The sequence below is a fragment of the Harpia harpyja genome, chromosome Z, assembly GCF_026419915.1.
Source record: "Harpia harpyja isolate bHarHar1 chromosome Z, bHarHar1 primary haplotype, whole genome shotgun sequence".
NCBI lineage: Eukaryota > Metazoa > Chordata > Aves > Accipitriformes > Accipitridae > Harpia > Harpia harpyja.
This window is the reverse complement of record NC_068969.1, coordinates 70,019,217-70,163,395: the sequence shown is the minus strand read 5'-3', so window position 1 is coordinate 70,163,395 and position 144,179 is coordinate 70,019,217. Positions and strand designations below refer to the sequence as shown.

At 39.1% G+C, this 144,179-nt stretch overlaps 2 protein-coding genes across 2 annotated transcripts; one reads left to right on the top strand and one right to left on the bottom strand.

The window, feature by feature from the left end:
• Positions 1-1,489: 1,489 nt before the first annotated feature.
• LOC128137382 (cryptic protein-like) lies at positions 1,490-6,187 on the bottom strand. Its single transcript, XM_052778265.1, is given in 7 exon segments — positions 1,490-1,888; positions 3,863-3,969; positions 4,074-4,188; positions 5,076-5,249; positions 5,361-5,410; positions 5,914-6,002; positions 6,004-6,187. Coding segments are annotated over 7 exon segments (684 nt in total). The 5' UTR covers positions 6,028-6,187; the 3' UTR covers positions 1,490-1,763.
• Positions 6,188-63,957: 57,770 nt separating this feature from the next.
• On the top strand, positions 63,958-139,231 carry LRRC2 (leucine rich repeat containing 2). The gene is made up of 9 exons (XM_052778368.1): positions 63,958-64,144; positions 75,315-75,460; positions 92,281-92,491; positions 100,167-100,323; positions 111,818-111,954; positions 131,719-131,864; positions 134,047-134,202; positions 136,012-136,148; positions 137,582-139,231. The coding sequence occupies exons 2-9, from the start codon at positions 75,336-75,338 to the stop codon at positions 137,629-137,631; spliced, it is 1,119 nt and encodes a 372-aa protein (XP_052634328.1). The 5' UTR covers positions 63,958-64,144; positions 75,315-75,335; the 3' UTR covers positions 137,632-139,231.
• The last annotated feature ends 4,948 nt before the right edge of the window (positions 139,232-144,179 follow it).

Here is a 144,179-nt window from a genome sequence, read left to right as displayed (position 1 = left end):
CTGTGGATGTTATTGCAATAGAAATAGCTCTTCTGTTGTAAAACCTGTATTAGACCACTCTTTCCTTTTGTTAATTACAATCTTTTATGGCTCTGTATGTTTTCTGTAGGGATAAAAAATAAGTATTACTTCAGATATATTTTTACTGTACTATGTACTTTCAACATATCTTGCTGCTTTCCTTCAAAAAGTAAGGCCTATTTGAAGTACATTACAATCTGTATTGCCTACAGACTTCTCAGGTATGCTTTATGGCAAACCAACATGTTTTCACAATGGCATTCCTGCAATTTCAACATCTGATAAATAAAGGCATGACTATTTTCCTCCAGCTGTTCTCTTTGATATTTAATTGTCCTAAGCTGGTACCTCCTTTTCAAAGTCTGTGGAAACACAGGCGTATGGGTACGGATGAGTTTGTGGGAAATAAAGAGAAAAGGACTGTTTCTGGTCTAGTGCATCTAATGTAAAGAGTGAGAAACCTTACTTCTTCCACTCAACTCTAGTGTGTGGGAAGGTGCAGTCTGAATCCTTTGCAGTATTTAATATGAATATATTTTTACACAATAACTCCCTATAAAAGTCTGAATCTATGACTATTCAGTAACAAAGGCAGCCACAATATTATGTCATTTGTTGGTGATGCATCCTTCTCTGCTTAATAACTAAATTATTGTTTTGGTTTGTGGCACCAAAGAAATTAATAAAGACATTTTAAGAATTAAATTTATTGAACTTTTTAAAGTCATTAAGGATTTTATACATCAATAATGTCTTTTAAACCAACAAAATTATAAATCTGGTTGTTTCTATGTGGTAGCTTCACATGCAAAGAATGAAGGTACATTTTACACTTCCCTTTGCAATTTTTATTATATTTTTTTAACAAACTTGTTTCTTATGTTTGATAAACTTGCATTACAATTGCAGTTACACGTTCCAAACATTTTTTATTTTACAGCCTAGAAATACTCATATTTAAATGGTATATAAATCAAGACAGTTTTCCTATAGAAAAAGTTTAAAGAGGTTGCTCTTTGCTGTCCTTTTAAAAAGAAAAGAGGAGCTCATATTCCTGGGATGTGAAATAAAATAAACCCCTAAAAGACAAATAATTATCAGCTATGTGTTCTTAAGAAACATATGCTTCCCACCTAAGATTATGCATATGTACAACTTAGCTGTAATAAATAATAATAAAAATGGAACAACTATATAACTTTTAGAGTTCTTCTGTATATTAGGGTTTGAAATACACCTTCCTTATCTCTTCAAATTTCAGATTGTTCTTTCTACCCTGCCCTTTTCTTACTGTTTTGTTACAGGATATAATACAATGACAAATAGTAGATAAGGATTTTCAAGTTTAAATAAAGCCAAACATAAAAGCTCTTCAGAAATGAGATCAGCTTTATTTGTTAAAATAGTTGTACTATGTACAAAGGAAATAACTATAATTTACAATACTTAAGGCATAGTACATTGGGGGGTTTTTGCTTCCACTGGAAGAGCAGTATTTTAGAACTAAAGAATCATTAGAATCAGATATTAATAGTAGTAATAAAATAATAATATAATAATAAATACTTCACATTCATATAATCTGAATTTATAATAATCCAAGTATTTCAGCATTAACTAATACATCTTAATCTGCCTCCAACATGTAGGTAGAACTGTCTTCTGCAGCTCACAGAAGAAAAAAGTTGTATGAGTCAAGGCGAGGGTTACATCAGCCCTAAAATATTTCCCTTTGTCCGGTTTCAGAACTGCCAGCAGCAGAATGCCAGGAGAATGGTGATCAGGCAAGCAAGTGCAAACACTGTTTGCTGTAATCTTAGCCCATTAGAATATAGTCTAGTAATTTCCTCCTTTTCTGATTTCAGTTCTAAAAAGAAAAAAAGAATCAAGAAAATAAAATGGTTAATGAGTATAATATGTAAATTTTAAAACATAAGGATTTTCAACATACTTTGAAACTCCTCTGACATCTCACAGGTACTTAAGCTAAAGGTATCAGCTGTTAAAGCCAATCAAAGAGGCTATTCTCAGGGGAGATGTGAATAGATGTCCCATCAATGATCGTTTGAGGAGCAACTGATAGCACTTATCAGCTCTTGCAGGCATTAATCTCAGAATAATCAAAAGTAAATACCAAGCAAAAGCAAGAGCAAGATCTTCACAAGAGGTATGCACTCAAGTCTGCATGTAGCCTTTTAACCCTTCCTTTAATAAGAAGGGGCTTCGTTTATTAGCACAAGCGGAAAGCCATACCCTCATGCATGTGAAAGCTACTGAGTCCATGATCAGTGGATGAGCAGACGATTCTCCACTGCCACCTTTATTGCCTTTGTTAAGCTGAGCTCAAGAGTAGTAAGCAGTATACTGCTTTTACCGAGCATGGGAGGCCTGTTAGGTCTTTTGCTCCTGTAATGAGAAACAATAGGGCCGATTCAAAGGTGAACACCCAAGGGAACTTGGCATTTAACTCTTCTGAAGAGTTTAAGGAGCAAGTTGGGTGCTACAAATAATTAGTCAATACAGAAGACTTCAAGGCAAAAGTGGTTTTGGTGGTGGGTTTTTGGTTTTGGTGTTGTGGTGTTTTTTTTTTTTCCTGTTTGTTTGTTTTTTTCCTCCCCTTGTGGTTGCAAAGATAGGAATGTCACCTTTGTTTTGCATTTCAGTTCTTTGGACTTGTGGGCTTATCACACTTTAGGGCATATCCTGGGACCTAAGAGGCTCAAGTTTTGAAATTTGTATTTATTTCTGTGTTGGTGGTTTAACTCCAGAGACACAGCTTCAATGCACTGCTACTTACATAGGAATGTGGTCAGGAAAGAAGAGGCTGGTAGTTCCTTAGGGTGCAAATGAACCTTGAAGCTATTTAGGTCTGTTGTTTTCTTACACTGCTAACTAGTGATGTTGGCACAGCTGAAGTATATATCACAGCACAGGGTGGGATTGAGACATCATACATGGAAAAGGGCAAGAATATTCTGCACTAACTTTGCCACTGGAGAGAAAATATTAAATTCTTAATAGTCATCTCAGAATATTGAAAATAGTTTGGATCTCAGTAGCCAGTTCTCCATGGAAAATAAGTACCTGTAAAGCAATCCTTCAAGTAAGTTTTTATTCTAGCTGATACACTGTTTTCAAAAATACTCAGATCTTTATACAGGGATTTTCAGACTGGTGTATAAAGACTTGACTTAAAGTAATTTAGTCCTTTTGAGGAGATGGGTGCTACTACTTTACACTGACCAGGATTATGGCTACACATTTTTTTGTGGATTGTGCTCAATCTTAGAACTCTGTACAAGAATATTTTGAAGATTAAGATACAGATCTTAAAAGAAGGTTCAAGCTAGTTTTCTGCCATTTCTGTGTTAAGTAGCTTACGCAAGAACATGCAAGTTTTCAGTACTTGTTTCTGTAGTGTAGTACTGGTTTCTACTTCTACCACACCAGCTTATGCTGCTGTTTTTTCTTTCCTCATCTAAGAAAGATTTTTGTACGCTTGGATGTAGTTTATTTGTACAAATTGTCCAGCTTAAGTGGGAAGTCAGACACGTGCAGGTTTTGTAAAACAGAGAAATATCTAATCCTGTAATTTTAAATTAAAATGGGGGAGAGTTTCCTACTGCATGGGATTATAAAGGTCTCAAAGTATTTTATGTGATGGACCATGCAGGCAAAAGCAGTATTATTTACTGTCTCACTAATGCATTCTCTAAAACAAAGCAGGCCACTGCAGAAGTCTAAATAGAGAACATACAGCATCCTCCAAGTACCCCACCTTTGCAGAAGGCAATTCTGTTACCCAAAAGATAAAAATGGTTGATTTAACGCCATTCCTTACCACAGTTGTGCATTATTTCTGAGAGGCAGTTCAGAGTACCATAGCCACACCGACACAGCCAACAGCCCTTCAGCACCCAGGCGCCGTGGGCAATGCTGCCGCAGTTGCTGTCAAGGACAAGGGAGACTTTTGGTACGTCCCTGATCCCACCACAGAAAATAACCATCCAGAGCAGCTTGCTCACTTTCTCTGGTTTTGGTCTGTTTTTTACCTTTGCCGCTCATCATGTTCACAGTATCTGCCAGTGAAATGCTTTAGGCAGGCACAGAAAGCCCCTAGGATACAGGTCCCTCCGTTTTGGCAGCAGTGTCTGTTCAGTTTTTTACCTGCAAGGCAGAATTACAGAGGTTACCAAGCATCCCGGGGGCTCCGAACCTCCCCTTTTCCTCACTTGTTCTCTCAGGCCTCTCCAGTTGCCAAAGCGTCTTAAGGATATCTAGTTTTATTGTCTCTAAAGACAATAAAATTATCCGCCCGTTAGGAGTGTTTGTTCAGTTAAGCCCAGTTTGTTTAGTTAAGGATTAGAAGCAAACTACTAGGGATTACAGCACGGTCAAGAAGCAAGGCTAGCAAGTCCCGTAGCAGCATATATTCAAGTGAAATATTTCACTTTGACAGAGGCAGGTTTCAGTCACACTAAGAAACAGGGCATTGTTACCGGGAAGTGATACTTGTTTTTGAAGAAAGGAGGCTTTGTAACTGGGAAGAGTTGCTTAGTTTTGGGAGAGGAGGGGAACACTACCTCAAGACTTTTTCAGACTCCTGGGACTGAGTACCAATCTAAAACTTTATAGATGTGTGAGGAAACATAAGTCCTTCCTTGTTTTCTTTTTCTGTTAGTACTGTTGCTTTCAGACAGCTCAAACTTTTTTTTTTTAATGAAATAATATTTGGTCGTGAAATATGGTGAATTTTAAAAAATGAACAGAACTTTACAAAATTTTAAAACACTTCTGCAAATCCAAGGACCAACCCCTTCTTAATTTTTAGTATCCTTCCCTGTTTTCCGTTACCACTGTTTGCAGGTAAGCGATCCCCGGTTCTACCTTAAATTTTTATTACCATTTCCTAGGTGGCCACGGCAATAATTTAAATGAGTGGCCACAGAACCCAACCAGCTGGAATCTTTCAGGACAACAGTCAAAACATTACTGTGATATAATATTTTAAAAAGCAATTTTATGGCATTTTTTAAATAAATAATGTTACCTACTCTCTGTAATCCCAGTGAAAGGTACCAATGCCCTGGAATTCTGTTGCTTTCTGCTTTCGTAACTCTGATTCATGTCACTGACAGCATTTATAATACTTCCTTCGATCTTGGGCTGCTGCTTTTGTGCTGTGGCATTGAGACTTTTCACATCTTCTTCACGTTCTTTTTCACGGCCTTGACGAGTGGAAATATGGAAGAGAAGGGTAGCTTGTAATGAAACAATGCGCACTGCAAATGTACGAGAGAAACACGGGGCTGCGGGGGGAAACACGAAATTTTCCTTACCTTCTCCTAAATGAACAGCCTGCCACACCAGAGTCACAGTGAAAAGAATTCTACAAACACCAAAAAAGCTGCAATGAATTTGTGCTGATGAGACACAAACACCAAAACGAAGATTGGGGGGGGGGGGGGGGGGGGGAGGAAGGGGAAGCTTTTTCAAAGCTTTATAAAAATTGATAATATAAACTATAAATACTTTATGCCAGCAGTAATTCGAATTAACACATCAAAAATCTCAAATTGGGAGGGTGGGGCGGGCGGAGAACTGGGACACACGGGTTAGGCTTGCTTCCAGAAAGCTATGGATTCCATACATTTGCTGGTCGACAACCACTCAAAAAAGTCTCTTTCTGTACCTTTCTTTACCACAACTAGGTTGCTGCCAGCAGCTGCAAAAGCAAAGGCAAGAGGAAAACATTAGCCTTCACTTCACCCGTAGTTTCAGGTACATTTGTTCCTTTCAGCTTCCTGGGCTGATTATTAGCTGAAAAAAAGCACTGTTAAAAGGAAAAGCATCCTTGGCTAGAGAAGATCCCTGGCAGCCAGACAGCCTTACCTAACGTGATTTCCACAGTACATTTTCCTGCAGCCCGAAATACCCGTAAGATCCTCCAGGAAAGCTTGAGCCGAAGGAAGAGGTCCAAAGTCCCCTCACTGAAGGCTGTTGCATGCAGCAGTCCTCACACCATAGAGGGCAACAAGAGAAGGAGAAAGGAGGATGGACGAAACCCTTCTCTTTTTGTCTAGTTTATAACAACGTTGAAAAGACATAGTTCCCAGTTGTACCGCTTGCTGAGCCCTCAGTGAAGTCCTGGCAGGCAGGCACCATCTCTCCCAGCTGGGTCTCCTTGGCCTGCCCCCGATTTACATGTACTGCTGAAGGGTGGAGCAAAGTAGGGGCACCTACTGCTGCGGGTAGATTTAAGGGTCCATGACCACAAAAACGCCCGAGCCAGGACAATCTCAGCTGCAGTTTATTTCTTAACATAAAAAGCCTTGTATCACCACATGCAGCATGGGGAAGAAAAAACAATTCTGCAGAACTACAACAGGTATATAATGAAGGTTAAAAAGCCTCAAATCTACCTACATGCCTTGTCTCTACTAGGGTTTTCCACAGGGGGCTCTACTTTATGAAGTTGTACCACTTTGCAGCACAGTTAATCCTTAGAGCCTGTATTAGAGATTTCTACCAAAAGTACTACAGAAACCTGTATAAGGTTCTTGACAGAGGTTTGTTGTCTCACAAAAGCTGTTAACAGACTCTTGAAATACCTTTTGAAACTTTTTAAACATTAGTAAAGTTAGATCCGTTACTGAGTATTCCTAGTCTAAGTCCATGCAATACCAGCAGATACCTAGATTTAACTTACCATTTGCACTGAAATGGGCTAAGACTGTTCACACAACTTTACTATGGCTCAGCAGCATCAGCAAAAAGACCTGCAGCTGGGCAATGGTAAAAAAGCAGCTCTGGACAGTTTGTCCTCAAATGGGTCTACCTGTACCCCAGAGTGCACATGGCCTTTACCTAAGTTGTAACAGGAAACTGCAGCAATACAGCTTTCTTTTGTTTTGGAGGGCATGTGGAAAAGGGCTGCTTTCACTATGCCAGTGCAAATCAAGCCAGTACAAATTGCACCCTGGCTAGATAAGTGGTCACATCAGACATATGGGTCAGACCTTCACTGAAGAAATGGCTGTACTGCCTAAAGATGTTGTCAACTCTTGTTGTTTGTAACTCCCTGTAGCTGACACTTGTCAGCTTCACCCCATCTAAACTAATGGTTTGGAAGCTGTGAACACCACTCATCCAATTTGGTACAAAGGTTGGTTTAATTTACAAAGAAAGCTGTCTGAATCAAGTCAACCTGCTTGGCACTGAAATAGATGGAGAGTGTTCTGAGGACGTGCTCTTTTGTGTCTCCTGTGGGGACAATGATCTCCAGCAGGAGAATAGAAGTGCATGGCTGGAGATGGGAATGTTTGTAGGGAGTGCTCTGCTGGGCTACATCAATCTTAGTGGATAAGGCATTCCCAGTGCTGGTACAACTGTTGGCTCCAATTGATCTAAGCTCAACTGTTTTCTTATAGACATAGGCTAACTGCTTTAGCTTCATGGTAACTTGTTTCATGGTGTGTTTTATGTTTGTTACTAATTTAAACAGATTTAGATGAAGCTATTCTTATTCCAGACTTGAAGTACGATGTCTTTTAGAATTGAGAGTCTGTGATGTACATTTGTGTGTAATTCAGCTAAATCAGTGCTAGAAGAACTTATATGCTAACACTTATAGGTAAGATATTTAGTAGAAAGAATGTTATGGTAAAAATCACAACATGTTAATTCAGGAAGGGATTTTGGTTTTGCTATCTTAAATAGCAATAATTTTGAAGAGATAAGTTACTCTCACCATTATGCTGTCTGCCTCTACCTGCTGTGATTCACAAGAACTTCTAAACTAAACATGTGTTAAGGTTTATGTACTTGCTTAAAACCTATCACATGTGTGCAAGTACTGTTCTGACAACAGATGCTATTCTGAATTAGGACTGTAAGATGTTTCACACAAAATGAAAGAGATGTCATTTTTGCATGTATTCACAAAACATGTATGTTTGTTTTATCAACATTTGAAAATGTTTACCTGTGGAAAATATTTACACTCCAAATGGGGTAAGTATTTTGAGTTTAAAAAGAGCAGCTGTAGTTACATTTGTTCACTGTTTTTTGTTACTATATTAGGAACAAAATATTCATTTTCAATTTGGTCTAATTGGTAGTATCACTTTAAGTTACAACTTTCAGATGCTGAAACGCTGTCATTTAGTATCTACTTTGTTGGTTTTCCCCTTCCCATAGATCCAAGGCAGAAAAAATAAACAGAGATAAGTAAACACAGGAACATCACACTTACTGGTTTTTTTTACTAAATGCAGTGTCAATATATTTCTCCTGGAGAGCTTTTCTGGGTATCAGATTCCCAGCCCTATACTGGAGGTAACTTTCAAAATAGGGATGCTGGTAAAGAAATATTGATCAATTTTCACACCCTGTGCCATTTGTTTAAGATCAGAAGTCATCCCTGTAACTGCAAGGGCTAACAACCTGGGGAACTGTAAAGCAGTTGGTAAACATTTCTCACTGTGATACCTTGTTTCTTCCTTCCTTCTCCCTATAGCCTCACCAGCAAGGCACACATACGAATGGTGACAACGTAAATTACTCAGATGCTGCTGTTGCCTGACTGCCCTATAGAGGTGAGATTGGTTTGACACTGTGGAGAAGCGCTGCTGTTTGTCGTTGACAGAATGTGCCAGAAAGTGATTGCTTCTGCCCAGGGATTTGTGTGGAGCTGCAGTAGGGGTAGACGCACCCCCTTTATCAGCTTCAAGTAAGATAAGAATGGAGCCAACCAAAGAGCTGGTCCTGAGCATTTCAGTCAAGCCCTGTGTACACAGGAGATGGTTAACCATTAGTTAGGAGCCTTCAGTGCTGTTAGTTCCAACAGCAGGTCAAGTAGCCTATATGGATAAGGGTGGTAGGAAAACATGGTGTTTATTAATCCACATAACCCCTCTTGTGCTTATCCAGGGAACTGTAGGTCTGTAGCCTACATCTTCCATCACTGTTTCCCAACATGCTAGTGGACCGCTACACTGAAAGATGAAGCGTGGATAATACATGCTGGTTTTTGGTATATTAATGCTTCATACCAATTGCATTCCTCTGTAGATACTCAGTATTTCTGAGAGCTTCAGGATCAATAGATGCCTAAGGACTGGAGGTAGCAATGGAAAAAAACAGAAACAAGGACGACGAAAATGTGGGTGTCCCTGGCTTCCTGGGAGCTCTGCTGAAAATTCTGCTCAGGGATATGCAAAGTTCAACGATGGCCAGTGCAGCCAAAGTGTCTGCTGATTAAAAGGTTTAGGTTCCCAAATGCCAGTTTAGGGCTAGGACCAGATCCCTAACCAGATTCAGCAATGTTAAATCAGTTATGCAGAATGTTATGGAAAGCAATGGAAAGCAATTATCCCTCCTGGACATTTATTGAAGTCTTGGGAATAGAGACTTCCATGAAGCAAAGCTGTCAGCCTGGGTGACGTACAGTTCTCTGAGGAAAGGGCAGACCCCAGGCAGTCTAGGCTGGGAGCTCTCAGAGTGTGCTTAACTCATTAAATGGTAAGGATCCTGGTTGGAAAGATGTAATATTAGCCAGCCTGAGATTTTTATTTTTATTTGTTTATTTTTTGTTTGCTACAGCTGCTACTAGGACTTCTGACAGTTACCCAGGTGTCTTGCTTTCTAAAGGCTGTGTACAACTTAAACACAGTCGGACTGAATGATTTTATGGTGGCACCGAACTTTCTTGACAGGGGCTGGTCAGACTAGCTCTTATTACTGTCAGGAATTTCCTGTAGGATTGTGTAGGGATTGCTGCTGTTGCCTTTTCATCTCTGTGTATGTATGAAGTGGAGATTATATACAGGCAGAAGAGCTTGCACTCATTCAAATGAGCAGTACAAATGCCCCAAGCAGCTTTTTTCACTCCAAGTTAAGAATGATTTACATTGGTTTAGTTGGAATCTACCACTAATTGACTCGAGGAAGTAAGAAGCAGGAAAATAAGATAATCCACACAGTGACTGGCATCAGTTTAAGTAATGCCACAGGTCCATGATCAACTTAAGCTGGATAAATGGCTGCTGCTAAAAGGATGAGTACCCCTCTGTCTTTCACCATGGGCTATTTGTTTGTATTGCCTCCCTCACACTGCCATTACTGTTTATGCAGCCATGAGTGAGCTGGAGCAGGGAATTTATCTGAATGAAAACTCAGCTGGCAAAAAAAAGAGGTTAGTTTTCAGCTGGATCAGCTCGCTGATGTGGTTTGCCACATGAGCACTAGTGCTGGCAGAAGCAGGAGGCAGTGATAAGCAGCCATGGCCATGTGACATGCTGCCCCTTTCTGTAGCAGACCTGATTTATACCAGATTAAATTGACTGTGGAATTTGTAAATAGATTTCAGTTCATAAATTTAGGCTGGTGTTGCCCTCCCTAGGAAATAAACCACAGGCAATATATCCACATGATAATGATACCACCTTCTATGCTCACATCCTATTAGCACTGACTAATACAGAGGAGTAAAGCAGTCATCCCGTATCTCTCTGACAGCATATGGATGAAGGTTAGTACAAACAAGATGGGAGTGATATTACCAAATGAAAGGAAACAGCTACAGCAGTCCCTTGGAGAGGGAACCTTATGCAGATGTTGTACAAAGATGTAATACTCTGTCACAGACTGACATAAATTTATGGAATAAAACCAGACTCATAACAGAGCATCCTGTAGGTTTTTCTTCTATGGAGCCTAACGGTTAGTCATTAAACATGATGAAAAAAATCCATATGATAATGAAAGGGTTTTGTAATGAAAATGAATGTAGTTTATGTCTTTTGTGTACAGAAAAAAAAAAAAAATTCTGCCAGTATACAGGGGAAGGGATAAGAAGAACCCAGTTATCTTCCTCTGAGGTAAAGGTTCTTTGGCAAATGAATCAACACAAACAAGAGACTGCAAGACTGAGACTTCTTTTCTTCTTCAAATAAAAGAAGTTTTAGTATTTTATTGAAGTAAAAGGAAGTACTGAGGAAAAGGAAGTTTTGCACAATTAGTTATTTTGAAGTTTGAAAAGATGGTGCTTTTAACCACCCCAGGTTCTGCAGAGAGCCAGAAAGTATTTCTATAGAGTTGTAGTGCTGAGCTCTACCACATTTTTGGCTGAACGCACTTCTCTTCCACATGCTATCAGGTGTGTATCACTGACTTGCCCACCATTCAGGAAGCTATATCAACATTTCAGGTTTAAGAATGGGCTCTTTTTGGCTGCACAAAGCTTACCAAGTCTTGTGCAGTCTTACTAAGGGGCCGTTTGGGGACATTGTATTAGTGCAGTTATGCATTCAAGCTATATCTCTCCTGCAAAATTACCTTAGGCATCTATCTGAAAATCTATCTTTTGCATATATACAATGCGGTTGCTTAAGTTTAATGGTAGATTTTGACCTGTCTCAGCAGACTTGTTTGGTGCTCTCAGCTGAAACCAGAGTGAAATTTTCACTCAGGTGAGCCACCCTAGCAATAAGGACAGAAGAAATTCCAAGGTTGACTATCTGTCAGGTGTTTCCCCTGCTGTTTTCATTCAGAAGTATTGCAGGGTGGTTTAGCCTGTTGTTTACAGTGCTGCAGTACAATATGACCCCGGAAAGCCTTCTGGGTTTACGTGGCATGATACAAATCAGGAATTTCATAGCAGCCTTGAAGGAGTCCCAGATGAAGTAGTGATCCCACAGCCTAATTCAGGGATGAGGATGTATATCCCAGTTGGCTGTGGATGAAAACCCCTGCATAGATCTTCCCTTTGACCTTCCAGATAGCTGGCATTCCTTTAAAATGAAGCTACATGTTAAAGCTGAGCAAATGTTAAAAGGCTAATTCCCAAGTCAAGCATATGCTGAGATTTGCACTGGTTTTAGTGGCTTTGGACCTTTTATGGAGCTGAATCCATTTGTTAACCTGGAATAAACCTATCTACTTTTTTTTCTGGGCTAGTTTTCTGGCTTATGAATTGAAGCATCTCAGCAAGAGGTCCAGTGAGCACTGGAGCTGATGTGTGGGGGGTGAGGGAATGTGTGGCTGGGAGCCAGGCATTGAAGGAAGGAGGTGGGCAAGACATCTTTTCAGGTGTTATGAGCTATTAGATCATTCTAAACTATAGCACATTGCTTCATCCTTCTTTTTTCCCCCTCCTTGAATTCACTGTTTCAAATACAAAGTGTAAAGCAGCTTGTATATATATATATATATATGTATGTATGTAAAAATTCACTTTGCAATACTGGGTATTTGTGATGATATATGTATAAGGAACAGGTCTGACGCTTCTTGGAGAGTTATGCTTGTAGGCACCAGGGATGGCAGGCAAAAATGAGAGATCCAGTGGTTATTTTAATCTATGATAATAGCAGTTAAATGTCAGTATCAATTAAAATAGAAACAAAATGTTATATCATAATTTATACTGCTGTCAGCAGTCCAGGCCTTCCTTTTGTCTCCAGTCTATTGCTTCACTTGAAGGCTCCTGTCCCCTGTGCCAACCCTCGGTTCTAGCTCAGCCCTGGCCCAACAATTCAAAATGTGCTGCATGTGCCACTGTTTGCAGATGGCTTGTGCTCCAGGTTGCTTTTCTGTGAGGAGTGGGTTGAAGTTGAACTTCTGCCATTACAATGGCTTCATTTCTCCTCCATACAAGCTGGGGAACTGTGTGAATTGGAACTGGAGCTGCATAGGTTGGCATCTCTAAAACACATCTGTATGCCAGAGCTGGCACATAGGTAATGATGCTTGGGGAAAGCTGCATTTGTCAACTGAGGCCAAATTTTAATATCTTCATCCAGGCACTCAGAATGGATTGCCACATCAAAAGGCAGTTTTGAAAGTTTCTAAGTTTTCTGTAGGTGTTAGGGACAGTCTGTGAACTGGTTCTGAGAATACAAAAATCCCATGATAAAGAACAAACTAGAAACCCCATGAGTGAAGTCTGGTATACAAGGGTTATTTTAAGCAGTTAGGTCACACATGGGGCTACAGAAGGAAAGGACCCATGTCCCTTTCAGCAATAGTTGACTCCAGCGTGCTGGAGGGCTCTGAGCTTACAGTGGGATTAATGTGGGGCAAAGCAAAAGCAACAGTGGGATCTGTACAGTTAGAGTCATGCTTTTGGGGACAGAGTGCATCTCAACATATGCTTGACTTGGGGATTAGCCTTCTGACACCACTTTTCCCTTTTGGTTTGGGAAAAGTGGTTACAGATTTAGGGAAAAGTGACTGGTGTAGTTCCATAGTCTGTTACTTAGTGTCTGCAAATAGTAAAACTTTCTCTTTTTTTAAGCATGGCTATACAGCGAGAAGAAACAGTTATGAGTGACATAACAAATTATGGCAAACTGTGCTTCATGGCATTTGTTTATTGAGACTGGAGAGATGCATTGTGAAAACCCAATTTTCTGGTTACTCTGCAGGTTAGGAACAATGTAACACTGGCATGGTAGGATAGTCACTCTGCCACAGAAGCTAGTGGTTCTGGCATGAATGTTGTTAGTATAATTCCCTGAAGACAAGAGGGTAGAAACAGTCTGAGTCTCCTAACATGTTGTGAGGAGATATTGTGAACAGTTATATTAATGGTGTGACTGCTTTAACATCAAATGTTCTGAGAAGGAATTTCTGGAAGCCAGGAATGGTAAATTGATAGAAGATTTTTCTGGAACACAAAATTTTACTTGATAATAAGGACTATGAAGGGCACAAGACAGGATGCCAGCTGCAGTTTCACACTGCGATATACATATATATATTTGTGCAAATGTTACTTTTTTTTTTGGTAGAAAAGCTGATTTTTATGAGCTTCCTGCCTTGCTTCTCCTCCCACAGACTTCTGTCTCCCTCATTTGTGCTTCCCAAATCATTCAGATCATCATTCCCAGCAGAGAAAAGATTCAAGTTTCCAATTATTTCATTTAAATTTGGGCCTTTTACAGACCAAACATAGAGGGCAGCTTCACAAAAAAGTTGAATTGATTTAACTGTATTTAAATGAAACCTTCGCCCGCGTGCTCAGCTCCTCTGAATATGGCACGCCTGCATGACTGAAGAAGAAATTTAATCTTCTCTAAATATGGTGATTTTTCAGCAGTGTTTGCTTGTAGCCACCTTTAGGGGTAAAAAAAGATTGAACCAGTTTAATAGATTACCACTACATCCTGAGTCTCCAAGGGACATAGAAGCCTGAAATGACAACACAGTGTGTGCACATTGTGTTAACACAGTTTTGTTTAGCTAAAGATGAAAAAGAAATAGTTGGGGAATTCTAGTGAGCGGTAAACTTCATCCCAGGCAATGACAGCAGAGAAAATATCTGCAAATTTGGGATGACTTTACAGCTTGAGATGAGTATGTGTTTAACATTTATCGTGAAACTTAGCCTAGCTTAATTCATTTCAATTGGTGCTTAATGGATGCTCTGGGAACACTTATAAACTTCCTCTTTAAGAGAATATCTACCATTTTCTTTGCTAAATCTTCCTGTTCTTACAGGGGCACAGATTTCCAGGAGCGTATGACAGTTTATCATTTGGAAAGCTGCCCTTCATTTCCACACATAAAAGTTGACAAGAAAAAAATGTTTTATTCTTTTAGTAAATTGTGTTGATGTTTCTCTAGTGGTATAAAATTTCTTCCACTGTCCTTTCCCTGCCTATGTGTGTATTTGTAATAGGTTAAATCTATTGAACAGAACAGATTCTGTTCACAAGAATAAAACCAGAAATGTTTGTGGGAGAGGAACACAATCCCTGGTCTAGGTGAAGGAACCATGTAATCATGATACACCCTCTGATGTATGGAAGTGTTGTGTTAGCTGGGAATAGTGCTTGTGCAGCTGGGGTTAATGTCAGTGAAGCACTTGTGCCCACCAATCCCACAGTGATAAACCTGTACTTGCATGCACATGTCTTACATGCTCTTACCGAAATTATGGCTTCCATCTATAAAATAATGCAAAACATCTGGCAAGTTAATTTGCAAATTAGATGCAGAGCTACATTAACTAATATTTAGTCTAATGCTGCTTTCTGGGACATATTTTAACACCCAGATGGCGATTTGATGCAATGACCATCTATGCGTGCCTGACTTTGAATGACTGCATTGTGATAATTTTTATGTGTCTTGTCTTCACTGTGATTTTACTCTGAGAGAACTGTCTCCCGTTACCTTGTGTTTCCCTAAAAATACCACAAGCAAGTACGTAGATACCTGTTGAGGTGAAGCCACACTGCTATGTTAACTCTGCAGGCTCTGGCTGGAGTTCTGCAGAGCTGCATTCATCCCATGAGGATAAGCCATACCACTCCTTTAGCCCTGCGCAGGGATCGGAGGCTAGCCTTTGTCCTCCTGCACATGCTAGGTATCAAAGTGAGTTTGCTTTCCTCCACTTGTGCAAAGGAAGAAAAGAACTATGTTGGGGATCATTTTGCTTTTTCACCCCTTCCTGCACTGAATGAGTTGGCAGATTGGCAGGAATTTATTGCAGTGGCTGAAGGTTCATCATGATGTCCCAAGGCTGACTTCTCACTAATCAATACGGTTTGCATTTTAAGTTTCTGCTGGGCATTACCACTGCTCAATTTGGCAGCTGTCAGCCAGGGCCTTGTCGTTATCCAGGACTCTATTGGGGTAGGTGCAACCAAATATTGACAAGTAAGAAAGTCTCTGGTCCATAGAGCTTATAGATCACTAGGTACTTAGAGTAACTCCTAGCTTCACAGTTTTAAGTTAATGAAGGAGAAAAGGGGAAATGAATAGCTATTTTTCAAAACACTGATCTACTGACCTCTTCTACTACTTGATAAGCCTGATCTTCAGTCTGGTTGTTTTTCTTTCTCTAGCATTGAATCTCTCTATTCCCCCTCTCTCAAACTTGCCCCAGTGCTAACACTTTCATGTAGTGGTGTGTATCCCTCACCCTGGTTAACATCTCCTGGATGTTCCCTGTTTCTGCCTTTCACAGACTCGTGCGTGGGAAGGCAGATGTTGGCGCATGCCTGTGTTTGCTGTCCTGTGGGCTGTGCAGAGGAGCACGGCTGAGTAGGGACAAGTGGCAGTTCTCAGTGTACAGAGTTACTCTGTGATGTGACAGTCTAACTCTTCATTAGTAGCTGACAGTTTTGCAGCATTAGGAGCTTCATGGAAGCATCTACAACCCTCTGCAGATAAAAGGGCCAGAACAGTATGTCATTTTATATGAAACAGCCCTTTCAATGAGCCATGCTACATCTGTTCCCTTACCTCCACTCTGTCACTTTCCTGCTAACAGGAGAATTTTATATATATTTAAATTAATAAGACAGAATACCAAGCATACTTTAAAAGTATTTTGGGGGATTTGGTATCAGAGGGTTCTCCTGAAGGGCTTTTCGGCTGTTCTGCAGACTTTGCATACCTCCCTTCTCCTCCAACTGTGGAAAGGCACCTTGTGCATAGACTGCCATCTCAGAAAGACTCTGTCTAGAAACTTTTAGCAGTGGGTTGCAATATTAGACAATAAGAGTTGTCTGATGAAGAAATTACACTTAAAAAAAAATCAAATCACAGGGACCACTTTAGTGATGCATAGAAAGAAAACAGAAAATAATGTATACCCCACAAAGGGGGCCTTGAGAAACCAAGGTGACAAAACGTGTAGGCTGTATACAGTACTGTTACATACACTAGATATAGTTCATTTGTCTGTTTTAGGTGAGTGGTGCTCAGACCACACAAGACAATGCTAACAAGGGTGGTATTAATGCTGCAGGCTTGTATTTACCAGAGGATTCAACTGCACTTCCCTGCAGTTCTGAGAAGCCACATTTACTGGTGTGACGCTACTGTGGGACAAAGGGGATTGAATGTGAGCTTTACATTGCCTGTAAGGGAATGGTTAACCTGAGCATGAAACAACTCAATCCTAGAGATCAGTGAAACTGTGAGCTACAACCTCCTGACTTCTACTCCAGCTTAACCTTCTGTCTTGTAGAGACCTGTCTGTGAATTTTTACCAAAAAAAGGGAGGTAGATGTGTAAAAGGTTTTGCAGCAGGACTTATTTTTCAGTCTGACCACTTCCTCCCATCTAGTTTACAGCATAGCCTCCCAAACACTTGAGTAGCATGTCTGAGAGGAAGGTGTATCCTGCTGTGGAGACTGGAGGAAGAAGAGGAAATGGGAATATTGTAAGTTGTTATTGCTCTTGAAAGGGGAATTTATCCTCTAGTAGGGAGTAAAGGACAGAAAAATCACAACCACATTGAAAAAATGATCTGTTGTCAAAAATTTAAATAAAGGGTTGGTTATATTGTTTTAAAAGCAGAGTCCTACTGTCTGTATAGCTTATTCTGTGTTAAGGTTTTACTCTGTCAGAAACTATGCCCATTCCCAAGTGTCCATTTAGCAAAAAGAAGACTCATCTTTGGACGCAAAGAAAAAAAATTTAAAATGCTCTGTCTTTATGCCAAGTTGAATTTCTGGGCTTGCATAGAGGTAGCCTCAGGCAACCATTCTGCGAGTCTGACAATGAGGATGCAGTCCTGTAACCATCACTGGTTGGAAATGTTGACAAATTGGAAGAGGCCTGATGTCGAAATGAGATGCTGTGGAAACGTATTGTTTTGACAAATATGTTCAGGAACTGGGACTCACCTTCAAAAAAGGGAAATAACTTGACAGTTGTAGCTCTCAGCTGGGATTTGTGAGACCTAGGTTGAAATGCCTACTTTTTCTGATTTATCCTAAGGAAAAGACTCGGATTTTTGCAACAATCTAATTTTAGTGTCCTAGCCAAAAGTCTATTAGCTGTTTTGAAGCCCATCTCTGTTCATCTGTTTCTACCTTCCTCTGTCTTTTTTGTCTTTTAGATTTTCTTTCTGTTTAAAAAAAAAGAAAAGAAAGAAAAGCTTTGGCTTTCTCCTGATGTAAAGCAGGAATATGTTTAACATCTCAACATTTGCAGGACAGGGAATCAATTTCCTGCCCAGCTCTGTCTGGAATGTAATTATGGCAATTTTAATATCCTTAGCTTTAATTCTTATTATTGATCTTTTTATTGACCCACGTCTGCTTGTTATTGTGTAAATGCTGGCAAAAAACCTCATAGAAAATAACAGTTATCAGGTGGCATCAATTAATTTTTTTTCTTTTCCAAATGGCAAAGGAAAGAAGGTTCTCAATGTTTCTGCAGCAAAAATCCAAACCTCTCCTGTTCTCTTCACAGTCCCCAGTGCAATCTTTGCCTTTCATTTCGTTGTAAGCATTTTCTAACTCTCTACTCTCGCATTCACACTGTGTGGCTAAAAAATCTGCCATAGCCTAAAAAGTTAGAACTGGGGGCAGCATAAAGCCAAAGATAAGTTCTGTGCCCATTTTGGAATCAGAATGTAGGAAAAAAGCCAGCAAAGGACACGGCACTGACTGCAATTATTTCCATAATGAGTTTGGTTTTGTTTTTCAAGTATTACATTCGATTTAACTGCTTTGCTGAATGACTGCAGAAGTCAGGGGTAGAAAGGAGGTAGGATACAGTTGCTCAGATTGTGGGCTTAACATCTGATGTGAGTCCTTGGCTGCATCTAGGCCATTTCTGAGCTTCTTCATTTCTGATGTCAGAGCATGTCTGGCATCCAGGGCGTACATAACACTGTACTTGGATTCAGTCTGCTTTAGTATGCTTTGTGCATAATTAAATGGGTTATGTGTAGATTGTCTTTCTCAAACACCTTGGCAGACTGTTTCTCCTGCATGGTCAATGTTAGGAAAAATGATCACTTAGCTCTATTTTTATCTACTTACTTTATCTTTGTAAAAAAGGTAGTGATCATGATTTTGCTGTGCCCATGTATGCAGTCATGGCAGACATTTGTTTGACAGAAGTGCAGACCTCTTTTGCTGGGTTAGTCAAAGCCAGTTCTTCCCACAGAAGCTAACTTCAACTAAACTGATGCTATTTGAGCATATTTTATTTTTTTCCTCCCATTTTATTCTGATAGAACTACCTAATGCAGACAAAAGTTATTATCTCATTAATAGCTAGCAATATAATGTCAGCCTGTTCATATTCATGGTGGAAGTGAAGGGCTTTGACGCAAGCAGTGTGTTGTAATCACAATGAACCGAACAGAAGTAGGCCAGGTCACATCCAGGGGCAGATTTCCAGGAAGGGTCTTTTTTGGTGCTATTAGTTGGCATTGCTGCCAGTTCTTTCTTCTGAGTCCCATGTGCAGATATGGGGAGATGGAAGGAGGCAAACTGTAGTGCAACACAGCAGTTAAAGAACATGCAGTTCTGTCATGTAATTGCTGTGCATGAAGAAGATGGCCAAGGTTGTGCCCTCTTTGTGGTGGGGCTGCATCTGGCCCTGGAGTTGTATTAGGCAGGGTTTTTGGGCAAGGCCAAGAATGAAGCCTCAGCTGTGAGTACTGGGGCAGTTACAGGCCACAGCTCCAATGTGTGGCTGGAGTCAGCACAGCTCATGTTTTTACTCACTGTACCAGGACACGACAAATTGTGAAAACAAAAAAGGCTCTGAACTTTATTCTGAAACCACATGATAAAATATAGGATGAAATAATAATGAAAAACAACAGAAGCTGTCAGTGGAAACAAGGGATGATGTGTGGTTGGAAGTTTAGAAAAAAGGCTTAAAGAAAAGCCTACAGGTGATGAAATAAAATCTAATCTGTTTCCCTCTCTGCAGGACCTCTGGACTGAAGTGTAATCTCTGTTACTGTCATATTGCTTTCCAAGGATGGATTTTTAAAACTAACTCTTGTTAACTAGTTTGTTTATTTTGCAACCACCAAGCTTCCTCACTCCCATCATGAAAGATCTGTCAGTTATGCTGTTTGGTGAGTGTGCATGCACATATGCTCACTGAGCTTTACCGTTACTGACAGTAAAACTTCTAAAATTTTGAAATCCAGGTTCAGCTCATATTTGCATTTGAATATTTGGAAAAGAGTGAGGGAGAAAAAGCTTTCTTGAAGTCAGCACGTTTCATTTCATGTTTTTTTCCTTCTGAAAGTGTTGTTTGGACAAAACAAGACATGACAAATACCCTGAGGACAGGAGGAAAAAGGAATTTAAATATCTTGTTAGAAATTTGAAAAGCTTATCTTCGGGTCCCGTCATGCAACTTTACTTCCACAGTCTATAGATTACTTGGAGGTGCCCAGGGATTTTTTTTTTCCCCCACCAAGGAAATAAAGAAGTGCAATAGAAACAAACTGCAAACCCTTGGGACTTCTTTGAAACCAGCCTGTTGTTTTCTAGGCAACTGTGTTTGGGACAAATGAACGCAGGCTCCAGGACAAAGAGGGGTGTAGTTTGTAGCGGGCTTTTCTCCTTGCCCATTCAGCTCTGAGACTACTCATAAGTGGCAGTCTGAGTTGAGAGGGATCCCAGCATGAACACAAATAGAGGAGGAAAGCAGGAAAGATGCTGCCCCTTGCACATCTTTAAATGCCTTTCTTAGCCCTTGAGCCTGGTCTGTTCTGCGAAATCTTATCTGTAGAACTTGTCTTTTATTGCAATAATCTTCATGCTATACTTGGGCTCTCAGTTTAAAAACCTGAATTCACCAAGCTGTCAGCTTCCCCACCCATGCAGCTCTATACAGGCAATGCCTTGTAAAACATTTTAGCCTAAGCCATGGTTTCCCTGAAAGTGGGGACACCAAAAACTTCAGGGTTGTTTAATAATATCTTATTTTCCTAAATGAGTTCAAATTAAACAGATACAAAATGCACATTGCCTTGGATAACCTAGTATTTACTGTGAGGTACAGACACTCTCATATATAAATTTATGGAATTGAAAATTGCTCTTTTTTCACCAGAGGGCAGTGAACTTCATATTTACTGCATAATCAGAACAAGTATCTGTGCAATTACTGTGAAACAGCTACCACGTGATTACTTGTTACACGGCTTTTAGAGCTCCTACATCTTGGTGTGGGACATTACTGCCCAAGTACAAGCACAGCAAGTGTAAAATGCCTGGGACACTGTTGTGATTTAATCCCAGTCAGCAACTAAGCACCACACAGCCGCTCACTCACTTCCCCTACCACCCAGTGGGATGGGGGACAGAATCGGAAAACAAAATAGAACTCGTGGGTTGAGATAAGAACAGTTTAATAGAACAGAAAATAAGAAACTAATAATGATAGTGATAACAATAATAAAGTGACAATAATAAGAAGAAAAGGATTGGAACATACAAGTGATGCACAATGCAATTGCTCACCACCTGCCGACCAACGCCCAGTTAGTTCCCAAGCGGTGATCCCTCTCAGCCCCACTCCCCCCAGTTCCTATACTAGACCTGACGTCACATGGTATGGAATACCCCGTTGGCCACTTTGGGTCAGCTGCCCTGGCTGTGTCCCCTCCCAAATTCTTGTGCCCCTCCAGCCTTCTTGCTGGCTGGGCATCAGAAGCTGAAAAATCCTTGACTTTAGACTAAACATTACCTAGCAACAACTGAAAACACCAGTGTGTTATCAACATTCTTCTCATACTGAACTCAAAACCATAGCACTATACCAGCTACTAGGAAGACAATTATCTCTATCCTGGCCGAAACCAGGACAGACACACTGACCAGTCTCTGTGGTGGGTGGAAGTTATATAGAATAAAAGCTCCCTATATCACATACAGGTGATATGAGAATGGATTTGAGTGTGTGCATATCAAGGATTTCCATACCTCATGGAATCCTGTCAATGCTACTGCTCCAGCTCGGGTAGTTGTGAAGTATTCAACAAAATGCCCAAAGCCTGTGACACCAGTTTGTCCCTTCACAGGAAAAAATTCTGCTTGAATGTCTCTTCTGACTGAATGTCTGCTCAGTAGCTCATACACTGGGGCTACCAAGGTAGCTCCTGCTAGAGCCTGAAGTGCTGTATTGCCTAGTGAAAGGTTTAAGATTTCCTTGATGTACTAAAAGAATACCTTTCTGTTAAATGCCCACAGAAATAACAAAACCTGTGCTAATAATGCAAAAAGATCACTGGATCTGTGATATGCCAGGGCTACATCAATGAGAAGAAGCTGTAGCAAGGTTATTAAAAGCCACAGAAAAGCAAAATGTCTGTTTTTGGCTTTTCTTTCTTGCCAGTCTTAAGGCAATGATTGGAGCCTTTTTGTGTCTATAGGAATAGGATGAGACACTATACAACTATGAGGCTAAAGGACAAATAACTTGCTCTTTTAAATACCAGAGGGTACTGAGGGACTTCTAAAACTCTTCTGCTTAATTTGCTCCTGTAAGTGACACGTACAGCTTGGGTGTTTGGAGTACTTTCCTAGCTTAGCTCTGTTTGTGTCTCACAAACTGTCAGATTCAACACACTTGATCTGTAGGACTTTTGTGCACCTCTTTTCTGAATGTTTTATTGGTGAGAGTTATTATACCAGAGTTTTAGACAGTAGGTGGCAGGAGACATGTATTCTCGCCCAAGGCAATTTAAACTCGTGTCTCCTAGATCTGGTGAGAATGACCTTACCACCTAACTATAGGCTAAATTCACAGCAGAAGGTGGGTCTAAGCTTGTAAACTGCTCTTTTGAAGCTATGTTCCTACGTAACAGAAAGCCCCATGGGCTATAGAGAACAGGAGGCATAAATCTGTACTTCTTGTGCAGTGACAAATCTATGCATTATTATCTGAACTGTCTCTATGTAAATGAGAAAGAAATCTGTAAATGGACACTGGCAGCCCAGATCTCTGCTTTGAAAATGAATGCACTTAACACCAGCATAAATCAAAAATAACTCTCCAGTTTGTCTCTACTCCGGTGTGCTTGTGTGCTGGCACAGCTTCAGTAACAGCAGTAAAGGATGCCCTTACTGATACCTAAGCTTTAACATGGTGCTTACAGCATTCAGCTTGGGAGTGAGAGATGAATGGGAGTTGCTCATACTGAAAAACAGATTTTCCACTTCTAGATGAGCAGCTGTTTGTATAAAGATGGGTATCAGCTCAGAATCAGAAAATTATTTTAATTCAGTCAGCTAAAGAGGTAGTATGGCTTGATACCTTAAAGACTGTTGTGCACTTGTGTTAGCTACACACACAGGTCTGCTAGACAGAGACTAAGAACACAATTTTGACATTGATCTAGGTAGTGCTTGCCTATGAATAATGACAAGGAAGTCAACAGCAGATAACCTACACTATGGATTATAGCTCTTCTTTACATCTCTGTAATTTTTCACATTCACTATTTAATGGCCAGCATGGATTTATCCATAATTTCAATGTAGATTAATCTTCCTAGAGAGGAGCCTGTGTTCAACTAGAGAGACTAGCACCTCTTAACTAACATCTCCCATGGTTTCAGCTCCCTTGGTTGAAGTTCTGCAGAAGTTATTTGGTTTCAAGTAGTTGGAAAGGTGTGGCATGACTGTTCTTTTACCCAAGCACCTGCTGAAATATAGCTGAATGCAGCTGAAGACATGAGCTGCAACAGCTGTTCTGCTCTTTGGTGCAAAAAATCAGCAAAGAGCCTTTGCAGAGATCTTTCTCCTCTTTGCTTTAGGTCAAAACCAATTGTTTCATTTAAAAAAAAAAAGTTTTATTAGTAAATATACTATAGAAATGTTCCACTAGCAGCAGGAAAATTTTACTTTCTGTATTGTTTTACAAATGTATACTTAGGTAGTCAATATCTTCTTGTAGCCAGATTACATTATTCTTATCCTGTCTTAGAAAACTGAAATTCTGAATTTCTCATTTTTTTCATTTTGGTGGACTTAAGCTTTTTGAGGATCTTGCTTAGTACTTGCTTTTTAAAGATAAGTATAAACCTTTTTATGGAAGTAAACCCTTGGACTGTTCATGAAATATGAAAAAATACCATGAAAGAACTAGAAATTTATGAAACACTTGTTAATTATGTGAGTGTAAGAGTTCAATGTTCCAAAAGGTCAAAGACTTAAGACTATAATCACTGTAGATGTTGGATCTTTAAAGACACAAATTCTGCTTCCTTTTTCTTGATGTCTAGCCTGAGTGCTGAAAATAATGGCATGTCTGGATTTATTATGCTAGTGTAATAGGTCAGATCTCTTAAAAAGTAATTGGAAGGATGAACAAGAAAACCAGTTTATTATCTATAACTAGCTTATATTTATAGGTGCTATAGGAAAGGTTGTTAGTTGGAGCAGAATTCAGCATTTGAGTCTGAGAAGATATGTGTGATAGTCGCAAAATTCAGGAGACACAAAGGAAGAAAAGACAGTTTAAGCTGAAAAATGTTAGTCTTTAACTACCAATTATTTTAAAATGTTAAGATATGGCACTCTGCACCTGCTAGAGTCCTTGAAAGGCATTTCAAGGACAATGCAATCATCATGCACAGTCAACATGGGTTCACAAAGGGAAAGTCCTGTTTAACTAATTTGATATCCTTCCATGATAAGGTCATTCACCTAGTGGATGAAGGGTAGGCTGTGGATGTAGTTTTTCTTGATTTTAGTAAGGCTTTTGATATTGTCCCTCACAGCATCCTTCTGGACATATTGTCCAACTGTGAGATGAGCAGGTACATGGTGTGTTGGGTGAAGAACTGGCTGAAGGGCAGAGCTCAAAGGGTTGTCATGAATGGGGCTGGTGACCGGTCACCAGTGGTGTTCCTCAAGGGTCAATTCTTGGGCCAGTTCTGTTCAACATGTATATCAATGACCTGGATGCAGGAGTTGAATGCACCATTAGCAAGCTTGCTGACGACACCAAACTGGGAGGTGCTATTGACTCTCGAGGGACAAGAAGCCTTGCAGAGGGATCTAGATAGATTGGAGCATTTGGCAATCATCAATGACATGAAATTTAACAAGTCCAAATGCCACATTCTGCACATGGGATTCAGTAATACCAGACACAAATATAAACTGGGAGAGGAATGGCTGCAGAGCAGCCCTGCAGAAAGGGATCTGGGGCTGCTGGTGGACAGCAGGCTCGATGTGAGTCAGCAGCGTGCCCTGGCAGCCAAGAGGGCAAACCGCATCCTGGGGTACATCAGACACAGCATGACCAGCCGGTCAAAAGAGGTGATTATCCTGCTGTATTTAGCGATGGTGTGGCCTCACCTGGAGTACTGTGCGCAGTTCTGGGTCCCACAGTTTAAGAAGGATGTTAAGGTACTTGAACGTGTCCAGACGAGGGCAACAAAGCTGGTGAAAGGGCTGAAAGGCATGTTCTGTGAGGGGTGACTGAGGACTCTGGGTATGTCTAGTTTGGAGAGAAGGCAGCTGAGGGGTGACCTCATTGCTCTCTGCAGCTTCCTGAGGAGGGGAAGTTGAGAGGGAGCTGCTGAGCTCTTTTCCCTGGGATCCAATGACAGGACGTGTGGGAATGGCTCAAAGCTGCACCAAGGGAGGTTCAGACTTGACAAACTGTCCTGGTTTCGGCCAGGATAGAGGTAATTGTCTTCCTAGTAGCTGGTATAGTGCTATGGTTTTGAGTTCAGTATGAGAAGAATGTTGATAACACACTGGTGTTTTCAGTTGTTGCTAGGTAATGTTTAGTCTAAAGTCAAGGATTTTTCAGCTTCTGATGCCCAGCCAGCAAGAAGGCTGGAGGGGCACAAGAATTTGGGAGGGGACACAGCCAGGGCAGCTGACCCAAAGTGGCCAACGGGGTATTCCATACCATGTGACGTCAGGTCTAGTATAGGAACTGGGGGGAGTGGGGCTGAGAGGGATCACCGCTTGGGAACTAACTGGGCGTTGGTCGGCAGGTGGTGAGCAATTGCATTGTGCATCACTTGTATGTTCCAATCCTTTTCTTCTTATTATTGTCACTTTATTATTGTTATCACTATCATTATTAGTTTCTTATTTTCTGTTCTATTAAACTTTTCTTATCTCAACCCACGAGTTCTATTTTGTTTTCCGATTCTGTCCCCCATCCCACTGGGTGGTAGGGGAAGTGAGTGAACAGCTGCATGGTGCTCTAGTTGCTGGCTGGGGTTAAACCATGACACAAGCATTCTTCATCCATCCTGACATTCCATGGGATGGATGAAGAGCTGCAGGTCCAGATGCTGGGGATCTCCCTCCAAAACCGCACAGTGACATTTGTGCAACAGCTAATCTGTGTTGCTGTACAACAGTTCAACAGGACTGCATCTCTGCAGCTGCTCCCGGGGCAGATGTTTCCAGCCGGGAGCTCTCCAGGAGCAGCCCGTACCCCACCGCTTGTTACCCCAGGCTCGTCCTCCTCCTCACTGCACCCTCTGCCCCCACATCCCAGGGCTCTGCTCTCCTACCAGCCTGCACTGCCAGGTGCAGCCTCGCTACAGCGGCACCCAAATCCCCCCTCCTGCGCAGACTCATGACTTGGTGCTGCTGTCTGCATCAGCCTAGGGTCGTACCCTGCCAAGGCAGGAGGCCCAAGAATTTCAAGGGGAAGGGCAAAGTCCTGCACCTGAGGAAGGACAACGCAAGGCAGCGGCACATGTGGTGGGCTGCCTGGCTGGCAGCCATGCTGCTGCCCTGGAGCACAGGCTTTCTTCCTGCTCTTCCAGATCTAGACTTGGCACTGGCATTTAGAATCATAGAGTCATAGAATCATAGAATCATAGAATCATCTTGGTTGGAAAAGACCTTCAAGGTCATTGAGTCCAACCATTAACCATGCCCCCTAAACCATGTTCTGAAGTACCCTGTCCACTCGCTTTTTGAATACCTCCAGGGATGGTGACTCAACCACTTCCCTGGGCAGCCCATTCCAATGTTTGACAACCCTCTCAATAAAAAAAATTTTCCTAATGTCTAACCTAAATCTCCCTTGCCTCAACTTGAGGCCATTTCCTCTTGTCCTACCTCCAGCCACCTGACAGAAGACACCAGCACCCACCTCACTACAACCCCCTTTCAGGTAGTTGTAGAGAGCGATAAGGTCTCCCCTCAGCATCCTCTCCTCTAGACTAAACAGCCCCAGTTCCCTCAGCCGCTCCTCATAAGACTTGTGCTCAAGGCCCCTCACCAGCTTGGTTGCTCTCCTCTGGACACGCTTGAGCAGCTCAATGTCTTTCCTGTAGTGAGGGGCCCAAAACTGAACACAGTACTCGAGGTGTGGCGTCACCAGTGCCGAGTACAGGGGAACAACCACCTCCCTGCTCCTGCTGGCCACACTATTTCTGATACAGGCTAGGATGCCGTTGGCCTTCTTGGCCACCTGGGCACACTGCTGGCTCATATTCAGCCAGCTGTCAACCAGCACGCCCAGGTCTTTCTCTGCTGGGCAGCTTTCCAGCCACTCTTCCCCAAGCCTGTAGCGCTGCATGGGGTTGTTGTGACCGAAGTGCAGGACCCGGCACTTGGCCTAGTTTCTTGTCCTCCGCTTGGAAAGGACCCCTCTTCAGCAGATGGGTGCCATCAGTTCCCAGCATCCCTCTGTTGCAAATATTCTGGTAAAGACATAAAAATTTAATCACATAAAAGAGTTCGGTTTGATTAAGAAGTAGAAAATTGTGAAGCATAGGTATGGGAGTTTTTAAGTTTGAAATGCAGTCATAAGAACTTAGGAACTTTAGAAAATGTACTATGTGTTGAGGAGATTGAAACAGACGGATGTCTGTAAAGTTGAAAGCAGACGACAGATGACCCTTTATTGCTAAAACACACACATACTTATAGTCACATATTCTGCAAAGTCACTGTACACATGCACAAGCATAAAATATGATTGGTTATATCAACACTGTACACGTGCATAAACATAGGACATAATTGGTTATACCAACTAAAACATGTGAAACTTGTCTCAGTCTAATTGGTCAAGATAAACTGCCGAATTGAGGTTCTTTGTGCCAGGTTCCCTTTATCGTGGAATGCGGACCTGTGTTCTTCTAATTGGCATCTTTCTTTTTTTGTCTTCTTGTTTCTTCTGTTCAAGGTCTTCTAAAGGCAACTGGAATGCTCTTGCGACCGTTAGCTAAATATGTGTCTACAATTCCCCCTTTTTTGTTTTTCGACAATTAACACCATGCTGTATTGCCCTTTGCAAAAACCTATGAACACAGTTAATTAAACACGGCAAAAGCAACATTATACCTAATAAAATACATAAGAATAAAAGACTGTTCAGGTAATGTCAATGACTCACAAAAAGAGGTTTGATTAATAGCTTTAGCCAGTGTCACCCAAACATTCTTACTGTCCCACGGCGTTAAATGATGTGGATCAATCACCGGTGTCACTGTCATGCTGCTTACTACAGTCAGTGTGTTCCATATCAATCTCAGCATAAGGTTTCGTCCATTTAGCTAGAATCCACTTCGGCCCATTTTCTGTAATGACACAAACATAACCTCGGCCCCACGTTATTATCAATGCTTCTTTGGCATCAGCATTATCTATTTGCTTTTCAATAGCATCTTGCAGACAATCAATAAAGGACATATAAGGTTCCATATTACCCTGCCTTATACTTGTAAATGATTGTGCTGGCTTTCCAGCTTCAGGCAAGGTTACCATTGCCTTCAGAGCTAAGGAAGCTGATTCTTGTAATGCTTCCACCAGTAGCCTTGCTTGCCTATTAACATCTGCAAAGTCACCAGTCCCCGTCATTTGTGCCGCAGTGATCATATACTGCGGATCTCCTTCTGGGCGGTCCAAATTTCTTAGTGCTGCTAAATCACATAATTCTGCCCATTTCACCTTCCATAATAGACGCTGAGTTGGGGTTAAAATCATTGTAGCCAATTGTGTACAGCCAAAGCCTGTTAAAAGTTGACCAGAAAATATATTCTTCAATAACACCTGACTAAACGGAGCAGACAGTCCATTAGCCGTTACTGTTTTCTGTACTTCTTTTATTAAATCCCAGTTGAAAGGTTGCCACACGTTTGGGGCATTCTGCCTGACTGTAACTGGAAAAGCCACAGGATTTAGACCTTCGGTTAACATTTTATCATTTATGTCCTTCCATTGCTTTTTTGTAGCTTCTCCTGGGGATGTATCTGCCTCATAGGGAGGTGCAGAGAGGATAGGTCCCTGCTTGAGAGGAGGGTTACTTAAAGGTTGATCATTGCCTCCATTAGTGACATCTCCCTTGGTGTTTAATTCCTCATCACTGTCCGAATTATTTACCACCTCGCCACACACACTTTTCTTCTTTTCCAGGGCTTCTTCAATTGAAATTTTTACAGCGGCAGCCACCTCCTTTTCTGCCTTAAGGGCTTTCAACGTTTCCAGCACCAATCTCCACGTAGCGGAGATTTTCTGAGCCTTCACGTCCCCACGCGATACAAAGTCCCAAATTACTTTTCCCATTTCTTCCCAATTTTTAACTTCAAAGACTTCTACATTCAAAGTGGGGGCACCATGGTCCTTAAGCCACTTCAGCATCATATGTAAAGTATTGGAATCATACTTAATCCCTTTCACGGAGAGGATATGCGAAAGCATTCGTACAATTGCCCCTTCTTCCACAGACATCTGGGCACCCATTTTAAGCCTTCTAGCCGCTCACCTTACTTCCAAACGAGCAGGGTGATTGATCTCCCGGGAGAAGGTTGTCTGCTCAGTCCAGCTGGCTAGACGATCGTTCGGCTAGAGTCTCTTCCAGACGCACTTCCAGCAATTCCAGCATTTTCTTGGCCCGCAATCACGTCGGGGTCATCATTTAAGGAGATTGAAATAGACCGATGCCTGTAAAGTTGAAAGCAGATGACAGATGACCCTTTATTGCTAAAACACACACATACTTATAGTCACATATTCTGCAAAGTCACTGTACACATGCACAAGCATAAAATATGATTGGCTATATCAACACTGTACACGTGCATAAACATAGGACATAATTGGTTATACCAACTAAAACATGTGAAACTTGTCTCAGTCTAATTGGTCAAGATAAACTGCCGAATTGAGGTTCTTTGTGCCAGGTTCCCTTTATCGTGGAATGCGGACCTGTGTTCTTCTAATTGGCATCTTTCTTTTTTTGTCTTCTTGTTTCTTCTGTTCAAGGTCTTCTAAAGGCAACTGGAATGCTCTTGCGACCGTTAGCTAAATATGTGTCTACAATGTGTAACCATAACAATTCAAGTATTGTCTAAAATCAGTTAGCCACAGAAACTTTGACAAAGATTTGTTGATTTGCAGTGTTTTGTTTTAGGAAACTAAGGAAACCATTATGGACACCAGTTTGCTGCTTGGAAACCCCTTACTGTTCCCACCTCCATCTAATTATCAGGGATCCTAATCAGTAGAGTTAAGTTAAACACACAACAGGTGTGTATTTAACCTGCACAGTTAGACTAGACAGGTGCACACGATAGGTGGAGCGATCCCCCGTGTGCCCAGCACTGCAATAAAGGAGTGCCTGCTTCTTAACTTCTCATTGTTGTTAAGGAGTTTTATTCTGGATTCCGGCAACAGTTGTGGTGACACAGATGGGACCTTGCGAGTGAGACTGGACGAGATTGAGTGTTGATCGAACTCCGGCCGGCACCGAGGTATTCTCGGGGAGAACCATCACTCTTGAATCACAAAGCTCCTCGCAACGTTCCCTGGAAAAAAGTAAGGCGCTTCTTCTTTGGAATTTGTTTGGATAGCCTGCCCGTAAGGCGCGGCAAAAGCTTCGCAGGGTTGGGGCTCAGAAGGTACCCGTTTGCATTGGAAGCCTAGGCATCTTGCCCGTAAGTCATAAGTGAAAGCTATTGCTGGGTTGGACATTTGTGTATTTGGGACAATTGTCATTTGCATTTGTTTGGTATTTGGTATTTGATATTTGGTATTTGATATTTAAATGTATATAAGTATAATGGCATTGCAAAATTGTTTAAGAATAAGAGTGTAGGAAATATAACTGCTCATGAAAAGATACCAAAACCATCACCGTTGGGATGTTTATTGGCACATTGGGGTGAATTGCAGGAAAAATGGTAAACAAACAGAACTTTGAGTCATAATACTATATTGCAATTAATGTTGTTTTGTAGGAGAGAGAGTAAATGGAATAAAGTGCCATGTGTAGATTTGTTTCTTTTAAGTGAAAGTATCTGACGAGGACCAGAGTGGAGTCTCCCAGTAGAACCTCTGGTTACAGCTAAACTGGGAGAACAGAAAATTGAATTTGAATTGACACTAGAGTCACCTTTTCAGTTTTAAATACCTTAGAGGGAGAGTTAAGTTTTGAAGAAATTGGTGGTGTTGGTGCAACAAGTGAATGAGAAACTAGACCCTTTTTTTAAATTTTTAACAATGAAATTAGGAAAGCAATGGGTCACTCAGCAGTTTTTGTACGTGCCAAATTTTCTTAAACTCCTGTTAAGGTGAGATTTATTTGAGAACTTAGAGGCAGAAATTAAATATAAAAATGGAGAGATTAAAATTTTAATTCCAGAAACTAAACATATCGAAGCAGTGGCTTTGTTGTTAGAGGATGGTTACCAAAAGCAGAAGATTATACCAGTCAAAGTAAATGATGCTGTAATTCCAATCGTCTGGACTGGGAAGTTCCCGATAAATCCAAAAAGCAGAACCTGTGAGAATTGATTAAAAGCCAGGATCGAATCTGGTAAGAATTAAACAATACCCCCTAAAACTGGAAAGTCAGAAAGGGTTAGTATCGATAATATAAAAATTTCTAAGATATAAATTGTTGATAGAATGTGAATCCAAATATAGCACCCCAATCTTGTTTGTTAAAAGGCTAATGAAAAAGATTACAGGTTAGTTTAAGACCTCAGAGCAATAAATCAAATAGTACAAGATATTAATCCGGTAATAACAAATCTTTATACTTTGTTAACAACCCTAACAGAGAAACAAGAATGGTTCACAGTGTTAAACTTAAAAGATGCCTTTTTCTGTATTCCCTTGGATCCCAATAGTCAAGAGCTTTTTGCTTTTGAATGGGAAAATCCTGAGACTGGGAGAAAAACACAATATACATAGACAGTCTTGCCTCAAGACTTTAAGAATAGTCTTACCATTTTTGGAAATCAATTAGCATGAGAATTAGAGATTTGGAAGAAAGAAAATAATCAAGAAATTTTGTTGAAATATATGGATGATCTGTTAATTGCAGCTGAGATGGAAGAACAATGCACAAAGAAGTTAACTATTAACTTTTTGAACTTTTGGGGAATCAGTGGATATGGAGTGTCAAAAGAGAAAACCCAAATAACCCAGAAAGAAGAAACTTATTTGAGTTTTGAAATCCTAAAAGGACAGAGACAATTAGGAACTGAGAGAAGAGACAATTTGTTGTCTCCCCGAACCTAAGACTCAAAAAATTAATTATGAGCATTTCTGGGAATGCTTGAGTGGTGTCACCTGTAAATAATAAATTGTAGCTTGCAGGTGTGACTTTATACGAGCAGCTCAAAACCTCAAACAATGGATAGGACTGATGCTGAGAAAGCTACTTTCAAAGCATTGAAACAAGCTGTAATAGGTGCACCAGCCCTAGGCCTGCCAGATCTCACAAAGGTATTTGAACCTTTTACTCATGAAAGAAGAGGTATAGCTCTGGGTGTCCTGGCCCAATATTTAGGGCCAAGTTGGTGAGCTGTAGCCTACTTCTCAAAGCAATTAGATAATGTGAGTCTGGGATGGCCTGGTTGTCTGAGACCCATCGCTGCAACTGTGCTACTGATCCAGGAAGCTCGTAAGTTCACCTGAGGGCAAAGGATTACTGTGTATGTTCCCGATATGATAACTATTGTGTTAAAACAGAAAGGGGGCATTGGTTATCCCCTAGTAGAATGCTGAAATACCAAGTGGTGTTGCTGGAACAAGATGATGTTTACTTAAAAACTACTACCATCGTTAACCCTGCTGTGTTTTCAACAACTGATCAAGTTAAAGGAGAACTAGAACACGACTGCTTGCAGGCAATCGAAGGAGTTTACTCCAGCCAACCGGATCTCTGAGATGCACCACTGAAAGAAACAGATTGGGAACTATATACAAATGGAAGCAGTTTCATCCATGAAGGAAAGCGTTTATCAAGATATGCAATAACTACTACTGAGGAGGTAATTGAATCACGAACTTTGCCTTCGAATATATCTGCCCAAAAGACTGAATTGATAGCTCTTGCTCGAGCACTGGAACTAAGTCAAGAAAAACAAGTCAACAGACTCGAAGTGCTTTTGGAGTAATACATACACATGGAGCAATATGGAGAGGAAGAGGACTGTTATCTGCACAAGGAACCACCACTCAGCATGCAGAACAAATATTTAAATTGTTAGAAGCCATCCAAAAATCAATAACAGTCACGATAATGTACTGTAAAACACATCAGTTAAGTAAGACTGTTCCTGAAAGAGGTAACCGATTGGCTGATAAAGCTGCTAAAGAGGCTGCAGAAAAAGGCATCCTAACACTAGTTTCAGAGAAAAGTGTAAAATTGTCTAAAGAAACTCTAAATTATAATGAAAAAGATGAAGAATTAATTATTAAATTGCAGGCTAACAAAATGAAACAGGATAGACTGTAACACTGATAGGTCAAATAATAGTCCCACCCGCAATAATGAGAGAAATTGCGCGAGCTGAACATAACAAAGTATATTGGGGAACAGAAAGTAAAATATGACAAAGATTGTTTAAATAATTATAAATGGATGTGAAATTTATATATATAAAATTATCCCCAAATCAGTAATAAGATTATCTTTGGAATTATTAAATATGGAAATTTTTTAGGAGAATATTGGCAAATTGATTTTATAGAATTACCTTGAAAAGAAGGATATATCCTAGTTTTAGTTGATATTTTTATTGGGTGGCCTGAGGCTTTCCCTTGTCGCACCAACAAAGCAAAAGAAGTAGTTAAAGTCTTGCTCAAAGAGATAATACCATAATTTGGGGTGCCTGTAAGAATGTCATCTGACAATGGCCCTCATTTTATAGCAAAGATTATGAGACAAGTTGAGCAAAGTATTACCTATAGATTGAGACTATCACACCCCATATAGACCACAAGCAAGTGAAAAAAAAAAAAAAAAAAAAAAGAAAGAATGAACTATACCCTTAAGCAACAGTTGAGCAAAATTTGTCAGGAAACCTCACTCACATGGGTTAAAGCATTACCCATGGCTCTATTAAGAATCAGACTACAGACAGAAGAGAAAGAAAATTTAAGTCATTATGAAATGTTATATGAAAGACCATATCAAGAGTCTTATGTTTTGAGTATTTTGAGTGCCTTTGGAGATATGTTTTTAAAAGGTGTTATGATTTTTTTAAGAAATTCTTTTCAAGAACTTTGTCAGTATGTCTCCACAGCTAGGCCCTTAGAATTGGACATAGCAGTGCATCCCTTCTGACCAGGAGATTGAATATATATAAAATCACTGAGAAGTGGAAAAGACCGAATCGAGTCATTTTAACAACACTTACAGCAGTAAAGGTCTGGGAAAAGAACCTTGGCTTCATTATTCAAGAATAAAGAAAGTACCAACAGGAAATTGGAAGTCTAAAGAAACTGGCCCTTTGAAACTGAAAATCTGTAAATAAGTTTCATGTTATCTATTTGGGAAAACAATTGTGTAAAGTTTATAATATTGGGGTTGCTATTGGGAATATTGTTAAAGGCAGTGATCTTTTTGTATGTTATAGGGTTTAAGTATTTTTTTGAGGGGTTCTAAACATAAAATAAACAAAATGAAACAATTATTGTTAGAGCTATTAATTTTGATATTAACTGTTTTTGTAATTTTGATTTAAAAAAAAAATCTAGTTTTGTAATTGATTTAAAGTTTTGTAAAGATACAAAATTTAACCTCAATAACAGCCTGTCTTCCGATTCCAAAGTCAGATGAAAATCTAGTTCCATGGAGAATATTGACATTGAATTTAACCAAAACTTGAGAAAAGATGTAGAACAATGAGAATCATTTTAGCAAATTAAATTGAATGGATTTAAAAGGCAATTATTTTTTTTTAAATTTGAAAGAAGGAATTATAGCATTTTTAATTATAACATTACCAAACCATCCACCTCATGGACAAAAGAATTAATTTATTGCCCTTTGGGAGAAACCTGGGCACCCCTTGGGGCTGCCAATTGCCAAAACCATAGAGACAAGTGCAAAAAGGAACTTGGGATCATATTTAAAATATAAAATGATGTTTAGAATTTACTGGAGTTCCAGGATCCTTGTTAGATCCACCCAGAGTCAGGACCATCTATGGAAATTTAGATTGGTTTAAACAAACAGAAAAAAAAATCATACATCCTAAATAAAACTGTATGAAAGTTTATAGTTGTAGCTCCTCTGTAACCCCAAAATCCAAAGACTTTATCTAGTAGCTAAAGCTCTAAGGTGGGGATGTATTTGTAGAAATTATAATAATACTTTAAATGATATTTGTCCCCCTTTTAATAATGGAAAAAAAGTAGCTTGGAATTGACTGTATTGAGGGACAGGTGAAAAGTTTAAGGTTAATTGTTTGGGTGAATAGTCATGATATATGATCCACCCACCTTTTTATGAAAGACAAAAACAAATAATGGACTTTAGACTTAATAACTCTGTCCTCTCTCTGGAAGAAATCTCCCTTGTGGTGTACGATGGTGGAATTGGGTAAATCAAAAAGATGATACCTGGCAATTGCCAAGTATTAGAACTAAAATAAGATGGGTATTAAAATCTGTATTTTTACCACAGTTAACAATTCAAAATAAGATGACTCTTCACAATCTTTCATTCCAAGTAGAAACATTAGCTAATGTTATTTAAAGTGGGTTAAATAAACTCAATGTATAAATACAAGCTATTAGTAAAATGACATTGCAAAATTGATTAACTTTAGAATTATTATTATTAAAAAACATGGACTATGTAGATACATTGGACTTTTAAATTAGTCATGTTATATCTACATACCAAATGTGACAGATGATCTAAATCATCAGATAGACAGAATAAAACATGTAGCTCAAAACAGTAGAAAATTAAGATCAAACATAGAAAGTTTTTAACTAAACAAAATATTTTAAAACTTTAGATTTTCTCTGACTGGATGGTTGACTGAGCTTTTATAAAATATAATTTTGATAGTTATTATCATTGTTATAATCTGTGTCACTTTTAGCTGTTTTAAATGAACTGTGACATAATCCCTGTTCAAGTGAGACTACCAAAAATCAGTAGCCTCAAACAGAAAAGATGAAAATATTGAAGTGATTTTCAAAACTTTCAAAGGGGTGAAATGTTGAAAATATTCTGGTAAAGAAATCAAAATTTAATCACATAAAAGAGTTTGGTTTGATTAAGAAGTAGAAAATTGTGAAGCATAGGTATGGGAGTGTTAAGTTTGAAATGCAGTCATAGGAACTTAGGAACTTTAGAAAATGTACGATGTGTAACCATAAGAATTCAAGTATTGTCTAAAATCAGTTAACCACAGAAACTTTGACAAAGATTTGTTGATTTGCAGTGTTTTGCTTTAGGAAACTAAAGAAACCATTATGGAGAACAGTTTGCTGCTTGGAAACCCCTTACCCTTCCCACCTCAATCTAATTATCAAGGATTCCAATCAGTAGAGTTAAGTGAGATTAACCAATGATTGTTTTAATATAAGAATATTAATAAGATGGTGTGACTGAAGGACCAATTATTAGAAAGGTTAAATTTAAGAATAGACATAGTATGCATTTTTATGTAAACTAATATAGATGATGGTGAAAATCGTACTGCGCAGAATCACCTAAGAGAGGTCAAGAAGCGGACAAGGGAGGAAGACTATGGAAGACCACCAGAGGGCTTCTGAAGACCACCAGAGACCTTCAATGCGCCTGCGTAAAGGACATTTACATATGTTAATAGTTTCCCGGAAAACTAATGATTATGTATAACATTTTTCGGAAACCTAGTGAATATGTATAACAGATGTGCATTTAACCTGCATAGTTAAACCAGACAGGTGCACACGATAGGTGGAGCGATCCCCCGTGCGCCCAGCGCTATAATAAAGGAGTGCCTGCTTCTTAACTTCTCATTGCTGTTAAGGAGTTTTATTCCGGATTTCGGCAACACCTCCTGACCACCCCCACCACCCCTCCCCATCACATGCTCTCTGCAGGACTTCCCACAGCACAGCTCCTCTCTGCTGTGCATCAACCCCACAGAAAAGGCAGTGCATCTTTTTTGTGTTCCCCAGGGCCCCTTGCCCTCCTCTTATGCAGGACTCCTGCAGCCAAGCCGGCCATGCAAGATGAGGGAACAGAAGGTGGCCTCTGGGTTTGGCATGAAGAACTGCTGCTGGACTCCAAAGAAAGACCCGGGTCCCGCCGCCAGGGCCACAGGTAATCCTGCATGCCTCAGGCACGCAGCAGGAACCTGGGGAGAAGCGGAGTGGGGTGAGGGTCTGCGGGTGGGCGGGAAGAAAGCAGTGAGAGCAGGCCAGGGCCCACCGTGCTGGGGCTGCACGGAGAGCCGGAGGTCTGCCCTGGGAGGAGAACCCAGCTGCAAGACAGGGGCTCTCTCTGGAGACTGCACGATGCGGGAAGTTCAGGCCTGATATTAGGAAACATTTCTTTACTGAGAGGGTGGTCAAACACTGGAACAGGCTTCCTAGAGAAGTGGTTGACACCCCATGCTTGTCAATGCCGTAAAAAGAGGCATTTGGATAATGTTCTTAATAACTTTTGGCCAGCCCTGAAGTGGCCAGGCAGTTCATAGAATCATAGAATCATTTAGGTTGGAAAAGACCTTCAAGGTCATCGAGTCCAACCATCATCCATGCACACTAAACCATGTTCTGAAGTACCCTGTCCACTCGCTTTTTGAATACCTCCAGGGATGGTGACTCAACCACTTCCCTGGGCAGCCCATTCCAATGTTTGACAACCCTCTCAATAAAAAAAATTTTCCTAATGTCTAACCTAAATCTCCCTTGCCTCAACTTGAGGCCATTTCCTCTTGTCCTATCTCCAGCCACCTGACAGAAGACACCAGCACCCACCTCACTACAACCCCCTTTCAGGTAGTTGTAGAGAGCGATAAGGTCTCCCCTCAGCATCCTCTCCTCTAGACTAAACAGCCCCAGTTCCCTCAGCCGCTCCTCATAAGACTTGTGCTCAAGGCCCCTCACCAGCTTGGTTGCTCTCCTCTGGACACGCTTGAGCAGCTCAATGTCTTTCCTGTAGTGAGGGGCCCAAAACTGAACACAGTACTCGAGGTGTGGCGTCACCAGTGCCGAGTACAGGGGAACAACCACCTCCCTGCTCCTGCTGGCCACACTATTTCTGATACAGGCTAGGATGCCGTTGGCCTTCTTGGCCACCTGGGCACACTGCTGGCTCATATTCAGCCAGCTGTCAACCAGCACGCCCAGGTCTTTCTCTGCTGGGCAGCTTTCCAGCCACTCTTCCCCAAGCCTGTAGCGCTGCATGGGGTTGTTGTGACCGAAGTGCAGGACCCAGCACTTGGCCTTGTTGAACTTCATACAATTGGCCTCAGCCCATTGATCCAGCCTGTCCAGATTTCTCTGTAAAGCCTCCCTACCCTCAAGCAGATCAACCCTGCCTCCCAACTTGGTGTCGTCTGCAAACTTGCTGAGGGTGCACTCAATCCCCTCATCCAAATCGTTGATAAAGATATTAAACAGAGCAGGGCCCAACACCGAGCCCTGGGGAACACCACTTGTGACCCACCGCCAACTGGATTTCACCCCATTCACCACTTCCCTCTGGGCTCGGCCATCCAGCCAGTTTTTCACCCAGTGAATAGTGTACTTATCCAAGCCATGAGATGCCAGTTTCTCAAGGAGTATGCCATGAGAGACAGTGTCAAAGGCCTTGCTGAATTCTAGGAAAATAACAACAGCCTTTCCCTCATCCACTAGGCGGGTCACCTGGTCATAGAAGGAGATCAGGTTGGTCAAGCAGGACCTGCCTTTCGTAAACCCATGCTGACTGGGCCTGATCCCCTTCTTATCCTGGACTTGCCATGTGAGTGCTTTCAAAACAAACCATTCCATAATCTTCCCCGGTACCGAGGTCAGGCTGACAGGCCTGTAGTTCCCCGGATCCTCCCTCTGACCCTTCTTATAAATGGGAGTCACATTGGCAACCCTCCAGTCCTCTGGGACCTCCCCTGTTGACCAGGAACACTGATAGATGATAGACAGTGGCTTGGCAAGGACCTCTGCCAGTTCCCTCAGTACTCTTGGATGGATCCCAGTAGGTCCCATAGATTTGTGAGTGTCCAGATGGTGTAGCAGGTCCCTAACTAATTCCTCCTGGATTAAGGCGGGTATGTTCTGCTCTTCATCCTTGCCTTCCAGCTCAAGGGGTGGAGTACCCTGAGGATGACTGGACTCACTATTAAAGACTGAGGCAAAGAAGGCATTAAGTACCTCAGCCTTTTCCTCATCACTGGTTGCTACGCTCCCTTCTGCATCCATTAAAGGATAGATATTCTCCTTGGGATTCTTTTTACTGTTAACATATTTGTAAAAACTTTTTTGTTGTCCCTTAAGATAGTGGCCAGATTTAGTTCTAGCTGAGCTTTTGCCTTTCTAATTTTCTCTCTGTATGATCTAACAAGATCCCTGTACTCCTCCCAAGTTGCCCACCCTTTCCTCCAGAGATGATAAACTCTCCTTTTTTTCTTGAGTCCTAGCAAAAGCTCCCCATTCAGCCAGGCCGGTCGTTTTCCTCAGCGGTTCGACTTGCAGCACATGGGAATAGCCTGGTCCTGAGCCATTAAGATTTCCTTTTTAAAGACTGTCCATCCCTCCTGGACCCCTTTGCCCTTCAGGACCTTCTCCCAAGGGACTCTCTCAACCAGTGCCTTGAAGAGGCCAAAGTGAGCCCTCTGGAAGTCCGTAGTGGTGGTTTTGCTGCCCACCTTCTTTGCCTCACCAAGAACTGAAAATTCTATCATTTCATGGTCACTAAGCCCAAGACGGCCTCCGACCATCACATCTCCCACCAATCCTTCCCTGTTCATAAACAAAAGATCTAGCAAGGCTCCTCCCCTGGTTGGCTCACCCACCAGCTGTGTCAGGAAGTTATCTTCCACACACTCCAGGAACCTCCTAGATTGTTTACTCACTGCTGTGCTGTATTTCCAGCAGATGTCTGGAAAGTTGAAGTCTCCCACAAGGACAAGGGCACACGATTCTGAGACTACTGCCAGCCGCTTGTAGAACGATTCATCTGTCTCTTCAGCCTGGTTGGGCGGTCTATAACAGACTCCCAGCACAATATCTGTCTTATTGGCTTTCCCTCTCATCCTCACCCATAAGCACTCCACCTTGTCATCAGAATCGTGTAGCTCTGTACAGTCAAAACATTCCCTAACATAGAGAGCCACCCCACCACCTCTTCTACCTTGCCTATCCCTTCTGAAGAGCTTGTAGCCATCCATTGCAGCACTCCAGTCATGGGAGTCATCCCACCATGTTTCCGTGATGGCAACTAAGTCATATCTATCCTGCTGCACAATGGCTTCCAGCTCCTGCTGTTTATTGCCCATGCTGCGTGCGTTGGCATAGATGCATTTGAGCTGGGTCATCGAATCCACCCCTAACATTGGCACGCTGCCCCCAGGCTCATCTCTGGTGCACCTAGTTTTATCTCTTACCCCCTTCAAACCTAGTTTAAAGCCCTTTCTATGAGCCCTGCCATCTCATAAGCAAGGATTCTCTTACCCCTTTGAGATAGCTGGACACCATCTGTCGCTAGCAAGCCCGGTGCTGTGTAAGCCTCCCCATGATCAAAAACCCCAAAATTCCACCTATGGCACCAGCCTCTGAGACACGTATTAACCAAGTGTGTTTTCCTGTTCCTTTCAGTGTATTTCCCTGCCACAGAAGGGATTGAGGAAAACACTACCTGTGCTCCCAATCTTTCTACTAATCGTCCCAGTGCCCTGAAATCCCTTTTGATTGCCTTTGGATTCCTCTCTGCAATCTCATCACTGCCAACCTGCACAACCAGCAATGGGTAATAATCAGAGGTCCGAACCAGACCAGGGAGTTTCCTGGTTATGTCTTTTACCCGGGCCCCAGGGAGGCAGCAGACTTCCCTGTGGGATGGGTCAGGTCTGCATATTGGGCCCTCTGTCCCCCTCAGAAGGGAGTTGCCTACAACAATTACCCTCCTTTTTCTTTTTTTCAGAGGATGTGAGAATGTGTGGGGCTGCCCGACTGGGCCTAGGCACCTCCCTAGATAGGACTTCATCTACACCCTGATCTTCATTGACCTGGTCCTCAAGTTCCAGAGCCCCATACCTGTTGCGCAGGGGCAACTGGGAAGGTGAGAGAGACCGGGAGCGGATTTGCCTGCCTCCCCGAGCAGGGACCTGTATGCATTCCCCTCCATCTCTTAGGTCCCCTCCTGCCTGGTGGCAGGAGGGCAGGGGAACCTCCGCTTCTTGCGGAGCCTCCATCTGCTGCCCCTGCCTCAGGGATGGTAGGGTGTGGTGTGTGGGTGTGGTGCGTAGGGTGTGGGCCCACCAATCTATCTCCCTCTCACACTCCCTGATACTCCTCAACCTTTCCACTTCCTCCTTCAGCTCTACCACCAGGCTGAGCAGATCATCCACCTGGTCACACCTCACACAAGAGGTGTCCCTGCTGCCCTCCATCATTAGTGACAGACTCAGGCACTCCCTGTTGGACTAGGTGATCATTCTATGTTCCTTGTAACTGGAACTATTCTATTCTATTCTATTCTACACATGTCCCTCTGAGAAATAGGTTCTGCTCAGATGTCATGTCTCATTCATTGAAAAACTAATACTCCCACAGATCTATTATCAAGCCTTGATACATAAATGGTTTAATTCTGATGATCAAAACTGATGGAAATAAAGAATGAACAATTTTTGCAGTCCCTGGAGATACTGGCTGGGACATACTGACATAAAAGTACCAGTACAAGTACTGGTTAATCTCTCATTTTTTGGAGTGGGGACTTTGGCCCTCAACCTCTCCCCATTCAAACTTTTTAACTTTGTTATGACCAGAACAAAATAAAATGTGGATGAACAATAAGATTACTAATATGGTTTCACATAACATTTTGCCCAGTCTAAGAGCAGCTGAGGTACTCCGGGCAAGTTGAAGAGTTCTTTCTGTATTGAAACCTGGCACCCAGTCTGGGGCTAGTAAAGTAGCATAGGATATGTCAGTTTGACCTGTTCTTTAATTCTTTGTAAGTTTTGCAGTTAAAGCACAGAATAGGTACATCTACCTTGCCCTTCCCCTGAAATCTAAGGTGTGTGAAAGATCTCAGGCAAAAGAGCAATGCACCTTACATGAGCCTCAGTGAGAGGAGTTTCACATCTCCACACTTAGGATGCTACTGCATGGCAATGCTACATGCCTGGTGAATTCTAATTCCATTACACATAACTTCCCAAGAGAAGCCTGCAGTCCTCAAGGAAACCTTCCTATTGAGAAGAAATACATGAGATATCTCAGCAAGGGAATTTTAACTGGCTTAAACTTTTAAGTGTTTTCTTGTTACAATCACTTTGGTGAGGGGTGTGATTTCCTGATATAAATCCTTATGTGAATGTGCACTTATACTGCAGTAAAGATACTTCATACTACACAATTGCTCAGAAATAATTATAAACCTTTTTTTACTGCTGTAATTTGATCTACTTTAAGTCATTGGTACTGCTTTAGCATACCGACTAGGTAACACATAAATATTAGCTATGTAGTTAATATGGCACCTCTTTCAAACCGGGAGGATAAATGATAATGAATCTTACGAGAAGGATTGCTTCTTTGGAAAGCTTGAACCAATTCATAATGAAGTATTTAGAGTGATATAACTTACAAAACTTCAGCATATATCCCTTTTTTCTCATTCTGGAGCAAAGGGTGAATGGGAGGGGAAGCCTTCTCCCTACTTACAAAATAAATATATTGCTATGATCTTAAAAAAAATAAGACTTTCAGTCTTAAAAAGGTCAAGCAAACAATTTATGTTAAGTCTTTACACCAGCATCAGCAGTTCAAGATGATCACTCAGTCTTTTCAAAGAGGCAATCAACTCATAAGGTGGATGATATTGTCTGCAGGGTGATTTTGGAAAAAGGTGCCACTCATTAACAAAAAAAATTGTAACTGCCCATTAGAAAGAAGGAAAAATAACCCACCTCAGACCACAAATTATTACACCAGCATGTCATTCAGTTACAATGAAAAATTGAAAATGATGAAGCCAGTTGCCAAGGTTTTGCAGGGAGGGGGTTAAGTTTAAACATATGGGAAAAAAGACCTTGTCACAAACTATCCTGTGAGCTTGCAGCCTGGCACCAGCTCCTGCTGTGCACAGCAGGCATTTCACCTCCAAACTAGAGCATATACTCACAAGACACTAAAGAGGATCAGAATTTCTCCTGATCCCTCCTTGAGGAACACATATTACTTCGGGCTTTGTCTAGAGGATATAGATCCATCCTGAAATGGGACTGAAAAAAGCGAACAAAAACAACAAAAAGGCAGGCATAGACTCAGTATTAAAGATGCTGTTCCTGACTTTTGCTAGCAAAAAACCTCATCCCCCAAACCCAAGTGAGCACACCAAAACCAGTAAAATCACTGTACAGTTGTTTTCCTCTCTTTCTTTCTTTCTCTCTTTCTCTCTGTGTAAAAGTTCTGCTGGTACAGAGACTTTTCTTAGAAATGTGAAAAAGAGAAAAATCTACTGGAGGTATAATCACACCAGCAAAATACTCCCCTTTTTTCCCTTGAGGGTCAGCAAAATACATACTTGTATTTTCACCTACCTCAGTAGAGAGATAAACCAATACAGAATCGATGGTGTGGTCAGCGTTACAGTGGAAATGTTGATAGATACTGCTGAAGGTAATTTTGTACAGGGAGCAAAACACATAGGTCAGAATGAGAAGTGTCTGATCTTCTTCCCCTGGACCTGTACTACCAAAGTCCCTTTAAGGTCAGCATTGTGCTACTGTTGGATGTCCTTGCAGTCACTTATTCATGCTTATAGTGGTGATGGTGGTGTTTTATTCTTGCTGCTTCTAGGTGTTTGGTGGTATTATGTGTCTCTGTGATACTTTTTGGAGAAGCACAAAGAGAAGAGGTAGGCTTTGGCCCAGATTTGGCTTTAAGCCATTTTTGTCCTGTTCAGGTTTGGGACTCACAAGGGTTAGATTTGGTGTGAGGTATTATTTGGGATTCCTCCAAAGTTTCTTCTAGTTTATCACAACCTAATGAAGACTTTTATGAGGTGTATCATACTCAGAACCTCCTGCTGCAGCTATGTATCCTGGAAGGAATTACTGAAAGGAAGACTTACCAACATCCTGTCCCTGGAAACTGCTTTGTTTCAGTTTAAATTAGGGATACTGTTAATAAGTGGGTCATTTCAGACAAAGCTCTCACATCCCTAAGTATTCCATGCAAGGCTGCCTGGGTAATAGTGCTGCTGGTTTCCTCTTCCACCTGCTACCATTCAACATCTGGAAGGTGAGTCTGAACCTACACTGGTATTTGAGTGCCTTTGTGTCAGTGTGTCTGCTCCTTTTTCAGGGGTGTCCACTGCACAAAAGGTTTATCTACTAACCAGAGGGGATGCAAAGCACCTTTTTATTTCATGGTTTTTTGTCCTACTGTAATCTTTGACATAATTTGTTGGGTCACCCAAAGACATTCACATGTCTTGCTTTTCCTACTGAACTGAAAGGGGACCAATGCCTAATCACCAGAGAGAATCTGGACCTAGCTATTCATGTGATGCATAGACAGGTTGTTGAACTTTTCAGTTCACCTGCTGAAAAGATTAGGTCTGACATTAATTAATTAGTGGCGGTCATTTCTGTTTAATATACCTCTGCTTGAATACTTTTTTTCTCTTAGAAACACTTGAACAGCAAGTGACAAACACCCACTGTTGAGTTTGTGCAGGGTGAGATAACTGAACAGCTTGGAAAAGGGCCACAAAGCATGACCCTGTACCCAGTCTGTCCCATGGGATTAAGGTGCTTTAACCTAACATTTTGATTCAGACCCCATATTTAATTTAAAGCTTCACTTGACTGCTTTAAACAGAAGACTGATTGCCTAGACAGATTTTCACTGCTCCACAGCAGCAGTCTATTAACCTATTTAGATGGTATCTACAGCAGTAATGAGATTAGAAACTAGAAAGGAAACTTGGAGAGAGAGAGAAGTCAAGAAACTCAAAAGCAGGTTAAAATTTTGGTACTTTTTTTGATGAAAGCACCAGAAATAAGGGTCATATTGTCCCACAAGTGAGTCTGGCCAGCTGATACGAGGTAATCCTGTAAAGACAGTAATGTACTAGCTAGATTCTGAATGAGGCTAATGCCTAGATAATACAAAATGATTAGAAGATGTCATGCATTTCTCCCCAGTGACACCTCCTCAAAGACTAACTGTAGCTCTTGGGATCATTGTGTTTGCAATAAAACTAGTTTTTCTGGATTACAAAGACCTGAAACCTGTACTTTCTAAACTTTCACTGATGGCATTAACTGTAAGCCACTGCTTCAGCAATTAAATTTCCATCAGGCTCCTAATTTGGCAGCCACTGCTCTAGGGCAGAGGCACTGTTCTGGGCCTCAGAAAATCTAGTGCGGCTTTCTCCAAAAGTCCCTTTTGTTCCACAGCTACTGTCTCTGGATCTCAGTTTTACAGCTTTAAAACAATGACGAATTTTAATTTGTGCCTAATTTGCCTGTTTTGCCTGATATAAGTTGTGATCTTCCCAATGATATGATCTGTTTCTCCCTCTCTTTATACTGGACCTATCTTCGTGAGATCTTCATGTTGCTTGTAGGCCAGGGAGATGTTATTGTAAAACATATATGTGAAATCTGTAGTTGCTAGTTTGCAGGCAATCCCTTCAAACAGCAGTTTAGGACCTTACTGGAAGCTGGGGATCAGACAACTTCCACAATAGGTCTTTGTAGCTATATTTTGCTATTGCTTTGATTGAAACAAAGACTGGCCATCCCACAGGCCTACAGCAGGAGGGAATTTGTTTTTCATGGAAAATCACAGGCTGTTAGCAGTTGTGAACACAAGCTATTGCCCATTACAGCCGTTCTTAGAAGAGACTGCCTGTGTACACAAATGGAAAAGTCTGATTCACTGGACTATGCAAATCAGAAAATGGCCACACTGAGATCAAAATCAATCACGTTTAAAAGTCCGCAGCTCAGCAAAAACTCCAGCAAGTGTTATGCTGTAAAAATGCTTTTATAGAGAAGATATTCTTCAAGCACAAAGTAGGTATCAACTGTAAACAAATATGAAGTTTGTAAACTGTAAACCATTCAAGGAGTAAGAGGGGAAACATAAGACTCTAAGGATGCTAACCTTTTTTTTAATTGAAAGTGTAAGTTTCTGGCAAGAGGTAAACTATTTAAGGGAGGTGCTGGGAAACTACTATGGGCTTTGCTTGTTTTGCCATGATTTAAGTACAGAAATGGAGGTGGCTAAAATAGCAGGTTATAACACAATTAGATTTGTAATTCTTCCATTGCATTGGCACATGCATGGCAGGAATGCTTCTGACCATGGGAGACATGTATACACAGAAAAGCCTAAGGTAAGGCTAAGTGTTATTCAAATTAACCTTCTTGACGAGATAGAGAAAGAAAAACTTCCAAGGTGTGAGAAATAGTAACCTCAGTTATCTGAAGAACAGTCATAAGAAAAGTTACCTAGTTGCCTAGGAAAAAAGGTTTAATAAGTAGTTTGAACTATTTAAGTGGGTACTGTGTTATTTAATTCGCCATTTTAACTTTCATATCAGTCACTGAAACTAATATATTATATCCCTAGAGTATTTCCTAAAGAAAATATGTTCTCTTTTACTTTGCAGTACTTGGGAGAAAAAAACACTAGTTAAAAAATTCCATTCCTTTCAAGGAAGATAATTTGCAGAATTAGAGACAACTAATAGACTTGTCTAGATGTCCATGAAACACCTACAGATTTTAAGGGAAAAATATCTTCTTTATACATTTGTGGAAAATGACATCCTGTATCAAAATCTCTATTTGTAAATCGTGGCCCGCCCCCCCCCCCCCCCCCCCCCCCGGCCTTTTTTTCCCCGTAGAACAAGAGTGTGAAGATCCTTGGATAGTAACTTGAGGTCTACTGACAGTTGGCTTGATTTCTCTGTTACATCTTCCACAGTGGTAGAAGCAGATCCCTGCAGGTACAGAAGGCCACAACTTTAGAGGAAATATCTCTTTCCATTTCCCAGGACTGGTAAAACAGCTGGGAGAAGCTGATAATGCTTGTTAGGGTCTACAAAACGTTTCTGTTTGTTAGAACAAAACCCAACTCTGAAATCTCACTTCTAAGCCCAAAGACAAGTGGAAATGTTCTAGTCTGCTTCCATACTGTAAGGCAGAGTACAAGCAGTGTGAAAAAACACAGATGTTTTCTGCCGGTAACACTCTGGGAAAGTATTGTGAGAATCTCCTCTTCATCCTTACTTTCCTCTGCAAGTGTAAATCAAAAGAAGGAATTTTTTCAGCAGTGAACATGCACATTTTCTCCTTCTATTCAAAAAACCTTTTTGAGCCATTGGAATGCTTTTCTGGCGGGCACTCAGGAGCACAGGAAATTTGAAAGGAGCTGTGAATAGCTGCTAACAGTTGCATTCAGAAGAGAGAAGATAGTGGAAGCTAGAAACGCTAGAGCAGTAGTTTGTTCTTTACCTAGTAGTCAAAAGTCATATTCTTGGACTTCTAAGTAGCTTACTAAAACCATCTTTTTATAAACCTTGATTTTCCCTTTTTCATTGGTTTATTAACACAGACCTTTGATTTAGCATTTTTTCTGTCACCTAACTAGAGAGTTTTCTTGTGGTATCAGGTTTCTCTGAGATGCTTTTTGACGTGTTTGATGTCCTAGTTGTAATGTTGATGTCAACTGCCTTCTGCAACCTAACAGTTTAGAATCCTGCTTAGTGAGAAAATGCATACTATATATCTGCTGTCTCAGCCTCTGAAGCTAATTTACTTACCACAGTCATCTTGAACTATGTGCTGTGCTATGCAGAGTCCTGCAAACACACTTGTGTGGAGCAGAGTTCTTTTTTACCCTGGATAACAGCGTCACAGTCTCTGTTAAGCACAGAAAAATACAATGCTTTTAAAATGAGCTTATTGGTAAACCAGTAAAATATAGACTGCTTTTAAAAATTTCCTTTATATTTTTTGTTCATCAGTCATGGTATCAGCCACAGAAGTGTTTGGGACATTCAGAAAAAATGGCCAAAGATACAAGTTCTTCATTTTTGCAGCAAAGTTTTACAAATTTAACAATTTGCCTGTGAAATTTTGTTAAAAGCAGTATTACACTCCTAAATCCTACCTTCACATATGCATGTGTTTTTACTTCTGCCATCATCTGAGAGTTATAAATAATGACGTTCCTTCAACTGTATTGAAATACAATGAACTAGAGAAAAAAAAAGGTATTTTAAAACAAAGAAATATTGGAAAAGTCTGTTGTACAAGGACTATATTGCTTTGGGGTATTCTTCATCCTGTCCTGGACTACAGGGCAAGTTGATAAGATGACCTCTTGATGTCTTGCCTCCCCTGTTTTTCATGGCTCTGTAATTGCTTGATATTCTTTCAGCAGAAGCTGAGAAACAGGATTGTCCTTCAGTACTATATTTTCCTTATGTTATTGCCTAACACAGATTGAAGTCAGGGTGAAAGGAGGAAATGGCTCTGTGAAACCATTTTTAGTAAAAAATCATCCCAGTCTGCAGTGGTTGGGGAGCTGTGTTAATTTATTGCCAGCATCACTTTGGCAAGGATACAGAGAAAACTTGTGAGTCTTTTCTCAAGTAAGACTGCACCTAAAAAAAATGATTTTGAGAGAATAAATTTGGGATATTGCCAAAGTTTTAAAATATGATAATGAAAAGGCTAAGTTGGTTCCCTCTCCCATTACTGGCCTTTACCTATCAAGGCCAAGTCTCTTCTAATACAGAAAAGGTTATTTTCAAAGCACAGCATGTATAGTTCATTTCCCACATGACTTCTTTTTAAAAATATTTGCTTCAAGTGATCGGAAAATAGGTTCTTTGAAACAGCAAGCTCTTCCTGGCTTCCAGTGTGAAAGACTTTTAACACCTTCTGGTAGAGGTTGGTGAACACATAACAAAGTTACACATTTGAATTGTCATAACTGGTGGTCCTCCTTTATTATAAGCTTTCTAAAGTGAGAAAACTTACTACCAGCAGAAATACTTTCCTACAAGAATGATCCCAGAAATCCTGAGCATTTATGTTACAATGATTTTAAATAAGAGCAGCTCATCTAAATTTAGGACTAGAAACATGCAAAGCAAGAATGGTGGTTAAATGAAAGTGTAGAAATTAAATACAGATGGAGAGCTTGTTCAATAACTAGTTGAAGAGGAATGAAATCTGCGCACAGACAATTAGGAAAAGAAGAGGGAGAGGCAAAAGTCACTAAGGTAGTTAGTATGAATTATTCAGCCATGTTGCCACAATTCCTATGGCAGAAAGATTGTTCCAGTGCATATTTCTTAATTATAGCACAGCACAGAAACTTACTATCTGTGAGGCCAAGGACAGATAGCTGAGTATATACCTTTGAAAATATATTTGTTCTGTTAATTGACTCTAGGGGAATGCAAAATATCTCAGGTGTGGTTGTGTCCTAAAGCAACTGTCTCTGTCCAGTTCTGTGGATGTCTTCTGTTGTGCTCTTAATTTTAAGAAGTGAAAACATACTACAAGAAAAAAAAGGGAAAATTTTTTAATCTTCCCTAGCATACTGAGAGTGAAAAGGCTCTTACCAGTTACCAGTCCCAGCTTCACTGTCAGAAAACAGAAGCAGAACCCAGATGAATCTAAGATACAAAAGGGGGCTCAGCAGAGGCATGAAGGACAAATCAAAGTTGCAGCATAGGTGGGAAAGGTGGAGGAATCCCTCAAAGCAGGTATATAGATGATTAAAAAAAAAAATTAGCAAAAGTTCATGTTAACTAAATTCAACCCACTGGAAAAACAGAGAAATCTTTTCCCTTTAGTTAGTAAAAAAATCAGTCAAGGACACTGACAGACCTGTAAAGAGGATCTTGACCTTTCTAGCCTAGTAGGGAGGCTCTTATTCATTATCCTGCTGTAGCTTTTCAAAACCAAGGAAGAAATAACAACGCATTCTGTCGTCAAGTCTCTCTAGCCATTGTTTACCATCATCTGTTTCAAGAACAAATCACTGTGAGAACTTGAAGTGGCTTTCCAAGTTGTGTCCTGTAAGACTTAAAAACTGCTACTTCTGCTTTCCTGCCTAGCAAGTCAGTCAATAAGCAATTGAAAGGCAATTATCACCTGTCTACCCCTCACTCCCAGTATGGATATCTCCACTACGGCTTACCTGAGTGAACATATGTCACAGCAGATATAGGCTGCCTATGCCTCTTTCTGGGACATACTGCCCCAGTACTGCAGACGTTGTGCAGCAGGTGTCAGAGGCGGATGTGATTTCATTGATATACGTGGAATAGATATTTATTTATACCCATGCAGGCATAATTGCCCCAGAAACATTTTGGAAAGCCAGCAGGGAGTGCAGAAAGCTTTTTGTGAATGAAAAAACCCCATCTCTAACACATTCAAGGAAATATCTAATTAAAAACTGAAACACTGCAACGAGTTGAATGACTTCTCATCTTTAAAAAAAATCCTAATTACATTAAGTCTAGGATGTCTAAACAGAATTGAGTTATGCAGTAGCAGACAATTTTGAAAGTTGATCCAATCCCTTCCTTTCCAAACAGGGGCTCTGGCCATTACTTGGGCATGGAACTGAAAGCTACTGCAAACAGGCAAGTCTTTAGTCCTGTCAAAGCCTCATAAAATCACAGTATCTCTAGGTAGGCTTAAGAATCTGCCAAGCCAATACAGAACAGAAAGCCTTGTATGGGAACCTTGCCTTGTATGCAGATGTGTGCGTGCCTCAAGGAAATTTGCACCTGTAAAATTTAAATTTGAACAAATCATCAGGTGAATGTCAGGCAGGTGGCCAAGGCTCTTTAAGTCTAACACAAGTCATAGAAGCTTTGTGGGCACTGTAAATTATACACAAATTGCCATGTCAAAGGGCCCAGCCCTTTGGGAGAAATGGTATGACAATATGGATTTATGCACTCATTTTGCAACACAAGGGCATAACACAAGGTCAAGGCAATAGAGAATAAAGGGCTAGAAGCCATACCTCCATTAAGGAAATATTAATGTCATTTCATATGGGGGCTAATAATCAGCCAGTTCCACTACTGTTGAAATTAGTGGTAGCCCCTTGGGTAACCACTGTTGGTGTTTTGTGTACGCTGTCATCTGCAGCTATTTGGGATGGATCTCACAGAATTCATGCAGTTTCCTGAGCACACAACAGAATGACTGTACCACAGTCTTTGGAAAAACAAGCATCTCTTTTTTTTCATGTGCGAAGCTACGTGAGCAAAATGCAAAATGACTTGCTAGGTAACTTGGGGAAATGGAACTTTAAAGGCCAAATATAAATAGGTGATTACTAAAATGTTACACTGGGATGCCAACATTCCTGGGATGCTTATGTATTTCCTTGGTTTTCGTATAAAACAAAAAGAGAAATCTACAGGAAGGGAGCAGCAATGTCTCTTCCAGGATGTACTGAGAAATATCTTCAAGACATAGACTCCCTTGTAGCACTTGCATAGTTTTTTGCTTACCTTCTTTTACTAGCTTCAGCTTCTTGGTGTTAAATTGAGCTGGCAGTGTTACAGGCCATTTTAAATTGGTGCTTGCAGAACTGCAAGAAGTGTGAAGCTGCCAATGAAGAGTCAATGAGGAGGCAGTGATAGCAGTTATCAGCTCCTCCACACAAATGTCCTGAGTTTTCCAGCTGTGTGAACCTTTCCAAGTTTGATTAAAAAGGGATTAATGTTCTTTTCTTTTTATATGGATATGTATATACATAAGAACCAGTTTGTGTGGGCTTGCAGGTTATAACCCTTCAGACGGGTTTACACGTGAATGCTCCCAATTTTCCCGTGGTGAACGATGATTTCAAACAGCTAAGTCAGTTTTGGACTGGGCATATTCATACTATCTTGCATGTAGTTCGCACCATTTTACTGTTGTTCCAGAACTGGAAGAGGCTGTGCTTCAACAGTGAAGCCAACATGTTGGTTATGACATTGTTCATATTGCAGTGAAAATACAGAAGGTCCCTGGTGTGTGAGTGAAGGCAGAGATTTTTTTCTTCCTTTTGTATTCCTTGCTATTGATGTGATGCAGTTCTTTCTGGATTAGGCAGGGCAGGTCATGGTGTTTAATAGGGAATATATAAGCTGGTCCTGTCTAGTGAAGTGCTTCTAGTCACTGGCTGATCACTGCCTCCCATCCTTCAGACAGAAAACACATTCAACAACAAGAAAAAGTATTTTTTTCTTTCTTTGGCCTGTGACTTGAATTGGCTCAACTGATATCAGATTGGGTGTTTCTTGGTCAAAAGCAGGGGAGGTAGGAAGGGTATTTGGAAAAGGAAAGAGTGGGAAGCATGGCTTCTGTTGCTGTCAGCAAGCTCTGTCAGCTCACCACCAGCTCAGCGAACCCACTGAAATTCACCCTGGGGACAGAGTTGGCTAAATATGTAAATACAAAATGTTGGATCCTAAAAAATGGGTCAGAAACACCACAGGCTTTCTCATCTGCAATATGATGATAATCCACAATTTACTAAGACCTCCCAGTGAGTACACTGGGACAAGGACTGGCCAGCAGGCCAACAGCATTTTTTTATATGGTTATAGTACCATTTTACATTATCCTGATAGATATTAAAAAATGGGTACGTGCTGCATTCAATGGAACTACATAAATTAAACTCCCTCCTATGTAAACTGGAATGTAATAAGCTATGTTTTTCTCTACATTTTCAGTATTCTTCAGGGAACTGTTTAGACAGGGTGCCATGAATGTATCAAACGTAGTAACTTAGAGATCCTGCAAATCTGTGTCTTCTCTTAGCCACAGTTGTATTTGCAATTGCCAGGATATAAATCCAGGCAAAATAACCTGTGTCAGTAAACATATTGTGAGTTTTCCCCTTGTGTAACTGTAAATACATTTAAATCCTAGGGGATTATTTGGACATGGAGTGTTAAATGATGCCGAGTTAGATGATGAAGTAACATGATTCCACAGGAGAAAGTGAATGCCACCTCTTCCAAGAATGTACCAAGCATTTGCAACTTAAGACAAAACTAAGAGTGCTACAACATTCTTTTTCACCTCCTACCCCTGCCCCCTTTTTATTTAAAACTAGTTTCACATCCTGCTGAACTAAATATAAAAACTTGCTGCCACTGATGGGGGAAATCTTTCTCTGCCTCTGTATTTTTTTTCTGCCCACTCCCAGATGAGCAGCCCAGTTGAGCTGGTACATGTTAGATCCAGAAACCCTTTCCTAAACTCCTTTGTCTCTCAGAAAGCTACCAATATATTTTGCTGGAACAGTTTTCTTCTGAGTTAATAAGAAGCTCACAGAGAGGAACTGATGATTACCAGAGCTGGCACAAGGTAAATGGTGGGAGTATGCAGCTGGGAGAATGGAAGGAATTAGAACTTAAAGAGGAACATCAAGACCTCTCCCTTTTAATGAAATTGAGCTTCAGGTCAGTTCACTCCATCTTATGAAATCATGCCTTAAACCCTACATTCAGACTTGGACTACGTGCCATTATACAGAAATGAGGCCTGCAGACACCTGTATATGCTGCTCAGACCTCAGGTCTGCATGCAGAAACTGCTATGCCATACATTGTTCTCTTCCAGAACAGATCACTGAAGACATAGGGAAACCTCTGAATTTGGCTCCCAAAATCTTATACCAGCAAATTACTGTCCATATGGACCAGGCACAATCAGGGAAATAGTGGTTCCTAAGAGATGATATGGGTACATTGGTCAGAAATCACTTAGAGCAAAGCAAAGTTTTATGATTTCATTGCCTGGCGTTTAGCTCATGATCATTGCAGAGGATAAGCACAGCACAGCAGGTTGTTCTTACTGGTCTTTACTGGAACTTCTTCATGATACCATTGTCCACACTTGAGCCAAACATCAATATGTATAGTTAACAGTCAATATTAAAAATATAAAATTTCAAATACCTATACACAATCTCTTGACAGAGGCCAGAAAGGTCTTTGAGGTCCCTGGGGCTTTTCTGAAGATCCTTAAGTCTCTTCTAAAATCTGGTCAGTAGCAGTAAGGTCATTAGCTCTCTTGTCAGCAGCCCAAACGAGTTGCGGTTGTTTGTCCTAGACTGTGCTGAGACTTTAGTTCCCCAAGAGTTGAGCTAAGTTGGCTTTGCCATGGTCCTGCTTACCTGGAACTGTGCTTGTGTGGGACATCTCCCTTTTGCTGCTGCTGATGCTCACCTGAGACTGAGGTTTGCCAGGTGGGGAGTTAACCAGACAGAAACTAACACTGCAGAAAGAGATGGATTTTTCCCCCACATGCTTTAGCTTCCCAAACTTGCTGTCTCTAGAACAATGCAAGTACCAGTGCTAGCAGAAGAGAAGGGCCGAGGTACATGTCCAAGGCAGAGAAAAAAGGTATGATGACTGAAGTGGGTCTGGTAGGTTTTCTTCGTCTTCTGACAGGTTTTATCCCAGCTTCTTCTTCTTCTGCCTCCTATAAGGGGACTCATGTAGCCCTCCACTAGTGAAAAAACAGGCTCTCCAAACTTAAATCAGTCATGAAGTGTCTTTTCACTTTTTAAAAAACCATTTATTTTCCGTGCTCCTTCATTACTTTCTTGTAATGCAGATCTCAAACCTCTGAAATACAGTCTTCCAGTTAGACTTATCAGAGCTAATGAAAAACTATTTAAAACACAAACTACCTGAGAATCAATGATGATCAGAAAACAACCTATTGTCTCCCTTTCTTTTTGGCACCCACTGCTTGTGGATACAGAGTAAAGTGCTGCTTAGATCCTTTTTTCCTCTCATGTACAGAAAACATAGATTTTAATTGCTCTGTTTTCCACACAGTATGTATTTTTCCTAGTTCTTTTAGTACTGGCATCCTCTGTTGTTTGGTAATTATTGCAGAGTCAAGGAATCTGACAGAGGTATCCTTTATTAAGCTCCTGTGCTGTTGTAGGTCAGTGCAGTGCAAGCCTCTGCACAACCCAGCAATCTGTCCCAGCACAAACTCGCTTTGAGTAATTATGGGTAGGACACAAGAAGAGGGCTCCTCACCTCCAGACAAATGAGGTGCAAGAGTTTCTTTTTCAATAGCATTGGTGGAGTTTGATCAGCTGGTGAACAACACTGACTGGTGCCTGCAGTAGTAGGGGACCAAATTCAAAAGACCCTCGAGTTGAAAGGACCTTTTTGAAAGATGTTTTCAGCACAGTGACTATCTATACAATGCTACTTTAATAATGCCTCTTTTTTTTGGTGTATATTGTTATTTCCATTGTAGTACCTAAGAACTTTATATGCTTTTTTGAATATCCATCTTAGAAGCCTGTAATGTTTTTGCTACAGATCTTAATGTCTTACAGTTCTAGTATAAATGTACATTTGTATGTTGTTGGAAATAGTAAAAAACATATCAGAATATTTCCGTTAAAATTATTACCAATCTATTTGATTTTAAACTTTCTGAGAAATTATTACCAGCTCTGCTTATGAGTTCATTGTATTAGGTTCTTTTCCACCTCAGACATTCATCTATAAATCTGTAATACAGTTATTAAAGCTGTGCTAAAGGTTGGGCTTATTAAAACTTCCTTTCCAAATCAAAATGATGAATTTGGGTCTTAATGGGATAGTTCATTTAAGCAAATTAAACACCATTTAAACTGTTTTTAAAAATCATTACATTCTACTAGGTTAATTATTTTAAAGTTATTGTTTAATCTGTATGAATTGCCCAGACAGAACAAGGGTCCTTCATCCTTTCTTGCAATTCATCATCTGTTGTGATAAACTGCTTTGTCTCCACCTGTAATTACCTTCTGTAATTGCCACTGCCCCCTCTTGTAATGTTTGCTTGACAGACTGAAAGGTAATATATATTTAATGGTGGTAGCACCTTTAATATTTGCTGTTGTCGACAATACAAAGCTCAACTGCTTGAAGCTGTACTCGTAATAGTGCTGTTGTTAATGAGCTGCTAGTACAGAATTGGCTGGTGTGGAGCTTTTCATCTGCATGGCTAGCAAGATCTTCAAGTGTGCCTTCCATCTGGAGACTATGGCACACAACTGGTGGTGGGGCTGTGTGGGCACAGAGATAATTAATGTGTCTGACTGGACAGGGGGACCCAGAAAGGGCTGCTAGGATCAGTGTCAGTAGTCATTCTCAAACCAAAGCACCTGCAAAACCCAGTCCTGGCTCTTCTACAGCTGAGTGGTGGGAATCCTGAAACTGGGTGTCACCTCCACCCCGGGTACTATTCCCAGAGCTCCCCAGGCCCTCAGCTCTCCATGGCATGGGTATATATATCTTCTGGCTTTTGGCCATGTGAAGATTTATATAGGCTGCAGGGTCAGCAAAGTTGGCCACTCTGTCCTTGCAGAATAGAGTCTCTTTTGCCAGAGACTGTACTCCATTCCTGCTAAATATTTGATTCAGTGGCATCCACCTTCTGTTAACTAGCCCCATGAGTCATCTGCCGAGGAGATGCCTGACTGTTTCTGGGTGAATTAGCTTATCAATATTAATGTGTGCCAAGAATGTTCATAAAATTAAAACTCCTCCTTATCCACATTCAAGACCCCATTCTTATTCTTGGTCTTCGTATTTCCCTCCTTTTGAGTTAAAACCCAGTGCTCTATATGAATGAAAACCATTAACAACCCATCAGACTGGCACAATTAAGTTATTTCTCTTCTCTTCAGGGCTCTTCTTGAAGTCTTTACAACTGCAGTGTTAAAATGGCATCTTTTGAGGCTGAACTTTCATTCAGTGTAATTTCTTTCAGCTTTGTCTGCAGTATAGAGCACAAAATAAAGCAAGGAGAGAAGCACTACAAAATTAGCTTAACTCTGATGGCACAAGAGCTACAGTGACCACACACTTTTCATTACTACCCTAGTTTGAGCTTTATTGCCCTAGTTTGAGTTAGCTTCTTATGTGTCACTTTGAAACTAGAAATTATCCTTGTCTGCTGGCCCTCTCATCTGGGCTGCAAGCACAGGAAGTTCACCTGAACTGTTGTTGTCATATTTATTAGGTCATGCCAGTGTGATCTAAATTTAATCCATAACCGGTAGCATGACACTGAGTTGAGAAGTCTCTCAGCAATTTTTTTGCTGTGCTTATCTGAAAGTTGCTTCTGTTGGAGAAGATCTTGTCCAGATTCCCACTTCTTCTGCTCACAGTTTGTAGGTATGGATTAAAACTCCTTTTCCCTATGGCTCTATCTTACCTTATAAAGTTATGATAAGAATTCAGCAAAAGCTCAAAAATATTGTACAGGTAGGGGCAGAAGAGGTGGTTGACTGCACATGAGCAAGAAACAAGTTTTAGAAACTGTCAAGGCAAATTTTCTATTTAAGCCACCTGGGTTACACCTTTATTGTAATTAACTCTTTCTTCTGGCTCATGTGTAGTCCAAGAGGTAGCTCCTGAGTCAGCAAAATATTAAAACTACCTGGTGTTTTTAGGTAAATTGAAACTGGTGCCAGCCAACCTCAAAATGTTGTCTGCAGACATGCTTCAGAGCACCTTCATGGTCTGCTCTTGCATCAGCACAGTTGGTGGGAAGCAGGCAATGGGCAGTGTAAGGGTGTTTGCTATCCTGGTGGGCAATCCTTGGTTATAAGTCAGTCAGAATCCCAAAGTTCACTGTTAACCTTCAGTTCAGCTTCCTTTGATTAACCATGGGTCGGAATGGCAGTATGAAGTGAGATTACACCTTTTCCCCTCTAAAGACAGGAGTGGGCACTTGGCACTCTGGGGCAAATTTGTTTTCTGATGTCACAATTTTTCCTCACTTGATGACCTGACCCATGTGACAGCCTCATGAGTTCTCATGAAGAAGCTACAATGATCTTTTGTCTGTTTTTTTTTTTAAATCTTTAGTGTCTCTGTTCCTTTATTTAATCAAGTTCACGTTCATTGCCCTTGGATTCAGGGCTCTGCAAAGGCCAGTTCTATTTTCTTATTTGCCTTTGTGACAATTAATTCCAAGGATGAGGTATGTAAGGAATGCTTACAAGGCATGTTGGCTACAAAAAAAGGTTAAATATCAAAGGTTGCTTATTGAAGAACTTTTTAGCTTACTAGCAGCAGGTCAGGAATTAAAAATAAAAACACGTTTCCGGGTTAGAAGACAGAGACAGGTTCTCTCTCTCACTTTTCTATCTGTAACTGGTACTCATACATGCTGTTCCTCCAGGAAAATTGCTGCCTGTAGGCTAGTAATAGAGACATAGACCCCTGTGTACTGCATATTGTATATGGGACTACAGTGGGACTATTGAGACAAAGCAGTCACACCAGAGCATTACATGTTCTAGTAACACATTCTTGTAGGTATTTTGCAAAATAGCCTGCCAAAGCAGATTTATCTCTGAGGCTCCATGTGATACACAGAAATAAAGGAAAAAGCAGATATTTGTATTCATCTCTCTGTAGCAGTATTGTTGAAGACAGAAAAACCTTGGGGTTCAATGCTGTAGATGCGACGAGCCAGGTGTCCCTGTCATTTGGGCAGTAGGTGGCACCATTTGTTTCATTCTTAAAAACATCCTCTTCTGCTGTGGTTTTGTGCAGCAGCAGGTCTGCAGGAGGCAGGTGACAACAGTGTGTGTGCTGCTTCATAGCTAGGTTAGAGTAGGAATATCCCATTGATTTTCTTTAGTGTACCACAGCAGAGTGCAACGGGGCATGAGCCATAAATCTGTGGGGATCTATGATGTGATGTGGTTTTCACAGGGCCAGCAAGTCACCTTGTCCTCTCAGACATACTACCTGAATAGGCTGCCACTGCAGGGTGTTGCATTTGATAACCCAGTGGTCTGTTTGCTCCTGTGCTCTGGGGTGGACAAAGGTGACTGACCATAAAGGGAAATGAGTTTTCCTGTGTTTCCCCTTCTCCTTCCAGGTTTAACTGCCCTTGGGAAACAATGAGTTTGTATCCCTTGATAGTGCCCTATTACACCTTGATGAAGATATGCACCCCTGGATAAAGCTTGTGCTGCTTCACTGACTTGGTCAGAGTGGACAGATAGCTATGGCCCTCTCCCTTCAATGACACATCTAATAAGGCTGTCTACTGAGCCTGGCTCCTACAAAAAAGCCTCCTGTTCTCAGCAATTGCTGGTCAATCAAATGTAACGTACATCTTATTTCTGTTCATTCACACCAGTGGGCTACTGTGCCTTTAATTTGTTGCACAATTAAATGTAATAAGAGAGAAATCAATAGATAACATGCCCATTATTTTGCTCAGAAACTGCTTCTTAAATAAGGTGATTCAGTTCAAATCAGGTACAAGTGTAAGTAGCTCTAAAAGGAGCCTGAGGTTGAGTAAAGCTGTGCTTCCACTTACTGCTTTGTGCATCTCTCACATGGAGGGCTGATCATCAAATGCTAATGCTAATATTAGTACTGACATAGTTTCATCTTGGGATCCCTTATAACCTTGTTAACAACCTCCTGGAAAGAACTCAACCAGTCACAACCTTGTTGTCTACACAAAGAGACTGGCAAAATCTGTGGTGTCTTGCACAGCTCTTGATTTTAAGTGTTATATTTCTTCCTCACATTGCCTGAAAAATACTTTAGGAATACTTAGACATTCTTTCTGTCATGATTTTAAGGTCTTTTCACATTTGCTGGAGAGCGATTTACGTCTGGACAAACAGCTTCAATGAGCTGAAATTATTTTTTTAAGATATTTTTGAAATACTAGGGACAAGTCTATGGGTATCCTGTGGTTCTTTGAGAGATGCTTGTTCCCAGATCACCTGGGAGCTGTGACTCTTGAGGACTTACCTACTATGTCAACAGGGTCCCTAATGAAGTCCCTAAACAGCAGCAGAGGATGGGTTTGTTTTCAGCAGAGCTATGCAACCTCACCAAAACCTGTAAGTTGAGCTATAAGCCAAGCCTGCTGAAGCACTTGTGTGATAGCAGAGGTAAGTTGGCACAAAAGGCTGCATAGCACAGGTAGGACAGCAAGATAATGTGACTCACAGCCCAGAATTGAGAACATAGCCTGAGACTTTGCCCATCATACTAATGCTCCAGGCACATTTCAGAACAGCCATCTCTGGGCTGTAGCTCTGTCAAGAGTTATGAATTGGATCTTTCCCTTGGTGCATACTGAGATTGTATCAGAAAGGGCTGACCCCTCAAGGCTGAAAGGTCACAGATATAAGAATCTGCTCTGTTGAAGTGATTTGTAATGTGACTTATGGATTCTGCAGTATTATTACAGTTATTCTGCAGCTCTGACAGGTCTAGACTGAAGGCCACATGGATAGTGTGAAAACAAAGCAAAAAGCAAAAATACATTGTTTTGCTGAACAGTTCTGTTCAGCACATGATAAATTAGTATAGCTCTTAATTGTCATGTGTTTTCTTCTAGTAGGTGTTTTGATGACAGCTGTGCTAGAAGCACTTCTGTTGTCCGTCTTTTTTGTCTGAAGTGTTAGCGTGAAGGTGCCTTGTCTACACTAAATGCTCTTCCCAGTTCTACCCATGCTAGGTCTTGGCGTGAACCTGTGCTACCCAGACACTCACCTGAATGTCCAAAGTCTTCTACTGACCTTAATTGAATCACATATTATTATCCACAGTAGAATGAACAAGTAAGAGAGACCAGAAAAATAAGCATATTGATTGCAATTGATTATTTATAACAATCATTTATACAGTAGATTGTGTTGTTAGTATCTTTGTTGCCTTTACTTTGTGAGTTTTCTATAAAGTGGCACACCAGAAGAGATTGTTCAAGTAGAGGAACTGTGCTCCAGCTAGAGCAGAAGTGAAAAAAAGAAATATCCCTTGGTTGGTTTGTTAATAGTCAACTCTCGGTTACCCCAGCTGGATTATCTGAGTTGTGGATTTATCAGTGTCATGGGTAGAGGATCTGCTGTCTTAGGGTAGTAGCAGCATTAGATGAGCACAGCGATTCATGACCAAGGCTGTATTGCTTTCAGGGTGAGCTCATCACTGGAAGCAATACAGCTGCTGTCTCATGGAGCAGCTGGCTTCACAGTGCAACAGCTTGGGCATTTTTGCATGTTGTTCCCAAGGCTGGGATACCAGGGATTTCAGTGCAGGCTCCATCTCCATTTAGTGATAGCTCCAGTTTGGTGCGGCTGATGAGCTCCAGCAGCCAAAATGGACCTGTGTGTTGAAATGAAAATGAAATGACTGCTTCAGTACCGCTTCCCAGGCAGTGCTACTCATCCAGGAAGATGATTCAGTAGACTGCAGTGTTGCATGAGTACATGGACCCTGGTCAGTCTACTGGATCAGCTGGATGAGGAGCACTTCCCAGGGGAGCATTGCTGCAGGCTTGTAGTGCTGTGTTTGATGCCGCTGCTGCACTGGGATGCAGTGTGCAGGGAATACCATTGAGGGAACTAGCCTTTGTGAACCAAGCATGCCTTAAATTGGTTCAGGCCTGCCAATAGGTTTGGCTGGATGCAAACAAGCCTTCTGTCTGTTCACTGTCTACTACTCCCCTGTTTGTGGTGTTATCCATACTATCCAAGCTTTTCTGCTATTTGCTGGTATAGCAGCTTCCATGTTAGCTCCAAGAATGGACTATACTTTGACTGGATTTGTGCAACCTTAGATGCAAGTTACTGTTTGAATGAAGCTGTTTTGGAGACTCATTTAGGTATTGAATTAACTTACAATTTTCCTTTTCCTTAATTGTTTTTTGTAAAGTACACTGAGATCCACCACTAAACAATATTACATGTTCAGTCTCTCTCTCTCTCCCCCCTGCCATCTCTTCAGTTGCTTTTTATACCTCCTCTAAATCTCTCATGCCCTTTCTTAGTTGTTCTTCCATCATTAGTGTCTTCTCCTTCATAGGACAGCCTTTTGTTTTTTTAATTAGGCCATGTCTATTTCACCAGCTGATCTTTCTTTCTCATTCCCTTCCCAGCACACGTCCCAGCTCTTTCCTTCTCATGGATAGGCTATGACTGTAATTTGGAGAATGGTTAATTTATGACCCCCCCTTGGCTAGGGCCAGGGAAGTAACTGCAAAGTCAGCTGTCTGTTGCTGAGACACATCTCAGTATTTCAACATTTAAAGAGCACAAGACCTCTTACCTTCCTTAGCCAAAATCAACACCTGTACAGCAACTGGTGGATGCTGAAAAAGTGAGAAGGAGATCACATGTTTCTTAATATAATTGCTAATTAAGAATTATTTTATGTTATTGTGTCCTGAACAAAGATATAGGAACATGTTTTCCCAGGCAGTATACAAGAAAGCAGAAATATGGAGCATGCTTTTGATCACACAAGGGATGCACTTTCTCTGCTCCAAAGTATTGTCTCCCTCCCTCATTGCTTCATCAGCTCTTGCAGCTGAAGTCTGATATGCATCACTGCTACAGGAAACCCAGATAGCTATTTGGCAAAAATGTGCATGTTGGTGGGCAGATGCATCAGAACACAAAAATATCTTGGGCAACTCAGACGTTGTAGCGGTGGTCAATACAGTTTTTATCACTGATGTTTGTGAAGAATAAGATGACTGAACAGTAAGGACTTGTGATGCAGATCCTTCTGGCATGTCACCATACCTCGAAACTTGTTGCATTGAAAGAGATAAAAGTGAATACTGATATTATCTCCTTCAGGCTTGAAGACAAAATTGAATGTTTAAATCTGCAGTTCATGGTTTTCCCTGATTTTTCCCTTCCATTGGTACCAATGTGATGTGATTTCAGCAAGGGCATTGAAAACATAGCAGTGTAAAACTAGTATCTGAAGTTTCAGCCAAGCCCAGCTGCTGTAATTAATGCTTATTATTACTGACAGTGATGAATAATAAACAGAGATGGTTGAAAAATGCCAGTTCTTTTTTTATCAGAAAATTAAATAATATTTTAACTGAAAAGCTGAATTTAAAAGGAAATTAAATAAAAAACAGCTTTTGGAAATGTTTCTGATGAAAAACTTTATTTTTTGAAAACATCAGACCCAAACCCTTGCGCTAAAACTGCTTTCTTTCTTTCTCTGGTTAGTTGTAAATCAGTTATTTTTTGACTAAGAAAGATTTTCTGATTAGGAATGAGTGGGCTTATTTCATCAAAGGAACAATCAGAAAATTTCAGCCATTCATGCTGGATCATCAGGGCCCTCAGGGCCTCCCTGTCATGCTTGCATCTTCCTCCATCTTCCACCCCAACCTTGAACCTGCTTCCCAACCTTCCCCAGCTGTCCATGGCCCATGACCCCACGTCAGCCCCCTGGGGCCATCAGCTCCTGCCCCAGTGTTGCCAATGCAGCAGCAGGGATGGTCTCCAGCTCCTCACAGCCCTGCCCTGCTGGACCATGGGGCAACACTAACAGTAAGCAGGAATACTGACGTAAATAACAAGCAGTGGGCATAAAAAAAGTGAGCTATCATCAGCAAGTAAAAGCTGAATTTGGTGTAAATCAATCACTCATGGCAACTGCACAGTGAGTGTCTGTGCATATGTGTCTATTTATCTCTCACACTTGCATGGACATGGGGAGGAAGAGATAGTCCATACCAGAGGAATACAGACTATGTTTATTTTTTTTGGTTCTCCTTGCTCTTTTCCAAGGAAAATACATAAGCATGAGTAACATTAGCTCTGTCACACTTTCCTTGGTGTAAATGAGATGCTGCCCTAGCACTGTTGTTTCTCGTCCTATGTTGAGTCACGCAGTGTAGACACTTTATCCTGCCTGTGTGTCTGCTGTAAGACCACAGATCGTGTTATCACTTTATAAATATAGCATATTAGTACATCTGGAAGGCTAGTCACGCTGTGAGGTTCAAACAGGTCTGGCTGGCTATGAGCTGTGCTGCTGCTATAAACAACCCCAGTGTCCCAAATTGAATAACTGCAGAGCGTACTGGGGAGCTCTGGACACTCGTGTTCTTTAGTAGTTGGTAAGTGACAGTTTTGCTGACTATTGTGTTTCTTCAGGTGTGTGGGGTCAAGGTGGGAAGTGGCAGGGAAAGTGGGAAGTCATTATCAGGTCTTTTGTTGCTGCTACTGTGCTGTGGATTTTTAAGTGCTAACGTATATGGGAAAAACAGCTGAAACGTGGAATGTTAGTCCAAAGTGGTGTGTTTGCTGGATACCCTTAAAGATAGTAAGATTCTCCCTGTATGTAGTTTCTCTAAGTAGATTTACACCTGTGACAAACCCAAACTTTATAATTTAGGAAAGCTTTCAAGGCTCACTCTGTGACTCAGTTGTAATAGACCCATGCTATTACAACTCAAGGACATATGCTGGTGTGAGAATGATTTTCAATAAAAAAGTGGCTGGAGAGGTTGGTCATTTATCTTTGTTGTCTGTCAAAATTTAGACTGGAATTTAAAAAGAGTTATAGAACTTCAGTTTCTGAAGTCCACTTACAGCTAATCTAACTGGTATAGGAAATCTAGCTTGCTAAATCTTTGGTGAACAAAGCCTATCATTTAAAGTCAAATATTGTCATTATTGTTGTTGTTATTGCTACCATAAGTATTTATGTGCTCTCTCTGACATGTTACTTTCTGTAGGCTAAAAGGTGCTGACCAGTTCTCCTCCTCTCAATAGTAGTTAACTGAGCACCATTCAAGCATCAGTGATGGATGATAATGCTCATTAGCCAAAGAGGTAGAACCTACCAGAGTTTCATCCACTTTGCTCTTCTCAGAAAGAAGGTGAAGGTGAAGAATTATTCCAATGAGGATGTCCACCTCTCCATGCCACCTGTGTCTCCTATCCACAGGCATGGAAAGGTTTTTTGGGAAAGACTAAGACACAGCTGTGGTGAGGGAAGAGAGCTGATAAAATACAGCTGCCACCTCAGGACTCTGTGGTGGGGTTTGGACTATTTAAGCTAAATTAACTTGGCTGCTGGAGTAGCTGAAAGCAGCATCTTCTCTTGCTTATCTAAATTGTCTGCCATATCTTCTTAAATCACAGAATTTGACTGCTTAGGAACTGGATATGAGCATTTTACTTACTATATGAGTAAAAGGATCTTGTGGCTGACACTGGAAATAGGACTAAGAGCTTGATGCCATAAGTCAGACATAGGTTTTTGCTCTCCTTCTGCAGTAGAGTAAAACACAGGTAATAGCATTGGATTCTTAGATCAAAGCATGGAAAATGGGCCCTTGGGAGCAAAAGGAAATTAACAAAATTTTGACAGTCTTTGGCTAGTCTCAATTAGGACAATGAACCTAAAATAATATTTATGATGCTGTCACCCACATAGATAACTTTGGAGGCTGGACCCTGTACATGAAAGGTAACAGTAGTAGCCTCACTTCCTGGGGATGGTCCAGGTCCATTAAGCTTATGACAAATGAGAGTAAGTCAATAAAACATTGTGCTAAAAACCCAGATGGCATAAAAAAAGTCTGACTAAGAATTCATGCTTAATTAAGATAATCTAATTGTATATGAAAACCTCCATGTTTTGTTCAGTAGCACTGCGTGCCATTTTATTTGCCTATGAGTAATTAAATGGGGTCTCTTTAATCAATCTTTAACACATGCTCTAGCTTTCCCAGGACTCTGTTGTCTACTACCTAAGACAATTGTTCTCACCTGCTGACTACAGTGATGTTCATAGATTCAACCACCTTTAAAAATATGTAATACACTTTTGAGCTTACTGTTTTTCCTTTGACAAGAAACAGCCTTAAAATACATGCCCATTTCAAATACATCAGCCCTCTCTCAATCTTATGAGAATTAGACCTCTCTTCAGCAACGCCCAGTGGAAAAAAAAAGGATGGATTTATGTCACAGACATCAGTCCGGTGTTTCATTAGCTTCATTGTCAGTGGAAGAATCACTTTGAATAATTAGTCAGCTCACTGAAGTGTTAGGGGAATACATCTGTAATAAGTCCCCTTGCATATGTAACATCTATCATGCTTGATGGCAAACATATTAGTACTACAAGAATTGAGGAAGTATAAGGAATATTGTAATTCAGCTGCTAATTAATCCATAATTAAAGACCTAATTAATAAATAACCCTGTGAAAAATTGTCTAAAAATTGAGATGTGAAGACTTCAGTGATAAAGAGGAATCTTGTTTGTGAGACTGGTTAATTTACATCTAGAATAGGAACTGATTAATGAAAACTGTCAGTAAGACATTGTGCTGCCAACTGGACAAAGAGAAATATGCACACAAAAATGTGTGGAAACCAAGCTCAACCTTTGCATATCTATATTAACATATCGTTTTAATTTTATGATGTTCATAGTTATTTCCATCTGAAGTATAAGGAGTAGGTTAAGAAAAGACATATTTGCTCTCTCAGCCGTGGTATGTAAACAATGCAGAAGTTAGTTATTTGTGTGTGAAAGAGGCTAATGTCAGATTCTGTTCTTAAATGCCTTTTTTATGAAATAGCTAAAGCAGAAAAGTCAGAAAAAACTTGATTCATCAGAGCATTCAGGATTAAGCCACGTGCTATGTAAAGACACTAATTTCTGAAATTAACTTCAGTGAAAGCTGGACTAATTAATAGCTTGAAAGCGTCACTGTCTGTCTGTGTTTGTTTATCTAGGACCCGGCTGGCTGAGACTGTGCTCTTGAGAGAGCAGGAGGGAACATTTCAAACTCCCAGAACATCTGGGATTGTGTCCAGGTGTCAGGACTGCTTTCTCCAGCCCTGGAGCAGCTTGTCCCTTTCCTCTTCTATTTATTTCATGGTGCAGCTGCATTTGCTGGATCTCTGCGGACCCGTGCCTTCGGGGGGGCACCTGCTGTGATCCATAGCTTTGCCCTGCCCATGTGCTCCCCAGGACCCAGCCATCACATGCATGCATATATGATCTGAAGCACAATCTAACTTGGATCCCCAACCCGAAACTCCGACTGTCAAATCTGCACATTTGGCAAGTCTAGCGACAGATAAATCAGCCAAACTAGCAGGGAGGATAATTCCCTGCTGGTGTAGAACAACAAGAGATTGTTACTGGCAGCAAGACTAGGTAGGGAAGAGCAGCTTCCTGCTTTTCAGTCCTCTCCTACTCCCGAAGTGGCATAGGGAAGCACTACCCCACTTACAAGCTGTGCACAGTTAGGACAATATAGTTGTATACTACGAACATTGTCACCATTTCTATTGCTCTTTCAATCACAGCATGTTTCTGTAATTTAATCTTTCCTTGATAACACCAAAAATGTGTTCAATTGCTATCCAAATGTCATGTTTCCTTTGAATTATTTGAAGACTTGTGAGATAAATGACTTGATCCTTCTGAAGCACAGTGTGAGAGAGCTTATTTCCTAAGAAGTTATTTGCAGGGTTGGTACGAAATAACGTTCACCCACATTTTCCCCTATGTAATCCTGCCAGTAATATTCATAAGATTGCAGCAGATCTCCCACAGTGATTATCTGAAAGAAAAAGGACCCAAGTGAACAAGGCTGTTAAACAAATTGAAGAAATCAAAACATTAATAATTTGGTAACTCATATAAAGCAGCAAATGAAAGTATACACAGTGCTGTTATTGAGGGCAGCCAGGCCCCATACAAACTCAGGAGGGCTGTAACAGAGACTAATATTGGCTGTATCTGTAGTACCAAAACTATGTGGACATCTTCCAGACTCAAAAGAAGACACAGAACTTGTTCTACAGAACACAATGTACACAGGCAAGTTGGCCAGCATTAACACTGATCCCAGCTATGTTCAGAGGAGGCTAGACTGTAGTATAATAAAGCAAATATAATTTTGGCTTATGACTGGCTGTATTCAACCCAGTCCAGACAAGACAGAGATAATGTTGGTAAACAGGGAAAAGCCATTAAAGAGTTGGTACAGTTAGTTCTGGAAGGCCACACAGTCATCATATCTAAGAACACTTTTCCCCTGTGCTCCACTACTTTTCTTTCCAAAGAAGACCTTGCCTTGTCCTTAATTTTTTGTAGTATGCTCCTCAGTGCATCTATACATTGATATATCTCAGATGCCAAGATGAGTGCAGAAAGGCTGCAAACTGTTCATTCAGTGAAGCTGCTGATTTGAAGAGCACTTCTTTTCTGCGGAAGGCCTTTTGTCTGGAATTCAGTGTTACTTTTATCTTATGTATCCTTAAACAGTTTGCTTCTCAAAGATGAGGCAGACCTTGACATCTTGTGTTGCAGGCACAGGTAACTGAGATGAAACTCCTTCAGCATTAAACACCAGGAGTTTCCAAAAGGCAGTCCCATTTTAAAACCCAGTTGCCTGAGAGTTCCTCCATATTGCAGGTTGCTTACATTCCCAGACGTATTGCAAGTCATCATTTCCCCCCTTTTTATTAAGTCCAGACCCCCCCCCCCCCCCCCAAAAAGGGCCAAATGCCTGCTCTGGGTTCAGAGGCCAAATGGGAACAAATACAAGTAAGTGCTCATGAGATCACTGGCTGTTGTCAAAGATGGCTGTGGCAACATCTGGCAGGTCTGTGGCAGAGCTGTAAACAAAGGGTGGAGATATCAGTAGCTGAAGGGAACAAGGAAATTTAAGGGGTAGCATACTAAATGTCTCCAATTTTACTGGTGGGTCTACATGGTGTGAAGTACACATATCTTTGTAGCAACAACATGAATAACAATAAATAGAAAACAATAAAGATTATAGACTTTACAAGGCAGATATCTTCTTTTTTCTTCTGTAGTTTTTCAACACCTTACTGACTAGATTCTGGTCTAGAGCTCCTGGGTGCTCCTACTTTTTAAAGAAGAAAGCCTGAAGTAGATGTTAGAGAACTGTCTGCATACCTTTAGGTGAATTTATGTAATAAAATAAAACAAATGATAAAATAAATGATAAAATAAAAATAATCTATGCAGATGCTTTTACTAACAATAACATTTGGCATTAATGTACCATTTAAATGAAAACACACAATGAATATCATCACTAAGATTTTGCTTTTTTGCCACCTAATCCTCTAAAAACTTAAGAATGTCAGTATCCTTATACATATAAGGACTGTGTTTGATTTTAATAGGCCTATTTATAGATAAAGTTAAATGAATAAAATTTTTGCAAGATTGTAAAGAAATGGTGTTGTCTTCTTTTAAGACCAGAAATCTCACAGAAGTGTCTGTAAAGCAATTGTTTTTTTCCATGCATGCAGGGATAGCTCAAGGCAATGAGAGACCTAAACAGAAATACTGATAGCAAAAGAGTACTCTTACGTGAGCAAGCTATTATTCCTAACTCAGCTGGCTCAGAAAGGTGGTGGATTATTAAATTCACCTGGAAAGAAGTAAAGATGGGTTTCAGTGTTGAGATGGGGCCTGCAGTAGGGCTAGGCTGAGAGACTTGCTGAGGAGAGGGGCTTCTAAGGTTCTTTAGTGATTTAGTGAAGGCACAGGGCTCTAGAAGGGTGAAATTGAGAAAAGTTTGTGGGTCATAGTATCTGAGACTAGAAGTACAGCCCTGGGGGAAGAAATATGAATTTGTGGTTTAGAATGTAGAGAGGGGAAATGCTAGTTATAAGGATTCTTTTGAGTCTCTTATTGATGAAAACTGGGGCAAGGTTGCAGATGAACTAACTGGCTAGTTGAGGAAAAGAAGATGTTGCAAAGGCCATGGTGTTCAAACAGATTTTTGTTTTGTTTTGGTTTTTTTTTTTCCAAAGATAAATGTTATTTTTTTCTTCTGCTTCTTTTTAAGAAAAGTATAAAAAGAGGGAAGGAGTGAAGCAAAGGGAAACTTCTTTCCTCAGCCATTAGTACAAGTTTCTCTGGTTAGAAGCTCTAGTATCACATTGCCAAATATTGCAGATGCTTATTATAAAACCCCCTCTTTTTTATTTTCTTGCTACTGTTAAAAAAAGAAATGTACCCTGAGTGGCCAGCTTTGTTTCTGAGCTAACCATTATGAGAAAGATAAGAAATCAGACTGACTTCCCAGTATGTTGCCTTTTAAGGATATTGATTAAGGCCTTGTAGATTACTTCTTGGGAGGTGTAAATGGCTAGGGATAAGATTATTTGCTTCCATAGACACACACCGAGAACTAATTCCTCCACAAGTGACTCTCGTGTAAATGACATCTTTGCCTTCCATTTATGTTCCTGAACCCCTTTTACCCTGGTAAGCACTGTGCTTTCCTTATCATATATTACTGAAGAGGCTGGCCCTTGTGATCTGTCTCACTAATAACTATGAAGACTGAATGAACCTTATAACCATGCATCTTCTAAGAAAAGAGTGCTTATGATCTACAGCATAATTTAGACATAGGTGTCACCCAAGGAAGAGGGCATTAAGCTGCAAACTCAGTGTAGTTATGAAGTAGGGCCTTGCAGATGCAGGTGATGGTTGCTTTTGTGGTCAGGACTTGTCCTTAATGAAAGCAAGGTTGCCTGTTTCTTAGGTGAGAAATAGCTTGAGTAAAGTTTTTCACTTACTGCCATATTAGTGGGTCAGGTAATCCTCACCAAAGCTTGGTATGACCAAAGCTTGTCCTTAATAAGCATGTGTAACTATGGCATGTGAAAGGAGCAATGCTGAATTACAAAAGGATGGGAAAATTGGAAGAGGAAGGGGGCTGAAGTCTCTGTGGATTTGGGTGTGTGCCTGCTTTGAGCAGGTCAGTTGGACTAGGTGACCTTCAGAGGCCCCTTCCAACCTCACTGGTGCTGTGGTTTCTGACAACAGGTAAAATGCTAATAGTGATTACCTGTGAAGAGCCTAAGTATGGGAGGGAACACAGGTGTGGAATGCCAGCCAGAGGGAAGAAATTAGAAAGAAGTCTATAATGAGGCATTTCTCTACCCAAATGTAACTTCCCACCTGTGACTAATAGATGATAGCTTTGGGTTTTATTGTGCAGGCCTAAGCCAATGATTGGAAGAAAGCAACTGCTGTATGTGAACTTGGCCAGGTACTCCCTTAGGTCTTTCTAGAAATGGAAATTATTGTTGGTAGTTGCTTCTTCTGTTGCAAATTCTTGTCATGCATGAGTAAACACCCTGAAGAACCTACACATAGATGTAGATTCTGCCAGCTTGCCAGGCTCTTTTCTGGGCAACATCTCATCGTCAGGAAAATGGTGGCACCTGAACTTTGGGAAATACACATTCTGCCATCACACTTGATACTTCATGCCCATTTTTTTGGGGTAGGAAATGTGGTAAAGCAACAGCCCTGCAAAGCTTGTTGGGTGACCTTTTCGGAGTTGCAGATAGCGACAAAGTTTCATGTTTGTCCTGATGAATATTTTTAAAGCCTTAGCCGCCCTGTGATCTGATCAGAATTTGTGGCTCTGCTCCTTCTGAAAAGGTTAGTCCTGAGGAGTTATGATGGACACCTCTCACTTCCCACCCACATTCTTCCTCTGCTTGGTTTTACCATCAAAGAAAAACCCTGATGCATTGCAGCCTAATCCAATATGTGGATAAAATCTGTATGAACTTTTCCAACCTGAGTGTCTAATAAATCAGTGTCTCAATAAAGAAGAGATGACTTAACCTGGGAGACAGGAAGGTGGGGAACAAGTCAAGGAAATAGAGTACTTTCACAGTTTATTCAGACTTTGTGTTGATTAAGGCCATCTAGTTCCAACAGAGGTCAAGTGTCCAGCTGCCACTTCACTGTCTCTCAGCAATTCAGCTCCTGCAATAACCCTTCTACCAAAACACACTGCTATGAATTGGTCTATTAAAATGAATTAGATCCCACAGAGTGACTGCTGGCCTGCAGCTCCTGTGAGGGAGAAGTCCTTGTCACTGGGTTTCTTGATTTGGGCAGCAGAGGAGAATGTTTTATTTTGTGCAGTAAACAGTTTCCTGTAAATTATCAGTGAACATGTTTTAGAAGAAGGGTGAAACTGATTATAGATAAAACTTTCCACTGAGAATAAGGTCACCATTCTCATTACACTGCTATTAATGGGGTTTTGACTCGGCTGTTGTCAGCAGTCCGTTCCAGATAGGTTGGGAACTATTTTTGCCTCTTTGTTAGTGCTCGTAAAGATAAACAAGCAATGGGAGCAGCTTTATGAACAGCAAAGATAGCAGTTTATATAAACATCTTAAGATACAGAAGGCTATGTCATAGAAGAATATTGGTGTCCGACCAGTCTTTGTGCCAGAACTTTGAGGTATTTGTAAGGGTGTTTCTTACTGAGATGACAAATAAGGTGGACATGTAGGAACCTTTCCTTTTGGTGTACCTATGCATAATACTTTTTAGTCCATGCTGTGCATTTCCAGAGGACATGAGGGTGCTTTGCTGGCTCAGAAGAAATTATTCCTTTATGCGTTACAGAGAGATGTACTGGTAAAAGGGGGTGAAAGAGAATAGGCACAGTTACAAAGTTACAAGAGGAAAAATGCAGAGGGGAAAAGAATTTCCCCTTCCTCCTTAGTATTATAACAGAGGGACAGGTAATAAATAGCCCCAGTTGAAGGATGTAGAGCTTGGAAAAAATGATCACAGTAGGGTCTGAGGAAAAACTAATAGATACAAGCTTGAAAACACCCAGTAAAGGAAGGGGCAGATTGCTTTTTAAAGGACCAGTAGGTGGTCCAGTGGGGTTTCCTTCTTTCCTTTTTTCATTTTTTTTAGGCTTATGACTGGTATAATAAATGTGGTATCTAATGAAACCTCAAGCAAAGTTTAAATAACTGATTTTCCTTTTCTCTGCTTTTATGTTGGTAGAAGGAATTATTTTTTAAAAGGCTTTGAACTTCTGTTTTATAAGACTTGTTTGCAGTGGTTCATCAAACCATTTTATAAAGAAGTAAGCATGACAGAAGTCCTCTGCAGACGATCTAACTGCGTTTAACAAAAACCAGTGTATTGTGATGATTGTACCCTCACCAGTGACTCCAAGCAAGAGAGTACACTTTTACCTCTTTTATCAAGATTTGTATCTATACTTGCTTTAGTGATTTAGTAGGTGATTTGTTTCCTTTATTGATACTGAACCATTGCTACAGTTCAGTAAGGAACACTATGTTGCCAGTCACACTGTGTTTCACAAGATGTAAATCCGAGATCTTCATCTCCCGTGGTTCTTAAAGATACTACAGTGTGTTTTTTTCTTCCTGTAAAAAGAAGGTAGCGTTCATATTGGGTGTCATGGTTTAACCCTGGCCAGCAACTAAGCACCACACAGCTGCTCACTCACCTCCCCCCACCCCCAGTGGGATGGGGGAGAAAATCGGGAAAAGAAATAAAACTTGTGGGTTGAGATAAGAATGGTTTAATAGAACAGAAAAGAAGAAACTGTTGCCGAAATCCGGAATAAAACTCCTTAACAACAATGAGAAGTTAAGAAGCAGGCACTCCTTTATTGCAGCGCTGGGCACACGGGGGATTGCTCCACCTATCATGTGCACCTGTCTTGTCTAACAATACAGTTAAATACACACCTGTTATACATATTCACTAGATTTCCAAACAAAATGTTAATTCCTTTTCAATGATTGGTCTTTTAATCATACCACCTTATTAATATTCTTATGTTAAAGCAATCATTGGTCAATTTCACTTAACTCTACTGATTGCAATCCTCGATACTCAAATCGAGATGGGAAGGGTAAGGGGGTTTCCAAGCAGCAAACTGGTGTCCATGACGGTTTCCTTAGTTTTTGAAACAAAACATAGAAAGACCAGTATCTTCCTGGTGAGGTTTCTATGGTTTGTTTATTTCAAACTTAACAATACTAAGGTTCCTATGGTCACACATAACACAGTTCCTAAAGTTTCTATGACTACATTTCAAACTTAACACTGCTATACATTATGCTTCACAATTTTCTACTTCTTAATCAAACCAAACTCTTATATATAATTGGATTTTAATTTCTTTATCAAAATATTTTCAAGAAAACTAATAATGATAATGATAACACTAATAAAATGACAACAGTAATAATAAAAGGATTGGAATGTACAAATGATGCGCAGTGCAATTGCTCACCACCCGCCGACTGACACCCAGCTAGGCCCTGAGCGGAGATTCCCTGCCCCCACTCCCCAGTTCCTATACTAGATGGGATGTCACACGGTATGGAATTACCCCGTTGGCCAGTTTGGGTCAGGTGCCCTGGCTGTGTCCTGTGCCAACTTTTTGTGCCCCTCCAGCTTTCTCGCTGCCTGGGCATGGGAAGCTGAAAAATCCTTGACATTAGTCTAAACACTACTTAGCAACAACTGAAAACATCAATGCGTTATCAACATTCTTCCCATACTGAACTCAAAACACAGCACTGTACCAGCTACTAGGAAGACAGTTAACTCTATCCTAGCTGAAACTAGGGCATGGGCCAAGCTCAAGCATCATGCCTACTAAAGGGAATGAGACCTTTGTCATGGACTTCAGTAGGGGCAAGGTTCCTGCAAGAAGTTTCTGTGGTTTTAATTGAATATGGAAAGCTTGGCGAGTTAAGGTCCAGTTCAGCTCAGTTCTTAACTGCACAGAAACTAGTACATTGATACCAAGCCTTCAATTGTTGGAAGGTAATTCTACACATACTAATAAATGGGGACTATGTGTTCACAAACCCTTCACCTTATCTCTACCTTAAGTAAGTTTTCACTGTGTGTTACAGGGCTGGTCTTTCAATGCCTTTCACAGATAAGCACCTACTTATGCAAACACTGGAAATTCCCAAATTCCACTGGAACAGGATAGCTTAGGTGCATAAAGATCAATACATCCAAGATGAAGTGATTTTGAATGATTTACAATGAATAAACTTTTAATGAGCTCTCATTTTAATATTAGTTACATAAATTGTTAAAAATACAAAGTCTTTAAATTTATTTTTAATCAATGTTACTTAATCAAATTAGTATTTCTTTGCAACTGTGTCTTTATCTTGGAAAGGGAAAAGTGCAAGGAATAAAAAAAATTCAACTTATAACCATTGTCATAGATTTTGTGTAGAAGTCAATTATATGCTACATTGATTACTGCCAGCACAAAACCCTAGACAAATAAGGTAAGATGGAAAGCATACTATGTTAACATTTCTTATGACTTCAGCTTTTTTCCCCAGATATCTTAATGAAATGTGTTCTCTTAATTCCTTCTATTTCTCATTATTTCTTTCCTGAAGTGTTCATGATGGTTTGTTCTTGCAGGAGAAGCTTAATTTTGACAGTATGGGGCATCAGGTGATAATATTTGACTTTTCTCTCATAAGAGGACTGTGGGAAACTCGAGTCAAGAAGAACAAAGAACGTCAGAGGAAAGAGAAAGAAAGATTAGAAAAAAGCTCATTGGAGAAGTAAGCTAACTTTTCTGCTGTTCATTTTAATGGAATCCATTATTATTATCTGCTACCATTGCCATATACTAAGCATTATCATATGATTTAGAATTTATTTTTCTGGGTTTGATTTCAATGATTTCTTGCCTCCTTTCCTCAGATGATTGTAAGAGAAATGCAGCACAAACTGTGCTCGTATTTCATTAGTCCATGCTCTTTCCTAGGTAGATAGTGATTTACTAATGGTGTATTTTATTGTCTACTGTGTAGATTTAATTTGAAGAGAAAAATAACACATTTTGTACCTTTCTATTGCTTATATGCTATATAAAAGTATGGCTTTTTATTATGGAATTCATGAAAACATGCTCATAAAATTCAGTACTAAGAAACACTTTAAGTCTTTTTGTTGAGTTGACAGGAGAAACAAAAGGAATTAAATAAATGGACACATACAATTGCATCTGAATAGGAGAGAGAGGATAGAATAAAAGAATTATCAGGGGATTTTTTTGTTGGCCAAATATTAAAGAAAGCCTTGATTATAATGCTTACACCCACTAATCATGTTATTGTTTTTATTATATTTAATTTATGTTTTATTTAAGCACTATTTTTGTTTCTTTATGTTCATTCTCATTAGAGACAGTGAAATATTATACTGTGCTGGCAATGTTGGAAATATATGACTTATCATTTTTTCCCTCTGAGAAGAGAACAAAGCAATAAAATTCATTTTCTGCTTTAAAAATAAAATGCATGGGGTTAAACAGTGCCCTTGTTTAAGAAGAGCATCATTGCATTGAACCTTCATGTGGTGTGTTGGCCATCTCAGGAGACCCCCACTCACAGATTCTCACTGCCAGTGCAGCTACACTGACAACAGAGCAGTTAGGCTAAGAGGGGACCAGGGTAATACAAAGTCTGACTGCCCTTTCTGCAAGAACTTTCTCTTCAAATCATCCATAGTCGCAGTCTTGGTTCTCCTGTCTCTACCCAAAGACTGCATTAAAAACCATAATCCTAACAAAAAAAAAAAGAAAAAGGAAGCTTGTCCTTCAGTTTAAATTCTCTAGGAAGGATGAGCTTTCTTTTTGGTATGAGCTGAGGGATAAGAAGATGTTTGCTGTTGTGAGTGTTGCCCTTATGGTGGAAAAGAGAAATGAAAGGATTTGGGATGAAACTTGACCAAACCTTATTTCTGTCCCAGATGCTACGTTAAGAAGTTGTTTTGTGCAATTCTAATGCAGATAAAGCAGATGACTCTCTGTTTTACTGCTGTCTATGTCAGCTAGTGGCTCTTGGGGTGCCACTGCAGCCTTCTTCATAAAAAGAATATTATGACTAGCAATCTGCACCCATAGCTTCTAATGGTGCATGCGGTCATCTTCAGAACTGATGGAAAGTCAATCCCAATGTGGACCTAAATGTCAATATCCCCCTGCCACGTTTTGTTTGGGTTTTGGTTTTCTGTGGTGCAGAAGATAACTTCTGAGTTTGCTAGTACCAAAGCAAACCACAAGTGTCAGGCATGGGGAACTTCTGAATGGAGGAGTGAAGGAGGGTAACCTTATGTGCTGTGAGGTAGCTAATTTCAGCTCCCACGTTTATTTGTCTGTAGCATATGTTAAGCCTCATTTCTTATGGTGACTTGTGTTTTCTATAAAAACGATACATTCTCTCTGCCGTTTCTGCCTGTGGTTATTTGTCTGTAGCGACCCCTCCAGCTGAAAGAGTGGAGCTTGACTGTATGTTCTACTGTTTTCCACTAATGAGGTCCAAAGTAATTCTGTTATCTTCCTGCACCAACTGGAGATGGGGAATTTGGGATATGATGCAAAGAAGTAAAAGTTTCCATGTGCACTTTCAGCATTCACAAAGGTTTTTTGTTTTCTTCCTTTAGCTTGCAAATTGCATATGGTACTTTGTCTTGTTGCATGTCTTTGTGCAATCGGATTGCTTTCCAGTTAGTCCTACTTCTTTTAGAGCTCCTGGAAAAGAGGAGGAAATAGATAAGACTTTGTTTCCAGAATGCGAGTGATCAGTATTTCACCCACTGAAATGAATGGCAAAGTTCATGTTCATTCTTGTGATGCAGGCCTCATAGAATGGATAAAGCTGGTAGAATAATGGTCAAAGTTGTTGCCGAAATCCGGAATAAAACTTCTTAACAGCAATGAGAAGTTAAGAAGCAGGCACTCCTTTATTATAGCGCTGGGCACACGGGGGATCGCTCCACCTATCGTGTGCACCTGTCTGGTTTAACTATGCAGGTTAAATGCACATCTGTTATACATATTCACTAGGTTTCCGAAAAATGTTATACATAATCATTAGTTTTCCGGGAAACTATTAACATATGTAAATGTCCTTTACGCAGGCGCATTGAAGGTCTCTGGTGGTCTTCAGAAGCCCTCTGGTGGTCTTCCATAGTCTTCCTCCCTTGTCCGCTTCTTGACCTCTCTTAGGTGATTCTGCGCAGTACGATTTTCACCATCATCTATATTAGTTTACATAAAAATGCATACTATGTCTATTCTTAAATTTAACCTTTCTAATAATTGGTCCTTCAGTCACACCATCTTATTAATATTCTTATATTAAAACAATCATTGGTTAATCTCACTTAACTCTACTGATTGGAATCCTCGATAATTAGATTGAGGTGGGAAGGGTAAGGGGTTTCCAAGCAGCAAACTGGTGTCCATAACGGTTTCCCTAGTTTCCTAAAACAAAACACTGCAAACCAACAAATCTTTGTCAAAGTTTCTGTGGTTAACTGATTTTAGACAATACTTGAATTCTTATAGTCACACGTAGTACATTTTCTAAAGTTCCTAAGTTCCTATGACTACGTTTCAAACTTAACACTCCCATACCTATGCTTCACAATTTTCTACTTCTTAATCAAACCAAACTCTTTTATATAATTAGATTTTAATTTCTTTATCAAAATATTTTCAACATTCCCCCCTTTGAAAGTTTTGAAAATCATTTCAATACTTTCACTATCATTTTACTAATCATTCACTATATGCTGGAGGAAACTCTGGGATTGTTTGTCCATCTTGCTGTCTTGCAACAGCTTGGATGATCATGCGATTAAAAGAAGTTTTACGAGTAATTTGCCTTTTCAAAAAATAATAAATCAAAATGATCATTACAAAAATTATCACCAAAGTTAATACTGTACTAATCAATGATTTAATCTAAGAACTTAGATTCCAAACTAATCCCTTAAAGATCTTGTCTATCCAACTCTCTTGCATATCTTGTTGCAACTCTTATGTGTCTTTCTCAATTTTTCCCAGTAATTCCAAATCACATTCTACATCCTGAGTTACATTCGGAATGTGTATACAACAATGGTCCATTCTGTCTTTTAAATATCCACACACTCCGTGTTCTTTGAGTAAAAGCATATCTAAAGCCATTCTATTTTGCAGACTCATTTTGGAAGTGGCCTGTAATTGTATATTTAGATCTCTAAATCCTTTTCTGGTCACATTGGCCAGTTTCTCTACCTGTCCTGTTAGTTGGTACAGCCAGTCTCAATTCCTATATATTGCCAAAGGGGTTAGTAGAGATTCTAGGGCCCAACTAATTCTAACTCCAGTGGAGGGTTCATTCCATTCATCATCTATTTCTGACCTTTTTGCCCGTTCCAATTTCAAATTTTCTAATGATCCTCTGCAAGGAGACTTTTTCCAAATTGGGCATAATGTTGACATTCCCAAAGTGATTTGTTTTACCTTCCCATCAAGAGGCAGATGGGTTGTCCAGGTTCCATCACTCATTGCCCAAACTAAGTGTCCTGGATTCTGAATAGTAGTTTTTCTGCAACTAAATATTGTTCCTCTTTTAAGTTTAAAGGTTTCAGTCAATTGAAGATCATTTTTAAGTCCTCTACACAAGCAGCCATACTTCACGGCTGCTGCTAAAGGTGGAATTCTTTGAATTGCCATGTCTTTAGTACTGCAATTGTATATTTTCTCACATTTCCACCAAGATACTGAATTTTCCTTTTCTCGTAATGTACTCCCTTTGTCATTTACTGATGGCCAAGTTGTAAAAATGGTTCCATCCCAAGTAAAACACCAAGGAGCTTTAGCCATATATTGGAATTGAGACAGTATAGTCATAGACCACACTGAATCTCAACTAATTGTCCTTTCTAATATTGTCTGATTAGCCTTATCACATTTCCATTTCATGATCATTCGAGTTGTATTTTTCTTAACTTGTTCATCATAAGTACAATATCCTATATTATGAAATCTCCCAACTTTAATAAAAACAGAATTTAATAATTTTTCACAGTCTGCCCTGCTCCCTGGAGACTTCCATTGCTTCTTAATAATTGTCACTTGCTCTTGCCATCCAACTACTGGCCTTTGTTCTCAGTGGGTACTCACATCTCTATGTTCTAAATTAGTCAAACTCATTGTCAAAATTCCCCATGGAACGGATTCACCAACTGCCCTTGGTATTGGTAAACAGGCAGTAATTTGTGTCACATTCTGGAAATTAGCAAATCCCTTAATCAATCCTACCATCAAATTTTCTTCCTGAGTTTTCTTTGGGAGGTAAATTAATTGTTCAGCTTGTCTCTTATTTCTTGTCTTTTTCTTCAGTTCAATTTGTCCTGGTAGATACCAGCATTTTCCTTTATCTCTCATCCAACTAAGTTCTAATTTGTCAGGATCAAATTCTGGAATCTGAGTAAAATTACATCCCAATCCCAAAGTACCTCCATAGTTCACTGTTACTTGTTGTTTAGCCACAATCTCAGACCGGACTCCCACCAATATTATTTTCCAAATCAAAATCCATTTCCTCCAGATTCCAAAATGATATGGAAGATTAGACATGCTTCAAAGTCAGTTTTAAGGTTCTAGGGTCTCTATATACAACTTTCCAAGATGATGGAGCTTTCTTCACCCGAGTATAGTGGATCCATGCATCTGATTCAGCAATCTTGACGGCGGTGAAAGTAGTCAACAATATTTGAAAGGGTCCTTTCCAGCGTTCCTGAAGAGGTTCAGAAGTCCAGGTCTTCACATAGACATAATCACCTGGTTGGAAATCATGTACTGGATTTTCCAAAGACAGAGGTCTGTTCTAAACAACCGCACTCCGAAGCGCAGTTAAAGTTTTTTCTAAAGAAAGCAGATAGTTATATACATCTTGTTTTCCTTTTAAATGTATGTTCAGATTTGATTCAGGAGATTCATAAGGTTTACCATATAATAGCTCATAGGGACTGATTAATGTCCCACTCTTTGGTTGAACCCGAATTCATAAAAGGGCCAGTGGGAGTGTCTGAGGCCATTTCAAATTAGTTTCCTGACATATTTTATTAATTTGTCTTTTCAATGTTTGATTCATTCTTTCCACCTTCCCACTAGATTGTGGTCTCCAAGGTGTATGTAAGTCCCATGTAATTCCCAAAATTCTACTAACACCCTGGACCACTTCTGCAACAAAATGGGAACCTCTGTCAGAAGAGATTCCAATTGGTACTCCAAATCGCGGGATAATTTCTTGTAATAACCATTTAATGACCTCCTTTGTTTGATTGGTCCAACAGGGAAAGGCTTCTGGCCATCCTGTAAGAGTATCAACCCCCACCAGAATGTATCGATACCCATTTTGTCGAGGTAACTCTGAAAAATCTATTTGCCAATAATCCCCTGGTTCCATTCCTGATTTCAATATTCCCATTTGAACCTTCTTCTTTACAACTGGATTATTTTTTAAACATATCTCACATTTCTCAGTTGTCATTTTAGCTATTTCTAGCATTTTTACTGATACTACTTGCCTTTTCAAAAGAGTTACTAATGCTTCTGCTCCCCAATGACATTCCTTATGTTTTGTCTGTACTATTTCCCTCATTACAAATGGTGGAATTACTACTTGTCCTTTTGATGTCACCCACCATCCTTCCAAATTTTTCCTTGCATTTAATAGTCTCCCCAATTTCTCATCCTCCTCTGAATACTTAGGTTTTTCCTTTGGTAATGCAATCGATTTTGTAGGAATTAATGCCATTTGTAAGGCATTCCTTTTGGCTGCTTCCCTAGCTGATTTATCTGCTAAACTGTTCCCTACAATCTCTTTTGTATTCCCTGATTGATGTGCTTTACAGTGCATGATTGCTACTACAGTTGGTTTCCGAACTGCTTGTAATAAATGCAAAATCTCCTCTTTATATTTAATGTTGGACCCCTGAGAGGATAATAATCCTCTCTCCTTCCATAAAATCCCATGGACATGGACCACACCAAATGCATATTTCAAATCAGTCCAAATATTCACTTCCTTTTCTTCACTCAATTCTAGAGCCCTTGTCAAAGCCACTAATTCCGCCTTCTCAGCTGAAGTTGTGCTTGGCAAAGCATTGGCTTCTATAACTGATTTTTCAGTTGTTACCGCATATCCTGCATAGCAGATTCCATTTTCGACGAAACTGCTACCATCTGTGTACAATTCCCAGTCCGGATTGTCCATAGGTACATCCTTCAGATCCTCTTGACTAGAATATACATACTCAATGGTAGTCAGGCAATCATGTTCCAGTTGTCCTTCTTCCTGTAGAGAACTCAGAAAGACTGCAGCATTAGTTAAGTTAGTGGTTTTCAAAATTACATCATCTTGCTCCATCAAAATTACCTGATATTTCATCATTCTGCTTGGGGAGAGCCAATGGCCCCCCTTTTGCTCCAGCACTGATATCACCATGTGTGGCACATATACCACCATCATTCTTCCCAAAGTCAATTTTCGGGCCTCCTGTATTATCATCACAGTGGCTGCTACCGCTCTCAAACGAGCAGGCCAGCCCTTACTTACAAAGTCCAATTGTTTGGAAAAATATCCAACTGGTCGCTTCCAACTTCCCATCTTCTGAGTCAGCACTCCCGGTGCAATGTTTTGTTTCTCATGTACAAATAACTGGAAGTCTTTAGTCAGATCCGGAAGTCCCAGGGCTGGTGCTGTCATCAGGGCCTGTTTTAGATTCTTGAAAGCTCTCTGCTGATCTGGACCCCATTCAAATGGTGGACCTTTAAGAGCTTCATATAATGGTTTAGCCAACAGACCATAGTTCATTATCCATAGCCGACAGTACCCAGTCATTCCCAAAAAGGTTCTCAATTTGTGGGTATTTCTCGGCTCCGGGATACTGCAAATTTCTTCTTTGCAGTCTGTTCCCAACTGTCTTTGCCCTTGTGAGATTTCAAAACCCAGATATATCACAGTCTGTTTTGCTATCTGGGCCTTAGTTCTAGAGACTTTGTATCCGCTTAGCCCCAAAAAGTTTAAAAGATCAATTGTTACCTTTATACACGCTGGTCTCTCCTCTGTTGCTATCAATATGTCGTCCACATACTGTAGGAGCAAATGTCCAGGTTTGGGACCATCTCGTTTCCACATCTCAAGTTCTTTTGCTAATTGGCTCCCAAAAATTGTTGGACTGTTCTTGAATCCTTGCCGCAATCTTGTCCATGTCAATTGTGTTTTTCGTCCTGTTTTTGGATTTTCCCACTCGAAAGCAAATAATTTTCGACTTCCTTCTTCCAGGGGTATACAAAAGAAAGCATCCTTTAAATCAAGCACTGTAAACCACTGGTGATTCTCCCATAGAGCTGTTAAAAGTGTATATGGATTGGCCACTACAGGATGTATATCTTTCACTATCTGATTTATCGCCCTCAGATCCTGTACTAATCTATATTCTCCTGATGGCTTTTTCACTGGTAAAATTGGAGTATTATATTCAGATTCACACTCCTCTAAAATTCCATACTCCAAAAATTTATCAATTAATTTCTTGATTCTCAATCTAGCCTCAGGTTTAACTGGATACTGCTTTAATCTCACTGGCTTCACATTTTCCTTCAGTTCTACCTTTACAGGCTGTGCCATTTTAGATTTTCCAGGTATCTCTGTGTTCCAAACTGTAGGGATCACAGCATCATCAACTTCTTGCAGCATCTCCTGAATCTTAACCTTCTCCTGTATCATCAATATTTCTCCTGTCTTTGCTTCTGGTATTTTTAAAAGAATTTCTCCTCCCTCAAAAGCTATCTGTGCATTTAATTTGGATAATAAATCTCGACCCAACAAGGGTATCGGACATTCTGGCACATACAAAAATTCATGTGTAATTGCCTTATTTCCAAATTTTAATTCAAGGGGTTGAAAGAATGGTCTATTTTCCTGTTTCCCAGTCGCTCCAATTATGTTAGCTGTTTTATTTCCCAATTTCCCTTTATAAGTATTCAAAACAGAATATACTGCTCCTGTATCAACTAAAAATTCAACTTCATCATTTCCCAGCTTAATGGTAACCAGAGGTTCAGCTGGGTTCCCCTCCGGTCCCCTTCATTCATTTAAAGTCATCATTTTTGCAGCCTCTTGCTGACTTGTTTGCAATTTAGGGCAATCCCTTTTCCAATGCCCATCTTCCTTACAATATGCACACTGATTCATTCCTAGAGGTGCATTAGGTTCCCGGTTACCAAAGTTTCTAAAACCTCCTCTTCCCCGAGCTTGTCCTCTTCCTCTTGCTGCATTCCCTGTTAAGACAGCTGTTAATCTAGTGTCTCTGATCTTTTCTTTTCTTTGCTCTTCTTCCTTCTCTCAATTATTATAGACTTTCCATGCTGTTTCTAACATTTTATTTAAATTTCTTGAATCCTCTCCCTCCAATTTTTGGAGTTTTCGCCTTATATCAGGCGCTGACTGCCTCATAAAAGTCAAAGCCAATTGTTGTTGTTCTGCCTCTGTTTCCAATTTCAAATCAGTATATTTTCTAGCAGTTTCCTTCAATTTTTCCAAAAACACAGTGGGAGATTCATTTTTATCTTACTTTATCTCATATAATTTAGACCAATTCAAAGTCATAAAAATATTGGTAATAAAATGCAAAATTCAGTTAGAAGAAAAATTCTCTTTGTTTTATGAGGTGTGCAGTGATCACTGGCCTTTAGGTCCTAAAGGTCAGATCACAAGTTATTTCTTAGATGCTTTTCACTGCTTCCAAAGATTGAGCCAAAAATAGGACAAGATTTTGCTTGTGTTAGCTCAAAAGCATAGATAAAATTGTAATTATAATTAAATGCTTAATAGAAATAATGTTTGCCTGTTTACAGGCAATACATTTCATTATTTTAGGGAGTTCTGTGTATGACCAAATTCTGGTATTCTACTCAGAGATTAACATTTTACCACTGTCTGGTAGGTCCACTGAAATCAATGCTAGTACTTACTGTCAAGTCACAGTAAGAAAGTATTTTGGAAAGAATTGTCACCCAAAATGATAATTCCCAAAAGACATTCAAAGAAGGCAGTTTCCCAGACTGAGGACTGCATTCTAGCATTTAGGATTCTTGATATTTAATTTTGTCAGCAGCCAGAGTGAATTCCCAAGTAGGGCTGACATTAATAGAGTTTCTCCGCAAATATACTCATGTAACAGATGAGTTTGGAGTCTGGCCTGCTGAGGCTGCTTTGCCTTTTTCTTTTTTTTTTAAACAATATCCAGTTTTTCTCAGAGAGGTTACAATTCACTAATGCCCTTGAGATTGTGCAGCTCCTTATCAGCCATGTTGCTATGCAAAATGACCTGATAATATGTTCTGAAATGTAACATGTATTATTTGAGGAAAAAATTCCAATTAACCTCTAGGGAACTTTGCTTGCCTTGGGGCAAGGTAATTTAGTTCATGCAGGCTCAGTAAGCAGTCACATGTAAGATATTTTTCTTTTTTGACTGAAGATTTTCTAAGAGGAAAACCTCACAAATAAAAGCAAAGCTTGAACTGTATTTGCATTAATGGTGAGATCTTGTAAAGATTTTGGGAATTTACAGGTCTAGAACAGATGTTTAAGCAGCCAGCCAGTGAAAGCTGATTCTGGAGAACAGTCTACTGAGAATACTGTGAGAGGCTCATATCTGGCTTTCTGAGATACTGGTATCAGATCATTTTGGGTGGAGTTAATTCACTCCTTTGTTTCCCCTTTGGTTTTGTGGGACTGTGGAAGCATGGCAGTTTAAGGAACGCCTACTTCTGGAGGGCACATATAAACCAGCAACTGAATATAAAAGAAAAAGAAACAGTACAGTGTGGTGCAGGAGTAATTTCATTTTACTTCATGTCCGTAATCCTATCAGACAAGCCTGTTCTAAATCACCGATAGGATATGAAACATGAACTTTTACAAAAAATGTGCACTGTTCCGTGGTTATCTACATGTTTATGAAAGTCTGTATTACAGAAAGAAGTTTGTGTTTATAGCACTGTTTTATATTTAATCTTCTAGATTCTGGTAGTAGTGAACAATCTTATATTGTACCCTGAAATCCTGAATGCTGTCAGACTAACTTGATGTGGTATGATGATATTCCTCATTAAATTTTCCTTCCTACTTGTCATTTTTTTGGAAAGGGAATGAGACTGAAAGTTTACTGTTAATTTTTTTTTTTTAAGGATTGCAACATGTTTGTCTTCTGTGTGAAAAGTAGGTTAGGTAAAAATTGAAGGCTGACAAATTAAACATTCAAGTGAGGAAATGCCAGAGCTATTTGTCCAGATTAGCTATCTAAATCTTTGCTGTGAAATGGCACAGCCTCCCCTGTCCACCAACCAAACATACAGCAAAGAAAACATTTTGTTCAGCCACCTCTTTCAGTGTGTCTCTTTTCCAGAAATTTCCTTTCAAGGTCTGGCTAGCTAAATGTGCATGTATTGCTCTTCTGAGCTATGCACTTCCTGAATGTTAAAAGTCAAAAGATAACTTTCACTCTACAAGCAGACAGTGACTTTTTTTCCCTGAGATGTTATGTATTTGTTTAATAAAATAGATTTGTCTCCATCTCTCTGCCAAACTTCAGTGTTATAACTCTATTTGCACCCGAACTAAGATTTTATTTGTGATGTTTATTCTCCCACCTAATACCCAATTTGGAAATTTTTCTAAGCAAGACTAAAACTCAAGCTGGGAGTCCTTAGCCCCAAACACAAATTGTAGGCTATGAGTTGGGAGTAGATCTGCAGCACTAATAACCACTTATTTGCCTTGTTCTCAGGCACTTGTGCATACAGACCTTGCATCTAATACAATGCATGCAAACGGGTTGAAAGATAAAAGCTGCTGTTCAGCCACAATCCTTTACAACCCATGGAAGTGCTTGGCAGAGGGACTGAAATTAGATCAATCCAATTGAATTTGAAGCAAATGTTACTCGTCCATCAGGAATATTAGTCTGGGCTGAGCTCCAGTTTAACTGTACTGCTCTTACAAAAATTCCATAAGATTATTTAATGATCCTGCGTGGCTAGTGATTCTGATTTAAACATCACCTAGGAGTACTAAACTGGTGTCACCATGTAGTGTCCTGGCTATTTCTTCCATGCTGATTTAGAGGAAACAGTGCCATCTAATGAAACTTCCTTTCTTTACCTAAGAAGCATAGCTTTTCCTCAAGATCTCCTACACAGACATTGAACAGTGGATAACTGCAGAAGGAAGAACCATTCAAAGAAACCTAGCTACTCCTCATTTACTGGGATGGCTCTGAAATCATTACTAATGAAAGCTTCTTGTCTTCCAAGCTGGTCACTTCTTTGAAGGGTCCAATCACTGAATTTATTCTACAGTAATTCTTTGCATCAGGTTCATTAGATTTGTCAAATCTCTTTGCTACAGATATACTCAAATAGTGAAGTAATGTATGGGGAATGATTACCTGAAGATAAGTTCAGCAGTAACCAAAATGGAAACACTTGAATATTCCATTTCCCTGCTGATCCTGTTTCATATCTATAGTGTATTGTCCTGAAAGCTTACTGAAAAACAGCAATCTATTGGGAAATAGCTTGCCAGAATTTAGCTTTCCTCTATGCCATTTACAGTCTGCTTTAGTGACAGGTGTGCTTTTGTGTTACAGATATAAAGTTATGAAACATAACTTTTTTTGACAAACATAAGCAGCATGCAATCAGCCTTTTTTAAAATTAGCTGGACTATTTGCATGATTGAAGTGGAAATACTGGAGTAGGTAGCTGAGTTGGAACCTTATATATCGTCTGGGTCCTACATCCAGAAAAAATATTTTTTTTGTGTTCATACTCCCACCTAAATTAGGCTTGACTTGACTAACACCAAATTTTGAATACTGAAAATGGTAGTTGTTTGTTTAATCTGATGGCAACTGTTTGATCAAAATCTAGAGGAAGATCAAAATATTTTGTTGCTTAATAGTAATAAAAAGACATAAACTTCAGGAGGGCTGTGATTTTGTAACCAACTCATTAGTTTGTCATATGTGAAAATGTGTTCCTGGAATATCAGGAGACTTTAAAGTGCCAAGACAAGAAATTTATTTCTCTAAAAGTATATTCGCATATTTAAAGGCTGATTTTATTTGTGTAGATATTTTTTTTCTGTTTGTCACAATGGTTTAGATGCCTTTCCTGTCTTTCCTGAAGATTCATGCAATAGCCTCCAGATATGACAAACGTGGTAGTAATTCTATTTTATTTGAGGATTGTCACCAGAGGAAGACTTAAAAAGGTCTTTATTTTCATAAAGATCCTTTAAGAAGTACCATCGTCTCAATTTTTTGACAATGATAGACCTGAGTGACAACCATGTAGCTGAATAGATCCCTTTGATTTGATCTTAGCTGTAATCTGGAAATTGCAGCTTTGTAATCTTTGCTTAATGATACATACAGGCTTGATGTAAGTCACACCTCCAAGCCAGGAAAGCTCATATTGATTAATTTCGTTAATGTGTACCTCAAGGATACAAGCAGGGGTCATAAATTGTTAGACCCTCTGCCCTTGGGATATATCATGTTTTCATTCTGAGATGTACTGTACAAAATTATGCATGTTTGTTGCCTATTATTAATTCACTTCCCATCTGTTCAAAATGTGCTTGTACATAGTACTTAGCCTGGTGACCATAAGTGGGCATTCTTTAAAAGCTTAACAGAGCATGTTGCCATCATTTAATGTATGAGTAAAGAAGAAATTTAACACAGGATTTCCACATCAGTGCATGATATCTACATTGAATTCCTAACAAGGTTTAATTTTTAATGCCTCTCTGAGGTCAGTATTTCACTGATTTGGTTAACAGAGGTTTTTGTTATGTGCATTTTATTTTATTTGGCTAACAATCTGTCATGATCTTATGAGATTTGTGTTTTGTACGTGTTATCAGTAGAGTGGCAGAGGACAGTTTTTTCTTTCATCTTTAATTTAGCTCTTTTCTTGCCGTTTTCTATATTCCTTGTTGTGAGAGAGTAAAATTTTAGATCTGACCCCTCTGCTCTTGTCTTCCTAGGGTCTACCTGACAGAGCCAGCACTGAAGTGTAATAGAGCAGCTCAGTGCCTTACTTTTTATCAAGAGTTAGACTTTTTGACCTCTTCTTTCTGTTTGTTAAGTTTCTAATGTTCTTAGAATTTATACTGTGAGGAACAAGACAGTCATTTTTTTGTGTATGAGTGAAGAACAATGAATACAAAAAAAACATCTTGGGGGCAAGCTTTTTCAGTGCATTGAATTATGCACTGAGATCAAATGTTTATTGCTTTGGTAGAAAATGGAATTCCATGGAAATGAGAGAGCAATAATGCAGTTAAGCTTTACAGAGGGACAGAAAAGCTGTATGTGGAAGACTGGAGGAGGATGTGAGAAACAGCAGTACAGCAGTGTTAAGTAAAGCTAGGATTATTTAGAAGATTTTAGAAAAAAAGAATGCCAGGGTTTTGATCCTTTTCAGTTACTGCCTTTTAACGGTTCAGATCCTTTTGTTGTTCTCTTCCTTGGGCATTCAACTCACTTTCCCCACCCCCACTGCCCCCTTCACCTGCCACCCACCTCGCACAGTAATACAGAGATTTTATAGCTAATTAGCTGTGCTCACTGGTAGATGAATTTTGGAAAAAAAGATGAGTAGGTGGTTTGGGCCTGTTTATTTTTCTTATGGTATGTGAAAGTGTTATTTTCTAGCTTTTCCTAGTGATCTCTTGCTATTGCATTTTCTCCCCTCTCTTGTCCTGGTGGTCTCTGGGGTTCAAATGACAGACTGAATAGGCAAGATCAATGCTAAAAATCGAATTGGCTCATGTGTCAAAGCATCTGAAAGAGGTGTTTCAACTTTCATGTCTCCTGGTATGGAAAATTCTGTCATCTGACCATGTCCAGACTGCAGCTGGAGGGGGTACCCTTTGGCAGGGCTGCCTAGTGCAGCCAGGTACTTGGGTGTCTCTCCCTCTGTAACCAGAAGGATCAGATGCAGTATGCTGAAGGATCATAAAATGGACTAAGGAGCTGTGTCTGCTCTAACCTATTTTTTGGGGTCTTTTTTATATCAAGTAGCTTCAGAAAAGTTTTTGAGATGTTGTGGGTTGGTGGTGGACACTTCCTTGACTCTACTAGCAGGTTCAGTACCCCTCTAGGGACTCTTTGAGCTGAATGTGCTGCTGGACATGTTTTTTGTCTGTCCAGTCTTCTTCTTCCTAACTGATTTACATATGACAGCTCATTGTGGTGTAAAGCAGCCCACAATTAGACACTGAGAGAAACTGGGAGATTTACTTCAAATATATATTTTTTTATTCTCAAGCCTCCTCTATTGACACTTTAAATACCAAAAAGTCCTCCACATGCCTACTTGTAAAGAACATACTGATCTCTCTAATGAAAACTGAAGCCAAGGATGAGTAATTTTTCTGCAGCTCTCAATAACTTCTTTAACTATTCCTTCACTGCTACTTTCATACCTTGATAAGTTATTGCTCCCACCATCTCTCTGAGATTTTTTCTGCTTCTGATATGCTACAAATCCTTTTTCTATTCATTTGTATACTTGCAGTAAGTGACTTCACTCGCTTTTTTGTGTTTTTACATTTAATTTGGCAGAGCTTATACAGCCTGCTCATTTCTTCATTTGAACATAAATGCCATTTTATCTTCTTTTATTTTTCTATTTTTGGAAATGAGAGGAGAAAGAAATCCTTACAGTGGCTTCGTTAGAATGTACTTCCTCTGAGGTCATGATGTCTTCATGCAGTCTGCCAGCACTTTACCCAGCACTTTTAACCAACTTCACTGTTATATGTAGCTCATCTTCTGAAATATTTGTAGAAGATGTTTTTCCTTATTTTCTCTTTATAAAGATGTTGTATGGGAATACATTGCACTCATTATTATGGAAGGGGCTTTCTGTAGTTCTCTGATGACCCATGTAGTATGCCGATCCTTGAAACTAAATCAGGTCCTCTTGTGGTCTCTCAGGCTAGCTGCTCTGATAAGGTCATACGTAGTTTCCAAAAGTGTATATTGTTTGCAGTGTGTCAATGTGCTGTGTGTACGCTGCTGGCTGAAGTCTCCTGCTGTTGCTGTGTTCTCTGCTTTCAGGTCTTTCTAACATGCCCTAAGGTTTCAGTAAGTGCCACAATTTGTGCTGGGCAGTCTGCAGCTGTCTCTTTCCTATTTAGGCATGCAGTTTTGATCCCTAAAGATATATTTTGATAGCATTGAGTCAAATATGACTTTTAATCTATACTATCATATTCCCATAATTATACCTTGCCCTGCAGTTTCTATCTCATACCTTGCTATGAGTGTCCAAAAATTACTTATTTTCACCAAGTTTTGAAGATGCTTCTTGTACCTAAGTTTGTAACTGATTTCCTGTACGTGACTTAAAGCCAGACATTCTGTTTCATGTGCCATTTTTTTAACATCTTAACATTTTAGAGAAAATCCCATGCTTAGCTAGGAATTTGTGTACAGGTTTTGTTACTTCCTACTTGAACTTTACAAACTTGCATGTGATTCTCTTTCCATGCCATTTTTTACTTTCTCTAGGAAGCACATTATCCTGAACTTTGTGCCCTTCTTTACCTGTCAGTTTTCTTCAAGTCTTTAGCTTAAAATTTCTGCCAAAGGGTGGAGATCACATAAATGAATCTCATGTACCACAAGAATCTAGCATTCAAAGTGTGAGATCAGATTTATGATGCAAGGGGCTCTGCAGAGTCTTATTTTGGTATAAGCAAGGCTTGCTTCAGTTAATCAACCTGTTACTTAATTGATTAAGCTGAAATAAATCTCTCTTAAATTAAAGCACGTGCTTTTGGCAATGCTTAATTATATCAGATTGAATTTGCACTTGAAGTTATATGGGTAAAAGTTTGCCCTGGAGGTGACCCTAAAGTTACACTGAAATTGAATCTGAAATTAGTTGGCATGTGATAACTTTGACCTTTACCTCCACCTTCTAAGATGATATTGGAGGATAATGTGTGAAAAATGAAACTAGATCATTATACTTGAACAGGAAAGGGCAGGGAAAAAGGAATATTTCTAACCTCTTACTTTCTAAAATGACTTTTTTCAACTGAAGAATTTTGCATATATCACCAGGTCCTTGGTTTTGTTTATACATATAACTTGTTCTGTGAGAATGTATTTCTCACCCTATTAAAATAAAGGACATCATTCATGCTGTTTTCTGTGACAGTGTGCTCAGTCTCCACTTTTCTGTTATTCCCTGGGTTTCACTGTTTTATAGTCAGTAAATGAAATCCTGCTCATCTGAAATCTGTATGTAAGTCTAGAAAATCTAAGCATGACTCCAGGAACGCTTTTTTTTAATTTTTGAAAATGCTCAATACATGGAAAATGCTCAATACATTAGGTGAATAATTATATTTTGTTAAGCACTTGTGCAAACAAGGATCAAGCTTTAAGACTTACTTGCCATATTGTTTCAGCTGATTCACATAAACCCTTTTTGGCACTATTTCAGGATAAAGCAGGAATGGAATTTCATACTAGAGTGCCGGAAGAAAGGCATTCCTCAATCAAAATATCTCAAGAATGGCTTTGTGAACACCGATGGGAAGATCTTGGACACTTATGGAAAGACTCCTCAGCTCCGGAAGAGGAATACTTTGTCAGATGAAGCAAATAAGGAAAGAAACAAGTTTATTTTTCAGCTTTCTGGAGAGCAGTGGATGGTAAATATATTGGAAAATATGTTTCTATTGTTAAAGAATTTGGGTAACTTAGCACTGTAACTTTTAATCCCCCAAACCTTTTTTTTTTTGCCAATGCATATGAAATTGATGCTTTTTCACAGTGTTAGAAGTGATAAAAACATTTCCTATCTTACCCTGAACTAGTGGATTAGTTTTCAAATATTCTTATTTTAAATTCTCTACTGATACATGTAATTTAGCCCTCTCAAATATTTTGGTATAAGCAATCATATTGCAATAAGGTATCTTCCTCTGAAATTCCCCAATGGGTAGAAAGAGATGAAAATAATATTCAGCTTTGTTGGCTTGTTGATCTCTTCTACTCAGAGATCTGTCTTCTTGCTCTAATGGTGTGATAACATTTTTCTCAAGCTCTGTTCAAATCAAAACTAATAATAACATCAATCCACAATGGTCTTGCTGAAAAAAGCACTTTTTACTTGCAGTTGTGTTTAATGTGGAATAGCAGTTTGGAAGTGAGCTCTGAATTAATGTTGTTTTGAAATTCAGCAAAAGGTGAATTAGTGTTGGTCTGAAGTTTTCTAGAGTTGTTAAAGCTTTGACTGATCTGTATTTTGAATATACACTACTTTGTTAATGAGAAAGAGAAATCAGAATTCTGACTTTTGTATAGTTTATAATTTTGAAACGTATTTTTGAGATTTTCCTTACAAAAAATGCGAGTTAAATGGTCAATCATTAAAATGGCTAAATTTTGGCTAAACCAATTCTTTTGATTGACCTGAAGCATAACTTTGTCCCAGATTTGATCTTGGATACGAAGGTGTTTTCTTTTTCAGCTCTTGGGGTTTTTTTTCTGACTTTAGTTCTTTGTTGAATAAACATAAAACAGAGGAAATTTCTGGAAAATAGGAAACCCTGGTTTCCATCCAGCTCTAGTAAGGAAACTATTTGTTAAACTGATGCCAATCATTCCTGTGGTAGGTTTGGTTGCTGGAGAGCTATCACGTCTCATCTTTCAAGAACCTTGGATATTGAAAATGATGTTAAATTTGTGTAGTCTTATAATGCACACTTTCCTGTGTTGTAAACTTTGTAGGTACCTTAGGAGGAAAAAAAGAGGTATTACAGCTCCTTAGACACCAATATAGTAGCAACTGCAAATATTTTCAGTGCATTAGGGAGCAGAGAGCTGCATAACTAAACTTTTCTGCTGCTTATTCTCTTTTGCCAAACTGTTAACATTTTGCTTTGTCACCATAAAGAAGGCTTTACATTAGGAGGCAAAATCAAACATACATAATTTGCTCTGTTTTCCAGAGCATTTAATTTCAATTTGGCATGCTGAAAGATCACACTTAAGAGATATCGGTGTGCTGTTATGTACATTATGTCACCTTGAGCAGTACTCTTCTAGCCACCATGCACTTTGATTCTGTCTCCATATCATATGCTCACTGTGGCCGTATCACACAATCATTGTACCTCATTGTCCAGCTCTAGCCTGGTTAAAGTGGGCTTCCTGTTTCAATAAGATACTGTGACATAGTTCAGGTGCCTGCAGATGAAGATAAAATCAAGCTGCTTTATTTAGAGAAGACCAACGCTCCTTCAAAATCAAAGAAAGAACATTGCCAGTCTCCTACAGCTGAAAATTATTTAAAAAAATGTGAAAATCCACTTGATGAAGTCCTGAAAGAAGTGTATTTCACCTTATTGAAGAAAGTTTGTAAAAATTATATTGGTTATACAAATCATACCACTTATTTTGCTTTTTTAAATCTCAACTGCTGCTTCTAAACCAAAGACAGAATCACATATGACACTCTTTTCCCCTATTACTCTCTCACAAAAAAGTGCACTTAGGCAAAATGAATTTGCAGACTATCCAACCAAAGCTGCACAGGCTGGCAATTTGCATGTGAGAAGATCTGTGGACATGTGACAGTTTTCTCAGAGAAGCCTGTATGTTATGTAGCTGGGAGCTGTGCTATCGATTGTAGTATAGCTTTTGTAATGTTTTGCACACAAATACATCTATGAGTTGAAAGTTCAGACAATTAAACACTCAGACTCTAGAAGTCAGAGCTGGGATGGCCTGTGCAGATTGACAGGCACATATAACCAGCTTGGTTTGCTGTTGGCTGGCCACTTACTGTTGGCAGCAGCTAAACAGCACAGCTCTGTGAAGTGTCCATTTGGGAGCTAGCTGCTGAATCCACTATCATCTCACTTGCTTTTAGCTGATAAGTATTTCTATTATGTTTCTCTTTTCTTCTCATCAATGAAGCAGTAATATATCCTCTAGACAGTTGATAGCTAAATCCGAGTAGGTTGCTGGTATGACTTACAGATTTAATTTTGAGAACGGGGCTTGCTTATGGGCTGTACCAGTTCCCTTTCTGGATGCTGTGAAGTTAAAAGTCTCACAGAGGAGTAATCCCCAGCATAGGGATTTTTCAAGATCAAAGCAAGTGGCTTTACTACATCCTTCCCATAGGTCTCAAAGTAAGGGCTCTCATTGGAAACTTCAGCAGCAAATGAACTGAGTCCACAAATCAACTGATGGTGTTATTTGCTGTGTTGCAGTCAATTAGAAAGGTAGCTTGTGTTGGGCACTAATCAGTGCCCAGGCTGTCTAGATGGTAAAAATGTAGACATGTTACAAAGATGCTATTGTCTCGTGCTCCATATCCATGCCCCACTGGTTCTGCTTTGTTAAGTATGAGGTTAAAAATGAGTTTTGTAAAACACTCCATCATATCCTGGCATAGGTTGGACAATTATTTTGAAAATCACCTGGACAGTGGTCTTTTGAAAATAATCTCAGATGTCCTTCTGAGAACCTTTGTAAGGGAGAAAATCAGAGCAGATCACACATCTTGAATTCCTAACAGGAATTCCTTCCTTCAGGACCTCTGTGTCATTTTGTTCCCACCTCTTAAATGTCATTGAAATGATAATATATTTTCATAAAGTGGAGATCCACTGTTCTTTGTACTTGTAATTATTTTAACATATCTGAGGAAAGATAAAGTTCATACAACGAATATTAGGTTAGACAAATACAGACAAAGTACTAGCTAAATTGTATTCTGTTTATGCAGATCCATAATTCCTTGTGGATTGTTAATTCTTACTAGTTATCATTCACTTTTAGGCTAATTTTTTGAGACATGCAGTTTGAGCCTCTAGATGTCTCAACCCACAACAGTTTCTAACAGCTTGGTCACACTAACTTAATGGAAATCTGAACTACAACGCTTTAAGTAGGATTAGTATCAAGCCTTTATGCTTGAAGAACATATACTCAGTGAGTCCCTCTGAATCTGAAAGTCCTCCTGTAACTTGGGTACTGGTTCGGCCATGCCTGTCCAGGGTAGTTAGCTTCTGGCTGTGGGCAGTGGTTGATAATTGCAGTGATGAGATAATTTTACCTTTGTCTGTCAGAGTTCCACCTGGAAGAGGCTGTGTGACAACAAGTTCAGTCATCCTTGCCTCCTTTTTTACATACCAACTAAATATTTATGGCTCAAGTGTCTACACCCCTGTGTGGTGCATTTCTGCCAGCTGGGAGCGGTAATGAATTAATATTTGTATTTAGGAAAGAGAAAGTCTTATAACAAATGGGCTAGTCTCATAATCTGATGTTATGAATGGAATCAGACAGGCTTTTCTCTTTTTATAAAAATGGGCAGAAGCCAGTTGTATTGCCCCAGCAGCAAGTCTCCTAAATCCTCCTGTGTCTGCAAAACCCTTGGGACTTGACAGCACGAGAATGGTGTACTGTGCCACAAGTAATCTGAGGTTCCCAAGGTATGTTTCAGAAAACCTTTTTATCTATCTGAGAGTTTTCCAGGCAAACCCACCATGAAAAGGAACTGTATAAGGACTTTGGACTCTTGAATTATATGGTTGAATCAGTTGCCTAGGAGAGAATGATGGAGAGTTGATGAAACACTTAATTGAGATCCTTTGTACATGTAAACATGTAGCTACTGAATTAAATTAGTTCTTCAGAGAAATAGCACTGCTATTAGAGCAGAATGAAAACTGTGGCAAAATAATGCCATGAATATTCATATGAATTTTTCAATGAATTGACTTTAACTCTGTTTTTCCCCTCTGAGTGTTTACTTTCTGCTCCTAACTAATGAATGTTTATTCTCTAGTGGATCAGTGAATTTTAAATAATTTTCAGAAAATACTTAGGAAAAACAAATTTTTGAATTTGTGATATCAATATTGGCAGAGGGAAAGTGGTGATGTTCACTCAAAGACAGAGCAGGACTCTTCTTGCCTGTGCTGCATTACCTAAGTAGAGGATCTGGACGCACACCTACTTTAAACAACTTTAATGTCAAATGTGCACAAGTAAATGAATGAGCAATGGTAAAATTCTTTAGTCGTAAATCATGACCTTCTTGCATATACTTTTGTCACAGAAAAAAGCAGCAAATTAATTACTACATTTGTATTTATACTCCTGGTTTTATTGTCTAACATGCTGTGTATTTTCACGATAATTTTCATTTGTTATTCCCACCTGTTAGTAACAGTGAGGTATTTATTTGCCACAAAGGGTTAAGTAGAATTGCTTCATTGACTGGACAGAGAAAATCTTTCTTGTGTTTATTTAACTTCTAGAGATTTTTTTTTTCCCACAAAAAGTATTAATTCCTGACCCAGTCAGGTAATACCGGTGGCTCTGAGACATACTGGTTTTGGAACTGGCTCCAAACTTTCTCAAAGATGAGGGAGATTTGGATCCAAGGTTTTGGGTTGACCCATGACAGATAGATAAAACTACAGAGCTGGAAAAGAAACAGAATTGAAACTTCTTAGAGCTTTGATCACAGTTTTAGTTCAGGCTCATGTCTAGCAGGTAAATTCTCTCCTAATTAGAAATAGTATAATCAGCAATGGTTGTAGGTTTGCTATTTATTTCCTTTTAATACTTTTTTTTTCTCTCCCCAAAATCAAAGGAGTTTGAGGTATTGTTTTGCTGTTAAAGGCAAAAGGCTGGCTATCCTCCAAGTGTCAGTCTTCATGGAGCAATTTATCAGCAGGCTGCCAGCTTTAGCGTGGCAGCAGCAGATTACAGAAGAACACAAGGGAATCAGAGAGTAAAGCAAACGTAAAGCTTGTGCAAATTTTAGTTCCCATCCCTATCTAGTTTGTAAATGAAGTAAAATATCACATCAATTTATGTTACAGCAACACAAATAAAATGTATTGTAACATGGACAATGCTAAAAAACCACATTATAGCAAAGTATTTGTAAACTTACATTTGCAAATTGTAAATATGATTTTAAGATATAAACAAATAATCTCAAGAAAGAAAAGTAAGTTAGGGCAATTGATAGAAGAATGGAACCTCCTTCCATTCTTTTGAGGTCATGTCTGGATTAATTTCAGTTGCTGCACAAGAATACCTTGGTGCTTTAAAACACCATTAATAGAGAAGCACGTTAATAATAAATAATTTCAAAAATATTTTTGCTTAATTTTTCCAAAATTATAATGGAATTTGATCTTAATCTGAGGCAGTGCTTTGTGTGCTGCACTGTTTTCAATGTATCAAGGAGAAGTTTGTGGGATACCCCCTACAGTCTGGGAGAACAGCAAGGCTGTTGGCTTCACAGGGGAAAGCGTTCCCCTTTGCTCCCTGCTGTTTCTGCCAGTAGGGAGCTGGAGATGGTCTGTTATGACAATAAAGTGCAAAAAACCAGTAGGTCAGCAGAACAACAAAGACAGACCTGGACTGTGGAGAAACAGAGTGGCAAATAGTATCTGTTACCCAGACATCCTTTTCCCTCCAGTATGACTATTCTGCATCTGCTTTCTCTGTGAATCAGAGTTCTTCCCTACAGTGACATCTATGACACTCCAGCTAAATGCTATCCCCTGTGTGCTGTATTTTCAATTCTGTACAGGTGGGAAAGACAATACTAATTGAATTTGCAGTTGGTATTTATTCTTTTATTTTGCAGCAGAAAAATGTGCAGCACTGAAGGTGGAGGAGTGGAAACCCACTCCAGAAATTTGGAGAGATTTCTCATTACCAGCCCTGAGGCATTTCAGGCATTTTATTTTTTAACTGCCATAAACTGACAAATATAGAAGATGGATCACAATGTAATATACACCTAGTGGGAAAATGAAGCAAGAAATGAAACAATCCATATCAAATATGGAAGGGCAGGTAGCAAGGCAGAAGTACATATATAGGCTATGTGTCTACATGTGTAAATTTGAAAAGAACCGAAATTAGAAGCAGCAACAACCAAACAAAGAACATCTTATGATCAACAGTCCAGTATATCTTTAATTACAATTAGATGTTTAAATTTAGCTTAGAGTTAATTAGCACTATTCCTAGTTCAGAATTCCAGAATTAATAAAAAACAATTGAAATGCATCACTCTTGTTAATGTCTTAGGGGATGTATTAAATCTAGAAGGGGACAAAAAAAAGTGGGCAATGTCCTCTGTATGAAAAACAGTCATTCCTACTGTGTCGTATTCTTCATGAAGAGGAAACAAATTTGGAATTTATAAAGGAATTAAAGGATGAAACTCTTACATCTGTTTTTCGTGGAGCAAAGTTAGTGATAGCACTTCATCCAGATTATTTATTCCAGGTGTTACCAATGCATAGTGACATAAAACTCAGGACAGACTGGTAAATTATGTGCTGCTTTATAAAGTGGAGTTTAAATGATCTGACCTTCAACTTTATGAATTGATTTTTGTCTGTTTCAAGTTCAAGGAATTTGGTGACATAATTCAAACAAAGATGTGTACATCTGAACTGAATACCAATTAACTAAAGCAATTTTGTAAGAATTAAAGGCTTTAAAACTTTTAGTTTCTGTAACTGTTATACATTGGAGATTTTGAACAAACAGAATAGTCTGAAAATTACTCAGAAGCAAATTTATTTGCTGTGTGTTTGGAACAATACTAGAATTCTTAAAGAAAAGGTTTCTGCATGACTAAAGCAAGAATTAATTGCAACCATTGGACAGATTTAAAAATTGAGTATTTTTATTCTTCCTAAAGAAATTTAGTAAAAAATCTCACACATTGCTGAAATAACTTAGGAAGTTAAGTCACCTATTTAAAAAAAGACTTTCAAGAGGTGATATGTGTGTATCCGATCTGAAATGTTTCTGTTCCTTGGACTGTGTTCCATCTTGGCAAACAAATTTTGAAACACTGGCAGGTATTAAGAAAGTAGTCAAACTTTTTTTTTTTTTTGGGTGGCAAACCCTATTTAGATATTCTCCATACACCCACTCTTCTGTTCTATGTTGCATTTTACTACATCTTGATGTGTGAATTAAAGCACTGAAATGTGTTTCAAAGAAATCCTCCAGCTGGAAAAAGGAGATGATATGGGAGACACCAAGCAGTTTGAGTGCTTCGGATAGGTTTCCGTTTTAGAGCAAAATGATTGCATTAACAGTTAAAACATGAGTATGTGGTGACAGGCAGCTGCAATGCTCTTCAAAAGCAAACAGCTCCCATGAGGGTTTGGCAAACTGCTGTTCAACATGAAGATACTTAAGGCAAAGTGTTGAGGTTTGGCTGTGGACTTCCCCCCCCCCGCCCCCGTATTTAGAAACACGGTAGAACAAAATACTAACTTGATGCTTTCTGTTTATCTGTTCTTATTTCATTTACAGGAATTCCCAGATTCTCTGAAAGAACAGACCTATCTGAAAGAATGGCATGTGTGCAATACCTTGATACAAACCATTCCAGCCTACATTGCATTGTTTCAAGATCTGAGAGTACTGGATTTGTCAAAAAATCAAATCAACTGTCTCCCAGTGGAAATTGGTAAGTTGGTTCAAGATGTTCAGCTATTTATACTTACACCATTTAACTATAGTGCAGGGAAATGAGCATCCGTGGATATTCTTACTCATTTACTGATAACTGTCTTGCTTGTTTCCAGTGAACAGTCCCCTCTAAATTTTTTCAGGTCTCTGGCTGTAATTATACTTGCTTAATTGTATGCAATACCACGTGTGTAGTATGTCTCAAACATGGGAAAAAACTGACACATTTTATAGTTATCTGACTATAAGGCAGTTATTGCTTGTATTGAAGTAGATGGAAAGTTCTTCCTGAGAACAGGTGGTGCTTTATGTTCCCTACAGGTTAAGAAAAATAGAAGTATTACAGAATTGTAAACCTCCAACAAGGTGAATTGAAATATAAGATTGTGGTAAAAAGGAATAAAAAATATGACGTCGCATAAAATCCATCTTTTGAATTGAATTATAATGAGTTCAGTAATGATCCCCATTTAATAAAGTGGTACATCCAACATGACATCAAGCTTTTTAGAGAAACAAATTCTTAATGCTTACATACTTTGGCCTTTTCTATTTTAAGCTACGTAATAACAAGAGTTTTAGTATTTGGCTCTCCCATGTTTTCTGATCTTACAGTATAAATAAGCTTGTTTGAAAGACTGTAATGGTTTGAGAGATTTACTGCTCTTGCAAGGAAGAGTGTTACTTGTAACTGGTGGTAGCTTTGAGAGCTAAAGAAACAGGATCCACTATAAGGCCCCTGTAGTCAAGTCCATGCACACAGGTATACTAATACCTCAGCCTTTGTTTTTTAATACAGTAGTCCTAAGCATTCCCCATGATTGGTATTCCTTATGTACACTAAGAGCTAAGAACTTTAAAAAAAAAAGATAAAGACTAAAACCTCCACCTCCATAGTTATCATAGGCTTAACTAAGAAAAACAGGAAGAGAGCATCCTGAAACACAGAAATCAGTGCTAGACTTTTCTACTCCTTTCTACTCTTTTTCTACTCTATTAGTAGAGTAACGCTAATGCTTTTGATTTATTTACTAATACTAGAGTTTACACAGAAAATTTCCCACTGACATTGAGATATATTTTATAGTTTCAACCTTGCAGCTAAATACACTAACAAATCATAAACAAGACACAAACAGGAGGTAATGGACATAAAATAAACCCTAACTGTTTTGTCAGCACTTTGACCATGGAACTCAGATGGGTTAGTGAGTTTAACGGACAAATACCTTCTACCAGGTGGTGCGGAAGAGAGGGGAAATGACAGTTCCCTTCCAGAAGCTACCCTAAACCATTAAACATAAGGTTTTAAGGGGTTGCTGCTTAACAATCAAGGCATGTAAAGGCTAAGAAAGTTTTTTCTTTCTTCTTGTAATATTGTGCATCATTAATGAAAATGATCCCCAAGAAAAAGTGATTATGAATGCTAATGGAGTCTGTTTCCAGAATAAAGGCACAAAACCAGATCATTCTAACATAACCAATTCTCTGTAGGGGGTAACGTAGAGGCCATATCAGACCTTTCTTGGGAAACAAGGAAGAAAGTTTCAAATGCTTTGAGTAGCAATCATTGTTCTTTCAATTGCATTTAAATGATGTGATTTCTGCTTTTTTGCCAAAACTGCCTAATGATTTTCAGTCTTAGTGAATGTACTTGTTGATAGGCCACCTATTAGTAATGCAGTGGAGCTGCTCTTGTTGTTATGGCATAAATTGCAGAGAATTTTTTATCTCAATTTGTTTAATGCTCTCTTTGTTGACATATAAGGTGGTATGCTTTCAAATGGCTATGCTTTCATTTCACGTACTATATATGCATACAGACATAGACATTAACATGTATTGGAAATGTTCATTATTTTAATAAGACATTATTATGAAAGGTCTTGGATATTTTGAAGTTTTGAATGCTGCTTCAAAATGAAACCTTTTGTACTTTAGTCATCTAGCTACTAAATTATCTCAGGGAAATCATCGATGTGGGTTTGGTTTGGGAGCTCTATCTAAGAAAGGAATGAGGACTGGGTGCTAAATCAGAGGTAAGGTCTCTGGAAAGGTTAAGTGCTAAGGTATTCATCATTTTGTGTTCTGTTTACAAACCAGCAGCAAGTACGTAAATATCACAGCTAAAACATACTTGAGAGTAATGACAGATGGTTGAAGTTGGCAGTGACATGCATGCTGTTGAGTCTTTAATCTTCAGAGAGAATTGAAGCCAACTTTAGACCACAAAATCATCTGACAGAAGCTAACCTGGTGAGCCATGTTCGGACTACTTTTGTTTGTCACAAGAGGGCTTTAAAGGTGTGAGAGAACAGGAGACGATAAGAATACTTTCAATGAAAAAAAGTATTGCTGCAGTAGCAGTCTCTGGACTAAAATATCTGCAGGAACTGAAGTTCATGTTCCTGTTTTACCTGATTTAGAATGGAATGCTCCACCCTGAATCAGGGTGAAAAAAACCTGAATCCATTCTTAGATTTTTCAAATCACAGTCTTAGCTATAATCACCTATGCACTTGAACAGATCCAATTTGGATCAGAAGACAGATGAGAATACTTTTGATTTGATTGTTTTTGTGGGATAGCAAACATTTTCACAGGAAGCAAGTAAATAAAAATGGAGAAAAATGCAAAATGGAGTTGTTGTCTGTCTCAAAGTTGTCAGGTCTGGTTTTCCCAGGAATAACAGAAAAAGTCATGAGCAGGGGTGTAGCCAGGGGATTTTCTTTGGAAATGGCTTCTGGGTGAGTTTGCAGTTCTGGCTCTGACTGCATGGCTGCAGTGCAGTTGCTGTGTATCAGTTAGTGCTAGCACATTAGTAATTGCTATAATTGAAAATATCCAGTAGAACATATTCCCATATTCCCATAAGAAGTAGTGAACTGCATTTTCATGTGATCCCAAAGCTTTTGTGCTGGGATGGGATAGTGAGGCTATATCAGGATTTTTTTGTCCCGCAAATTACTCACAAAACATCTCAAAGAACTGTTAATAAAATATTTGTAACTTATTATATTATCTCACATTTTTGCTATGCCAAATATTTAAGAGGAAAAATAACTGTGCCTTTGAGACATATTTTAATAAGAAATCACAGTGATTTTTTTGGTCTCCTCCCTACCTCACAGTATAATATTTCATTTGTGCATACCATTAATCCAATTTCCTAGAACTCAGAGGGGAAAACAATAAGTAATACAGTTTTAAATGACTACTAGATACCTAAAATAGCTTTTTCTATTAAAAAGATTCCCAGTGTGCTGATGTGTGAGTTTCCAAGAAGAAAATACATATTCTCAGTTTAAATGCAGTCTAGTTCTGAGGAGTTGCAGACTCATCTCTTACCCTTGCCATTTGTTCAGTATTGACTATTATCTGTCCACAGCTTAGTCTTGTAAACAACTGAGGAAAAGGGGAAGTATTTAACACCTCTGTTGCAAGTTGACTGTTTTTAGGAGGATGCCAGTTGCTTTAAGGTTAGCTGCTCAAATGATGGCTTGCTCATACTGGAACAGCTGGTAAGCTCCTCAAAATTTAACCCTTGGTAGTGCATCACAAAAGTACAAAATTGTACTTTTTATTGGACCAGCTAGAGAGGAAATAATCTTTTTTATTCAACTGCTTAAGCTATCAAAAATGGGAATATTGTACTAAAATGTAATACACACATGCTGCTTATACAAATTTCGACATCATTGGATCTTGCAAAGGCCAGTACTTTATTAAGCTGAATTTCTTGAAAGGATTTGAAGTAGTGCCATTGGGTACTGAGCTCAGACTATAAACACTGCCATGGAAACTACTCATTACATAAAGTATTTTTGCCAAAAGTTTCCTATCATCTATTGACTTTGCCATATTGCTTTATGTCAATATATTATATATAACAATTTTAGGACGTGCTCCTTCTACACAGACCAGATTGGTATTAGCAAACTCTGTGGTTTATTTTTCAGTCTTGACTTGGTTTACAGTGGGAATGTTGGAGGCTGTGCACACCATTCTAGCTATGATGGAAAAGTTTTATCCGAGAAAAAGCTTTTTCAGTTTCCAAGGTGATCAAAATGTATTGTTCTGCCCTTTCCAAACAGTTTACTCTATGTTTATTTCTGATGCTCAGAAAGTGGCTTCCAGCCCAGAGATTGAGTTTATACTCTACTTTGTCCTTGGGAGATAAACCCTTTTTTTGGGATCTTCAGTGAGATCAGAGTCCATGTTTCAGCTTATCTGCTCACATGAAAAAAGGAAGTCACATACTTTTCTACAGAATTTCTGATCTACCAAAATATCTTGAGTTCAGCTTGTTGCATTTTTTTTTTCATCAATTTTCTTTTGAGCCCTTTCAGTAGATCCTCACGCTACGTTTTTTTCCCCAGAGGTATCTCTCTCTGCCATTCAGCCCACAAGAACTACTTCATGTTTTTCTACCTCTATTTTGCTACAAGAATACCTTCTTCCCCCCCCCCCCCCCTTACATTGTACTAATAGTCTTCCGACCACAGACCAAGGTCCCAAGCTTTAGCCTTTTTATTTTTTGTTCATAGTAGTCACCTGCAATTTCTCTCAGCATGTTTAAATTTTTTTAATTGAGCACTTGAAGGTTGGTTAAAGAATGAAATTTTACTAGCCTAGGGTCAATCTGTTACTGTGCTACAGCTTTTGTAAGCCCTAGTGGCAAAAAAAGCTTTTGCAACTTTGTTATGCAAAAGGAGTTCAGGAAGTCTTCATCCCTCTTTTGCTTGGATGCTTTGAGCAGAAGTAAAGGAAAAAAAAAAAAAGATGTTTTAACTGTGTCTTGTAAGCTTGAACATCAATATCTCCTTTCACATAAATTGAAGGCAATTTCACTGATGCAGCAGAGAAGACTGGAAATAGGAGATTATTTGTCTTGGCCCATAGGAAACTGCTATCAGATCATTGTAGGTCAATGCAAAAATTTGCTTTGCATTTTACTCCAGGTTATACAAGTGGATCTGCATTTTCATTGAATGGGATCCTTAGTCAATAAAGGCTCTCCGTAACCTCATCTGTATTTTGTCTCTGCCACCTTGTTAGGAGCACTAATGAAGGCTTGTCTAAATGGTGAAGTTGCATTACCATTATTACTATGCTGCATTGCCCATCAGAAATTATAGAGTTTAATTACTTGTTTAATTTTTTTAAATAATGAATTAAAAATTTAAACTGGGAATAAAAGCTATCTTAGGCAACAACTATGGCATTGCAGTTCCCACTTAAATATAAAATATTTTTAATTGTGAAACTGCCAGGGAGACCATGGATTTCATTACTGCTTTTACTGCCTCTCCTTGAAAAACACAGAGATGTTAGCTGTTTAACTCCCTAATTTGCATTTTTAATAGAACTGAAAATTCAGTGCCGTTAAGCATGGTTAACAACAGTGTTGTAGCAGCAATGATTTTATTACTACTACTTTTAATTGAGAAGTTGTGCTTAGGTATTATTTGAATGTACAGGTGGCAGATGTGGCAGTCAAATCCTGCTCTACATTTGTGCAGCTATGAAGGGGGTGTCACCTCCAGTGTCCCCTCCTAAGGCTGCCTCAATGGCTCTGCTGCATGCTCCTTAAGCCTGGTAGTGGCTGGAAACCATACCTAAGAGAGTAGGTATAAATATAATACTAAGATGGTATGCCTTCTAAATGCTTCTAAAGCCCCTAAATACAGATTACAGGGTAGTGAAAGTCATTCATACTGCCTTACCACTGCTCCCCTCCCCATCCCCCCTCCCCCCCGCCCCCCAATCCCCCAGCTCCTATTGCAATACACTCCAAATGTGGGTGAGAATGGTTGGAATCTCACTGATAATGCCTATGGTGTTTGAAGGTTATTTAGGGACTCATTGCTCCCCAATTTTGCACTGCTTCAGCCAAGATACCTGGATTTAAGAATCTTGAATTGTCATGAATGCTGTTTTATAGTTGTATAACTGTGCTCTTTCCCTGACAAAAATAGCCTAGCAGCCTTGTTTAACATGTCTAGGGGGAAAGGAGAGTGACAGTCTTACTCCTTTTGTCTGAGAAAGGAAAAGATCTCAGTCTGTAACCTCGATTACCATTCAGGCAAGTCATATAACCTAATTCTATCCCTGTGTAGATTATTGCTTGTAAGAATTATAAACAGTTTTTTAGAGGAAGGAGTAATTAGAGATGTGGAGCTGAATGGAAGCTAGGTTAAAATTAAAAATTTATAAAGGAAAAGTAAGTTGTGCCAAACTCATTTGGTTTCTGTCTTTCTTTTGAGAAGATGATTGAGATTCAAGTAGTAGATCTTGTCTATCTGGCATCCCATAAAGAATTTGATACAGTGAATTATGGAAAATGAATGTTTGAATCTAAGACAATGGAGTTTGATGCAACAGTTGTAAAAACAAGCAGAGGACTTGCTAAAGCAGAGGCAACAAGGCACACGTTGGGAAAGAGAAGCTATCCGTCAGGAGCAAAATTGCTTGTGGCGTTTCTCAAGGATCAGTCTTGAGTCTATTTCTTAATTATTTTGAGGAGCTGGGCTACTGAAATTTTTGCTGACACAGTTTGGGTATTATTGTCACTGCACAAACAGGAGGAAATATGAAAAGCTGGATGAGCAGGTGGGCTTCCAAAAAAGCAGAGGGATTAAATTCATGATTGCAGAATTCCAAGTCATGTACTCGGGAGCTAATAGTTTGTGCAGCAAGTCACGAGCTCATTAAATGCAAATAATTGAAGAAACAAAACTCCTAATCTAACAGTCACAGGACAATCCAGTCTGATACATACATAAAATTGTGGTCACCCATATTCAAGAAAAGTTATTTCAGGTGGGAACAGATGCAAAAAAAGTCTGTTAGGACCATTCAAGGAGGGGAATTTTTATTTTGTGAGAGGAGATTAGAAGAATTAGCTTATTCAGGCTAGTAAAATAAATTCTGATATGTCTGCTACCTATGAAAACTTCAGAGAAGTAAACACCAGGGAAGGAAAAGAGCTATTTAAAGATAAAATTGTCAAAAGAATTAATGGTTATAAAACCTACAAATAACTTCAGACTGGCAATCCGAAGACCATTCCAAATCATGAAAAGGATGAAACTCTGTAACTTTGTTTTTCTATAAGAGCAGTGGATGTTAAAAAAATATACCTTTAAGATGGAATGTGATAAACCAAAAAATTGGATTAAGTGAAGTGGTGGTGTAAGATTTTTATCTAGGAGATCCTGGCGAGTCCTATGTATATCTTATGGTCCTAGAGGGAGGGTTAATGCTTAACTACTGCTCAGCTGTCAAGCGGCATAACTTAATCCACTGGAGAGCCCAGAGGTGAAAAAACAGGTGTTACACAGAATTGCAAGAGATTGCTCCCCACAGGCAGATCTCAGTGAACTGTATCCCACTCATCTATGTTGTCCCGAGTTTGTTATCAGAATTAAATTCAGCTATAAGACTCATTTTTTTTTCCAGTAATTTTCATAATCTTAGATACAGCAATTACTAGCAATTGACTGTAGTTTCTGTAGTGCACTTCTGTCAGATTAGAGAGAGATTATATATGACAAGAAAAAATGTGATGCATCTTCTAATCACTTGTTTTCTCATACCTGCAAGCTGGGGCAAACCATATTGTGAACACTGACGTACATGTTGTTAGAAACTGCGAAAGCAGAAAAAAGCTTGAAAACCCATGGTTTCAGAAGGCAGGAAAGTCAGAAAGGGAAGCTGTGCTTGTATCCATCACTCTGCCAAGAAAGGCTGTTAAATTTTTGTGATAATTTTTTTTGTAAGCAATTCTGCTCCATTTATGCTCCGCAGATGCATCATCTGAGCAGTGTTAGACAAGAGGGTGACTAGGATGTTGGTGACACTAGATGCCTTGTCTACATTAGTTCTCCAGATACTAATGGAACTGAAAGAGAGAAATTTCAGGGGCTGAAAAGTTAGCAAATAGATCTCTTATGGGTTAACACTTATAGGCAGCTATTCCTCATGCTGCTTGCTCAGCCCCCCACAGCTGCTTGTTCAGTTTCCCACAGCAGGATGGGGAGAGAATTAGAAGGGCAAAAGTGAGAAAACTCATGCATCAGGATGAAGACAGTTTAATAAGTGAAGAAAAACAAACAAAGAAACAAACAAGTGATGCAAAAGCAGTCACTCGTGACCAGCTGACCAATGCCTAGCCAGTCCTGAGCAATAGACACCTTGGAAACTTCCCCCTGCATTCCTCCCTGCCTCCAGCTTTTACTCCTGAACGTGACGTTATATGCTATAGTACACTCCTTTGGTCAATTCAGGTCCAGTGTCTTGGTCCTGTCCCCTCCCAGCCTCCTGCCCACCCTTACCTGACTTACTGAGGCAGCAGAGTGAGAAACAAGAGAAGGCCTTCATGCTGTGTCAGTACTGTTCAGCAATAGCGAAAACACTGGTGTGTCATCACCACTGTTTGGTCACAAATCCAAAACATAGCACCATATGGGCTGCTATGAAGAAAATCAACTCCATTCCAGACAGAACCGGTACAATACCCCATTGCTAAAAGAAAAGACAAAACATTCCCATGCTAACAAGTAAGTAAGTAGTTCATTTTTCATTCCAATGGGATTTGCTCTTCTTCATTGAGGGATTAATTGGATGAGGAATTAATCTGCGATTCTCTGATTCTCTATTTTATTTTAAGGCATTTCTGCTTCAGTGATTATTTTGTTGCAATGAGGTGGTAAGTTGATGTTTACGCCATTTAGCATGTGATATAACACCTTCATTTGTCTACATCATGATACTAAACCTGGTGAGGTTTTGTCATGGGTAGGCTAAACTTTTATTACTTTTATGTCCTTAAAAATCTGGAAATAAGGCAGTTCACACATTTAAACCATTAAGTTGCTTCTATTACCCTCTTGCACCAGCCCCAATGACCCTTGTTGGACAGTAATGTACTGCCAAAAGAATGCCCACTGTAGTCTTACAGAAAGTTTTGCTTCTGCTATTTTAACTAAAACAGCACTTCACAGTGAATAGGAAACACAAGGTTACCTTCCTGAAATAACAGCTGAATTTTGAAATACCACTTCAGTTTCTGTTTCTGACAGAACTAAAACTGGGAGGAAGCTGAGTGGAAGCTTCTATGTTTTTCTCTGTTGCAACCTGTAGAGTTTAACATAACAGAGTTCTTACCATATATGACTTGTCTGCCGCCTGTGAGAAAGATTTGGGTGGCCCAGTCATCATTTGAAGACAATGTTGTGTCCAAGGGAGACTCTGGGGTTTATGTAAAATGCTGTGTGATTTGGTGGCTGCATGCCTCTGCCTCTGACAACAGCAATTTCTCAGGGAAAATATGTGGGGCTTTCAAGTCCCTATGTTTCTTCTCTGTCCTTTCTGTGGAAGCACCATCTGGCCTCTGGTAAGGATTTCCACACATTGCAAAAGGTGAGCAGCTCTAAAACAACTTTTGCTTTGGAGGGAGTTTATCTAGACATTAGTGTCTTAAGGAGAAGCTCACTCTTATGACACTGTTTTGACCACGTGAGATGTACTGTAGAGAGATTCTCTCCAGTGTCATCCAAATCCCATGAAACACGAGGTGCTTTTTAAGAATTTGATTATAAATAGAAGACTGATATAATATATAATTGTGAATCTCATGTATGTCTTGCCTGGGTTTAGCCAATATACAGTCTGCTTTGAGAACCTGTTGACGCAAGGTGCTGTTCTCTCCCGATTTCCAACTGGGGAACTGCATTTAAGTTTCTTACTGCTGTTTTTTCTTGTGAATGCTGTACTCTGTGACTGGTTAGAGGGGAATACTGCAGGAATATTACTGATTAGAGGGGAATATTGCAGATGATACCAAGCTGAGTGTTGCAGTTGTTATGCTTGAGGGAAGGGATGTAATCCATGGGAACCTTGACAGGCTGGAGGAATGGGCCCATGTGAACCTCATGAAAGTCAACAAGGCTAAGTGCGAGGTCCTGCACCTAGGTTGGGGCAATTTCCAATATCAATACAGGCTGGGGGATGAATGGATTGAGAGCAGCCACACAGGGAAGGACTTGGAGATACTGGTGGATGAGAAATTGGATATGAGCCGGCAATGTGCGCTTGCAGCCCAGAAAGCCAATTGTATCCTGCGTTGCATCAAAAGAAGCGTGGCCAGCAGGTAGAAGGAAGAGATTCTCCCCTTATACTCCATGCTTGTGAAACTCCACCCGGAGTACTGCATGCAATTCTGGCGTCCCCAGTACAAGAAAGACACAGATCTGTTAGAGTGGGTCCAGGGGAGGGCCATGAAAATGGTCAGAGGGCTGGAACACCTCTCCTATGACGAAAGGCTGAGAGAGTTGAGGTTGTTCAACCTGGAGAAGAGAAGGCTCTGGGGAGACCTTTCAATATGTAAAGCAGGCTTATGAGAAAGATGGAGAAAGACTTTTTACCAGGGCCTGTAGTGACAGGACAAGGGATAATGGTTTTAAACTGAAAGAGGGTAGATTTAGATTGGACATAAGGAAGAAATTTTTTATGATGAGAGTGGTGAGACACTGGAACAGGTTTCCTAGTGAAATTGTGGATGCCCCATCATGGCAAGTGTTCAAAGTCAGGTTGGATGGAGCTTTGGACTAGACGATCTTTGAAGGTCCCTTCCAATTGAAACCATTTTGTGATTCTAAGACCGTCTATGTAATACAACAGCACAGCTGTCCATAGAATGTTCTCATCTTGTTATGTATGTATTTAAGGATCATTTTGCTAACACGTCAGCTATTTCCCTTACTGCCTTCTCTTTTGACTATGTCACAGTATAATTTCTTTTTCTCAGTATAAGACATTTTTCATTTTAATGATGTTTCTAAACCTTTTTTTACTGAAGATTATGTAATGCTATAAATCAAAGAAAGAGAAAGTACAATGTCACTAAATGTAGCCTAGAATATTATAAGGTCCTTAAAATGAAGCCAAAAAGAATGATAAATTGCAATAAAGAAAATAATGAAACAAATGCACACATCCATTATCTTTTATAATCAAAAGTATGCAATGCTGGATACCAAAGACAGAGTTCTTGATGTAGTAAGGTTAGTAGGAGTGATTGTTCTCAATGACCAGGTTCTATAAAACATATAAAAAAATATGCTTTTCAGTTACCAGGCAAGTTTTCTAAAGTGGCCAAACCAAAATCCAACTTCTCTAGTTTCAAATAAAGTCAATAGGTATCTCATCCCTGTTAGAATCAAGATCTTTGCAAGTCTTTGCTGCCTCCTTTCAAACTCTCACCAAAACCATTGCTGATTAAAGGAAGTCCATACAAGTGCAACACAACATTATTTGCCCCTCTCCCAATGTTAGTGACCACTGCAGAAAATATTTATTAATCTCTTACTCATCATCACATTAAAGAGTTTTTTCTTTGTTAAGCTGGAGTATGCCTTTTATTTTTACCTTCTCCCTTCTTCTTTTTTTTTTTTTTTTATGCACTGATTTTAATTATCTTTCCCTCACAGGCTGCTTAAAAAAACTCAAAGTGCTCAATGTGAGTTTCAATAATTTGAAGTCAATCCCTCCAGAATTGGGTGATTGTGAGAATCTGGAAAAACTGGATTTGTCTGGAAATATGGAAATAAGAGAGCTCCCATTTGAAGTAAGATAACAAACTATGTTTCTTCCATCTTTTTTATTTGGCTTATAAGGTATTTTATCACAATCTTAAAATCTTTTCTTAACAGATTAAATCTCCTTCCTTGCAGTTTTTAGCACTAATGTTTTAGTAGTAATATCACTGAAAATGCCTTAGCAGCGGTTAAATGAGACCAACTTCTTTGTTTTGGTTTTCAAGTGACTAAATTTTGCTTGTATTTATTCTGATATATGAAGTAAGACATGATCCCAAAGGGGACTTGGCCAGTGGTGATAAGGAGAAGGCTGCAAATAGCTATTTTCTGTGAAGGTGAAGTGCATCTTGACAGTCAGATTCACATACTAACCTTCATTTGTTCCCAGTGTCTGTTTTCCTTTAAAAAGAGTATGGAGAGTTCTATAAACAGCACTGCATGTTGCTATGAGCATAAATATCTGTCTGAAAGGGATATTACGTGTGAGGCATGGCATGAATATATAATAAAGACTGAGAAAAGGACTCCCAGGCATGCACCAACACTGTTTCTTGTGTTGGATGCATAACTGCTCTCTGCCACAGCTGCTCTGAGACTTACTGTTCACGGACAAATGAAACCATTGGCTGGTACCTAACTACAATTTCAGATGTCATCTGTATTTCTCAGGTTCTTAATGTCCTGATTCTTGGAGGATGAGTGGGGGGAGCTTTAGGAAGAAGTGTCATGCTCTTCTTTACTGATTGATTCCTACTTTTTCTCTAAACATCTTTTACTGGAGACTTACAGGCAATGTTGGAGTGGATTAAACTTATGTGGTACCTGGTTTGGCCATGCTTATGTTTTGTTCTGAGGAAATGCAAACGGTAATTAACTTTCCCCTCTGACTTTTCACTGTAAGGTAGTTTATCTGAAAAGAATTGTTAAAAAATGATGTGACGGAAACAGAAACAAAGGGCGAACATTAGCTTCACATCATAAGTGGACACTGGATAGAAATGCTAGCAACAACACCAAGAGTGCAGGTCTCCTTTCTCCTTCCTCTCCCCCTCCTTCAGATAGCAAAGGTAGGGGACAAACCAGGTAAAACTTAACTGGTAAAAGGAACCGTAATGGAATCAGAAAAACTTATAACCTGAACAGGCAAAGGAATTAAATATAAGCATGTAGGAAAAGTGGGTAAATTCAAACCTGTGGACTAGAACGGTGAATTTAGCCCCAATCATTGATATGTTAAAATCTAGGAGTACTTTCCCAGTTGCTTCTAAAGGCCTCATAGTGCAAAGGCTTACCCATGTCTATGCATTATGGGTAGCCTTTGCATGTAAACCTAACTGTGCATGTAAGTCTTTCCAGGGCTGAGTCCTAAGAGACCACTTTTTCTCTTAGAAAGCTCAAAAACGTTGTTCCCTTCTGGCAGTGTCCTATTCAATGGGATTGAAAGCCACTAAAACTGAATGTAGGCTACTGGGTAGTGGTTCACTTACAACCTACGGAAAAAATTTGGAGCTGTGGAAATGACTTTATGTAACAGCAAAAACTAGAAGCAACATCATGTCAGCATGGTCTAAAAGGTCAAGAAGAATAATATTGGCATTGTCTATTGTGTTTCCTTGTTCTCTGGAGGCCGGCACTTAATTTATATTTGCAGTGACCTGGGAGGTAGGCTACACAAACTCTTCTGCTTTAGTTTATAAAATTGGTTTCTGAGAATCAACATTTCAAGGGCAGCTTTGGAAACTGAACATACAATTAAAGGAACACTGTTGTCAAACGATTTAAAATGCTGCAAAGTGGCCTTTGGCGTACTCAATATGGCTGATGTTATTCAGAGCAATTGCATCAGTATCCTTGCTAATGTAACAGGTGTCTGATGTTTGATTCTCAGATGGGCAAAAGGTTGTAGTCACTGACAGGTAACTAATGAATTAAAATTTTGAATTAGTGTGAACAATCTAAAAAGGGAAAACAGAGAGACAATGTGAAGTGTTGTGGTGGGCTAACCTTAGCTAATAGCCAAAGGCCCACCCAGCTGCTCATTCCCTCCCCCTCCTCAGCGTGACATCAGGAAAAAATAAACAAGAAAGCTCATGGGTTGAGATAAAAGACAGGGAGACTGTTTACCACTTACTCTTGTGGGCAAAACAGTCTGTACTTGGGAAAGATTAATGTAATATTTGCCAATATATATTTGGGTAGTGAGAAACAAAGACATTAAAACAACATCTTTCCTCCCTGCTTTCCTAAGGTCAACTTCACTCCTTCACTCCAGAATCCTCTCCCAGCCCCGAGCAGTGAAGCGAGGTGGGGGAAGTTATAGCCAGTACATTGTGGTTTCTTGTTGCTTCTCCTTCCTCCTCACACTTTTCCTCTTCTCCAGCGTAGGGTCTCCACCAGCTGTACTTTCTTCAGATGGAATATCCATCCCCAGCAGCGTGGGTCTTCCACCAGCTGTGGTGTGGAGATCTGCTCCACCATGAAACACCTCCTCCTCCTCCTGCTTGGACCTGGGTGTTCCCTCTGCTCTTTCTCACTCTTTTTATTCTCTCCCTCCTTCTCTGGTGTTTTTTTCCCTTTCTTAAATAAGTTTTTAGACTGGCACCACACACTTGGCTAAGGGGCTCAGCTGTGTCCTGTGGTGGGCCCATTGGAGCCGGCTGGAACTGTTTGCGTCCAGCACCAGACAGCCTCTGGTCTCTTCCCACAGAGGCCACCCTGCAGCCCCCGTGCTGCCAGCACCTTACCATGGACACCCAATACAAGTATTTATGACCCGATTTAGACAGATCAGATCAATTATTATCTAATACAATTGTTGCTAACACCTACTAATCCAGTGAAATGCTCATAAGGATTGGTTATCATTTTCTCCTGTGGTGTGAGTACTGGGAACTGGAGAGTGTAAATAAGCAAGTATGTGCAAGCTCTGTTTTGGTAGGTGAATGGGTTTCCTTTACAATGTTAGGAAAAAAAGAGAAAACTTAGCAACCGATACACAAAATAAGGTAGAGAGTTGCTAAAAATGTTTTCTGTTCATCATCTTTTAGGAAGTTCAATTTTTATTTTACTTTCAAATCCTTAAAATTTTCTTCTGAGAAGGTTAAAGAAATGCATGAGAGCAGCAACAGTATTCTCCAGTGTAAAACTTACTCAAAAGAAATAAAGGCAAACTTCAGCCCAGCAGAAATGATCAAAGTCTAATTTTACCTTGATTTTGTACATAGAATAACCACCAGAGAGACACTGATAACATATACAAAAATGGATTTGAAGAGATCGATAACATGCTTGTAATTCAGTCAAGATTTTTTGACAGACCTATAAAGGTTTATGAGATTGTCAGAATCTCTCTGAGATCGTCATATTCGCTCTGAGACTGAATTACATCTTCAGTAATCAGTCTCCTTGTTCCCTTTCTATCCATTTCTTTATGACAGGTGCAAAAAATAGAGAAGTCTTGAAGCTTTTAGTTTATTTGGTTATTTAGTTGTTTGCTTTCTTAGGAAAAGAGTTCAGTTGTGTGGGTTTTTTTTCTTTAATAGACACAAAATATTACATGATAAGCTGATTTAGGGGGACAAATCCCGATGAGATAGATCATATAACACATGACTGTAGTTGCTACCCAGAAGTGGTAGAGGGTGAAGGTAGGTTATTACACATAACCATACAGTGTCACCAAATACCTATTTTGAATTGAAGTTCCTAATTTGTGAAGACAGCTATCATATATGTATATAAATTTTTGCTGGCATATCAGTTGTCTCTGTGCCTGAATTTGTCAGCCAGCCACATAAGAAATTCACAGACTGTTATGATGTCTGTTAAGCCTGTTAATTTGTTTTGTAAACAGGGAAACTTCAGGAAAGACAAGATGCTAAGCACCTTTATCTTGTACTACTTTCCAGGTAAACTACAGTTGTTAAGGAGGTTTCCAGCGTGTATACTGACTATACTTCTTGCCTTTTTAATCTACCAATTTCATTTTTTAATGCAGCTGTTTTAGGCTGAGGTATACTATGATTGAGATGCTCTAGCACATCTGAAATCTTGTGTATCTTCATTTTCTGTTAATAGATTCAATATATGGCAGTGACACAGCCATCTTTTTCAGTGTGTGAGGAAAAAAAACCCCACCACAAACCATAGCATTCTGCTTGGTCTAATGCAACCTGTTTCATGGAGTGGCTCTATCAGCCTGCTAGGAACATGTATGTCCAGCAGCTGAACGTTTGTCAGTATGTCTGTTTGGTTGTGCTTTGGAGCCATGCCTTGAGTGACATGCCTCGTGTCACAGCATCAGGGGGGAGGCACACTGCTCACTTGTCTGTTCATTTCTTGTGGAAAGCTCTTTCCCTGTTTTCAAAGGCCACTTCCAGCACTCTGTAAGTCATCTCACTGAATCTTAAAATGAGGTAATCTGATGCTCCATTAAAAAAAACTGAGGGTGTGTGCTGTCATCTTTTACTTTTTCAAGGCTTAGGATTTCATGCCATTTCATACTATGCCAAAGGAAGAGCAAGCTGGTTTGATGTCTACTTTTGAGTTTATTTTTCTCTCTTCTACTGTTGGATATCTAGCATTTTTACGTTTTTAAAAGTTCCATTAAACTTCAGTATCTGATTAGTATTAGTTGCAAACTAAGTCCTTTGGCAGAAAAGGTTTATGGATCTGCAGGTGAATTCAAATCTCTTTTAGCCACATTTGTAAATTAAGAATGCCTTTCTCTGAAAATAAGTGAAAATACAAATTGAAATCAAATGTAGATGTTAGAAAAGGCAACCTATATGGCATTACATTTATGCAGCCAGCTTGTAACAGATTCTTCTAGACCTTAGTAACCAGGCTCAGCAGGGGGAAGGTGCACTATGAAGTTTAGGGCACAATCTTCCCTGAGATGACACATAACTGATGAGACTTCTCTGTGGAGGTAAATTTGTTCCTTTAGCTAAGATGCTCAGGAAAGGCATGCTCTGTATGTCATGCACTCCCTCTTCCAACATAGTGGGATTATGCTAGGTACCGTACTCTGTAGCTGCAGAGAGAAGGGGATGGATGGATGGATTTGTTTCTAAATTTCTTGTACTGCCTTTGTGTGAATTTAAGAATCAACATGATGGTGGTATTTGTATTTTAACTGTTGGATAGAGTTGCTATCGCTATTTTCATACACATTATGCAACTGATTTTTTTTTTTTTAGGAATAAAACCAGTATTATAAATAACATGTTTTCTGATATAGGTTTGTAGAAAAAACTGTTCTGACCTTATTTTGAGATGTGCTTTTTGCAGGAAGTATTGTATTCTACAGTTATTTACTGAATCACCCAATTAATGCTTCCTGTGCATGGCATAATACCTGCTTTGTGCTGATATTTCAAAGCGACAGCTTTGCTGTGTTGAAGGGCCAGTTCTTCTTCCATACTATAAAATTCTGCTAATAATGCTACATCAGCCAAGAGTATCTATAGATGTGACCTGAAGGAACTTTAATGAGAAGAGAGGGAAGATGAAGAAATTCTCATTTCCTCCGTATGTACCATTTGGTGTGTCACATGCTGTCAGTCACGGGACAGACAAGTCACTCCACACTACAAGCAGCAAGACAGAAATGCTTTCAGATAGATATTCTGATACTGAAAATAAATTAAAAAGGGGCTTTGCAAATTTATTCTACTTTGAAGAGTGTTCAATACCACATCTGAGCAGGCCCAGCAAGCGATCAGAAATGTTTTCTGTATCCTTCGTGAGGTCTGGGTAGCGCAAAGTGAAATGACGAGACAGACTGTTACAGCATATGAATACTTTGTCAAAGAAAGAGCATATGTATGTATGCCTGCAGTTCCATGTCAATCCTGTATAAACTGATCTTTGAAGTTCAGAGGAATGGCAAGGTTATGCTTTCTGGCTGTTTTAGCACACTGTGTTTTTAAAAGATCAAATAAAATCTTTTTTGTATTTCTGATGCATAGAAGGTTTCAGCTAACTCCAGATATAAGCAGGTACAGACTTCAGGAGCTTTCAAAATCATAGAATCATAGAATAGTTTGGGTTGGAAGGGACCTTTAAAGGTCATCTAGTCCAACCCCCCTGCAATGAGCAGGGACATCTTCAAATAGATCAGGTTGCTCAGAGCCCTGTCCAACCTGACCTTGAGTGTTTCCAGGAATGGGGCATCTACCACCTCTCTGGGCAACCTGTTCCAGTGTTTCACCACCATCACTGTAAAAAATTTCTTCCTTACATCTAGCCTGAATCTACCCTATTTTAGTTTAAAATCCCTTGTCCTATCGCTACAGGCCTTACTAAGATATGTGTCCCCACCTTTCTTATAAGCCCCCTTTAAGTATTGAAAGGCTGAAATAAGGTCTCCCCAGAGGCTTCTCTTCTCCATGCTAAACAACCCCAACTCTCTCAGCCTTTCTTCACAGGAGAGGCGTACCATCCCTTTGATAATTTTTGTGGCCCTCCTCTGGACCCGCTCCAACAGGTCCATGTCTTTCCTGTGCTGAGGACTCCAGATCTGGATGCAGTACCCCACGTGAGGTCTCACCAGCACAGAGAAGAGGGGCAGAATCACCTCCCTCAACGTGCTGGCCATGCTTCTTTTGATGCTGCCCAGGATATGCTTGGCTTTCAGGGCTGTCAGTGCACATTGCTAGCCCATGTCCAGTTTCCATAGAAGCCACTAGGTTGGTCAGGCAAGACTTGCCCTTGGTGAAGCCATGCTGGCTGTCTTGAATCACCTCCCTGTCCTCCATGTGCCTTAACATAGGTTCTAGGAGGATCTGTTCCATGAACTTCCCAGGCACAGAGACTGACAGGTCAGTAGTTCCCAGGATCCTCCTTTCTACCTTTTTAAAAACGGATACAGTGTTTCCCTTTTTCCAGTCACTGGGGACTTCACCTGGCTGCCATGACTTTTCAAATATCATGGAGAATATCGAGTATTGGTATGGAGAGCTCTTGGTCTCTATGGAAAGCATCCTTAAAGATCTGCCAGCTTTGTTCTGTTCCCTTGTCCCTGAGGGCAGTTTACCAGGGGGCCCTATTGACTAACTCCTTGAACAGCTGAAAATTCGCTTTCCTAAAGTTCAGGGTCCTGACTTTACTCTTCACCTGAACCATAACCTTTACAGCTGTGAACTCCACCAGTGCATGATCACTGCAGCCCAGGCTGCCTCCAATCTTGACATCACCAATTAGGTCACTTACATTCATGACCAACAGGTTCAGTGATGCACCCCCTCTGGTAAGGCTGTCTAGAGTTACAGGAGTTATAGCTGGTGCTGTTTCTCTGCTTTGTTTACCTGAAAAATATAATTATGATTAGTTGTCTCTTGCATCTTTCAACAATGCTAACGTGTGACCCTAAAAAAATGGTGATGTGATTAGAGATTCATTAAGCACTAACATTAGTCTCCTAACGTTTTCAAACACAGCAGTATCCAGAACAAACATAAATAACTTTTTATACACTAATACAATTTCAAAGGATATTTTAAAACCGAGGTTTAACAGATGGAAAGTTTTCAGTCTCTTTTGGTCTTATTCTGTTTTTCTGACCAGTCCTATTCAGCAAAAGAAAACATTTAGCAGGAAGAGAAGAGGCACAAGCTCTATGCAAGTGCGGGGAGACTTCAAATAAGTCCCCACTGGGCAATTCCATGTAACTTGATGTCTTTGTGATCCGTGACTCAGACCTCCCAAAGCCGTACCCTGGTTATGCAGGCAGGACACCAGCAGTCTCAACAGAAATGTAAAATGACAGGTTGTTTTAGCAGCACATTATTCTTCAAAGCTGTAAACTTCCAGACCTGTTTCTTTCCCTTGCCATTTGTTTTTTTATGTGAGTAACAATTATAAAATGTAAAACACAGTCAGGGGGATGTACAGGACACTAATTTCCCAGGGGTTTCACTATCCAGGCAGGCACTGGAAGAATTCACGCTTAGCTCCTTCCTCTCTCATTCAATAGATTATAAAGAACCTGTAAAGTCTTCACATTTGTAGAATTTCTAGAAAGTTACAAAGGAGTCATGTACTGGATTTGTTAAAAAATGAATTTAATTTGTGTGTTTTTTTAGGACCACAAAGCAGAGAGGAGTGGTGTAATAAAGGGCTTAACTTTGTACTGTGAAGCCAACAGCATTAAGCCAACCTATGGTGAAATTCTTCATTTTAAATGACTGGCAAAAGCCCAGTCGACTTTAATTGGACCAGCATTTCTCTGCATACATTTTGCAGTCTCAGAAATGTTTTTCTAATTGCTTGGCTTGGGTACATTTCTGTTAGACAGGATTTCATCTTGCCCTTCTTTGCTCAGTGTTTGTATTCTCTTTGAATTTGCTTAACGTTCATGACAAGTTGCTTTGTGATACAGTTGGCTGAAGTGCTGTCAATCCATGCAAAGCAACAGCTGTTTTACGGAACTAGTATAAGATGTAACATCAAACATTAGCAAGAGGGGTGTGAAACACAAAAGAGCAGGTGCAAAGGTGTTAGATGTCAGAGGAGATTCATGGAGGCCTTACTGCTGCAGAAGCTCTTATAAATGTTCTAATAGACAGGGGCTAAAGAAGGGCATGGGTCTATGTTAGGAAACAGGATTGCACAGTTAGGTACAGGAGAGTGTGTCAGTTGATCCTGTTCTTGACACTGTGCTTCCAAAGCCTACTAATTAATATAGCATCACTTCAAAACTACTCCACTATCAGAGCAAGTCAGCAGCTAATAATAACAGCCCACTTCATTGGAGAACCGAGCCACGCCTACCTCTGTGCTATGTGCCAGTGACCTTTTCTTTACCTTTCACATGAGTTCCATAAAAGTAACACCACTTTTCACTGTCTGAAATTTTTTTATAGTGGGGAATGACAGAGAAGTAGTTTTACAGCATAAGGGAAGACTTAACAATGAGCAAAGGGGCATAATGTGAACACTACAACATGGCTATGTTGTTACAAAAAGCATGAATCTAATTGTAAAAGAATTCAGTGGTAGGAAAGAGTATTCGGTACCGTTCCAGCTCTGCTTTCTGTGAAAACGGTTCGAAATCTCATTGAGCCCAATAGCAAAACAGGCTTTCAAAATCTTGGTTATATATATCCTTCATTCATCAACAAGATAATCTGAGGCAGATTTTGTATAACTACTGAATAGAAGCAGAGACAAGAACAAATACATAGCACTATCACATTTGCATATTTTAACTTAAAGAAAAACGTCTTTGATGCCCACATACGTGGATTGATGAGAGTTTGAAGGGAGTTGTAGGTGAAGGGAAAGAAAAGCATGTTATTTGTTATTCCATAAAGTGCAGCTAATGAGAGGTAACATTTACTCTGTAAGAAGAATAAAGTTGGAGAGTCTAATGGAAGTTAATGCATTTAATTTATTACTGAATACATTCCTATCAGTTGTTAACTAATTATAGGTAGTTACATGATTGATCAACTCTTCACAGCTGTAAACAACACTTGGTAAGGCTGACTGTGATTTTTATTCATCATCATTGATCAGTGGGAAAGGCATAAAGACAAGAGCCAGCCCTATCACTTGAAAGTAGATATCATCCTATTTTTTTGTCTCATATAGAGCTTAGTCAGGTAAGACCTCTGCTCTACTAGTGCTGTGCAAAAGAGTATAGAATTATACCTGATGTAAGTGAAAGTGATGCTGAAGACGCAAGAGAATTCAATGGAGAATATGGCCCAGTGTTTCCCCTTTTCCGTATTGAAGAGATGCCAGCTCACAAACCTGGGCCTCTGTCATGCTTCTGAACTGCAGTGCAAAGCACAATGAGTTTCAGGTTAAGAAATTTATGGCTGGAAAGCTCAGAACAAATGTAAAAAAAGAGCTGTTTTCACCTGCTGTTTAGTCTATCCACCTAATTCACTGTTGTGGCTTCTCATAGAGCTGGCTACTACTGATGGAGTTTAGAAGGAGATGGGTAACTTTAAACAATAAAAACACAAGTTACAAAGGTTATGGTAAGGTTAAAGTAACTTCACGCTTTATGGTGTAAACACAGCTTTGCAGAAATAAGATTTCCTAGACTTCCCTTATCTTTTACTTTGCAAAACTGATCCTGGTAATTTTTTTCTTCCTATTTATTTTTAATTGACAAATGTTTTATTTGCTTCCCCATCACCTGCGTTTTACTCTAGCCACATCAGTCAATTGCGCTCTGGACTAATCTGAGGTGACACTGTGAATGCTGGTCTGCCAAACTCCTTGACCCAAAACTTGAGACTCCATGCATCAGTTTACATGGGCAGTGTGGATGCTGGGTATATGTGGCCAATGCTCGCCTGTATGTAGAGTTTGTGTGAAGAATGTATATGACTATGTGACAGAACTTCCCCTGACTGTGTCTGGTTATATGATACATGATTATATGGCTATATGATTGGGGAGAGTATGCAACACTAGACTGCTGCTGAGGGCTATGACTCCTAGTTTCAACCCTGTCAGGCGGCATATGCTGGCTGCCAAGCTGTCCTGAGGCTGCTATTTTGTCGCATCTTGAAATACAGAGCCGGTCAGTTAAAAGTTATGTCTGACCTGTGTGATGGTGGTGACAGAGGGGCTGCAATGAATTAGAAGACACATGTGTCAGGGTCACACATGGGCATCACCATTTCATGATTCACTGTTCTACTCTTCTGCTTTTGCTGCTGGTGGGTTTTTTTGTTGTTGTTTGGGTTTTCTTTTGTTTTCTTTTGTTTGCTGTTGGTTTTTTTGGGGGGTGTTTTTTTGTTTGGTTGTTTTTGGTTTTGTTTTTTTGCTTCTCTTTGAATACATTCCTTGCGGGTCAGGGAGATGGTTAAAAAGAAGCCAGGCTACCCCAAACTGCTTTTAATATACTTGAAATATTTTTCATTCTCAGAAGCTGGCTCCAAGTCTTCAGGTTACTAATACAAAATGCTCTTTGAAATGCTGGCTAGAGGCAATAAAAAGATGGTTAGACTTGAGGACCTAATGGGATGCTTCAGAATTGTAGAATGCTGGAGTACATTTTTTAAAAAAAGGGAAGAAATGAGTAGGTTATAAAAAATATAAAGCATCTTAAATCCCCACTAATTTCATTACCATAATCAAATAAAATCTTGATACATGTATGAGACTTTTCATAATGCATACCTGGAGTGGTCCTTAGTATCTCAAGACTAGAAATCAGGAAAACTGTATTATACTTTCTCTGACATATTTTTTGACCTTGGTAAGTGACTTGCCACTGTGCTTCTGTTTGCTTTCTCCCATTTGCTTGTCATGGCTATTAATGATTAAACCTGTACAGTAGAGATCTCTCAACCTGTGTTTTTACAGCACAGCAACACAGAGCTTTATTTGCAGTTCTACGTGCTCTGGTAATAATGATGCTAGTATTGTAATACACTGCTAAATTGCAGATCTGCTTTCCAAAGAATTCAACTTTTAGCAGTTTTCACCTTTGAAATCTTGATAAGCTAGCTGAATATGGAGTGTTCAGTATTATTCTACAAGAACGTCAGTGAGGTGTTTGTGCCATAGTCTGAGGTTAAAAAAATCTGAACTGTGCTTGTTTGAACTGTGACATAGAAATAGAGGCTTTCATTATTTATGTAAATGTCATCTTCTGAATTCTGCAAAGTTCTTAAACTGAAAAACATGTTGTTGTTGCAAATCCTATAGCCTAATTGTATAGAAATTTCATTTTATTGGGAAGTGCAATGCTTTTTGGTTACATTGCTGTTGTATTGTGAAGGAAGAATGCACCATGAATTTACCATTTCCTGCCCAACTGTTCTAATCTTTACAGTCTTTCCTAATCTTGATTTAGGTCTTTCAGAACTACAACAAAACAAAAATTTAACAAAAATAATAGTTTTTCCGTTCTGTTAATGACTGTTCCTCATCTCTGAATCCCATCTACTGTATTTTTCTTTGAGAAAAACTAACTAGAAGTATGATGTTTTGTATGTAGGTGCACAATTGTTTTATTTAGTGGCAAGTAATTTTGGGGTTAATTATTGTATATCACATTACGTATATATCCGACTGTTTACTTTCTTTTTTGACCACTAGTGCATATTGAACACAAGAATTTCGCTGAGTTATATAGTTACTTTTTTCATCTTTCCATCTTTTCCCAGGTTTCAGTAAGTTTAAGAAATGTGTTCCCTGTTCTTGTATTAGCTTGTACTTCTCCATATTAGATTTTACTTGCAGTTGTGAAAATCTTGACAGTTTTATACGCATGCTGTTAATAATAAATGTTACTCTTTCTAAGTATTTGCTCAGTAGTCACAGTTTCCGTTGTTATATTCATGTTTTTATATGCTCAAAGCATTACACAGATATTTGTAAAATGTCATGTTCACAGAAAATATTATCTGGCATTGCACATGATATACACAAACATGCAGAAGTTTTTTTGTTGTTTACTATTAAAAAATTACTAGGGGAATAAATGTCTCCAGCAGCAATGTGTAGCTAAGCAAAGATAAGTTGCTTGGACACAGTCTGAAGGGGACTGGGTAGTAAAAAAATTGTTTGGAAGCTGCTTATTTTGTTATAGGACATACATAGAAGAAAAAGTGTAAAATGTATCTGACCTTATACTGTTTCTGTGCCATGAAACCTGATTCTACATAATTTATCTTCTGAGTAACTATGCTGGGACAGGCCAGATGACTGATTTTATTAGATGTCTTTTCCTCGTTGTTTAAGACACACAGGCCAAAATTTAGTAATCCAAGGAGCATTATGGACAAGCCTTCAGTTGTATCTGTGCCTACCTCTTCCTAAGGTATTCTGAGTTGATGGAAGAGCTCCTGACATAATTTAGACCCAGAAGCTTGCCTGAATTATAGGAACCTCTTGGCTACACTGAGGACCTGGCCAGATATTTTCTATGCAAGCAATTTTTTTTTGGTTGCTTTCTAAAAAGACAATTTCAACAAGTGCTTCATTAGTGTATAAAGGCGGGGCAGGGGGGAAGAAAGAAAAAAAACTTTAAGGAATTTCCAGTAAAAAGCACATGAGGTTTGTAGGCTTGCTATATTCTCATCTGTGGGGCAGTAACAAAGGTCACATGGCTGGGTGGTATTACTGGAGGGCTCCAATGTGTTCAGTGCCTGCGCCAGGTCTCTGTAAGTTGCATGGCAGGTGAATTCTTCCTGTAAAATGTGTCTTGAAAACCCAGCTTCTTTACAAGCTTTCATAAGTAAGTATATAAATAAGTATTCAGTTATATTTTTATAAGCAGACACTTAATAAGAACAATAGTAATTTAATACCTTAAATTACTTGGACACACCCAAGTTATTTAGAGGCAGCCTGGATGGAGTAGTGCAAAATAGCAATGAAGCACTAAACCCTGCAAGAATTCATAGCCTGATGCTCCTAATTGCACCAAGATGTTCTTAGAATGTAGCCAAATGTCTATTTGTGCAAAACTCCCGCCCAGTGTGCATGCAACATATGTGCCATTCCTCAGCTTTCTTGTCCAGTGCAGGAAAAGATCTTTCCCACATCTGAATCTTTTACTAATATTAGCTGTATTTCTGATTTTTATGTGTTTGCATCAGAGCAAGACATAAAGACTTCTAGAAATACTGTTATAATATAGAAAGAAAAGAATCTTTTGGGAAGAGATGAACTCAAAATATTTCCTGTTAGGTTTGTCACCACCTGAAAGAAAGTATAGAAAAAAACCCCACATGTATCTAACAGTGCTATGAGAAAGGAAAGAAGAGGAGAGAGAGAAAATTTGCTATAATCCTGGCAAGCCACAAACCTGTGAACTGTTGTGTTCAATTGTTGACAGTGTTCTCAACTGCAGGTTTGTGTACTATCAGTGTCATGCACATGTAGTCTGTGGCATTAAAAGAAAAATAATTTTGATGATAGACATTTTGCAACAGTTTGCTCAACTAGATAAGGTCTAATTCCAGACCAGATATGTCACAGGGTGCAAAACAGACTATCTCCATTGTGACTTTCCTGAACTTGGCGATTTTCTTTATGAAACTCCTGCTTCAGGAACAGATAAATCCAGTTCCAAGTTGCAGGGTTCTCCTGCTTGGTAGCCAATTAGTGGTATTTTTCAAACTGCTCTGGTGCCCTGCACCACAGCAGGCAGGAATCTTGTGGATTTTAGTGAAGTTACTCTGTGCCAAGGTAAAAAGAAGTTCTACCATTTCTGTTTGTAAAGCAAAAAAACCTATGGAGATCCTTATTCCTGGTATCATAGGAGGCAGCTCACAGATCACAAACCTTCTGACCACTCCTCAAGTCAGAATGTTTTTTTCCCCTTAATATTCTGTCTTCCACTTACATTTATAAGCAAGGTGAGTTCTGGCTGACATTCCATGAAAGACTTGTTTCCAAGTTCATAGGGCTATATCTGTTCAATCTGATGTAGAAAACTGTTGTCATTGCCCAGCACCAATATGCATAAGGTGAAATGATTTCACCATCTATCATCAAAATGGTGCCACTGTAATAGGTTAGAGCCATAGGACCACATTCTTAGTTTCACTTGAATATTTTTCTCACATAATCTTTCTTAGTATTTATTTTGCTTCTGTCAATATTTTGCCACTACCTGGTTCTCTTCTACTGGTATTATCTCTTCAAATATCCGTGATAATTTTTTCCTTTCAAGTGAATGGTTACTATTTTATCAATGTAAAGCAAAACCAACAACCAGTGTGTTATAATTATTTATTTTTGTTGTAATCTTTGTTTATAATATCTTTTTTGAGTTGTTACAGAATAAAATTTCCTTCTATTTTGTTTTCCCCTTGCCCTACTTTGGCAAATAGTCGTTTACTCTGGGTTACAGAATGAGCTCAAATGAACATACTCAGTTTTTAAACTCAGAAGAGTGACTTCACAGGCTACAGGGTATTGTCATAGCAAAACAGAATTGTAGTATATGTTTAAATCATAAGATGGCACCATTTGAATAGTATCTCTTCAACTGCTGTTGCATCTTGGAGCAGAAATGAGAACAGCTTTTGTCTTGCTATTCCGTTTTGAAAGTGAGCACTTCTGGTAATCTCTTCGTGAAGGAACAGAATATATCTTAAAAAGGTCTTTTGATATATTCAAAAGACACTTACTATCCAAACATTCTCGAGAGGTCAGTTAAGGCCCGTATGCTGCTGACATTGCTGGTCTTCCTCTTCTAGTGGTTTTAATTACAACATGAAGCGTATGCACCCAAACTGAGCTACGGCATCCATTTAAGTTGACGAGAAACCTGTAATTGACTTTTGGTAGAGCCTAGTTTTCTTTTCTGATATGTGTCCTTTATTTAAATGTTTTGGAGATTTGAAGATGAGATGACTTTATGATTGCAAGGTGCAATAATATGTGCAGTCTGTGTGTAGCTGCAGCAGTAATATTACGAAAATTTAATGTAACTAATGAACATAAATTTATTTTTTGAGACAGCAGACTTGTTTTGGCTTCAGCCCAGAAAATCATTAATCGGATACTTAATTTCATGCATGTGACTCATCTATTGGCTTGGAACAATTCCTATACTTAAATTTAAACACATGATCCACATTCTTAGGGATCTTAACTGTATGAAGATAGTCCTGCTCTTATTGCTATGTGGTTCTTCAGTCACCTGTGAATGATCAATACCTGATATTTTTGTGAATATTGCATATGCAGCCAGCTTTCTCATTCTTTGCAGACCTGATGAAAGGTTTGTGTATACAAAAAAATGCTCTAATAAAAAGCAAAGTCCCTTTCTACGAACTTTTTATGCTTAGATCATCATAGCTATAATTACTCTATTAGACTTTAAACATTAGGTGTTTGAATGATGGCAATGTTCCAAAGACGAAAGGGGATAATGTTAAACTTCAAAGTAAACAGTCTGGCATCAGAATAACAGCATCTGTTTGTGGATTAACTCTGCAAAACATTTAGGATTTTAGCATTGCAAAATCTGAATAATGCCATTTGGGTGAAGATATGCTTCCACATACATTTCTTGGATTTAGCTTATCATGTTACCACCAAATGAAGTTCTGTTTGAAGTCAGGCATTTTTAGGCTTCAGAGGGTTTTGTCACAAAATATGTGAATGAGTACCCTGTTACTAAGTGTGGGGTTGACTGTTAAAAACCTTTGCCTCCTCAAGTTTAAGAGTCCAGTTTGGAAGTCCGATGGTGGACTGGGTTATAAATATACAAGTGTGTCTTCATGAAAGATATCTTCCGCCTCTAAAGATGCTTCTACCCTGTTTCTTTAATTGGTATGTCTCTCCAGGAGTGTCAATGAGATTATAGAAGAGGTTACACTTGCAGTTCTGTGAAAGAAAAGCTGGGGTTTTAGTCTGAATGCCTGAGAGCTAAGTGGGCAACTGTGCAGTTTGCACCTAGGGTGCTCCTTTGTCATGTACACCGTACTGCTTTCAGCAAGCTAATGAGATGCTGAGTGCCAATCTGTGTGTTTTAGGAGACAACATATGTGATAACCTGATCCTACTGAAGTGGTACAAATTTTTTTGAATTCACTGAGTCTAAAATTTCTGGGCAAAAGCACGTTTGTAGTGGATTGATAGACATTTCTGGGTTAATCCTTTGTATGTCTTGTCATACATTGAATTTGATGGGATGTTGTTTCTGTCTCAGAATGTTTACATGTAATTGAAAAATACAGTATTTTTGTGGTAAGGGTTGACATGACTTTACACCTTTTCATTTGCTGGCGCTAAGTAGTAGGCAACTCATGGTAAACTTGCATGCAACTTTATCAGTAAATCCCTTTCATGGCAAAAAGCAGACCGGAAATAAAAACACACCCATTAATCAAATAACTTGTTCGGCCCAGGACATGATGCCCTTTTCATTCAACTGAAGGTTCACCTGTCAGAGGGAAAGAGAAGCAGTGGAGTTCTACAATGTTATCTGGATTATTTCTATGAACAAAATTATTAAGATAAGCAAAATGGGGCAGTTTGTCAAATAAAAATGACAACAGTGATTGAACATAAGGACCACAATAAGTGGGTCCAGGTAGCTAGACTATCAAATATAACTATTTTTTAAAATGGAACTTGCATAAAGCCTATATATTGATTGATACAAAGTCACATAACAGAGGAAAATAGCAAAAATCAACATCATGCAAAAATAAATTATTATGTAAAAATGATAAGGGAACCATGCTTGTTTGAAAATGAAATGTTCTAAAAGGTGCAAAAATCCATCAGTCCTTCCAGAAGAAATAAAATACACAGGGTTTTCTTTAGAAAATATAACACATAGGTGCCATAAATTCCAATGCATCGTTTATCATAGATGTTTGTTGGTAACATATCAGAGACAGATTAAATAAAAACTCCATTAGGCTTCAATATACTATAGAAAATGGACAGGTTTTGTTAAATATTACCTTAAAAGAACAAGTACTGAGGGCTTGCAGCTTACACAATATAATCATGGCTCCATATATTCTGTGGCATGCTGAACCAAACTTTATATCAAGAGAGTCCATAGCCTTATATTTTGTTGGTACATTTTTATGGGAGTACAAACTTCTGAAAAATGTAGATTCTCATCTAATCAAGTATTAAAACAATCTATTTTCAATACTACTTAAAAAAAGGCAGAAACATCTCTGTTTATTAAAAAACATACCGCTATATTATTGTTACTTTTAATATTTAACACAATAAAACACTTTCAGGAAAACCTATAAAACTAGTTACTACTGTTAAAGAAATACCATTTTACCACTTAGTGTTAACATTACCAAGTTGTTTCAGCATGACAGGTGACTGCATGTGAAAGCAAAGTGTTTAGGAACTTGGGTGAACAGTGATGTCTTTATTTTAAAATAATCTGCTGCTTGGTGATTAGAGACTGTGGCTTTTCTTCTTTGGGCACAGTTTGAGAACTCTTTTGGCAGAGTTTGTTGAAAGAAATGTATCAGCAGTTTTAGCAAATTGTTCTGAGTAAATAGAAACTTGAAATATTTTCTTGGGATTCGGAATTGTGACAATAATTTGAAACCACAAAGTAAATGCAGTGTAAAGATGGTGCCAATTATTTTCTCTATTCTCTCATTGCTACGATCTAGAAGTCACTCTGCTTTCCTTGTTCAAAGGAAGGTTCTGTTTTGTTGGAAAAAAGATTCAGTATCTGGAAAATTTACAGTATAGGAGTGAGTGTTCATTGCTAGTAGTCAGTCCTCAAAATGACAAAATGGTTTGGAAGTGAGATGTGTCAGAATACAATGTGTGCTTGCCTGTTCTGAATCAGGAGTGAGACATTTCCATGGTAATGCCTCACCAAGGCTGTTTTAATGCAGATTTAGAAATTATATCTTTGACTTGAGAAACTCTGAACCTCTATTATGTTTTAGAAAGGTAAACTTAATTGTGTAGTCATTTGTAATAAGATAACTTCAGTAAAACTGCCTGAAAACATTGCCCCAAATTTTTAAGGTCTGGCAACAATATGATGTTATATCTAGAAAAAACAAAACAAAAACCCGACCAAACAAAAACCCCACACCCACAAACAAAAAAAAACACCACCAAAAAATTCCCAAACCAAACTAGCTCTGACGCAGCACCAAGTTGTGAATGTGAACATTTTAAATGGCAAGAGTCAAATTAAGATGAAAGTCTGCAGTACTGCAGCAAGAAGAAGTTTGGCCATAAAATATAACAAAACATAACTTGATTCTTAATAAATGATAATTAAAAAATCCTTCTCAGAATGTATTTTATTACTTTCTGATTTTTTCATAATTGATGCTGTTGCTTGCATTTTGCTCACTTTGGAAGTGGAAAATATGTTTGGTTTGGGGTTTTTGGTTCCTAATTATTTTCTACATTCTAAGAAACGTTCGGGCAAAGACCAATGAAATTTTTTTGCTACTTTCTCTTCTGTATCAGGATCTACAGACGTAGATTATGATGGTGACATATGACTAGAAGCTCAGAGACATAGTTTCAATACTAAAGTACTTTTTTTGCTTAACATTTATACCCCTTTGACATTCACTTTAGCTAGCTGCATGGTTTTATGAACACTCGTAGTGTGAATAATTGATTCAGTACACAGAGAGCTTTATTTAACACATTTATTTCTTTAACAGGTATATTTTACATTTGTAGTTAACCTTCATTGCGCTAACGGTTTATTACTTAAAAATGTAATTCCTTTGAAAAGTATTCAAATAAAAAGCTCTAGTGCACCTTATATATTTAGTTTGCAGTATGAAAGATGTATTTTTAAAGATCTTTGAAAAATATTGGACCAAAGTTTCTGTTGGTTTAAATTGGCAATTTCATTTTCTAAGGGTCTTGTAGCAATACACTTTCAGTGCATAACAGAGTTATAGCAAAGGAAATCTATTTTTGATGGGAGTTATAAAATCTCTGATTCTGAGGATGGTAACCTGGCATCTATAAATTATCAAAACTGTGTTTTGTCACTTCAGACCTTAGTTCATATGTAACTTAGGAAGGAACTAAGTCATTGTCTGGTTGCAGCCTTGGTGGCATCTGAAACTATAGGTTTTATTAGACAAAAATTTCATTCAATACCATGACAGTGTTAGAAAGGTGATGAACACTTTGGGACGTAGTTATTTCTGAAATCCTTTTTCCTATAAAATGTGACTAAGTGATAAGGCTGGCAAAAAATTGAGTAAAAATATCATTCAATTCTTATTTTTCTAAGTGTTTTGAGAGGAATAAGAATGTTTGATGAATGAAATGTCTTCTTGTATCTGCAAAACGTAACTAAAATAAAGCACACTTCTTTCTAGCTAAGTAACCTGAAACAAGTCACAGTTGTGGATGTGTCAGCAAACAAGTTCCATTCTATTCCAATCTGTGTACTCCGGATGTCTAATTTACAGTGGCTGGATATTAGCAGCAACAACCTGAAAGATCTCCCAGAAGACATAGACAGGTAGTTTATGTTTTAATTCATTGACAGGCTTGTGAACTCTAAAGAAAATGTAGAAAGTAACAAGGTTTCAAGGGACACCATTAATGAAAAATCACATAAAAAAATTACATTTGGATATGCATCAGATAGTTTTGCATGTAAGCTTTACTGTCATTATTGATGGACTAGGTCAGAGAACAGAAACTACATTTTTTAGCTCATTGATGGCAGATTGCACAGTCAGTGCCTCTACTGTTCCATTAACTAATTACATTTTCTGCTGTATTCATGATGATTTGTCATTATATCCAGGCATTGTTCTTTGGGAAGTTCATGGGGCATACTCTGCCCCAGTTCCAGCAAAGACGACTCACCATATGGAGTTGTCAGCAGTATCAACCTGGAGGGTAGAAGGGGTGGAGGGAAACATGAACTAAAGCATATTTAAGTTACTGAAAGAACCTGAAAAACTTTGTCAGTAAAGCAGATAAATATTGGTAAGATTAAAAAAAACCACTGACAATCCTCCCCTCCTACTCCAAAGTATATATGCATGTGCACACATATACTTACTCTCTCATTTTAGAGATCCACTAGAACTCGTTTTAATGGGACTGATCCCTTTAATGGGACTTACTAGCTTGAGAAGGCACTTTTATTATCCCTAGGCCTATTTATTCATTCTGGAATCCTGTTGTAACTTGGTTTAGAAAACTTTACATAGCCATAAGTAAACCAAAACACATATTAATTGAATTTTATTTGAAAAAATGTGGATTATTTATTGATCTGGGAATAGAGATCCCTGAGTCAGAAGAGACTTCACAGAAAACTCATTCTACTTTAACTTTCACAAGACCTTTGTTGCTGGGCAAAAAGACTTTTCTGGGACATTGTGTAATCACAGATTTCTCTGACAGCAGGGCTGAAGTCTTAATTTATGTAAGTAATTCACATTCTCTAGCCACAATAGTATAAACCTGCCATTTTTTTCCAGGGGACCTGAGCAGAAATTTGATTAACTTCAAAGAGCTTCTAAGAAGATATTTTTATTTTATGGAAGGATACACACTCAACTTAAGGGTCATTTTTTCCCTGTAACCTATATATATTTCTCTATCTCCAAAATATTCCTTTTCTATATTTCATCTTCTCCATTTCATATTGAGTTGCCAGCCTCAACACTAAAGCATCATAAGCAGATACCACAAAATGAGATTTTCTTTGTTTGTCTTTGAGTTTTGAATTTTGAGATCTCTTGGGCTCATGTGCGTTCTGAAGGCTAGAAAATGTCAGGATATGTCCCCCCTCCCCCGTAAACTGGTACTCTTATTCAGACTCATGATTTCAGTGCCTGCAGTGTCGAAGAACCTCAGTGAACTACCATGAAGTCTGTGATTAAAAAAGATGAGTTGGCAGTAAACTGAAGCCTTACTTAATATCTTTCCCTAAATTCAAACAAACCATATGGGCCTGATAAACAATAGCCTGCAACAGTGTTTTAGGAATGGACCCTTCTGGTCAAATGAGGTAAACCTGTTTCATCAGTTTGCTATGCTTTTTGTCTTCTATCTACTCCAAGGAATAAATGCACAGCCACAAATTACTATTGAATTAGGAAAAGCCAGGGGAAATAAAGCAAAAGCAGCCCAATGCCTTCCTCCACAAAACATTGTCATTAAATTGATTTCACTGGGACAACTTGCAAAGGCCATATGACCAGGAGCTGGTCTTTCTCTTGCTCCCCACAGTACTAATTACTAGTGAAATACAATAGATGGGAATATACTGCCCAGCACGGATGTATCTGGTTCATAGAAACCAGCATATGGGCAAAGGTGTAAGCTGGTGACCCACATTTTTCATTCGTTCTGGGATACACATGTTGAGGCTTTATATCATAATCTGTCAACATCTTCTGTATGAAAGCACAGTAATTTTTGTAACCTTTTATCTTGGCCATGCTTCTGAGTACATGTCAGAGTTATGCTAGTAATTTCTATAATGTTGAACCATAATTGGAAATTTCCATTAAAGTTGATGACAATTTGTAAAGTGTGGTATGAGTAATTTTTGAGAAGCCAAAGGTGGTGGATGTAATTGTTCTTTTTTTATACAAGATTAAGTATGTATTGCTATTTGGATAGATGTTCCTGTCTGAAATAAATATTTTACATTATCTTTATCTTTTACAATTTTACAGGTTAGATCAACTGCAGACACTTCTTCTACAGAAAAACAAGTTGACTTACCTTCCACGAGCTCTGGTCAACATGCCAAACCTCAGTTTGCTAGTTGTGAGTGGCGATGACCTGGTTGAGATACCTACAGCTGTCTGTGAGTCAACCACAGGATTAAAGTAAGTAAAAGTGAGAGAGAAAGGAATATGTTCTTAAGAAGATACGGTAGATGCACCCAGAAGAAACACTTTTACAAGCATCAGTTTCTACCATACCTGGTGGTCAAATTCTGAGCCAATTTATATCAGAATCCTTAAGGATGCACTAGCAAGATTCGAAATTGCAGAGGGGTCGAAGCTTTCTGGTTTTCATCTGCCAGTTCCCTACACTGTGTGTCTGTATGCCTAAACTGCTGTTCCTGTGTAGACTTGGTCATAGTAGCTCTAACTCTGGAGTTGCAAAGCCATGCCCCAGAGTGGGACCAGTAGTCTGGCAATTAGCTGTCGATAAGCTCAGTGCTGTCAAAAGTATGCTGTTGGGAGTGGGAGACACAGCTAGTTAAAAGGCTAAATAGTGTCACATGAGGTTAGTAGTTCATATATTCTTTGCTGTGAAACAGTACCTTGTTGCTGCATGGAGGATAAGACTAAAAGGCCTTTCAGTCTGCAATTACAATGACCTTGCACTTCTGCAGGCAATGTTCAGGTTTTTGATTATGAAACCATTCGAGACTCTATACTGGGTCTGGCTGGGATGGATTTAACTTTCCCTGTAGCAGCCCTTACAGTGCCAGGCTTTGTATTTGTAGCTAGCATGGTGTTGATAACACACCAAGGTTTTTGAATACTGTTGAGCAATGCTCCCACAGCATCAAGGCTGTCTCTCCAACCCTCCCCCACAAAGGCTGGTAGGCTGAGGATGAACAAGAGGTTGGTAGGGGACATAGCTGGGACACCTGACTCAAACTGACCAAAGGGGTATTCCATACTGTATGACGTCATGCTCAGCAAAAAAGCTAAGAGAAAGGAGAAAGGAGGTGGGCCATTTGTTATTAAGGTGTTTGTCTTTCAAAGCAAACGCTACAAGTACTGAGTTCCTGCTTCCCAGGAAGTGGCTGGACATTGCCTGTTGATTAGAAGTAGAGAATAATTTTTTTTTGCTTTGCTTTGCTTTTGCTTTTCTTCATGAAGCCATCTTTATCTCAGCCTGTGAGCTTTTCATTTTATATTCTCTTCCTGTCCTGCTGAGGAGGGGGAGTGAGAGAGCTCCTCAGTGGGCACCTGGCCAGCCAAGGTCAACTGACCACAGACTCACAGCAATTTATGAGATTTTAAAAACCCATATGATTTGTTGGAACATTTGTTCTTTTGAAAGTAACAATTTTATTGATTTTTTTCCTTCTTGGAGTGGTAATATCGTCAGAGATTTTCAGAATGCTGTGAACTATATTTGCACATTTTCTAAGTTGTTTATGTAACCATCTAGTTTTTCACCTGCAATGTGTAGCTTTAGGAAATTTGCAAATACAACATAATGCATGTCCAGTCATGCATTGGAAAGAGAAGTACAACAACCAAAAAATGGAGATACCTGTCGGCTAAGTGATACTGGAAAAATTCCAGATTGCTAAGCAATGTTGTTAGGATGAAGTTCATACCTCTCATTAACAGATGTGAAATTACAGTGTAGTCTGTCAGAAGTTCCATAATAAAGAAATATATCTGTTATTGCAAAGAATGATTTATGTAAGTAGGCAAAAAGAAAGAGATAAATCTAGTCACTTTTATATAGAAAGTAGAGTATAGAGAAGGTGCCATCTGAAATCTTTATTTCTAATAATAAATGGATCCTAACAATACCATAATGCAAAAATTGAGCAAATGTTGTTTGCCCTTCTGGCTGTAGTAGCAACTTCTAAAATGTTGTTCATGTTGGCCAGTGATGTTCAGAAGCCTGTTGCATATATTCTTGTGTTAATCTCTCTCTAGATTTGTAAGCCTCAGGGACAGCCCAGTTGAAACTATTGTATGTGAAGACACAGAAGAAATTATAGAAAGTGAACGTGAACGGGAGCAAATTGAGAAAGAGTTTATGAAGGCATACATTGAAGACCTAAAGGAAAGGGGTATGTGTTACAGTACACTTCCTGCTATCTTGGATATAGATGCAGACATACATTGGGAACATTAATTTTTACGAGTACAAGCAATATACCCTTAAACTGTAATTGTCTGTTATGGTGTTAAATAAGACTAAAAGTGAAAATGTCGAATGTGTTTTGTTAAAAGTTTGAGCCCTAACTAAAACACTTGATATTGAGCAAATGTATACAATTCAATGATAATGTATGCAATGATTAGCCTCATTCTCCAGGTTTACTTACCTGTCTTGGGATTAGCATTAGTGATTTTGAATTCCTTCAGAAGTGCCTCTCCTCCTCAAAAAGAAACGCAGTGTGTATATGAAATGCTCTTTGCATTGATAGAACATTCTTTAACAGTGTATCTGTATGAATGTACTAATTGTTTAACCACTGTAAAATTATTGTAGTAAAATCACTGTTTTTTTCTTTATTGCACAGCACGCGAAAGTTTACATACTACTTCGTTTTGCTATTCTGTCTTATATTTACCATAATTAAGTAACTGTCAATCCCTTGAGTCTTGTTTAGTAAAATGTGTTAGGAAACAAAGGGAAAATTTCCTGTGAGCCAAAATACCCTATAGGTTCTGTTTAAATCTCTATGAGAGATTGTGTGTAGAAATGAATTTTTGTGGAATTAATCTTACAGTACCTTTTCATTTCTTGCATGTCATATAAGTAGTCTGTATAGTGATCCTACAAGACCTGGTAAAAGAGAAGTGTAAAGTAAGGCCACAGGATGTGGCTGCAGAATACTTTTCATGTTCTGATACTGGACTTTTGCTCCTTAATGTCCGTAAGCTACACACTTGAGTATGCAAGCCGTCTAATTTTAAAGTGAAGTCTGCTGTAAAAGTGCCAGATTCTGATAAAAGTAGCAACAGTGTTTAAAACAAGGAGAAGGAATGGAGGAAAAACTGAGGTCATAATTTAGCTTTAGCAATACCCATGAAATATGTAGTGACGAAGTTGTATTTACACACTTGTGAAATGTGGAGTCTAAGATAATGGCTGCCAGGCTGCCTGAAACCTGCATTTGGCCCTTTCAAGCATAGGCCAGCTTTGTACTCCTTTGGGGCAAAGCAGCTCAGGGATACACTTTTCTGCCTTCCTAGACAAAACTTATTTCCATGCTTTTTATGATGAGGTTGGATCATGAATCACTCCTGGATTTCCTGCTTCTGAACTCTTGTGCTATAGATTATGCCAACACCTGCTTTTGAAAAGCACAGTGGAGAAGGAATAGCTTCTGTGTAATACGAGCCAGCAGAATTTCTGAAAGATAGCACAGAGATCATTTGTAGAGTACCTTTGAAATAAAACCAAATCTAGCTGTTTCTAGCTAAGGGCCCCATTTATTTGTGCTGGATTACAATACTGAAGTCTGAGATGTATTTCATTTTTCTCTTTTCACAGATTCTACTCCTTCCTACACTACAAAAGTATTACTCAGTCTTCAGCTCTGAAGATCAAAAATCTCTACAGCACTAACGAATATCAGAATAACTCTATTTTTATCCACCTGAATAGAAAACACTGGAAACCATAGATGGCCAGAAGCACTTCAATTGTCACAATTTTTTTATTTGTTACTGTAGTAGCTCCCAGTAACTACACATAAAACAAAAAACAGTAGAGCCTTCATAAGATGCTGTTTCACCTTTTAAATCAACGTATTTATTTTCAAGTCCACAACAACAGCCACTAATTTACATATAGACCTGGTGAAAGTAAATAGTCACTGTAATAAAGTGTACACAGGCAAAGGTGCCCTTAGGATGAAGACATTGTACGTTGTAATTGAAACAGTGGAACATAAATCATCATCTTAAAAAGAGAATTGATTTTATAAGAGGGGAAGGATTAATTTAGAAAATGAATGTGACCCATTGTATTCTTAAGACCAAATAACACATTTAGTTCTTTACAATATTTAAAGCATGAACACATACATAGTTGTTTGCATTTACTTTCTGTCTTCAAAGAAATTGCTCTCGGGATTTTCAGTTTAGATATGTTTCAACAACTTTATATACAGAAACTGTAGCAATTCTGCTGCTTTACTCAAGCATATTATAAGCTTTTACCTGTTCGCAAATTCAAGTACCAATGTGACTGAAACTTCTGTGCTAAGCAGTCTTACAATATAGCAGTGTATTAAATAAGATTTTAAGGACTAAGCAGCATGAACAAATACTATCAGCAAAATGATCATAAAGGTTTTCTACTAATGGTTTCAGATTACAGGATTTTGTGGACATTTATTGGAATTTTCAAAGTTGTATAAGAATGAGTTTGCTCGATAAAAAGTTATGTTGCTTGCTATTTAATAATCTGTTTATATACAATTATGTAAGTGTATAAACTGTAGAGTTTCAGCAATCTAGATTTACATATATTTTTTGTTTAATAAATCAATACTTTTTAATCTAAAAAGACTTGAGACTTTGAGAATTTAGACTCAAATTAGACTCAGATTAGAGAATTTAAATAGTCCTAAACTTATGAGTGCAGGTAGAGGAAATTACACTTACATCTTGCTTTTTTATTATAGATAACCTATGTCCAGTTTTGCACAGTAGTGACAGTCATATTTAAAAAGCAAAGCAACAAAGGATGTGCTCCTCAAGACTTCCATATAAAAGAACACTGCTTTTGACATTTTCTTTCTTTTTTAGCATTCACTGTTTTGAAAGAAGAGAATTTGTAAATACTAGATGTGTTATTTATTCCAGTCACAAGCTCCTGCAGTTATATTACTATCCAAAACGAAACCTTCTCGAGTTGGTCTCTAGGTGTTACTGCTGCTTTTAAGCAAGTCCTGGAACAAAGAGAAAGTTTTAAAAAACTCCAGGAAAACTTGACATTGATCTGAAACAGAATAATGGAAGATCTGATTTTTTTTTTATTACAAAGATATTGAAATATGATAAAATAGTGGCAATCAAAGTGGGCTTAGAGAAATCAGACTATCTGAAAATACTCTACCAAACTTTCTTTTAGTGAAATTATACATTTGGTTGATTAGGTATTGGTATTGATGCAATAAACTCCTATAAGACATCAGATTTGGCATTGCTTCAAATTCTATTTCTAGAGTTCTATTGTAGTCTAATATGATCCACTGAAAATCATAGGAATGGAAATCACAACTGCTGTGTTTATAGAATCTAGATGTCCACTGTGAGAGTTGTAAATTTAAGAAAAACTAGGGGTGTAAACATAATTAACTAAACAAAAGTTCCCAGTGCAAATTCTAGTGTCAGAATTGTTAGATATATAAACAGAAGGTACTTGAATAGAGAAGTTGTATTAGTACTTATTTAGCATTGCTGCTAATCTTACTTGAAAGATTTCTGCTGTTCACAGATAAGAAAGATGCAGATAAACTGGGGAACATTCAGAAGAAAACCAATAGCATAAATAGAAAACATGCATTTTTAAGTTCATTGAACAGTACAAGTCCATTTGCTTGTCAATGCTTATCAATGAAAAATCACAGTCTAGAAACAGGATTTTTTACTGCAGCAGACAAACATAAAGCAAAAGACTAGAACTTTAATTCACAGGTTTGGACTAGAAACAAGGGGCCTGTTTTTCAGTAAGAGTAACCATGGGACAACTCACAAAACACTGAAAAATTCTCAGTCACTAGCAATCTTTTAAGTCCAGGTTAACATTTTCCTTAAAAAATTGCTGTAACAATTAAGCAAATGGAAAATGCAAGGTCAATGGTATACAGGGGGTCAAACTAGTGGTCCCCAACTTGACTTCGGACCTCTGTGAATCTAATTTTCATAGAACCACAGGGTGGTTTTGGTTGTAAGGGACCTTCAAAGATCATCTAGCCCAACCCCTCTGCCACAGGGAGGGACATCTTTCACTAGATCAGGTTTTTCAAAGGCCTGTCCAACCTGACCTTGAATAATTCCCATGATGGGGCATCCACAATTTCACTAGGAAACCTGTTCCAGTGTCTCACCACCCTCATCATAAAAAATTTCTTCCTTATGTCCAGTCTAAATCTATCCCCTTTCAGTTTGAAACTATTACCCTTTGTCCTGTCACTGCAGGCCCTGGTAAAAAAATCTTTCTCCATCTTTCTCATAAGCCCCCTTTATATATTGCAAAGCTGCAATAAGGTCTCCCTGGAGTCTTCTTCAGGCTGAACAACCCCAGCTCTCTCAGCCTTTCTTCATAGGAGAGGTGTTTCAGCCCTGTGACCATTTTTGTGGCCCTCCTCTTGACCTGCCCTAACAGATCTGTCTATCTTTTACTGGGGACCACAGAACTGGATGCAGTACTCCAGGTGGGGTCTCATGAGAGAAGAATAGAGGGGGAGAATCAATTCCGTCGACCTGCTGGCCATGCTTCTTTTGATGCAGTATATGATTGGCTTTCTGGACTGCAAGTGTGCATTGCTGGCTCATGCCCAATTTTTCATCCACCAATATCCCCAAGCACTTCCCTACAGAGCTGAGAGCTTTCATTCCTAGCTCTTGTAGAACATTACTTCCTAAAATTTCATCCACAGAAAGAAAAGATTATTTTTGTCACAGAATTTGTCAAGTACCTCTGTTTAAGGGGAAGATGGTGTACATGTACAACTCTCTCCATTACGCTTAAGACATCCAGTGGGTAATGTCAGCTATAATGGAAAGTTCTAATTTCAGCATAACCACATATGAGTTCTACTTCTATGTCCTGTAGAGCAAAAATACTGTGAGAACATACTTATCACATGCTGTTAAATGTAATTTCATTAGTGTCATCCACTGCAGTACAAAGTCTCTCTGTCAAAAGACACCTCATTTTGAATTTGGTCTAATTTTATTGGTTTTCTACCTAACTTGATTTTCTAGTAATTTTACTTTAACCTACTATCTTTCACTAAAACCCAGCAGTTCCAGAGACGAGAATTCTCTCATTGGCATGTTGCATACTTTCTTTTTCAATTTTGAAAGTGAATAATCTTATGAATTAAAGGAATTGTGTGTACTAATGGTAATTTATGCTATATTCAAGCTTCTGATGTCAGATACTTAGATCCCTAAAGGAAAGCAATGTGTTTTTTCTTCTGAGCTGCACTAGCAAAATACATGTGTTGTGTACAGCATTTTTATTGGTTGTGACTAGCTGCCAAATACTACACTTCCTAAAACTCAACACTTCTGCTTTGCAAGTAACTGCTATTCAAAAGCAGCAAGACTGGGAGCAATTGAAATATGTGTTATAGAATACTCACTGGCACAATGTGCAAAAGTAAATCAGATATTTACTTTTCATTGTGTTCCTTTTTCTTGTTCTGCATTGTTTTGGCCTTGGGTTTAAGGAGAGCAAACTATAAGCTAGGAAGATAAACTTAAAATGAAAACAAATAACCTGAAATTTAGTTAATGAGTACCTAGGAAAAACATAGTCTTGCACTGGGTATTGGTTTAAAATTTACAGTTGACACTGGACAATATGTTCTTTTTTTTCCCCCACACCACACATTTTTACACACCATTGGAACTGTTTTACTGTGTTTATTTTCTGCAAAGGAAGCACTGAGCAAAATGATAAACAGGGAATGCTTTTTTCTTGATGATGTGACTTGTTTTCAGTAGCCTGGTCTGTGAAAGATTTCTGTACAGATTAGCGTCTACTTCATAGAGGATGGGAGGAAGTTGGGAAATAGGAGTTTTTTTCTGATTTTGAGGCCTCATTTGAACTACTCCTAATAAATAGAAGAACTGTAACTCAGCATAACTCTGGTTATGCACCTCTTCGGTAACCCTTCTATATGTTGAGCAGTTCAGGAAGAGTCTCCTCTCTTTTCAATAGCTGAATCTGCTACTTGAGCCGATTCCAACTGTAACTATATTCTATCCTACATATTGTTCTCTTCTTCACTTCACTGGTCCATTAACAGCTGTGAGTGTTGCTTAGTGTAAATAGGGGATCTGCATAGTGTTTTCATTATGTGCTAACTGGCATTAATATAAAAGGATCATTACTATCTCTTACCTCCCCCTGGAACTTTCTGTGTTCTTGTTGCTATCTGCAACATAACTACTTGAGGTTCAGCAAAATATTAGTAAAGATGCATTTTATATCTAAAAAGCAATTACTTCTTAAACATATTACCTCTGTTATGTTCAGAGCTTCTATTTTCTGCTAATGCTTCCAGCCTTTTCCTAAAATCAACAGTGACATTTATAAAGTAATTAAATTAGCTGTCAAAACATGGTGAATAGATCTGCAAGGAAGGATATAATCTTAGAGAAATAAAAATCAGTCTTAGCCTATACAAGAACAATGTTTGAATCCAGATTTACATATACAACTTTACATTTTCTTTATCATTCTTTACACAGGTCCAGAAAAGTTGAGGCTGAGTCAGCCTTTGGCCATGTGTATTATGTAATGACATAAAATAATATGTTTAGAAAAAACAATGTGTTACACTGTAGGGCCTTAAGCTGATAAATACATGTGGTGCTCCTCTGAGCTACTGAAGCTGCTGTCTGTGCCTGGGACATGTCAGATTTTATGTGTGTACACTAGTTACAGTGTTTTGCACAGAAGAACACCACAACATATTTCTTTCAGACTTCCTACAGGTTTATGAATGGCATGAAAGGTTATTCAGTGTTTCATTCTTATTCTGTGTTTGCTGGTTTAACAACTACAATGATATGTCACCTGTGGTATCTGTATAACTTTCTGTCAACATAAATATTTGAAAATAAGTTGATCCCAAGTTTCTTGTGGTGCTGCCCTGGCCCCAGGGAGGTAGCACAGGTCAGCTGTCTGCTCTGAGTGCATTAGGAGAAGGTGAGTTCAGTGGTTAGACGTTGGCAACTGCAGGAACCAGGCGTGGCAACACTTGATACAACCAGGTAGCTAAAGGAGATTGAGCCTTTCATTTATTTTAATGTAAATCTGGTTTTGTTTTTACATTTTAAAGAGGTCCATATCACCAGGGTTCCTTTCTCTATAGCTGTGGAAGCTGTACCTCAAAGCACATGTTGGTATTTTAAGGTAGCACATGATTTCAGGAATGAGGGTTTAAAGAAAGCAATAGTATTTTAGTTGCAGTGAAGTGACCATTGACAATACTTGATATGGTTGAAAATTATTAGGATGTATCTGCGTTTATGCTACAAGTAGGCTTTGCGTATATTGGAATGTCTTGCTTAGGCCCAGAAGATGTCCTGTAGTTCCTTTTCCTCTTACTTTGGACTAGTGTAAGGTTATATACTGTATTAAGCCAAACTACCTGGAGCTTTCAGGCTCAGGGTAAATGGGGAAAGACTTCAGGACTCTGTTTCATCTGTCTATTCCTTTCCTACTCTTTCCTTTTCTTTCACTCTCATTTATCTAACAATTTAAAAATCAAAAGTTCATATTAGAAATCTCTTCTACAAATTAAAAAAAAAAAAGGCACGCAATTTTCAAGAGCTTTTTTGTTACCTGGTACTGACAATCAGCTTCTAAACTGGGTTGTCTCTGAATCAGTTGCAGTTAATTAGCAGTTGGTACGTGTGATGTGTATAACAGGTGTTGGCATGCTGGTTAGAAGTTCTTAACAGTGAAATACTATATCCTGGCTGAGGGCATTCACTTATATCGCTTTTCTCTCCTGCCAGTCTGTCACCTAATGCTCTAGGTATGATACTAAATTAATACTCTGATATTTGCTACTTAACCATTCCTTGGTTTCTTAAAAACAAGTTGCATGTTTCATCCCAGGGCACATCACAAACTAGCAGGAAGGCTCCTGCTCCACCTGAAGCCTTGCAGCTGTGGGACAGCTTTGCTGCCTTCAAAGCTGAGGAGGAGATGGGTGTGCTTTCAAGCAAAGCACCCAGCACGACTAACTCTGAACCACACAGGATAACCTGGAGGAAGTGGTGAGTAGTAGTGGTGGGTAGCTCTCTGCTGGAAGGGATTGAGGCACTCACCTGCCAACCCAACCTGTTGTCCAAAGAATTTTGCTGCTTCCTGGGACTGTGGATCCAGGATGCTG

What these genes read in the sequence shown, in the direction of transcription:
- LRRC2 (XM_052778368.1), top strand. Translation starts at nt 75,336, where the DNA reads ATGGGGCATCAGGTGATAATATTTGACTTTTCTCTCATAAGAGGACTG. An exon ending in TTTCTGGAGAGCAGTGGATG is followed by an intron (nt 92,492 to 100,166) that starts GTAAATATATTG and finishes TTTCATTTACAG; the next exon opens with GAATTCCCAGATTCTCTGAA. An exon ending in CTGTCTCCCAGTGGAAATTG is followed by an intron (nt 100,324 to 111,817) that starts GTAAGTTGGTTC and finishes TTTCCCTCACAG; the next exon opens with GCTGCTTAAAAAAACTCAAA.